The sequence below is a fragment of the Siphateles boraxobius genome, unplaced genomic scaffold (assembly GCF_051911475.1).
Source record: "Siphateles boraxobius isolate OS27281-9 unplaced genomic scaffold, OSU_SipBor_1 46, whole genome shotgun sequence".
NCBI lineage: Eukaryota > Metazoa > Chordata > Actinopteri > Cypriniformes > Leuciscidae > Siphateles > Siphateles boraxobius.
Window position 1 is genome coordinate 1,953,212 of NW_027509097.1, and position 115,091 is coordinate 2,068,302.

The 115,091-nt window shown below is 36.7% G+C and overlaps 3 protein-coding genes across 20 annotated transcripts; 2 read left to right on the forward strand and 1 right to left on the reverse strand.

The window, feature by feature from the left end:
• Nucleotides 1-12,247: 12,247 nt before the first annotated feature.
• On the forward strand, nucleotides 12,248-40,196 carry ppp2r2d (protein phosphatase 2, regulatory subunit B, delta). The gene is made up of 10 exons (XM_077200288.1): nucleotides 12,248-12,447; nucleotides 12,705-12,779; nucleotides 29,852-29,949; nucleotides 30,041-30,206; nucleotides 31,084-31,196; nucleotides 31,764-31,941; nucleotides 34,313-34,477; nucleotides 35,378-35,547; nucleotides 35,765-35,856; nucleotides 38,007-40,196. Exons 1-10 carry the CDS (start codon nucleotides 12,438-12,440, stop codon nucleotides 38,284-38,286), a joined length of 1,347 nt encoding a protein of 448 aa, XP_077056403.1. The 5' UTR covers nucleotides 12,248-12,437; the 3' UTR covers nucleotides 38,287-40,196.
• Nucleotides 40,197-41,886: 1,690 nt separating this feature from the next.
• On the reverse strand, nucleotides 41,887-48,335 carry bnip3 (BCL2 interacting protein 3). The gene is made up of 6 exons (XM_077200306.1): nucleotides 48,196-48,335; nucleotides 46,388-46,556; nucleotides 46,158-46,236; nucleotides 44,081-44,187; nucleotides 43,818-43,967; nucleotides 41,887-42,080 (listed from the first exon to the last, which is right to left on the reverse strand). Exons 1-6 carry the CDS (start codon nucleotides 48,236-48,238, stop codon nucleotides 42,038-42,040), a joined length of 591 nt encoding a protein of 196 aa, XP_077056421.1. The 5' UTR covers nucleotides 48,239-48,335; the 3' UTR covers nucleotides 41,887-42,037.
• Nucleotides 47,904-112,954, forward strand: jakmip3 (Janus kinase and microtubule interacting protein 3). 18 transcript variants are annotated; one of them, XR_013194387.1, is made up of 26 exons: nucleotides 49,811-49,947; nucleotides 50,152-50,251; nucleotides 53,702-53,940; nucleotides 63,844-64,086; nucleotides 65,439-65,681; nucleotides 97,077-97,277; nucleotides 101,309-101,428; nucleotides 102,633-102,779; nucleotides 103,900-104,031; nucleotides 104,179-104,214; nucleotides 104,583-104,654; nucleotides 105,427-105,543; nucleotides 105,612-105,740; nucleotides 106,231-106,314; nucleotides 107,231-107,293; nucleotides 108,268-108,366; nucleotides 108,637-108,735; nucleotides 109,465-109,518; nucleotides 109,637-109,702; nucleotides 109,821-109,889; nucleotides 110,681-110,758; nucleotides 110,933-111,139; nucleotides 111,314-111,379; nucleotides 111,531-111,627; nucleotides 112,445-112,574; nucleotides 112,709-112,954. XR_013194387.1 is itself a non-coding variant. In XM_077200303.1 (25 exons), the coding sequence occupies exons 4-24, from the start codon at nucleotides 53,806-53,808 to the stop codon at nucleotides 111,579-111,581; spliced, it is 2,304 nt and encodes a 767-aa protein (XP_077056418.1). In that variant the 5' UTR covers nucleotides 47,904-48,629; nucleotides 49,760-49,947; nucleotides 50,152-50,251; nucleotides 53,702-53,805; the 3' UTR covers nucleotides 111,582-111,627; nucleotides 112,445-112,954. The 18 variants fall into 18 exon arrangements, 15 of the variants coding, with proteins under 15 accessions (XP_077056418.1, XP_077056416.1, XP_077056417.1 ...); XR_013194386.1 differs by having other exon boundaries at nucleotides 109,465-109,524; nucleotides 111,562-111,627; nucleotides 112,709-112,837; XM_077200303.1 differs by lacking the exon at nucleotides 97,077-97,277 and adding an exon at nucleotides 47,904-48,629 and having other exon boundaries at nucleotides 49,760-49,947; nucleotides 101,315-101,428; nucleotides 112,445-112,954.
• Nucleotides 112,955-115,091: the final 2,137 nt, after the last annotated feature.

A 115,091-nucleotide genomic window follows, 5' to 3' on the forward strand; every position in this document is an offset into this window, starting at 1 on the left:
AGTTCATTTTGACACATTGTCAGACTCCAAGTAAATCCCATGATGTGAAGGGCTGTTCGAAATCACCCCTTATACTCTTAAATAGGGCACTATATGAGTGAACAGCCATTTGTAGTGGTGTTTGAAACCATACCGGACATTATCGAGTGCACTTATTCAATCCCATAATGCACCACAATAACGAGACTAGTGTACAACCGATGTACACTCAACAGTTAGAGAATACCCATAATGCACTGTTAGGGTCGGGTTGCGGGGATCCTTCCATCCATTTTCCAAACCGCTTGTCCAATGTGGGTACAGCGTAATATCATACAGGTATAAATTCCTTTTTAATTGATTATTAAATTGTTTAATTAAGGTTTATACAAGCTAGTTTCCATGAAAGAGTTCAAGATCTTTTCATTACTACTGGAGCTGCCAGTTCGCTAAGTTTCAAATGATTATTAAACAGCACAAACTATGCAAAAGCAGCAGCCCTTCCGGCGCATTCAGTGTCTGAATTCACTCACTCGTTTTCATTCACTCTTTCAAGTGGACTATATTAGTGGTCTAATGTAGGGAATAATTTTAAACACAGCCAAGGTAAAACATGACTATACGAAAAAGAACAGAAACATTGCTTTGAGCATACAAAGATAGTGTAAACGTCACATTATTAAAATGTTTCATTTCTAATGTCTTGTTTCGCGGGAAATAGCAATAGCAATGGCCCTGCTCATTTGCAAGCATCTCTGGAATATGAAAAAACTGAAGGCCACAGAATTGCTCATAAATGCTAGCTTGGCGCTCGCCATAATTCTTATTCATTGTGTCCTGTCACTGGGTTTTAATAGACTCACAGTATGTGAGCACCATTTGCTATTCTCTTTCCAGTACCACTCCCAGGAGTGAATCTCCATTGATTTAATAGGCGCTGGGAATCATTAGAGCTCTACGGCTTCACAACTCACTGAGCATGATGGAGCACTCGCCTACCTGTAAATAAAGTTGAGGCAGGTGGACGTAGAATTGGTCACCGCCTTTCTCAAACCTGAGGAAAGTTTAATAAACGTGCGGTTTCTTTTAGCAGAACCTTTGCACTCACCGGGTCGACAATCCGCCAATTAAAAAGCACTGCCTGTGAAAACAGTCTGTTGAGTTTAGAGAGATGATTGTTTGGTGCCAACAAGCTCTTGGCCCTTGGTGCCTCTGCTCTGAGATCATATTGAAGCTCGCTCTGTCACAACAGGAGATGCATACTAAACTCAACACACACAAAAAATCGGATCAAGCACAGCAGTATGCCACAGGCTGGATCTCACTGGGAAATGACTTGCTAATCTTCTCCAAATAGCGATGTTGCTCTGGGATATGTTGGGGTGATGTACAGGTACAAAGTGAAGTTTTGAAAGCTAAAGTTTATTAGGGGATAATTACGTTTTTTACAAAAGTTAAAACACTTTTTGGAATAATTTAGGGTCCATTTCTCATTATTAACTAACTATTAATTATGACTTTTGCTTCAGTAAACTTCTAATTACTGCTTATTAATAGTTGTAATAAGGTAGTTGTTAAGTTTAGGTATTGTGTAGGGAAGTAGAATATGGTCATGCAGAATAAGGCTTTAATATGTGCTTCATAAGTATTTGAGTATTCAAAGTTTTTTGTGATTCTTAAAAGTGTTCGGGACATAATAATAATACATATCTCTATTCAGTATGAGATTAAATGCATTTTTAAAATGCATTTCATTGCATAATCCATGTAAACTTATTAACCATTCTGAACATCCACTATTCCAACACAATATAATGACTATTCATAACTATTATATGTTTTGGCGAATTGGTGGCCAATTCGTATTCATAAATCAATCTGCTTACACCACAGTGACTTTTTTTCTAATAATCTTACGTTTTTGTATGATTCACATCATACGAATTCATACGAATTCGCCACCTCATAACATAGGCTACTGTAGTTACGTTTTCAATGAGATCAGGTTGACTATTCATAATCCACTGAACCATTGATAGAAAAAAATCTAATTGAATATTCAGTGTCCTTCAGAAATAAATCACAATTGCAATTTGCAATATGTTGACTTTAAGCTAGATATTATAAATCTTACACTCTTATAAAGGTTCCAAAAGGGTTTTTTTCAGAGTGATGCCATAAAGAACCAATTTTTAGTTCCCCAAAGAACCTTTCCGTGAAGAGTTCTTAAAATATATTTTTTTTCTTTTAGTATTAAGGACGTTTAAAAAAAGTAAAGAATCTATTTCAACAATAAAGAACCCTTTGTGCAATACAATGATTCCATGGATGTTAAAGGTTCTTAATGCCTATAAAGAACCTTTATTTTTAAGAGTGTAAACTCCACCAGGATGAGTCTTTACTATTATAAAGTGTTATCTTTCTTTCTTTCTTTCTTGGTGCAGAACACGGATAAAGGCTGAGGTTTCTTTCTCTACCTCTGAATCACGGAGAACTTTAAATTAATTAACTACTGAGATGATTAATTACGAGCCGCTTATTAGATTAGTGTTAAGAGTTTAGAGTCTGACATTTCAAGCGACTAAAACATTGCTGTAACAAATTGATATATTAACCATTTTTGATTGAGCAAAACAGACCCCCAAAACACACACAAACCAATCACTTTGGAATTGCAGCAGTCAGGCTGGGAAAACACTTGCGGTTTAACTACCAATCAGACATGATGTTAGCATGGCATTGACGCCAGTCGGGTAATTCAAGAGTAGACTATTTCAACTAGGCAATCTCATGGCGAGTATATGTTGTTAGCTTTTCTATCACTTTGGGTGTTTGATTTCCTCTTTCAGGTAGTTTGTGGATGCAAAGGAAGACCCCATGATCCTGTCAGCTTTCATTTAGGAGCCGGTGACAACAGCCTTACTGCGTTAAATCACTCTGTCGCGCGGTATTACTGGGCGAAAGCTGAGCTTGTGGATTCCTGACTGAGTAAGCCCGCTGATAAAATCACTCTCTGCTTTCACACTGGGGTCTGCAGGCTCCAGATAGGGGCTCAGACACCCGGTGCAATCCAAATACGGCATAGGAATGAGCAATTAATTGCAGGGGTTAAAGTTTGTCAGCAGCACCGCATTGTTAATGTAAGCTGATGTAAGATTCATTATTACTACAGTTTTTAGCTTAACGCCAGCTGTGTGTTTTCACTGTTTTCCTGCAAGCATTTTTCTTATCGTTTGGCATTAATATGTTTAATCAACAGGCCCCAGAGAACAAATGATAACGCCAAATGAATGGAAGTCAGCAAAGCGCTACAATACAAATATATATCTCTGGTTCATTTCTTCTGAAAATGAATAGCAATATCAAAGAGTAATAAACTGCTGTGTCAGAATATTTTCCTGCTGTAATTTGAATGCTACAAAGGGAACAGGCTCAGAATCTTCAACAAGTCTTGATAGCTTCACAAAAATGTTTAAATGACTTCAATAAAGAGGCAGGGGATTTTCTTGTTATGTATTTGTTTTTGAGCTCTGTAGTGGAGAGTGGGTTTTTCAGATCAGTTTTCCAGAGACTTTGTATTGCTAGGTCAACCCACATCTGTCAGCTATCCACCCACACTGCTGTAACATGTGTATGATAATTTAATATTTTATATGTTTTATATTCACCAATATTATTGATCTGTCAGTACTGACGCTGCTGGATGATGACATCTTTTCTTTTTCTTTTTTTCTGCAGAACTGCTTTATAGATGAAGTGAACTAATTTAATAATTGATGATCTTTACAACGGACTGAATCAACACTGAATTGACTTTAGCTGAATAACAGCCAAATGTATTTATATATACAATTAATCGATTTGACAGCTCCCGTCTCTGCCCGATGAAACTCACGAAGGCTATGTCCAAAACGGTTACTTTTCAGGAAGTGAAAAAACACTGTAATTTGCAGTTGAACGTAGCGTTGCATACTTGGTACGGCATCTTTAAATGTAACCATATTCTTGCCAGTGTAATGATATAATCCACATTTCACCAAAATCGAGTTTAAATGGACATACGTGCATATTTGACAGTAACGGTGGTCGATGCGCGTTCTTCCGATCATTAATTACAATGACCAAGTCGCGTTTCATATTGACAGATGAATAGGATACGCTCAGTTTATTAAATAGCCTACGTCTCAGTTTATTAAATACGCTCAGTTTATTAAATAGCCTATGTCTCAGTTTATTAAATACGCTCAGTTTATTAAATGTCAGATGAATAGAATAATGTAAATCCAACAGATCTAATTCTCTGAACTGTGGCGCAAACTAACATGGTGGCATGGTATAGGCCTGATATATCAACTAACATGATCATTATAACAGTGTTTACATGACAAAACACATTCGCTTCCACAAATTTGACAATCATAAAAAAGAACTCACTGGAGGCTCAACTAGAATATAGACTTTTAGTTTATGATATGCCAGAGGACACTGTTGAATTGCCAGGTGCCGAAAATATGTCCAACAGCCTCAGGTAGACAAAAGTCATAACGTGTTCTCTGGCTTCAGGTACTGAATGGAACCTTTGCTAATGAAACTAGATTCTCACAATAAAGGAAACTGCAGTCATATGTTTGGACAGGGTTCAACTCGTAACGGTGTACTAAATCATGTTCAGATAATGTTTCAGGCTCCAGAATGCTTAAGGCCACCATAACCATCCATTGAGAAAACTTGGCCATCCGAAAATCAGAAATGTTGTCCTCAATATAGCACTTAAATTGTATTTTTATGGTTTTTGAATGCTTTATATAAATGTTAAAGAGGAGGTTCTCAAAATAATTCACCAAATAAACTATTTACTCAACCTCTTGTTGTTTTAAAATATCTAGATCCATTAAAGTAGTTCAAAAAGATACAGACAAAAAAGGTGAGGGAGGCACTCAATTTTATTATTTTTTTTGAGTGAACTATTCCCTTATTATTATGAACATGGCAGCCTTGCAATATTGTATATAGTTCAAAGAATTTCGTATAATTTCTTTGACTCTTCTTTGGCGAACCTTATGACCAAATATGTTTTTAAAACACAGCTCTGTCTATCAGTGCTGAAGTTTGCAGTGTTTGCAGGAGGATAATAACAGCTTCAGTAGGCCAGGTGGGAGGTCAGTCCGACCTATCAGCTTTAATTTTTCCGTGTATTTCCGACACGCTTGGCTGGAAATACAAACAATTAAGCTGATTAAATGTGCTCAACCTAAACTGTCTGCAAAACTCAAACAAGTTCCTAATGAACTGTTTTGGGAGGTCAGCAATCAGTTGTTGTTCAATTTACATCCCAAGCCTCGGTGCATACGGAAAGAGCTCCAGTGGTTTGTGTTGAGTCGGCTGGTTTATAGCCCTGGAAAGGGCACTGGGGGGATGAGCGCCGCGCTTCGGCATTTGTTATGCCTTAAATAATTCAACAACACTATTCCAAGGCTTTTTGTCAGCAGTAATTTCTTGTGCAGTCTATTGTGACAGAACACTTTTGTTTACATGTTACATGCATCATCCTAGAGAACAGCTATGATCTTACAAACTGCTTTGATCTTTCACTTTTTTATTGATTGGATTTATTTAATGGAATGAATGAATGAATGAATGAATATAGATAGATAGATAGATAGATAGATAGATAGATAGATAGATAGATAGATAGATAGATAGATAGATAGATAGATAGATAGATAGATAGATAGATAGATAGATAGATAGATAGATAGATAGACAGACATATGATTATGTTATTGGAATTATTATTAATGAAAGTTGAATTTATATAAAATATGCATTTATAATAATTATAATAATAATAATTACTATTATTATTATTAAAATAACAATTATTATTATTATTACTGTTATTATTTTTCTAAATCTAAATATTTATATAAATTAAACTTTCATTATTAATAATAATAATAATACATTTTAAAGTATATTTTTTGGAGGTTAAGGAATTTTTCAATATCCTATTATGCACTGTAAAATTGTGGAAGAAAAACATGCACATACCTTTTCAATTAAAATACACCTTAAGGTGTGTTTTGCACTGGGACACAAGCCCATACTAGCCACAAAATATGTCAGACACAGAATTCAAGGTAAAACAATTCTCACAGAGAAACATATTTGGAGCGCGGTAGAAAAATTAATTCAGTAAATAAACCCTTAAGCACTAGCCAGAAAAATATATTTTAAGCCAGAAACACTTCTTGAATCAAGCATGCTGTATGTCCTCACCACTGTTAATTATTTGACTGTAAATTTACAGTAAATTATTGGCTACCAGTTGAATGACTTTCACAGTAAGTTACTGTATCATTTTTACAGTAAATAATTGTGAAATGAACAACTGTGCTTGCTGTGCAGCTGCACTGCATTTTAAAATAAAGGCTTCAATATTCTCGAGGAAAGGAGTTTTCCCATATTGCTGATAGTTACGCAATACTCGTTCCCTTATCTCTCAGGGAACCGAGGTTACGTTAGTAACTGAGTACGTTTCTTGTAATAGCCCCGTCTGCATTATTTTCACAGTACAAGTCTAAATACGGTATTAAATTGTGAAATATCAAAGGTAAAGTCTGTGAAGTGGTAATAATGCAATTTACCGTGAAATATTACAGTTGTATCTTGTGAAATCCTGAAAATATTTACAGTCTGTGTTATGACATCTTAGTGTCATCCCAGCTCAATAATGTGCTGCTTTACATGCTTTCATTTGAAGATGATGTCATGTGCCTGTTATTGTTGTTCTTGCTGTGACGAATAATCACTTTCTCATCACACCCCCCCCCCCCACCCCACCCACTGCGTAAAGAGCCATCACATCAAAACAACACAAAGTAATCACAAACATCAATCTCTTCCTGAACACTAATGAGATGTCTCCACCAAACATAATACAAAAGCATTGTTCCAAAAGAGAGCTGCATGCCAGCAGACAGTGTTTCATCTTCTAAACCATAGGCCAGTGAGCAGACTTGCTGATGGCTAAGAAGCTCCACATTTAAGCAACAGAAACTCGCACAGCATAGAACAACACTTAGGCACTGGCACATTTGTTCATTGACTGGATAAAGTTGTATTTTGATTCTTTCTGATGTCCTGCAGAGATTATAGCTCGGGTTCTGATCCAGAGCATCTGTTTTCAATGTTTATTCAGCGGAGATTTTAAAGTTTAACAGGCCTGTTCTCATTACTCCCATGACTCAGTTTGAACTGCGTAGAAATAGTTTAGAGGGGGAAAAAAGTGTTATTAATTTTTTATGAACATGGAAAAGTAGGGCTGAATATCAATGGAACTAATGAAATCAGAGTAAAGGGGTTGAAGATAAAAGAAGGCACGGTCACTGGAGAGAGAAGAAAATGGAGGAGCAACATGCTTATCATTGCAGGATGCAGTGCACGTGATGCTTGTCTTCTGATGGACAAAACATACTGTGATGATACTTTTGAGTTAAAAAAAACCCATCTTTAACCTGTAAACCCTCATCCCCCTTTTTGAACAGATCTGAACTTAAAGACACCCTGAAGATCTGAACATTTACTCACCCTTATGTTGTTCCTGACCTGTATGAGTTTCAATCTGTTGAACTAAAAAGAAGATATTTTGAAGAATGTTGGGAACCAGACAATTTATGGTAGCCATTGACTAAAATCAATTAGACTAAACAAATTATTGACTAAAGTCAATACTGTCAACTATCTGGTAAGTTAAGTTATTACAGTAAGTTAGTCTGGTATAAAGAACCGAGTCAGCAAAGCCTCATGGTTTATCAGTGCCTACGTTTACATGCAGCCAATAACCCGTTCAAAACCGGGATGTTAGCAGTAACCCGGTCGCGCACGGCCATGTAAACACCGGCAAAAACCCGAATATGCTCATATCCCGGATTTTAAAAACCGGGATATGATCCCTGGGGTACCGCTTTTCTAACCCGAATTTTTGGTCATGTAAACGCATATCGGCATATCCCCATAGTGATTTGTGTTCTGCGCATGTTCTATTCGCAAGGAATCTTGGTCTTTTGAGTAGAGGAACTTCTCGGCGCATACAAAAACCCGCGTGCAGTATCCTGGAAGTAAACATGACGAGACGCAGCACAGCATACTTTTGGAGTGAGGTCAGTACCAGCACCAAAGCGCAAACAAAGGCGATCTGCTCCGAACTATTCATTATCCATGTGCTGCTGCTGCTGTTGTTTTTGTCTTTGGATAGAGGAAGAAGAATCGGAAATGACGCATATTGCATCTTAAGGTTGTCCGTACGTCCAGACGCTAAGCGTGCGTCGCCGTTTACATCGGGATATTGCAATTCCATTTATACAGGAGTAACTCTCTCTGCTCACGCATGTAAACGGGTTATTCCTAATGTTTCAGAAACCCGAATAGTGACCTTAACCCGACCATAACCCGAAAATTGGCTGCATGTAAACGTAGTCAATGATTCATTTAATCATTTGCATCTTCTTCTTTGTGGTACTTACAGAATAAAAGCTTGTGATTGAGCATCTGAACTTATGAATAAAATAAATGACAGAAATAATTTTCAAAGGACACTGATCCAATGACAGCAGTAACTTGAAAGAGCGCTTGAAAGAAACGTACTCGTCCCAGCTAATGTGTGTTCAGAATGATGAGAAATTGCTCTCATGCAGAAAGTGGTAGGTCTATAATTTACATTTAGTGTGTTGTGAACTAATAAAGGCTGAATAATTAAGGTGAGTGAGATGAAGGCCTGTTTTCCTTCTTCTTGCTAAGTAGCCGGTATATTCAGTGTGATTTCCAAGCTAATTTAATTTGGTTTATTACACTTAAAAGCTTCTGCTGCACCCCACACCGCAAGGCTTTTATTTTCACAGTGTCTGTTTTATTAAAGGACATAGAAACTCCTTCATCTCTCATCTATTTGATGAACACATTTCCTGTTTTCTGTTCCTATAGGGCCTACTGTCCAACATAGTTCTGATGGTGTTTAAGCATGTGCTTAAAATCACGTGAAAATAATGCATAGCCCAAACAAAATGTGAAATGATTAAAGTGACTGCATATAATGTATGATGAATGTAATTATTACCATTTAAATGTTTGGGTTTAGTGCAATTTAAATATTATTTGATCAAAAATAAAAAAATAAATATTTTTTTTAATCTATTTTAATATGTAAATCATTTTGAAAAGTAATTTATTCCTGTGATGCAAAGCTGATTTTCAGCATCATTAGTCCAGTCTTCAATGTCACATGATCCTTCAGAAATCATTCTAATCTGCTGATTTTGCTGCTCAAGAAACATTTATTATTATTACCAATGTTGAAAATGCTGTGCTTAAATTAATTAGTTCAAATGAACCGCATTTATTATAAAATGTAAATTTAAAGAAAGTAAAAGTCTTTATTGTCTCTTTTGATCAATTTAATTCATCCTTGCAAAAAAAACATTAATTCCTTAAACATCTTAATTAATGTTCACTTCAACATTTACTAATACATTATTCAAATCAAAAGTTGTATTTGTTAACATTTTTAATGCACTGTGAACTAACATGAAAAAACAACTAACATTAACAAAGATTATAAATACAGTAACAGTAAATACAGTGACAAATGTATTTCTCATTGTTAGTTCATGTTAGTTAATACATAATACTAATGTTAACAAATGAGAACTCATTGAAAGTGTTACCTTTTTCTTTTTTTTAAATTTAGAAAATCAGCTAAACTCTCATGTTTCAAATTTTAAGTCATGTCCCACTGTCTGTTCATCGAACATCATTACATCATTAAGTGACACGTGATGGCCAAGTATGCTAACCCATACTTGGAATTTGACCTCTGCATTTAACCCATCCAAGTAAGTGCACACACATTAGGAGCAGAGTAGTGAGTAGTGAACACACACACACTGCAAACGTGGATACACACACCCGGAGCAGCGGATGAATGTTATGAAGCGTCAAGAACAATCTTCAGAAATAAATGTCAGTTTTGTGTCATTGTTATTACTCTGTGATGTAGATTTCTACTCATATGCACTGTATGCAGCATAGATGATTTGAACAATAAGCTATGATAAATAACCACAACAAATACTCTGCCCACCTCTTATCTGCAGACAAGCATGTGTTCGACACTAATCCAACTCTGACTCAAGCCGCTGAAAAGCAACTTGAATGACTGTTGATGCCTAAACAGCAGAGACATTATATCATTACCATTTACACAGTACTGGACCTGATGAACAGTGCAGCTGCATTTCATTCTGTTGGCTAGTCAAGAGTCCATTAAAAAGAAAAAGAGGCCATTTATATTTAAAGACTGCCATCTGCTGGTCATTAAAGCATAATGTGTTATAGTAAATAATCTTGGCCTTCTAAATGATGGTGCAATCAACCCTTCTATAGGACTAATGCAGGATCACCTTGGTTATTTATTGAAATTTGTGATTAGTTTTGGTGGCGATCAACATCATACGACCTGGTCAGACCTGAAACAAATCAGGAGCATGTTCATAATGTGTCCAATAACATGCTAAAATAATGCATGGGCAAATGTTTGGTTGCATTCAGAGAAATACAACATTGGAATTCATATTCACAGTGTTTCTGAAATGGACGGAAGAATAATTCAGCAAAAGCATTTACAAATAAATATTCATGATAATCCCTCAGCTTTAATATAAAATATAAACAGAACCTAATCTTCTGAATTACACACAGGAATATCAGAGCACATTACTGCTGGACAGCTAATTAATAAATCATCAATGAATTAATATGCATTTATTAGGTGTTAGAGAAGCACTCGTTTGTTCTTCAGATCACTGCTCGCTTCTTCTCTTTCCCATTAGCAGTGCGGCTCGTGTAATGACTCCCGTTTGCAGGATGTCTCTGTTGATATACACTCTAATTTTGTTCTGCGCTGCTCTCTGTAAAACATTGATTTAAAGACATCTGCCAGATCCACATGGGTCCTGCAAACAGATGAATTATTCATTTTGATATTATTCTCTATGCTTTATTTATGTTCTTCAATGAAGTACCCAATGTGATTTACTCAAAGAAACTAATGTATACATGTATATATATATATGCCTATGGTATGAATGCAAAATTGGCTTTACAGATATTTGTTGACTATTATAAAGTATTAATTGCATGATGACAAAAGTAAAATCACAAATGTGTTAGCATGCTACAATTATGAACAATGAACAGACTGCTCTAACAATTTGATATCCTAAATCCAGTGTTTTCAAACACTCACACAGATATAGTGGCTCCTCCATGTGGCAAACTTATGAAATAGCCATAACACTGCAATTAACTATATTGTCAACACCTTTATCAGAGAATAACACAACATCTTGACATAAAAAAGAGGTGTATTTATTGACAATTTTATTTAAAAAAATTAAAATGGATTTCAAACATTTAATACAATAAACAGTTTTCAGAGTATTAGACATTGGTATAGTCTCTTAAAAACATTAAAATACCACACAGATTGTCATGACAATTTTTAAATAACTAAATAAATTAAAAAGAATAAATTTAAAAAATACAATCCTGTGAGGTAATCTAATACAGAATATAGCAATGATGCAAGTGAAATTTCAAAATGTACCAGAAATGTAAAATTACAGTAAAAATGATTAACACACACACACACACACACAATATAATCTACAATACAATAAATAATATTGCCATTTTTGTAATCACTTATTCTTCAGAAATATTCGAAATATTAACAATCGTGCCATTAAATGCCCTTGTCACTCCAACTCAATCTGAATTGTTCATACTTTTTTTGTTTGCTTTTCTGATGTCCAACCTGCATTTCCCTTGTCTTCCTTTTTTAATATTTGGACCTTCATGAACACATGTAATTTCTACCACATTTCAATAGGCCTCTTGTTTACTTTTGTAGTGGTGGAATGACAACACCTCATTATAAAATGTCTAACTTTGTCCAGAGAGCATTTTATGTATCCTAAACACCTATTAAATCCTATTTCACACTTTTTGCATAACTTGACAAATAACCGCAGCTTGAAATGACAAGCAATAAAATATCCCATTGTTCACTCCTGAGCCTGAAAATCTGCGATTATCTTTAACACATTCATCCACCCAATAAACAAACAAACAAGGGCGTTTGGCATATTTGCGTAACTCTTTCAGTGTCTGCGCAAACCTCAGCGCAGCGAGGACGTTACGGGCGCACAGCGCGCTTGATTAAATGACGTCACTGTGTCATGTCGACGGGAGTGTGCGCCATCTTGAAGCGAAAGCAAATCACGGGCAGATCCCGCTCTCGCTGATCCCGCACTCATTCCGCGCTCGTACATACCGTCCGCCCGGCTGAGCTCGAGGATAAGCCGCGCTGAAGGCTCGAGGCACAGGCACCGGCACCGGAGATGATGGCAGGTAAACGCGCCGCGCTGGGGGTTGTGTGTGTGTGTGTGTGTGTGTGTGTGTGTGTTGGTAGGCGGGGGCGCGAGCGGCAGCAGTGCGGCCTAAACATCAAACCAGCCCCCTTTACTGAGACTTCATCCAACCCACATCCACTGCTTTATCTCAGTATGCATGCTCGTGCGGGGCAGGGGTTTGAGTTCAGCGTTATTAAATGCTTCTGGTAGGTTGATCTGTGCATGCATTTAAATGCAGTTGTGTTGTTGTTGCAGGGGTTGGTGGAGGCAATGATTTCCAGTGGTGCTTCTCCCAGGTCAAAGGATCCATAGATGAAGATGTTGCAGAAGGTAAATAATGGTTTGCATTGGTATTAAACACTCTTGGGTGAGTATGCATGAGCGATGCATGGGTGTGATATATTGATTTAAGTAGAAATTAAGTGAAACCGTAGTTGGAGGAAAACTCGTACAAATACTGATGACTCGAGTTGCACTCAAAGGCGTGTCCAAGTTGTTGTCCAATCAAATGCTGCCCCAATATACTACTTAATGCAAGATACCACAGGAAAATATGCTAAACAAAAATTATAGCCTAACCATGCTTCTCCAGTCGATTAGTCTGTACATTAATACACACGTTTTCTGAAATGTTATGCTTAAATATGCAAATTAGTCATGATCTTATTAATATGCACTAATTTACATATATTTCCAGAACTGAAATCTGAACATTGAATAAAGCCAGGTTCAAATTGTTTGTTTTTTTGTTGTTGTCATATTAGAGGTTTTTACAGAGCTGATTTCACTCCATAAATCAGATGATGCATCTTCACCATGTGTAAAGAAATAAAATGTTGTATAAATCATGCATAATGATAAGAACAAACCCCTCTGTAAAAACCTCTGGAATATAATTAGGAAAGAAACGGTAAAGTTTTACTGTAATTGCTACTGAAGACGAGATTTCTTAATCAGGAAACAGTGTTTAAATCCGTTTTGCATTTGAAATTTAAGCAAAAAGATAGTGTAATAAAATAAATGTGTAATTTGGATGTTATCTTTCCTCTAGTCTGAAAGATGTTATGGAAACAAAATAGCCTGCAATCTCAAGAAGAAAAAAAACAATGTATTTTCCTGTAGTGTGAGTGTCTTGCCTTAACTCTGTCTAGCAATGAGGAGTAGCAGATGATTGTCTATATTTAAAGAGAACAATATGTCAGTTTTAGTAGGAAATATGTCAGCGTGGGAAAGAATGCAGTGTTCTGCATACTATTTTGTGAGTTTTTAATCTCATGAAGGCAAGTGTTGGCAAACGAGCAGTCAGCATAGTACAATAGTAACTAGGGATGGGCATTTTTCAAAAATATTGTATTCAAATATTTGGGCTCATAAAAATAGAATATTAGTTTATTTAAATGACGTTTAACGAGAAAGCCGTTATTTTTTTTAAGTTTTTGTCACCATTTTTGATCAAGTTTACAATTAGGCAATATAGGCTACACACATAGACTGTAAAAAATATGGACAAAGCGTCTATGACGTCACCCATAGACTTTCAGAAGAACGGTTTTGAGGCTGTTTATGGGGGGTATGGGCGGCGCCACCTTGGAAAATCTTTTTCAGAAAGGATACAGAGGTGGTATGATGTGTTGTCAGATCATGGCCGAGACGTCAAATTTCAGCAATTCCACTCGGCACAGCCCGTTATCAGCTGTCAATCAAAGTTAACCACGTCCTCTCTTGTCATACATTTTATATCTAAATATGATCTAAACTAACGAGTTAGAAAAAAATTCACCCCCCTCACATTTGTGAGGCACTTTGAACCTATCGAAAAATACTGTAAAAGTCCATGGGACCAACCTGTAAAAACATGAATTTATGCTGTGAAAATGGACATTTTAACATGGGGGTCTATGGACATTTGCTCCCTTTTGGGACCTGCCCCTAGCGGATTTTCGATGTATTGCAGTTTTTGCACTTCCGGGTAGGCTTCATTTTTCAGATTAGAATGTTGCTGCTTGGCTACACATCAAGCTTACTATCTTAAGGTTTTCTTTTAGTTGAAAACATTCAACAATGTGTAAACAAAAAATATAAAGAACAAAAGCATTTAAGCTCAAGCAGCGTGAACGAAAAAAACGCAAATAAAGCAGACTGCGCAGTTGTCATTCAAACCGTAAGCTACATATGCACTCGAGTCAGCATAATGGTTATCGTGTTTATATTGTTTCATGTTGAGAAAAACAATAATATCTACATGCTCGAGTAAGAAAACGCGGTGCGCTTACAGACGTTGCAGAGACGCAAAGTTAACTGTTTGCTAAGCGAAGTTTCTAACAGCACTTTGGGTTTTCTGTTCTTAAACCAGTCTCCCTCAACGAAACTTAAAGGAAGTGTATGTCTCAATCATTTTGCTATCAGAAGATATCATATCTGATTACTCTTGCTACAGCTGCGCTTACCTGCAGTTGTTAATGCAGTGATGGACAGCTGTCTTTCCTCAGTCGACTGCTGTTTGGATTTCATGTGATTTCTCATTGTGGTGATGATATAACAAACTAAGTTTCATTAATTAATTTGATTAAAAGTAGCCTACTTCCATTTCGTAATATCACTTTCATCTCAATAATTCCAAACTTCGCGAGGCAGACTACGACATTGTGATCAAATACCATCGACTTGTTAACACGCTCCACAGCGCCACTCACTACATTTACTTATAACTGCGAGTTAGTACTTGGGATTTATCATGGATTCACTGAATTATATGTATTAATATGACATGTCACATTATAGATCGATAGATGAGCGTCAATGAGCATGTCTGCTGCACTCTGGGGCTCCGGTAGGGAAGCACATCCTGCCTTAGAAACGGCGGAAAGCACGTCCAACTGGTCCGACCAGCTCACATTATCCATGTGTCGTGTCTGAGTGTGTGTCCCATCCAGAGATCAGTGAGTGAGGCTTAAGAATACGGTTGTGATCCTGAATCTCAGAAAGCAAATTGACGGTCATTGTGGTGCTTCAATTTGGTTGCCATTTTTTATTTGCTATATATAAATATATATATATTAGTTATAAAGACCATCCATGTTTATCTTCAGTTTTTGAGCAGTTTCTGCTAAGTAGGTTTTTGGGAGGCTTTTTTGGTATTTTCTGCATGAAATAGTTTAGCTAAATCTATCAGGTTTGTGTGTGCCTTGTCGCTTTTTATTAGACTAAATGTTGCTTTTTATATGACACTGTTTTATTCAGTTCAGAGAGATTCTTTAAAGGAAATCTGTCATCACTGACTCCCTCTCATGTCATTCTAAACCCACAAGTCTTTCATTCAACTTTAAAACACAAATGAAGATATTTTCAATGAAATCTGAGAGACTTCTGTCCATTCATTGAAAGTGTTCACAGTTAAAACTTTCATAAAGAGATTGTAAATAATAAATCCATATAAATGGAGCGGTTTAATCCAAGTCTTCTCAAGAGAAACAATTGTTTTATATGGTGAACAGATTGAATATTAGCTTTTATTCACACATAAACATTGATCAATAAACAAACAGAAGCTCAGCGTACTTGCTTGACACGAGAACACACCTCATTGGATCTCACGCATCAAGCAAGCATGCTTGAGCTTCCGTTTACCAAATTTGAGTGCTCTATGTACGTTCTCTGATCAATGTGTGAATAAAAGCCTAAATTATATCTATTAATCATATAAAGTAGTCATGTCTCTTCAGAAGACTTAGGTTAAACCGCTTGATTCATGTTTGTTTGGGTTTTTTTTCTGATCCCTTTATGAAAGTTTTGAAGCATCAGCGTTTTGGGTGAATAGACTTTCAATAACGGGACAGAAATCTCTGAAATTTCATAAATATCTTAATTTGTGTTCCAAAGATGAACAAAAGTCTTACAGGTTTGGAATGAAATGAAGAGTGATTAATTAATGACAGAATTTTCTTTTCTTTTGGGTTAACTGATCCTTTAATGAAGTATATTGTTGAAACAAAAGTTTTTTGTGACTTAAGGCCCGTTTACACCAAGGACAATAACTATAAAGATACTGTTCTGAAAATCATTCTCAACATTAAAGAATAGCAGTTCACACCACAGCTGTAACAATAACGACACAATATAGTTGGAATCACTTTCAGAACTATTTAATCCAGCTCATCAACGATAAAAACATTGACAGCCAATCAGAATCCATCCTGCTGTAATGAGCTCGACCATGTAAAATGACCGACAAGCACGCACTTAGAATAATCAGAACAATATTGTCCGCGGGCGTGTACGCTAAAATAGTTATTATAGTTATCGTTCTTGGTGTAAACTAGCCTTTAGTTGAGTGTTGTTTGTATGGTGGCGGTTGGTTATTGATGTTTTTGCCACTTCCAGGTCTCCGCTTTGCCCTCTGTGAAAAATAAAACGGATTTCTAGGAAACGGACACATGTTGACTTGTGTAATATCATCTGAGCAGACTGGCCCCTTATGTGGAAGAGAAGGTTATTTAGAGATCACTGTATCGCTTGCTAGACTGTGAGGTGTGAGCGCTCCGAGTGGCAATATTCCTTTTCTCTGAATTCTGCGCATATGTGGATTTTTAGGCCGTAGTGATAAGGATGCATGCAAATTTGGATTCAAAATACAATTACAGTATTGCCCATATTGTTTTTTTATTAGCAGACCTTCAGACTGTGTGCTTACAGGATCTAAAGATAGAAATAAATACGGACTGTCTTTCTCACTAAACAGCTCTGAGATAGTCACTGGCTCACAGCCAATGTGTTTTCCAAGTAATTCCTGAGTGTGAAGACTTCCGGTTTCATTTCAATTTTCTTTTTTGTCGAGCTTTTGATTTTAGAGCAAGAACCCGAGGACTAGTGATAAGATGTTCTTACAGTGTTATTGACTTGACTGAATGTTTTACTGGACTAAATGTCCAAAATATGGTTCATATTGTTGTTTGTTTGACTCATCACTTAAGGATTAAGAAGTTGTCTTTGCTCAAAGTGATATGCCTGATATTGCAATAAACAGTCGATTAAAGTATACAAAATATAACTCAAAATGTAACAACAGCCATTATTGTCAAGTAGATTAAAAAAAAGAAATGGCAATTTTTCCCACAAAATCCTATGCACACATTTGTTTTTGTTTTCCAGTAATGAACTGCAATGTTTTTGTGAAATGTTTTGGGTGTTATGTAAATTTCTATCTATTTTTTAAATCATGGTGAGTATATTGTGAATTTTCCATCTTGTCCAGCTTCAGTTGTGCTTTTTCTTTAGCCCTGAATGACTTTTAAACAGGAAGTGAGTAATTTGTGGGAAGGACTGCGCTGCAAACTCCCTTAAAGTTATATGCTCATGTTTATGAGGCCATAATTAATTTGGGATGACACATTGGAGTGTCCCTGTCAAGTGTGTGTGTGTGGAGTCGGTTCCCCTCATGATCTTACCTGTCTAACATGGCCGCACAGAACCCCGTCGCTCACCCTCCCTGCGTCCACACCGCAGCTTCTCCAGGCTCTTAAATCTTCCTCTGTCTTCTGTGTGCTGACAGCCACAGTCTGAAACTGTTCTATAATGGCTTCTCCCTACCTTTCAGGATGGGTATGTGTGCCTTTATCTCCGTGTGCACTCCGCTTGTTTTTGAGCTTTGCGAGGTCAGGCTTGGTCTGCTTTTCCTAGCGCTAACGGACTGTGATGTTTGGGTGTATGATGCTGTGATTTGATCTGGTTTCGGGAGGTGCTGATGTAATGTTGCTGTAGGATGTCCGAGGTGGACATTAGCAGCTTTAGGACGAATCGTTCGGATGTTTTTTTATGAGGTGGTGGTCACCAGCCGTCATGTTTCTGCCTACGCTTCCCCGCTGCTGCTGCGGCTTTTTGTGTTGTGATACAGTACAGTGTGTTTCCTCTTGATCTGATACAGTACAGTGGTGTTTCCTCTTGATCTGATACAGTACAGTGGTGTTTCCTCTTGATCTGATACAGTACAGTGGTGTTTGCTCTGGATCTGATACAGTACAGTGTGTTTCCTCTTGATCTGATACAGTACAGTGTGTTTCCTCTTGATCTGATACAGTACAGTGGTGTTTGCTCTGGATCTGATACAGTACAGTGGTGTTTCCTCTGGATCTGATACAGTACAGTGTGTTTCCTCTGGATCTGATACAGTACAGTGGTGTTTCCTCTGGATCTGATACAGTACAGTGGTGTTTGCTCTGGATCTGATACAGTACAGTGGTGTTTGCTCTGGATCTGATACAGTACAGTGGTGTTTCCTCTTGATCTGATACAGTACAGTGTGTTTCCTCTTGATCTGATACAGTACAGTGTGTTTCCTCTTGATCTGATACAGTACAGTGGTGTTTGCTCTGGATCTGATACAGTACAGTGGTGTTTGCTCTGGATCTGATACAGTACAGTGGTGTTTGCTCTGGATCTGATACAGTACAGTGGTGTTTCCTCTTGATCTGATACAGTACAGTGTGTTTCCTCTTGATCTGATACAGTACAGTGGTGTTTGCTCTGGATCTGATACAGTACAGTGGTGTTTGCTCTGGATCTGATACAGTACAGTGGTGTTTGCTCTGGATCTGATACAGTACAGTGGTGTTTGCTCTGGATCTGATACAGTACAGTGGTGTTTGCTCTGGATCTGATACAGTACCGTGGTGTTTGCTCTGGATCTGATACAGTACAGTGTGTTTCCTCTTGATCTGATACAGTACAGTGGTGTTTGCTCTGGATCTGATACAGTACAGTGGTGTTTCCTCTGGATCTGATACAGTACAGTGTGTTTCCTCTTGATCTGATACAGTACAGTGGTGTTTGCTCTGGATCTGATACAGTACAGTGGTGTTTGCTCTGGATCTGATACAGTACAGTGGTGTTTGCTCTGGATCTGATACAGTACAGTGGTGTTTGCTCTGGATCTGATACAGTACAGTGTGTTTCCTCTTGATCTGATACAGTACAGTGTGTTTCCTCTGGATCTGATACAGTACAGTGGTGTTTCCTCTGGATCTGATACAGTACAGTGTGTTTCCTCTTGATCTGATACAGTACAGTGTGTTTCCTCTGGATCTGATACAGTACGATGGTGTTTACTCTGGATCTGATACAGTACAGTGGTGTTTGCCTGTTGCTCTGGATCTGATACAGTACAGTGGTGTTTCCTCTTGATCTGATACAGTACAGTGGTGTTTGCTCTAGATCTGATACAGTACAGTGGTGTTTGCTCTAGATCTGATACAGTACAGTGGTGTTTCCTCTAGATCTGATACAGTACAGTGGTGTTTCCTCTGGATCTGATACAGTACAGTGGTGTTTGCTCTGGATCTGATACAGTACAGTGGTGTTTCCTCTGGATCTGATACAGTACAGTGGTGTTTGCTCTGGATCTGATACAGTACAGTGGTGTTTGCTCTAGATCTGATACAGTACAGTGTGTTTCCTCTGGATCTGATACAGTACAGTGGTGTTTGCTCTGGATCTGATACAGTACAGTGGTGTTTACTCTGGATCTGATACAGTACAGTGGTGTTTCCTCTGGATCTGATACAGTACAGTGTGTTTCCTCTTGATCTGATACAGTACAGTGGTGTTTGCTCTGGATCTGATACAGTACAGTGTGTTTCCTCTTGATCTGATACAGTACAGTGGTGTTTCCTCTGGATCTGATACAGTACAGTGTGTTTCCTCTTGATCTGATACAGTACAGTGGTGTTTGCTCTGGATCTGATACAGTACGATGGTGTTTGCTCTAGATCTGATACAGTACAGTGGTGTTTGCTCTAGATCTGATTAGTGTTGTCAAAAATATCGATATTTCGATAAATATCGATACTGAAATATCTGAACGGTACCAATACTAATTTCCCGAAGTATCGATACACCAATACTAGCCGAGCAGTCACTTTCACTTCTCTCCAAAGGCGCGTTGACAAACACCACACGTGACGCACTCGTCTCATTCGATCTGGTTAAATAGCAAAAGTGAATGGAAAGATGGCGAGTGCGGCGTCCCCGCGACCGGCTTTGGTTGATTGATAAAGATAAGCGGGCATGACGGAGTCGGAGAATGGCGTGGCCAGGACACGCGCTACACACCGCGAGCGGGCATGTCGGAGAATAGCGCGGACACGCGCTTCACACTGCGAGCGGGCTGCGGGCACCCAAAAGATTGTTTGACTATCAATATCCCTCTCATCACTCATTTTGTAAAATTATTTTATAGATGAAAACATTTAAGGAATTGGCTCCAGGGGTACCATTTAGCAAGCATATGCTCAGCATCAGGGGTGTTTGTTTTTTGGACAGACCTGCACCACTGCTAAAAACATCCTAAAACACTGTAACTCTTCTCATTTTAACTTTTCTGAAACATTAACCAAGATGGCCTAGTATTGTTGTTGATATGAGTCTGCGTTTCGTTTTTTCACTGTAATTCTTAAAGTTAACATAATCTGACTGAGGAATCGTAGACAAGTAAATATTGTAACTGTGGTCAGATGTAAATTAACTTGTGTCTTTTTAACTTTATTCAAAAATTATTATTTAATTCTGCAATTTGCCTTCATTAGCGATTATCATCAATTTGATTACACATATACTAATTAAACTAAACTGAGCTAGACAATGGCATCTCTGAATTCAATAATGAAATGCCTTTAACTGAAAATTGAATGTTTAACCTTATTATTATACATTACTGACACTCTATCCTCCAATTTGATACAGTTAAGTGCTTCGACACAATCTGTATTATTAAAAGCAATATATAAATAAAGGTAACTTGACTAGATGCTGATCCAGTGAGCATTGTTTCCGCGTGTGATGCACACACGTTTGCGTTTAAATCTGTTCATCAAATTAAGTTAATGTATTAACCAGCATTTATGACCGATGACCAATGCATTTGTTACAGTATATTTTAATCTTTGATAACAGTAGGTAATAAAAACACAACGGATCATGTTAGCTCTGGTCCAATGAAAAAATATTAACAGATAGAACTCAGGACATTTTGTTCATGTAAAATATACCTCATTGTCATGTTCTAGACTTGTAATATTTAGCTTTAAATAAAAAAAAGACCCCCTTAATATTGTGGCAGTTTTTTTCTCTGTGGTATCGAAAATGGTATCGAATATCGATATTTTTCAAGGTATCGTATCGAAGTTAGAAATTCTAGTATCGTGACAACACTAGATCTGATACAGTACGATGGTGTTTGCTCTAGATCTGATACAGTACAGTGGTGTTTCCTCTGGATCTGATACAGTACAGTGGTGTTTCCTCTGGATCTGATACAGTACAGTGGTGTTTCCTCTGGATCTGATACAGTACGGTGGTGTTTGCTCTAGATATGATACAGTACGGTAGAGTTTGCTCTGGATCTGATACAGTACAGTGGTGTTTGCTCTGGATCTGACACAGCACAGTGGCGTTTCCTCTGGATCTGATACAGTACGGTGGCGTTTGCTCTGGATCTGATACAGTACAGTGGTGATTCCTCTGTATCTGATACAGTACAGTGGTATTTGCTTTAGATCTGATACAGTACAGTGGTGTTTGCTCTGGATCTGATACAGTACAGTGGTGTTTCCTCTAGATCTGATACAGTACAGTGGTGTTTCCTCTAGATCTGATACAGTACAGTGGTGTTTCCTCTAGATCTGATACAGTACAGCGGTGTTTCCTCTGGATCTGATTAGGGCTGTCACTTTTGAGAAAAATCAAATTCGAACTGTTATCGAATATCAAGTAATGGAATCGAATTTCTACGAGATCCCCCCCCCCCCCCCCCCCCCCAAAAAAAAACACCGTAACGGAGATTCAATCACAAATTTATTAACAGTCTGACAGTCATAAACAGGCCTGTCTGAAAAATTTTTTTTTGACTTAATGTTTTGAACAGCAGGTTATCAATTTAATCTATATAAAGTGCCACTAAGGTACATGGAAAAAAACTGCATCGGAACAGCAAGGCACAAACAATAACGTGACGGCTTAAACAGCAGGAGTAAGGCCTATAGCCTAGCCTCATTTCTTATTTCAATTCATTTCTTAATATTATTTGCTAGAAACACCAATTTATCAACTTGATCTGGGTCAAGTGCGGCTCGCTTTTTATTGGCGATGTTCCCAGCGGTGAAGAACACGCGCTCAGTGCGCGCACACGTGCCTGGCACACACAGATTTGCGCGTCAATGTTGAGAGAAGTGGTATACGGTGTAGCTGTAGAACCCAAAATATTTCCAGACTCGACTTTTTAGATGAGTTGAGGTCTTAATTCTCCGCTCAGGCTGTCGTTCTGTGCGTTATCTTCCATTTCCAAAACAGGGAGGCTATTATTCGCTTGATTTGGTCATGGGCTTACGCCACAATACGTTTAGAGCGCCCGCTCCTGGATGAGATGGCAAGCAATAATAAAAAACAAAAAACGGTCTAATCATAGACTATAAAAAATGCGCTAAACATGACTCTTTAAAAACCGGATAGTTTATTTATAGTTCGAATACGGATATTTTACGTCATGTTCGAATGCATATTCGAATATCGAATAAAAAGTGACAGCCCTAGATCTGTTTCCTCTGGATCTGATACAGTACAGTGGTGTTTGCTCTGGATCTGTACTTGCGTATTTTCCAGATGCACAGAATGAAACATCTGGATAGTTAAAGACCACAGCTCTCCTCGCTAAAGTGAATCTCACAAAAACATTTCCAGGTCACATAGCACCCACAGTCAAGACAAATATTTTAAATAAAATGTGTATATATTTTGCAGAAATAAAATTATTGTTTTATGGTAAGATGTTTTGCATTTGTACATTTTTATGACAATAAACCTTAAGCATGACATGCCATTACTGAGAGAAGTTGATAAACCAGTATGAGCCATATATTTTGCCATATTGAGATTCAGTATCGGCACTGAAACTGTTTATTTTATTAACTTATATTGTTATTATTATTATTATACAATTGTTTAAATTATAAATACAAAGTATTTAATATTTATTTCAAATATTGAATTTGTGTTATTTGTGATTTTGCTATCATTAAATTGTTTTATATTATAATAAAAAATGTTTTTATATATTGTGTTTGACCCCTTTCGCCTTCAGAACTGCCTTAATTCTACGTGGCATTGATTCAACAAGGTGCTGAAAGCATTCTTTAGAAATGTTGACCCATATTGATAGGATAGCATCTTGCAGTTGATGGAGACTTGTGGGATGCACATCCAGGGCACGAAGCTCCCATTCCACCTCATCCCAAAGACTAGTTCTGGGCAGTATACCGGTTCATACTGAAAACCGGTGTATATTTTTGTTATGATATTAATTTTTAATATACCGCCATACCGATGTATTTAATTACACTGCGCTGCTAATTACGCTGCGCGACACTGTTTCAGACGGACCCTTTACAATGTTGCACTTCTAAGCAGCGAGGTTAAACCTTTTACAGTCTATGGGGTAAACAGCAGTGCTCTGGTGTTACGTTACAGGGAAGATGGATGCTGCAGAACTATGGCGTTATTTTCCTGTCAAATGTCGAGAGCGCATTATTGTAGCGTGAAAGTACATTAATATAATGCGCGAGCGCGAATCTCTCTGCTCGCGCGCGGAATTTAATGTGCCGTGCTATCAGATACACGCTGCTCTTGTTAGAATGGGTCTATTTTCTCTGGGCTCGCTCTGAGAATCCTACACTTAAAACGTGTTCAGTGCAATCGCGAATCTCTCCTCTTCCCCAGCTAACAATTTTAGGTTATAAGAACGTTTTAAAAGTTATATAAACTTTATTTCTGAATGTTCTAGGAACATTCAAAACGTCCAGAGTTTTAGACGTTGTATTAACGTTATTTCTTGGTTATAAGAACTTTATTCAAAACGTTATAAGAACGTTCAATTCTCCCGTTATATAAACGTTGTATTAATGTTCTTGCTTGGTTATAAGAACATCGTTCAAACGTCATTAGAACGTTCAATTCTCCCGTTATATAAATGTTGTATTAACGTTTTTTCCTGGTTATAAGAACGTTATTAGAAAGTTAAGAAATAAAAATTTTAGGTTATACTGGGCGCTATTCTATTCTACAATATTCACTAATGACAGTAAAATAGACCATCCTAGGTCAATTTACTGCAATTCCTCTCTCAACCAGTAGAAAATGCTTTGAACACCTGATTATGCATGAAAAAAAAAAAACGTCATAAACCGGAAAACCGGCATAATTTTGAAAAAAAATATGTGATGTACATTTTTGGTCAAACCGCCCAGCACTATCAAAGATGCTCTATTGGGTTGAGATCTGGTGACTATGGGGGCCATTTTAGTACAGTGAACTCATTTTCATGTTCAAGAAACCAATTTGAAATGATTGGAGCTTTGTGACATGGTGCATTATCCTGCTGGAAGTAGCCATCAGAGGATGGGTACATGGTGGCCATAAAGGGATGGACATGGTCAGAAACACAGCTCAGGTAGGCCGTGGCATTTAAACGATGCCCAATTGGCACTAAGGGGCCTAAAGTGTGCCAAAAAAACATCCCCCACACCATTACACCACCACCACCAGCCTGCACAGTGGTAACAAGGCATGATGGATCCATGTTATCATTCTGTTTATGCCAAATTCAACATTTTTCCAGTCTTCAACTGTCCAATTTTGGTGAGCTCTTGCAAATTGTAGCCTCTTTTTCCTATTTGTAGTGGAGATGAGTGGTACCCGATGGGGTCTTCTGCTGTTGTTGGCCACTCGCCTCAAGGTTGTGCGTGTTGTGGCTTCACAAATGCTTTGCTGCATACCTCGGTTGTAACGAGTGGTTATTTCAGTCAAAGTTGCTCTTCTATCAGCTTGAATCAGTCGGCCCATTCTCCTCTGACCTCTAGCATCAACAAGGCATTTTTGCCCACAGGACTGCCGCATACTGGATGTTTTTCCCTTTTCACACCATTCTTTGTAAACCCTAGAAAAGGTTGTGTGTGAAAATCCCAGTAACTGAACAGATTGTGAAATACACAGACCGGCCCGTCTGGCACCAACAACCATGCCACGCTCAACATTGCTTAAATCACCTTTCTTTCCCATTCTGACATTCAGTTTTGAGTTCAGGAGGTTGTCTTGACCAGGACCACACCCCTAAATGCATTGACGCAACTGCCATGTGATTGGTTGATTAGATAATTACATTAATGAGAAATTGAACCGGTGTTCCTAATAATCCTTTAGGTGAGTGTGTGTGTGTATGTATGTATGTGTATATATATATATATGGTTAATTACATTAAAATGCAATTATTATTTTATATAGTATATGTAAATAGATGTTATAAATGTTTAAATGTTGAATTTAATAAATATACAAATAATTGTCGCTTGAAATTTGTGCACATCTTATTTGCTATTATTAAATTGTAACTTATTAAATACCTTATTAATATTATTATTAAAAATATATTAATAGCAAAATACAATTAGGCTATTTTTATTTAAAATGCAAATAGTATATGCAGATGTACAAAAACATTGTGAGTTTAAAAAAAAATATTTATTAAAAATAAGTGTTGACAACTATTTGTGCACATCTTATTTGCTTATTAACTTAAACATTATTGTAATGGAAATATAAGCAAAAAATTGCTTAATTGTGTGCTTTATGCAATGTGAAAAACAGTCTCCAAAATAGCTCCAAAACTCTTGCTGTGTTTTGTGAGGTTCACCCGCTTATGTTTCTGAGGGCGTTTTCACACCTGAACCAAAGTTCACGTTTTGATACATTTTATACTTTCAGAAAGTTTTGGTTTGGTTTCACACAGCAATTATGCGAGCGCACTAAAGAACTTTACGTGACATACTTGCTTCCTGTCGTCATCATCTATGTGGGCTGCATCTTGACATTGATTGGTTTGGTCGTGCGTCTGACGTCAGCGTGTTGTCAATTCGGCGGGTAACTTTGACAACATGAATGAACAGACGCATATCGTTGCAACTTTGGAAAGTTTCTGCATTTTTGTGCGTTTTTTCCAGTTGACTTCTTATGTCATCAGACCATACTTCAATTAAAAACCTCGTCTCCTCCTCTCCCCATGTGCTAACACGGCTCATTTTTCCTGCCACCACCGGAACTTCCTGTAAAAGGTCTGAAAGTCAGAACCATACAGAAATGCTTTCACACTAGAAACAAACCAAACCTTTGTTCAGTTTGATCCGGACCGAGTATGTTTGTTGTATGTTTGTTGCTTATTACCTGATCCTTCAAACCAGGATTTCTATTGGTTAGGGTTGCTGGATTATGGCAAAGTTATAATCAAGATTATTTTGGTCAATATTGTAATCATGCTTATTTGTGATTTAAAAAAATGACTTTATTAGCTGATTTTCATAAATCAAAATTAGGGCTGGGTATCGTAACAAAATTTTCGATACCGATACCTTGACTTCGATACCGGTTCCTGAACGATACTTTTTTTGATACCAATTTTATCAATATAACATTACCTAAAAAAAAAACTTATGTTTTCAGTTTGTTGACTTTTTTACCCTCATATTTTGAGTCTGTAAAAAAGCACCAATGCTAAAGTTTTCTATGTTTCCTAATCATTTAACAACATGTATTCTTTACTTCAATGAGCTCATTGTTTCTGCCTTAACTTAATGCATTGTTTAACAATGAAACTGAATGAAAATTAATTGAAATGCATTACACACAGTCACCCCTGATAACAGATCACTCTTAATTGTGTAAAGCTCCTTTGAAACGATAGGCTATGTATTGTGAAAAATGCTATACAAATAAATGTGAATTGAATTAAATATAGGCTACTGGGGTGCGGGATATATGCCTCGCGCTCAGTACACATGAAGCTTGCGCAAAGCACTGGCAAAAGTAGCCTAATGATTATGGATGTGTCGGGAAACGATAGCAAGGAGATATTTTAATTGTTTATTAATGAACAAGTGTTTACTAAACATGTTGGCTGCAAAGATGATTATTGCGAATTTGCGATGCTGACTCGTCATCCCTGCAGTAGTGAACGCGCGCCTATATGGATTAGGTGATCAAACTATTTATTTCTAATTGTTTCATTTAAAAGTAGACATATTTTGAACATATATAGAACTATTTCTCATGTCTGTGAGGCAAGTATCCTATACGCTGAGTTTCGGTTCATTTGTGACGCGCTCCAGTTCTTGTAGTCGAAGGCGGATAAACTTTCTACTCTCAAGTGTACTCTCGTGTGCTTATGGCATCGAGTCGGGTAAATAGGTACACTTTTGATCATTTCCACATATTTTCTGTCTATCTGGGTTGGACGCTTACACACACACACACACACACTACAGCCACACGTGCGACGAGCCTCTGGGCAGCTGGGCAGCCGCGTAAACTAGTCTTTTTCCGCCACAGCCAATCATGCTGCATGTTTATTGTTTAACTGACGTTGACGAGATTAATCACTTAGGTACCAAAACTTGGTTCCGAAAAACAAGACATGTTTCGATACTCGGTAGTATCGAGGCAATTCGGTCGGTACCTAAAAAGTACCGAACTCGGTACCCAGCCCTAATCAAAATCATCATTTGCTCACCCTCATGTTGTTTTGATTGTTTTTACAAAAGGGGAAATTTGGAAAACTTTGGTGCCTATTTATTTTCATTGGGGCCTCTTGAGCTACACCAGCCACTTTATTTACCCTTGTCCTTCTAAAATAAAATTATTTAGCATGTTCTGTTTTTTATTCATTATATATTAAAATAATTTTTGCCCGTAGCTTGAAATGGAATTAGGGCTGGGTATCGATTCAGATGTCTCGATTCGATTCACAAGATTTCGATTCGGTTCACTGTCATTAATTTAAAAAAAAAAGAACAAATAATTAAACTACTAGCAATAACGCAAAAAAAAACACAGTAGAACAAAGATACAAATTAAATAAGTACATTTAATGTTTTTCAGGGAATAAAGATCGATTCGTGGATTGAGAATTGATATCGACCACATTTAAAAAAAGATTTAATTTGTATAAATTTATAAACTATTAATCGAGAAATATTTTTTTGCCCAGCCCTAAATAGAATAAAGATGTGTCCGATTACTTTGGATGTAAAAGTATGTTCTCCAGCTCATGTGGCACATTCATTTGTGGGCAGGTTACGATGTTGCATAGTTATTTTTATTTTTTCCCACAAATTCACAAGGTTGAGTAAATTGCATTCTCCCGTAGCTTTGGTGGTTTCTTTGAACCGTTTTCTATCTGTGTAAACTGTAAACACAGAAGTCTTTTTTTTCTGTTTATCATATCGTAACCGCTTATCAGAGTTTCTCAACTGGTGTAGTTTCCTCATCAAATCCACAGTAAAGAAACCAAATAGCCATTAGCTTTGTTTCAGTTCTATAAATGTACAAGAGGCATTTGATTATCTCTCATACTGTGTTTTTGGCATGTGAACCGTTGTCTAAATGAAGGCCAGGTCTGTGTGCGTCGAGCTAATTGTTCTGTTTCAGGAACATGAATCATCCCTCTGTTTATCCCTGTGCCCTTCCCTCCAAACGAGAGGGATCAGAGAGGTGGAGAGAGGAAATGATCCACACTGAACAGATTTGCAGTTTTAGGTTAAAACATGTTAAGGGTGTATGAAGATGAGACTTGAATAATGAATGTTTTAAAGTGCCCCTCTTATGTACCGTGTAATATAGCCTAGCTGTTTGTGAATATAAAAGATCTGCAAAGTTTCATAGATCAAAGTGCTGATAAATGGACAAAGCGGCTAAACATCTACTTTTACCCGCAATTAAACACTGTAGTTGTTGCTGAAGCCCGGAAGAGTTTGGTTCGTTTTGTTGAAGACGCTGTTTTCTGCTCTGTGAAAGCAAATCCACTTTCAAAGGACTCTGGCTTGTATTGATACGATAAAACTGACTCCATTGTTACTGTTTGTACAAGTGCTGAAGAAGCTCAGGAACTGAAATTCAGATATATTACAAGGCGTTTTGTTTCCAACACGCGCTGTAAGCAGTAGACAACAATAGACTGACCAATCAGAGCAGAGACAAACCTTTGTCGAACCTTTTAGACACTGTGAGGAAAGAGGAGATGCTGCAATGTATTGTGCGGATATTATTGAAGTGTTTTTTGATATTGGATGCATGTAAACCTATTGTTGGAAGCCTGCAGAGCAAAATTATAAACCTTTATAATACCATATGAGGACTTTAAGTGTAACTTAACTTTGGCACAACATACAATGATCAGTTCAAGAACATTTATTTAGAAAGTAACTTGGCTCAATTCTAATGTCAAAGCTTTCTACTTTCTTAAAGCTGTGCATGTTGAATGCATGGAATACATGATTGTCTTATCTTTCTTTCTTTCTTCCTTTTGCATATACAGCGGACATTATCTCAACCGTTGAATTTAACTATTCTGGGGAGTTACTAGCCACAGGAGACAAAGGGGGAAGAGTCGTCATATTTCAGAGAGAACAGGAGGTGATGCAAACCAAAGAATTTTTTTTAGTTTTTTTTTAGAATGTGTGACAATAGATGTGTCAACTAGTGTGTTCAATGTTTCTCTTCACAGAGTAAAAACCGCCCACTCTCAAGAGGGGAATACAACGTGTACAGCACTTTTCAGAGTCATGAGCCTGAGTTTGATTACTTGAAAAGTTTAGAAATAGAGGAGAAGATCAATAAAATCAGATGGCTCCCACAACAGAACGCTGCACACTTTCTCCTGTCCACAAATGGTATGAAGAGTAAATTGTGCTTTTGCTGCTGCTTTCTTTTTGTTCTATCATTCAAAAGTTTGGGGTCGTTAAGATTTATTTATTGTAAAGTACTTGATACTTTTTTACAGCAAGGATGCATTCAAGGTAGTGTTGGCCATTTCGCAGCGGCTTGCAATATGAAGCTATCTTGTAAAAGCATTAGATCCCTCCCTCCAGTGCGCTCTAAAGCCACACCAACTTCAAAACACATGGTCACACACAGACGGAGCAGATTCAGCAAAGCCTCACGAGAGACAGCATTAAATTACCTCATGTCTCAAAGCACATAACATTACAGTAATAATGACCGTAAACAACTTGCAAAGCTCTGACTTGTACCAGCTGACTGCTGCAGATTAATTTCGCCATTGATAGTGTTGCCAGAGAAACGCATAAATCCAAGTGTGAGGATGTGAAGAGCTCCGGGTCACGGAATGCTATCTTGTAACTAGGTTGCGACATGGCGTGAACGCAGCATAAGCTCGTTGTTTTGTTTTTTTGCAATGATTGGATGAACATTTTTCGGTCCTAAACGTTCCATAGAAGATATATGTAAAAAAAATATATATGTATATGATTTTTTTTGTGTGTGAGCTTGGTAATAATAATATACTTTTTTTCAAGAAGGTAAAAAATCATACAGACCCCAAACTCTTGAATGGTATATTTTCTGTAGATGTTCCCAAAGTATTAGAGCTGCCTACCTAGACAGTATTGTGATCATCCTGACAAAAATATAATGTATTTTGCACTGATTAAAGGAAAACATGGTTGCGTTTTGGCTCCTTTTTAGCTCACTATGTTTTAGATATGCAGTTTGTCTTTTACTGATTTGTATACTTTTCTAATCAAAAAGACAAAACCATTAAACTATGGAAGATTAGTGAAAGGGACAAACGAGCAGAAGGATACAACCTTAAAGACGAAGACGGAAGACTGCGAGATCCGTTTCGAATCACATCACTACGGGTTAGTCTGTCTCTTTTATTCCCATGACATTCTGAGTGCAGCCAGTATCTGTGTAGTGAAGCAATGGGTTTTAGTTAATAAATATTGAATTCATATAAAAATAATTAAAATAAAACTTAAAAGTAAAATTGCATTGTTTTCCTGCATATCATGTGACCATTAACTGACATCATAAAACTGTGAACATGTAAATGTGTTGTTAAATTATGGAAATATTAACTTAAAAGAAAATGTTTTAGGTCAAATGGGTTCGGCTGACAAAAGAGTTTTGGAAACTCAGACTTATTTTAAAACCTTAATTGTAAAGTGTTCAAAACTCTCTTTGGAACTAGTTATAATCATATGTTTGTTTATTTTTATTGCATCACAATATGGTTGCGAAAATTATTAAAGATCATAATCAGCCTTAGAAATTAATCTAGGATGGGAGAGACAAGATGCAATTTGTTTTTCCTTTTTACATTGTGGTACATATTTAAAATAAATATGAATGACATTTAGAATGTAAATGCATTTAAATGTTTTTTTGGTTTAATATTTCATTAAGTAACTCTGGTTGTCTTGCAGGTTCCTGTGCTGATGCCGATGGACTTGATGGTGGAAGCCAGCCCCCGCAGAATATTTGCAAACGCACATACATATCACATCAATTCCATTTCAGTAAATAGTGATTATGAAACATACCTTTCTGCAGACGACCTCAGAATAAACCTCTGGCATTTAGAAATCACAGATAGAAGTTTTAGTATCCTTTATGTGATCTGTGACTTCTTTAATTGACATGTCCTCCCTGAATTTATTTTGCTATAGAGGTTTTTATTTAAATTTCTATTTGTGCTTCAGTAGTCATAATTAAGTTTCCATGACCACTTCCACCTTTAGAACTAAACTGGCTGTTTTATTTGCTGCTGTAGCTTATGTAAACAGATGAAATAAGGTTAAGTGTTTGGGTTTGTGCACTCACCCTTGCCCATCCTTTAAAGGTGTAGTAAGCAATTTCTGAAAAAACACTTGATATTGAAATAACACCCAAACAAACACACCCCTCCCTTCATTTCCCTGTCCACAAAAAACTGGAAACCCTATGCAACACAGGAAACCACTAACATCAGACAGCTTGCGCAAGTATGGGTGAATCAGCTGTGATTCAACAACATCATAGCACATCTTGGTTCTTTGAAACAGCAATATTACTCTCGAATCGAGCAGAAACAAAGCAACCTGTTTTCATGCCTTCCTGCTCTCTAACGTATCTCCAGCGCTGGAAAGTTGTTCCTATATTAACGCGGGTCCTTGCTCTTGTTTGATTGTACCCCTTCTTCCAATAATACTCTGATCTTTTCCTCTTTGGTAATTTCTCAGCTATCTCTTTCTAAACTATCTTTTTAAAGAATTTCTTAGAAATCGCTTACTGCACCTTGAATAATGATCTCTTTGCAAAGCCTGAATTATGCTGCGACAGGTTCTTGAAACAATATAACCAAGGCCTAAAATGAACACTCGCCAAGCGTCAAATATGTAAAAATCGATGTAAAAATTGACGTTGGCGAGTATATGAAACGGTGTCAATCACCTGTTGGCCGGTAACATTTTTATGAATTTTTACAATGCAAAATTGTGAGAACGTGAAAAAACGTGAACAACGCTCGGGACAGTTAACGGGGCAGTGTTGGATCTTCACGAAAGTTTAAGCCTCACCAATTTAAATATTTAAGTTCAAGAAGACATGAAAGGGAACTCAATTCGTTACTCGTGCTGTGTGGGAAGTTTTCTGTGCGCAAACATCCGAAGTTTGTATTCAAAAAGTTGAGAAATGAAACGCATGTGTAACAGTATTTGTATATTGGATCCGTGCATTAGCACTTAAAGTGACAGCGGCCTAATATTCCTGCACTGTGTGTGTTTTTAATGTTAATCAGTTAACAAAAGACAAAGAACAATCACATATTTCTTTTGACTGAATAACATTTGTAACTTTAAAGGGTTAGTTCACCCAAAAATGAAAATTAAGTCATTAATTACTCACCCCCATGCTGTACCAACCCCGTAAGACCTTCGTTCATCTTCGGAACACAAATGAAGATATTTTTGATTAAATCTGAGAGCTGGATCACTGCTACATAGGCTGCCAGAGGGAATGAAACTTGACGGCCCAGAAAGTCATTAAAGAAAATGTTTAAATATTCCATGTGCCTACAGTGGCTCAACTATAAGTTTATCAAGCGACGAGAATACTTTTTTTCCGAAAAAAAAACATAATAACGACTTTATTCGACTATTCCTTTTCATTCCTTGTGGGCCTGAGACGAGAGTTCAAGAGATTTCCACGACGCATGCGCGAGAACTGAACAAGAAGTATTAGAAGAAGAACGTTCTCTTCTCAGTTCTCGCGCATGCGTCGTGGAAATCTCTTGAACTCTCGTCTCAGGCCCACAAGGAATGAAAAGGAATAGTCGAATAAAGTCGTTATTATGTTTTTTTTTCGGAAAAAAAGTATTCTCGTCGCTTGATAAACTTATAGTTGAGCCACTGTAGGCACATGGAATATTTAAACATTTTCTTTAATGACTTTCTGGGCCGTCAAGTTTCATTCCCTCTGGCAGCCTATGTAGCAGTGATCCAGCTCTCAGATTTAATCAAAAATATCTTCATTTGTGTTCCGAAGATGAACGAAGGTCTTACGGGGTTGGTACAGCATGGGGGTGAGTAATTAATGACTTAATTTTCATTTTTGGGTGAACTAACCCTTTAAGGACTTATCTACGTTTCATGGCTGGTAAAAAAATGTGCTTGGCCGGTAAATTTTTTGAGGCCAACGGCCATTGGCAGGTGTGGCAAGAAGTTAGTTTTAGGCCCTAAATATAACCCTTTTAACAATTGTATTTTATTGTAAAACATAAAAAAATGTAATATTGAAGGCATTGGCCAATCTGAATATATTTTAAATGTCAATTAGAAAACATCCTCTAATCATCTTTTTCAACCACGTTTTTGTTCTAGAAGTTTAGAAAGCCAAATCCCCAAATAATGACCAAGGCCTGCAGCGGTGACGTCTCAACCATTTTAAAGTGTGTGAACTACTTTCTGTTGGTTTCCTTTATGGTTTCCCCCCTCAGACATTGTAGATATTAAACCAGCCAATATGGAGGAGCTGACGGAGGTGATAACGGCAGCCGAGTGTCACCCACACCAGTGTAACGTCTTTGTATACAGCAGTAGTAAAGGAACCATCCGCCTGTGTGACATGAGGGCCGCCGCGCTCTGCGATAGACATAGTAAATGTGAGTATTTGAAGTCAGTCTCTTCCGTTTGTTTATTTTTTTTAATCTAATCTCGCATCTCTTTATTTTCCATCAGATGGAGAGTCTGAACTTTTTGTGTGAGAATTTTGCTAAAAATAAAAAGATCAGACTCTCTCCCTAAAAGGCTGTGGAGAGTTCCCGTTTTGTCGTCTTTTTGCAGTGTGTTTCCAGTGTTCCATGTCAGCAGGGCCTTGTGTTACGTAATCACTGGATTATGTAATTAATCGGACTCTCTGTTCTCAACTTCCAGACCAACCTCATTCCAGACCAACAAAGCAAAACGGCAAACTCTGGCCATTTACTTCGTCAAATCCACTCGTTTCAAAACACTGCAAATGCATAAAAGTGAAGTGTTTGGATGGAATAAATGGACTTGGTTTTCTACTGTCTTTTACTTCATAATGTGCAGTATGCACTGTATACAACCAAATATTCTTCTTACAAAAGGGAAATGGGACAGTATAATTTGACATGATCCTTTAGAAATCATTCTCGTATGCTGATTTAGTGCTGAAGAATTTTTTTTTTATCACAGTTGAAAGCAGCTGTGCTGTTTAATATTTTTGTGGAAACAGACTTTTTTTCAAGATTCTTGGGTGAATATAAAGTTCAAAAGAACAGCATTTAATTGAAATATATGTATTTTGCAACTTTAAATTGATTAAAAGTAGGAGGAAATCTATTTATAATGCATTTAATGCAATATAAGTATTCATTTCTTTCTAGAAATAAAATCTTACTGACTGCAAACTTTTTAATGGTAGTGTACTTGTGCATTGTGCACTACACAATTTTACATTTTCTACTCAAACAAGCTGCAACATTTGAGCTGTAAGTGAGAAATGTCAACAAAAATATTGTGGTTTTGTTATTCCAAAGTTTTTGAGGAGCCAGAAGATCCCAGCAGCCGGTCGTTCTTCTCAGAAATCATCTCCTCCATATCCGACGTCAAGTTCAGCCACAGCGGTAGATACATGATGACCCGCGATTATCTCTCCGTTAAAGTTTGGGACCTGAACATGGAGAACCGGCCCGTAGAGACCTACCAGGTACTGTAGAGATCTGATCGTAACGATAACTGGCATTCCAGAGCATGTCCGGTCATGTTTCGCACATTTCCAGAACATGGTGTTGCACGTCTTAAATTATTACATTCTTCAAATAGTGCCGGCACCTCCCCAAAGTTTCACACCGTGCTTAAATGTGTCTTATTTTTTTTGAGAGTGATATGTTTTTTGCTTATTCCCATGTGCTTCTCTGTTTCAGGTACACGAGTACCTACGTAGCAAGTTGTGCTCGCTCTACGAGAACGACTGCATTTTCGACAAGTTTGAGTGCTGTTGGAACGGTTCAGACAGGTGCGAAACTGTATTACATGAGGGTGAATGTGGAGGTTTTCAGAACGCTTCTCCCCACATGCTCTTTATAAGTCCCATTCCTACAGTTCCATATTTTAAAGCAGTTTATCCTTCCCAATAATGTGACAACCCTTATCATATATGTATATGTAGACTGAAAACATTTGGGTTTGACATCAAAAGATGAATGAGACAAGAGATCAACATTTCAGCTTTTATTTCCAGGTATTTACATCTGAATCTGATTTACAACTTAGAAGATATAACCTTTTGGTTGAACCCACCCTTTGCTCATGTGACCAAAAGTATTGGAACAGATTAACTTAATATAGGTTAAAGTGAATAAGACTTAATATTTAGTTGCAAATCATTTGCTTGAAATAACTGCATCAAGCCTGTGACCCATTGACATCACCAAACTTTTTCGTTCTTCTTTTGTAATGTTTTTCCAGGCTTTCACCCCCAGCCTCTTTCAGTTGTTGTTTGTTTTGGGGGTTACTCCCTTCAGGCTCTTTTTTAGCAGATAAAATGTGTACTCTATAGGGTTTAAGTCTGAGATTGACTTGGCCAGTCTAAAATCTTCCACTTCTTGCCCCTGATGAACTCCTTTGTTGTTTTGGCACTGTTTTGGGTCGTCATCTTGCTGCATGATGAAGGATCTCCCAATCAGTTTGGTTGCACCTTTCTGTGAATTGGCAGACGAAATGTTTCTGTACACTTTAAGTTCATTTTGCTGCTGCCATCATGTGTTACATAATCTTTTGGTGTAGCCTCTGTACTTTTTTTCATGAAGTCTTCTGCGAACAGTAGATTGTGATCCCTTCACTCCTGCCCTCTGGTGGTTGCTGCTGATGTCACTAACAGTGGTTTAGGGTCTTTCTTTACAGCTCTCACAATGTTTCTGTTGTCAACTGCTGATGTTTTCCTTGGTCTACCCATTGGAGGTCTGATAGTTAGAAACCACTGGTGTACTTTCTTCCTCAGGACATTCCAAGTGGTTGTACTGGCTATGGCCAATGTTTGTGCAATGGCTCTGATTGGTTTTCTCTCAGCTTCACAATTGCTTGTTTTTCACCCATAGACAACTTTCTATGTTGGTTACACGTTTAACTATAAATGTAGTCTGTACAGGCAAAACCCAAATCTGAAACTGATTATTCAAACAATAAATGGCACTCACTGAATGTCTGCGTTCAATGTAATAGGGCACACCGGGGCAAGAAAACATACCTGTCAGTCAGTCACATGTTCCAAACTTTTGGTCACATGAGCAATGGGTGGGTTGTGTATCAGATCCAGATGTAAATACCTGGAAATAAAAGCAAAAATGTTGATCTCTTGTTTCCATATTCATTTTTTGATGTCAAACCCAAATGTTTTCAGTCTACAGAAAAAATAAAGGAATTGGCCTCGCTGTTCCAATACTTTTGGAGGGGAGTGTATATAGCTATTTATTATTAATTTAATTTTTATATATATATATATATATATATATATATATAAAATATTTACTATTGATTTCAGCTATTCATTTTTATTTTAAAATTTTAATTTCATTTTAATTTGGTTTTTCTGGCTTGAGTTCTTTGGAGGGTGGAAGCAAGTCTTGTATATGAGGAAAAAATGTATTTAGCTTAGATTTGTCAATATTACAGGAATCACAACAATTTGTGTGGAGGGCATATTTGTGCATATTTGTAAAGACTGGATAATGGTATTCTTGTTAAATATTTGAATGTATATAAAACTCATTCAAAATTAAATGGAAGATACTTGGTAAGTTTTTATGATAATATTTACTTTAATGATATGCAAGAAAAAAGGTTCCAATTTGTGTTGAAGTGGTACCTCAATATTTCTGATGGGACTGAAAGAATCACTGAATCAGGCTTTTAATGTAGTTAAAACCAATAGTTTGAAACCATTCAAGCCTACAAATCAGATGTCCTGCAGCAAAACCAATGCTTAACAGCGTTTAAGATGCAAACAAAGGCTCGACCAGTGGCGTGACTGATTGAAAACAGTCATTATTTTACATTTGGTTGTGCAGAAATTCTCAAACTCAAGAGCCTTTTGAGACTGCATTTAGGTAACCTAAACTTTACAATAAGTAAATGGTGACTAATCTTTATTCTTTTCCTCCTCCTCAGTGCCATTATGACGGGTTCCTACAACAACTTCTTTAGGATGTTCGACAGGAACACACGCAGGGACATCACACTGGAGGCGTCGAGGGAGAACAGTAAACCCCGTGCTATGCTCAAACCCCGCAAGGTCTGCACCGGCGGCAAACGGAAGAAAGACGAAATCAGCGTGGACAGCCTGGACTTCAACAAGAAGATCCTACACACCGCCTGGCACCCGAAAGAGAACGTCATAGCTGTGGCCGCCACCAACAACCTGTATATATTCCAGGACAAACTTAATTAAAAAAAAAAAAAAAAGAAAGAGAGTGATTTAAAAACCAAGAAGAAACAAAAATCAAGAAAAAAGAAACATCCCCTCCTCCCCGTTTCCCCCGGCCCAGGTCGGAGGACACTCAAGAAATCTCGTACTTTGCTTAGTCGTTAATTCTGTAAGAGAAATATGGCCCCGTTGTCATCCTGACAAAGAAGTGAAGCACTTGTTTTTCACATGTAGTCAAGGAAGTTGAGAGACATTGTATATTTTGGAAAAAGCCCTCTTTGGGAGGGCGTCAATAATTTAAAAAATAAAATAAAAGCAGAGGTGAAGGCCAATTTCAACCAACCCTCCAGCGGCACCAATCCGCATTCAGACCAGATCAACTTCGCAAAAGTCGCACATGTAGTCATCTTTCGGCTGAGCCTTAAGTTTTTATGATTTGACGACCAAAAGTACGGAAACGCACGAGGATGAGTAACGTCTCGCTGTCAATCGTATGTACTCGCTGTTCGACTTCGAAATTCAGGCCTTCATGAGCGTTTGTTTATTGCCTGTTAACATTCCTTCCCCTGGCCCGACTCTCAGGCCTTGATCTTCTACCTTTTAAGCACTTAAAACAGGTCTCCAATTTGGTCAGTGGACAGCTTCTTGTTTCTGTTTTCTTTCGTTTTTACTTTTGTTCTGTTTTTATACCTTTTTTCTTTTCTTGTTTTCTCATGCATAATATCTACTCACTGACTGTATCTATATATTACACCCTCTGGTGTCAAACCACTTAATAAAAGTAACATAACTACAAAGACAAAGCGTTTTTACATTATGGGCAGGTATGTATGAATTTTATGTTCTATATTTGCATGTAATCTGCATATGTAGATTTGGAGCGCCAGTGGTTAAAATGTGAAATCATCCTGCTGAACCTGTATCGGCAGCATTATTGGGGAATTCAACCCCAAAAAACATGGAATTTACCAAATGAAATGACGCAAACTAAATAGATTTGTTTTTGGCCTCGATTTTAAGATTTCACTTGCTTGTGTGTCGGAGGAGTCTAAAGACGACATCAAACTAAACGTAATTCCCTGATAATGAGCCGGTTGGGAAGCAAATCTCCATGTTGTACTACTTGAATTTGCATTTGCACTGTTTGAATGAGGACATTGGCCATAAGCATCAGTATTGCCGTCTGATTTGATTTAGATCTTGTTTTTATTTTGGTATTAGTTATTTTTCTTTCTCGTTTTTCTTTTGTAAAGGGATTCTACCGCCTTAAGTCTGTCCTAAAATAATCCTCACCTGATAACCTTGAGGACTAGATGATCTCGACATCAAGTCGCCCGGCTACCTTACCCACGATTCTTCCTACATGCACTATTTGTCCTTCTAGCACTCCGTTTGTCCGTTCATGTGCTGCTACGGTTCTTGCGGCTTAGTATTTGGACACTAATATACAAGATATTGGACGGTCGGCGTAGAATACTCAAATTGAAACCGATGTGTCGAGTGCCTCTAGAGACAAAACTGGCTTTCCTCCAGTCATTCGAAGTTCGCACCAATGTTGAGATACTCCTTATGCTCAATTCTTGCGCAAAAGAAAAAGTTGCGCAGAAATTGACCTAAGCGGATTTATCGTGCATCAGGATGTGGTTTAAAGAAACCGGTGACAACAGTTTGTGCGCTGCTGAATTTTGACATGCGGCTGCAAAACTGATGTCAAAATGACAAACGTAACTTAACGGTTGACAAGTGCAAAGTTGTTGTATAGCTGATTGTGACGCTCTTCAAATATGGGAACTTAAGGGTCGGTTACGTACTCAGACCTTCTTCCTTGTTAAATGATGATGATGATGATGATGATAACATTGTGAAAGTGTACACTTGTTTGATTATTTTTGACCAAAGTTAAATAAAATTTTAATTGTGTTTATCTGAATCAACACACTGGCCAACACTTATTTAAATAATTTCAGGTAGACTTTACAAACGTTTTGTCTATGTTCAGTGTAAATATGGTACGTATACTGGTTCCTATTAAAAAGTGTCTAATGATAACTGTGTAAAACTTGGGTATGGTTCAAATTCATGTCAACCAATTGGTGGGTAACATCCCGTTCTCTTAGAAATGTGTCCTGTTATCTTTAAGTCAAATTAATGTTGGTAAGTTTAATTCACAGATGCATTGCTTTCTCATTCTCTATTGATCCACATTCATAATCGCCATTTTAAACTATAGTTTTCAGGACAGTGCATTAGAGATGTTGTCATTGTGCAAAATTACCAACCGAAAACAACAGCATCCACTTATTTTGAAATGCCTTGGACTGTAACATGTATATACTGCTGTTGAAATATTGAGATGAATCAAGAATTTGTTTAACAAAAATTCTGTCATCATTCGCTCTCAAGTTGTTCCAAACCTGTGAAGTGAAGTTTGTTCTTCTGTTGAAAATAAAGGAAGATATTTTGAACAATGTTGGTAACCAAGCAGTTTCTGGTCCCATTGACTTCCATAGAATAGAGAAGAAGAAGAAAAAACAACAGTGAGGAAGTCTATAAGGACCAGAAACGTTCTTCAAACTATCTTCTTGAGGGAGAGTAAATAATGACAGTTCATTACCCAATGAACTATCCCTTTAATATAAGTAATAATTCTTAAAACACAGAATCCAGAGGAAGTAGTTGGCAGACATTTATTTCTGTTGATTCCCTGTGTTGATACAAAACCATTATGAAATTGACATGTACACTGAATACGATTTTTAAAGACTACACAACATGCACAAATTTTACAATATTTCCCTTACACTCCTGCCTGATTCATTAACAGTTTTATTTAAGGCAATCTTCGGGCTGGAACCCTGACCTTTCAGATAAACATCAGTGAAGAACATCTACAATTCAGGTGAGCTCTAAGGCAAAATTAAATCAACAACATTAGTAAAATCTCTTAAGTTAAGCTGGAAGAATATTGTACATTTATTTGTGATTTCAATTGACATTCAGATCAGAGTTGATATGGTACTCGACTTTTGGCTAGTATTTACTAAGGACAGTTGCTGTTGTGTGTGTGTGTGTATATATATATATATATATATATATATATATATATATATATATATATATATATATATATACACTGTGCACAGCCTGATACCCAAAGCAAAGGTCTGGTTTTTTGGTGTCTGGAACATCGTACATGCAGAAACAACTTCAAGATACAGCAAAATGGACCTTTGACAAGGTAAAACAAGTCATATACTTTGTTATATCATCAAATATTGAGAATTAGCATTCGATAGATACGATCCCTGTTTTTAATGGGGTAGAAAGTTAAATCTCCCAATTCACAGTCTTAAGTTTCAGGTACCATCTCTGGAGATCCAGCATCTCATGATCCACTCGTCCTTTCCTCTCTCATCCCTTCTTTTATGATCCTCTCAATATTCTTAGTAGTCTTGGTACGAGTAAATACGAAATTATGAGGATGCAGTACATCTAATTCTATCAGGCATGTGCCCGTAAGTCTAGCGTAGCCTTCTCTGCGCTGACGGCCCTGTAATGGACTGGCATTACATGTCCATTTGGAGAGGAATTATGGGAAAGGCCAGTGGAATACACTAGGGAAGAGAGACAAAGCGTCTCACAGCAGGGGAGAGGAAATGTGTCATGTGACCTTGCCCTATCTGCATCTACACGAGCACTTATTCACGACAAAGCATCTGAGATGGTGGATGTGCGTATATGAGATTTGTCTTGTTTCTTGGCTTTTCCTGCTCCCTCAAAATGTGCCAGAAGTAGTAATACGCCTTCCGATGTACACCCTATAAAGAAGAAATGAATATCAGATGGAGTTAGTGGTATACGTAAGAACATGAATACTAGTATTAATTTATCATGAAAATGAATAACTCTCAGCTCTTCCAACTTTCTCCTCCAGGTTGATTTTTCCGTAAATCATTGGACTTGTTTTTGCATCAGCAGAGATGTGAGCCGTCAGTGGAAAACTGCTAAGTCATACTAACCGCCTGTAGAGCACACTAGCATGCATTCCAGCACGCAGACCCCATCCATCCGCGGGACTCAAAAATAGCCCTTTGTGTTACTATAAAATATTGTCTCTGCGGATAAATACAAGGCTTAAAAACATTGGGTGGTTGATTATTGGTAACTACCCACAACTCTCTAAAATATTCAGTTCCCTATATATGGCTCAGGATCCCCCTTAAATGTAAGTTCATAGGATTTCTTTATTTTGTTGTGTGACAGGAAAAATGTATGTGATCTGACCGCTACCGGGCAAAAGTTTGGAAACGGTAAGGTTTTTTAAAGATGTCTCTTAATCTCACCAAGGCTGCATTTATTTGATCAAATACAGTGAAATATTATTACAATTTAAATTAACTGTTTTTTGTTGTAAAATATTTTGAAATGTTATTTATTCCTGTGATGCAAAGCAGAATTTTCAGCAGAATTACTCCAGTCTTCAGTGTCACATGATCCTTCAGAAATCATTCTAATATGCTGATTTGGTGCTCAAAAACATTTCTTAATATTTGTATGTTAAACACAGTTTCCACAAAAATATTTAGCGGCACAACTGATTTTTTTTCAGGGATTCTTTGATAAATAGAAAGTTCAAAAGAGCAGAATTTATTATAAATGTAACTTTTTTGTAATATTTATCAATTTTATAAATCTCTTTACTGTATCAATTTAATTTATCTTTGCTAAATAAGTTTTTTTTTCTGTTTTTTTAAATCTCACTTTAAACTTTTGAATCGCAGTGTATCAGGATAAAAAAAACTTAAGCAGTTAAAACTGTTTTCAACATTGATAATAAGAAATTATCTTAATCTTATAATGATTTCATGTGAAAGATCATGTGACATTGAAGACTGTAATGGCTGCTGAAAATTCAGCTTTGGATCACAGGAATAAATTAAATTTTTAAAATATATTACAACCGAAACTAGTTCATTTAAATTATTTCATAGTATTATTGATTTTAGTGTATTTTTGATCAAATAAATACAGCTTTGGTGAGATTAAGAGACATCTTTCAAAAACATTAAAAAACCTTCATGTTTCCATACCTTTGACTGTGTGTGTGTGTGTGTGTGTGTGTGTGTGTGTGTGTGTGTGTGTGTGTGTGTGTGTGTGTGTGTGTATATATACATGCATATATCTTCAATGCACAATCAAAAATGTTGATTAGATCTATTCATCTTCAAATGTTGACTACTGAGATTCATATTTATATATATGAATCTCAGTAGTCAACATTTGAAGTGGATCAAAACCTTTCATCAAAGTTATACATGAACTTTTATATATGCACAGACACACAGCATAATATAGTATATCAGTAATACTGAAATAACACTGAAGGCAGCATTGTTAATGTTTTTTTTTTATATAATTATATATATAAATTTTGAATAGTTTGTTTATAGCATAACAATACTGACACTTAAAAAGTGATTGGTACAAAAGTTACACACTGATATACTAGGGTAACTTTAATACTAAGATTCAAGGGTTTGTTTAAATGTACTCACCCGAGACCCACAGCAAGGATGTGTGAAAGGACGAGCGAGGGCAGGAAGACTTTGAGGAATTCTGCAGAGAAGATTCCTCCCTTCTTCATCACACTAGTGTTCCTCATGCTGAGTGTGCTGGAACGCTTCGGGTGCCTCAGCAGAAATTCCCTACAAAGGCAAAATTTACTGTGATGGGTTTGACCTTACTCATTACTGTTGAGATGCTGTTACGTTGGCTTATTAACAGTATTAAATTGTATGTTTTCTAAAAATGTATGTACTTGGGTGGCAAGTTTTCCGGTCGGCTCGACCAGTCCCAGATCCAGTCTGCATTTTTCTTCATCAGGATCTCCACCTCTCTTCTCCTCTCCAAATAGTCTTCCTCTGACTTAAACCAGACCACAACAAAGTAAGGGGCCGTTCACGCAGATTGTGTTTTACATTCCATTACTCGTGTCATAAATTGGATTATTTTATTTAAATGTATTAGTCTGTAATCTTGTAAACTAATCCTGGTTACAGCGGTCTTCGGGGTTCCTACACCTACTGACTAATAAATGTCCATGAATTGTATTTGACTTTGCTGGGTTATAAAAATAATTTTATAGAAATGGTCCTACTATATTAGGTGTGTTTAGTATGTACTTGCATTAAAAAAATTATTGTTTGGTATTGTGCGGTATTGCAAAACACTTGCTGCTATTGAGGTGGGAAACAGTTAAGGTTTGGTGTTATGGTTAGGTTTAAGGGTGAGTTAGGGGTGTAATTATAGAAATTAGTTATAGATGCATGTACACAGTATTGCATCAATATCAGGTAACACTAACACTTTATTTTACATGTAGTTACTGTAGTAATAACTATAAATTATTCATAATTGCATGCAACTAAACTAAAACCAAACCCAAATCCTAACCCTATACTAAGTACATGTGATTACATAGTACTTAAATGCATAATTACACGTGCTACACTTTATTTTAAGGTGTCCGTGATACAGATATCATATGCATTGTATCAAATTATTAATTTAAATGTTAGTACATAGTAGTTAAAAAGATACATGCGCACATATAAAGGTTTTTTTTATGGAGCACTCACAAAGAGCATTTTCTAACTGATTATACATGTATAAAAATATTATGTATCTCTTATAGAATTTTCCACAAGTTTTTTTATTTTTATTCATTTACGTGACTTTCTTTCAGGTCAGAAAACCACTATTTTAAATCCCCTGATGATTCTACATTTATCTTGACAATAAAAGTGTACATTAAAGCAGTAGTAAACCTGCACTAGTACAATTCAATTAAATTGGTGGTATAATGCCCTTTTTTACAATATGTAAAATAAGTTTATGTTGTCCCCAGAGTGTGTATGTGAAGTTTTAGCTCAAAATAAAACAATTAAACAATTAAAATTGTCCCTTTTTGAGGGTCAGTAAAAACATGTATTTTCATTTGTGTCCCTTTAAATGCACAGAGGGCGGAGCTTTGTGTGTGTGTGTGTGTGTGTGTGTGGACATGCACTAAAATGTCAGAAACTGTTCTGCCTTTTATGTTTAAACTGGAGTCGGACAATGATGGAGAGACTCAAGAAGAAGTGACAACATGTAGAATGCAACAGGACGTTTCTGAATGGTTAGTTGATGAGTTTATGCTCTTGATGTGGAGTTAACTATCTTCAATTGACATATTCCGTCATGATACTCTATAAATCGCTCGTGTGGGAACTGTTGCAAGATACAGAGTGACATGCTATTGCATTTGTGTTATGACATTTTACATTTACATTTATTCATTTAGCTGACGCTTTTATCCAAAGCGACTTACAATTGCTATATTTCAGAGGTCGCACGCCTCTGGAGCAACTAGGGGTTAAGTGTCTTGCTCAGGGACACATTGGTGTCTCACAGTGGATTCAAACCCAGGTCTCTCACACCAAAGGCATGTGTCTTATCCACTGCGCCATCACCACCCAATTATGAACTATGAACTGTATTCCATGTGAAAATGCGTAAGTGACAGCTTGAGCAGACTCACAAATGTGCTCTACTACAACAACTCTTCCTCTTCTCAACATGGACTGTGTGTTCCCCGGGGCGGGGTTTATGTAAATTTTGGGGTTAGTGATGTCACTAACCCGGGAGGAATGTTGTGTAGTCCCTACCAGCCGTTTGTTGAAGTCCTTAAAAAAATGTCTTTAAAAGTAAATATCTTCCTTTGATTTGAACTTTGATGTTGTAACTTTGCAGACATTGTTTATGCTCAAACGGCAACATTACACACTAACTAAAGTTAGAAAAGTCAAATCATAATCAACCACCTCTTTAAGTCATGACAAGCTGCTAATATCTACCTGTGAGCTGTTCTTTTCTCCAGAACTGTGGACCTCGGAGCCCCTGCGCAAGTGTGAAGGAGTCTGTGATCTTGGAGGACTGGTGAGATTCCCAAATTTATATAATTTATTCATATACATTTATTATTTTATCATAACATGCTTATCCTATCAAATTAACATCTCGGAATCTTACGGTATTCTAATCTCAGTGCAGTTTATGCACTAAATTAAAATCTGGTCAGACTGACCTATCACATGGCAGGCTTCCTCTTGAGCTGCTCCTGCCCGACTCGTGCTGTGCTTCCAGAAGCATCTTCTCCAGGTCTCCACTAGGGGCGGTGCTGGCGGCCTGTTCCTCCGTTCCTCCTTTAGGACTGCTGCCGCCTCCATTGTTAAAATGCAGCTCCACCCAGGAACCTGCAGGAAAAAGACAAATCATTTCTAGGTCTTTGTTTTTAGTGTTGCATGCAGATTTAAAGTCACCATGATTTTTTTTTAAATGGAAAATTGCAGTATTGATTATAAAATGATTTATCTATGCACATTATTTTAATTAATGTGCCTCATACTCTTTAGTCAAAGTAACTTCCCCCTCCCTCTTGCAGCAACATCTATTCTCTGATGATGTGTTTACTGGCGCGAGGGCGGGGCAACCTGTCACTTACATGAGATCCACCAATAGCAAACCAAAACAATCCAATGAATTCCCGAGGGACAAGATCAAGTCTCCACCCAACATTTTCTTTCTAGTTTGTAAAGCCGTTTTATTCCAATGTCACAATAGGGAAGATTTCATGCTGACTTTATCTACAGGCCATTGTTTTTTAGCCTCTTTTTATTTTTTTTATTTACTTCTAATGTTGTCCACTCCTCACCTTTTGTTTGTTTTTTTATGTTTGTTTATATATATATATATATATAGCCTATATGCCATTGTCTTTCAAGAATCAGTGTATTGCAAGCATGTCATAACCAGTTATGAATATAAGTGCATCAAGTGCAATTATGTTTTGCAATTCAGTGTATTACAAGCATCACATGTCATAGTGACAAACCAGTTGTTTTAACCATATTTTATCGACAGGACATGATATTGAAAACTGGGTTGGGCATGAATCAGTGATCATGACACAGCGACCAGAATATCCAGAAAAGCAGAGGACATGCCAGCACTTGAGACTCAACACAGCAGAAAGAGGTAAACAGAACTCTGGCTAGAAATAGCTCATGATATCAGGTCATTTTTTTTCACTCATCATCCAATGAAATCAGGCTTTGTAATACCCACCTCTTTCAAGTAGTCCGCCTCCTTTCTGTGAATCGGTTCGTTCAGACAACTCGTTTCAAGGAACCGGTTAAAATGGTTTAGTGAATCTTTACGTCATCCCGTGATTCCATTGCTTATTATTTACGTAATAATAATAAGGATTTTTTTTAATCAACATTAAACTTTCATTCAACCCTAGGTTTGATGTTTTAATAAAATGTGACTGGTCACAACCAACGTGTTGATTAGACTGCCAAAAAAAATCGTCAACATATTCATTATGTATACATTGTTAATTCGGCTCATTACGATTCAGATATGTTCGAAAGAGGCGGTTCTCCGTTCACTGAGTCGGCGAGTTGCAGAATCGAAAACGGTTCAGTTTAATTCCTGAACAAAATGTTCATAACGGTTCTGAGAACCGGTTCAGTGAAGAGATCCGACACTAAAGAATGATTCCTGCACGAATTGAATATTGTTTCGCCTCCATTTTTATTATTGCAGATCACATGCGTCATTATGTTTTTTGTTTTGTTGCCCACACCTCCTGTTTATTGTTTCATATTATTCCGTGAAATAGCATATTAACAATGCCTGGACCATTATTACATTTTATGTGAAACCGGAATTTGATGCATAGCATGTCATATTGTCATCTAATTTGGAAAGTTACTGCTTTAGACCAACGATAATCCCCACAATTATGTACATATTAGATATATGAATGGGGTTTTCAGGAGAAACATGCATAAAAGAACATTAACTTGAGCTGTTTTGATAGCTACATACCCTGTAGGTTTTCCTCGGGCACGCTTTGTTTCTCAATCGACATTTCAGTTCCCTTTACCGACTAAACAAACAGCAGAAGAGGATTCACGTCCGTCTAAATCCTTAATCGGTAGTCGGTACGATTTAGAAACGCAGTTATCCAAAGGCATGGGTGGTTTCACCCTCGAAACGGTGTTTTGTCGAAGAGACAAGCTCTGCTTTATATATTCTGCACGTCCAGTATAATAAATTTCATTTGACAGAAAAGTGGATCGGGATATTTATTCCACGAATCCACACAGCTGGTGGTGACGCAACATGCGGCTGTCCTATGGATGGAAATATAGGGCAAACAGAATGACAACAATACTGGCACACTTGCACAAGGGATGCCAGATTGGGCTAAATCCTCTCCAGCGTGGTTGCCAGGTTGTACAAAGCCTCCTCTGGGTCAGGTACCCTACATTTGTTGGCTTCACCACAGTATTGTAGTATTTATATTTTAATGAGCCTTTCTGTTTTTATTTACTATTTATTTCTACGGTTCTTTTAATTTATTTAGGCTACTTATCAGTTTTTAGTTTTAGTGTCTTCATTGTTGTCTATTTTCATTGTTTTGGTATCTTTAGTTCATTTGTATAAACAAAACTAAAAAGTATTTTCATTTTACTCAATTATTATTATTCAGTTAACCGTCTACTTTTGTATGCATTCATTTTTTGAATCTTCCCATAAGAGCTTTTAACAGTGAAATGGATAGCAATGTGCAATGCTAAGACATGTCTCTTTCAAGGTAATATAAATTTTATAGGTTCAATTTAAAAAATAAAAAAAGAGCTGGCTGTTTCAACCCATGTTTGGGTCAAAAATGGACAACCCCAACCATTGGTTTAAAGCTTCAAATGGATAGTTTCTGTTGAACAAAAAGGAAGATAATTTTAAAGAATGTTGGTAATCAAACAGTTGATGGACCTCATTGAGAAAGAAACTCATTATTTTCATTTGTGGGTGAAGAATCCCTTTACTTACATTTTTGATCCCAACAGTTGGGTTTGTCCATATTTGACCCAATCATGGGTTGAAACAACCCAGCTTTTTTTGTGTGTATATTATAGATCTCATGTGACTACAACTTTGATATGCTATGAGAGGTATATTTGGAAAACCTGTCTGAAAACAGTGTTTTTGCTGTAATTTCTGTTTGTAATTTTACAGAAATGGAGCACTGCACCTTTAACATCATTAATTTCATGTTTTAGCTCTTTGTCGCCATCTGTATGGCTTGAGGATAAATCAATGCACTACACTAGGATGAAAATGTTGTTCTGCAGTATTTAACCCATGCTCAATGATGCAGTTTCTAGTCTCAACCATATGGAATGGAAGGAACAGCATGCTGCATGTGAATCCTGAACTGCTTCCAAATAAATGAGAGCCATGCAAGCCTTCATATAGATTATGCATTTGGTTGTTATTTAATGCATAGGCTGGATGATGACGTGATGCTATTAGATTTAGATGTAGTTGCAGTGCATTGACCAGTGGGCGGCTACAATGGCTGTCTTTTCCTGTATCTCTCTCTCAGGCAACCTAGGATAGAAGCCAGACTTCAGATCTCGTAGAACTGCCAGATCCTAGTGTGTATGCATGTGCACACGCCTGCGCATATGTGTGTGTGTATGTGCTCCGTGTCTATCTCCACTCCTCTTCCACCCTCCTCCCTGCCAGCATCAATCCTCTCTCTCCATCAGGGATGGTGAGGGAGTGTTTATGGTAAGTGCAAGGACTCAAATCTCTCTTGCTTCATAGTCTCTCTTCTAACATGCAATAGCTCCCCCTTTTTTCATCCGTTATTCCCTCCTGGTGATCCAGCACTACCGGCTGCTGAGGATCCAGCTGTGCGCAGTTCTGCTGAGGATTCAAGCATCTTCTGCATGGAATTCAGGGCATGACAACATGCCTCCCTTGTCGTTTCAGAGCATGTGCTGCGAATCACACGGAATGATGGAGGACCAACAGCTCCCTGGATAATCCCTGCAGACTAAAACAACATCCCAACTCAAATCATGCACTTAAGGTCAGTCTCAATCTATATGCATTGATTTCCTTTTTTATTCAAGCAGGGTGGCACCGAACACGCAGACCTGTGTGATTACCAGATAATGATCCTGATATCGTCCTGCTGGGATGTTTGTCAGGACTGTCAATGCCAGCTACAGAATGGGGAGATGTTGTTTAAATGATGCTTGTAGCAGTTACAGCCTCGCTTGCGCAGGATGGAATAACGTCCACATGCTGTCGTCTGCACACTGGGACATTTATTGAAATGTTCTCGGAGGCGTCTTATTTTCTTCTAATGACTGGCAGAGAAACACAGCATAGGTTGTATTTATGATGCAAGCAACCAATGACGAAATGTGCTGCTTTTTTTTTTTTGGAGCGTGCAATCGTCAATCTAAGGGAATGAACTCATTGACTTTAGATGTGGAGGGTTAGAGAGACTGTTTGGAACAACTAAAAGCAACAAAATGTATGAATGCGCTAACAACCAATTTAAATTTCAAAGCATTGGTTGCATGGCAAATAGTAAAGAAGACTATATGAGATTTTGATTAGATGTCACTTTAATAAGAGAGTTGGTCTACAAACAGGTTGCATGTATATAAATGGGCTCATTTATGATGATGAATACTTGTTTAATCAATTATTATACTTTTGCCCTTGGTCAGGAGCCTGTATAAATGCTAAATATCCCAAATTGTTTCATATTTAAGAGTAGCTACACATTTATCATTCATTTTAGAGCATATTGCATGAGCCTGCTGAGTCACTGTAATTCACTCAGATTAGATGCCTCATATAATCTCTCATCCACAACTTTAAAGGAACGGTTCACTCAAAAATGAAAGATCTGTCGTTATGTACTTGCCGTCATGTTGTGCTCTCATAGTGCTCATGTACCTGTTCTGATCTTTACAAAGGTCATTGTTGAATTATCATTAGACCATGGCTGATCTGTATCCAGGTAACAGCATGTGATTGGCTGAGATGGACAGTAATTGAGCTGTTCCTCAGACCTGTCAGTATAGCTGCTGTGTATATGAAAGTGCAGTTATCTTACCCAATGATCTACATAATGTATTCAGTGCAACTGGGCAAAGCTGAAGGGTGTTAACGTTTTAAGTGAGATTGTGTTAGTTGAGTTAGTAAGGGCTAATTTCAGAGCTTTCAGTGTTTTGTTGGAAATAACTATAACGTTTCGCTTATACCACTAGAGAGCGGCAGCAGAAAATGAGGTACAAAATTTTTTGACAAAAATAAGTGTGTGTATATATGCTTCATTTAAAAATGTGTACAAAATAGTTACTGAACACAACACAGGAGGCTTATCTATATAATTATATTTAGGCCTATTTTAAAAAGTTAAGAAACAATACAGTGTTTTAGCATCAAGTAAGCTTATTAATATTATAGTGTTCTTTGAAAACAAAAACATTTTCGGTTTATAAAATATAAACTGTCTGTGTCAAAATTTAGGTAGACATTTTATCTACTGCACTGTAATAATAGAGCCACAAAGTTCAAAAGTGCAAAAAGGATACTGAAGCTCCTCGAAGCAAGCCAAGAGCACCCTGGGAAATTAGTGGATGTGATGGAGACATTTGCAAAGTGCATCTCTGATTGCATGTTCAATAAAAATGTGATAAATGCCAATGGCTTTTAAAGCCAATGAATTCATTAAGTGCTCATATAAATGTAATTATTGTTTTGTAATGGTGAAAGCGATTAAACTTAAAGGGGCAATATGTAAGGATTTTCATGTGTTAATCGCTGTTTTTATTGCCATTGTGTGAACAGCTTGTAATGAAACTTAAAAAATGAGACTTTCCCTGTCTTTATGAAAGCCTGTAGACTTTTTTGTGAATGACTCGGGTCGTTTTTGCCAGGAAAATGGCGTTTACTCACATTGTTCCGTCACATGTAATGAATGAATTTTCAGGATAATGCCAAAAGAGCCTTTCTGTTCTGTAATGTCAATGTGCCATGCAAAAAAAAGGGATTAATTCAAACTATAGTCTTTAAATATACGGATCTATAAAGTATATAATAGTCCCAATAATGCTGTATAATCAATTTATCATAAGTGTAATTTTAATACACTATTTACATTCATCTAAACATCACTCTCAGCAGTGTGGACGCTGTCTGGATATTCGTTAACAGTATATCACTGCAAAGGTATACATTTCCAACGAAGAAAAAACTTTTGGGCCATTGAATCATGTTTAGTCTGTTGTATGTAATGTGTACACAAGCAATAAGTTGCTGGCTGCAGTTCCCCAGTGTCGCTAATAACAAGGGTTTCTGAATTCTACAAATAGTCCCTTTAAAGTTTTTCCTTCAATCTAAAGATGTTAGTTTTTTCTTCCCTGGTTTGTCCTTTTTAAGATTATCGGTCATGTTCAAACCAGTTGGCATGTTTTTAGATTCCTGTTATCTTTATTCTTCTGAAGTGATCAGTCAAACATGCAGCTCGAACAATGTTTCTGTGAGGATTGGATGAGGATTTAGGATTTGTCAAAGTATTAAATAGTTTCAATACTTTTAAGCAGAGAAACACTTCTGGTTTCTCTTTCCAGAATTGATACGCGCAGCACAGCAAGCACATCTTTTTAGTATAAAGCTGTTGCTTTTCCATAGTAGACAGATACACTTTTCCTCATATGTTTCACCATGGCAAAATTGAAAGACACGACTCAATCGATGACACAGTAAGAGTGTTGAGTAAAATGAATGCAGGTAGGAGCACAGATATTTAGTATAGTTGGATTAGAAATGTTTGAGTGAACATTGAGATCTCTGAATTTTGATTTCAGACTTATCGGCAAATTTGAGACTATAGTTTGAGACATTGAGATCTCCTTTGAAACTATAGAGAAGATGTGAGATTACTTGGGTCTTTTTATCAAGAAAAATAAAAAAAAATAGAAAAGCGTGACACTTTGGCTCCATTTGCTCTTCACTTAATCTCATTCCTGTCACTCGAGATGTGATTTGAGAGCATTTATTGATTAAAATGGAGTCAGGTAGTCCCATCAGAAAATAATTCAAAAGGAGTAATAAGCCAGGTGCTCATACTGTCGTCTTTGCTAATAAAGAGTTAAACTTAAAAAAAAAGACAAATTCCAATTAGTAAAGTTTCTTTCTTCTGTTGAACACAAAAGAAGATATTTTGAAGAATTTCGATAACCCAACAGTTGACTGTAGCCATTGACTTCAATAGTATTTTTTTTTTCCTGCTATGGAGTCAATGGCTATCGCAAACTGTCTGGTTACTGACATTCTTCAAAATATGGAAAAAATATATTTACAACACTCATAAAAGAGTAGGCAAAAAGACATTGCATTCGTTAAACCATTTCATGGGCTTGCTGATTTTCTTTTAGTAAAACAGTCAAACTATGATACTGTGATTGTTCTAGGTCTCGGTGACCTCTGTAAATACTTGTTTCTTCGTGAACTGCAGGTGGGTGGAAAGATGTAGCTGAGGAACAAACAGAAGCCAATCTTGATCGTTCACAAACTCAGGTCATCCCTGAAAGGGGCGTGGCCTGTGGAGTACAGCCCGATATGTCCAAGAAAGCCCCCAGTGGGCGGGGCAAAGGGGAGCGGCCTGACGCCATGGCAGCACTGCAGGCAGCCAATGAGGAGCTGAGGGCCAAACTCACGGAAATCCAAATTGAACTGCAGCAGGAGAAAACCAAGGTTAGATTCTACTCTTTATTTACAGTATAGTTTGTTGTGGAAAGCATTCAAGTGTCTTGACTCCATTTCAAATGTATTATTTGGTTTCTATATTATGTAGTTTGACAGTATAGAAAATGGCTTCTCATCTGCTGCAATATGTTTAATACTGACCTCATTTCCTTCCGCATATATGAAAGATTTATTTTTTCTGGAGTTCAGTTTCTGCTGGTCGTCTTTTGTTGTCACGTCAACCATTTATGTGCCTACAATTGCCTTTTAATTCTTGTTCTGTGTTATATCAGAGCCGTTGCTTCATGGTGCCTTAAAAAATATGGACAAAATATTGTCACTCTGTCAAATAAATGCTTTTCATTTGTGCTTTCTATACATCAAAGAATGAATCATCGTTTCCACAACAACAACAAAAAATGTAGGCAAAAAAAATAAGCAGAACAACTATGTTCAATCATTGATAATAATCAGAAGTTACATTACATCAGTTTCTTGAGCAGCAAAGCCTCACATTAGAATGATTTCTGAAGGATCATGTGACACTGAAGACTGGAGTAATGATGCTGAAAATTCAGATTTGCATCACAGGAATAAATTACATTTTACGATATATTAAAATAGAAAATGCTTATTTTAAATGGTAATTATATTTGACAATAATACTAATTGTACATTTTTTTCATTATGTTTTAGTAACAAGTGAAAACCTGTTTTGTTATTTATAGCATTTAGTCTTGTAAAAAGGTCATAATTATAACTAAGTAAGCATTCGTTTGATTTAAAGCCAGTTCAAAAAAAAATTGAACTCTTTCATTGTTTATTATATAATTTACTATTACAGATATTATTATCTTTACTCACCTCCATGTTGTTCTGAAACAGTCATTTGGGGTTTGGGAAATTTTGGGTTTAGAACGACATGACGGTGAGTAAATAATGACCGAATTTTATTTTGGTGCTGAATTATACTTTTTTTTTTTTAATGTTAGTGTTATTGACAAGCAGTTCACCCTATGTGAGATTCCAATGTAAGAAGCACTCGAGAAATTCACTCGCTCAATTTCAGGCGTACCAGACAATTTTAATGGCCTCTCCGTTAATGACGATGAACCTCTCATGTTTTATGGATTGGGCTGCTTTTATTTAAGAAGTTTGAGTTGATCCATCACATGTGTGTGGTGTATTTTTCTATGTACATTTCCGAAATGCACTTTCTGTAAAGCTGCTTTGAGACAATGTGTATTGTGAAAAGCGCTATACAAATAAATTTGAATTGAATTGAATTGAATTGAATTGAATTGTTAGCAGCTTTATGGGTTCATTAGCTCTGGGAAACAGTTTTAAATGAGGGTGTAAAACTATAGATATTCTGTCAAAGCCGGTTCAATGTCAGGCTAGCTTGTGACTGACTGCTGGTCAGGGGTTAATGCTTTAGCTTAGTCCAGTACGATTGTGTCTTGTTATCTCATGGGGAGAAGATGGTCTTTAAGAGCCGTGAGTATCTAAACCATGTATTTCATGTCCCGATGATTGACTGAGGGGTGTGAACCTCTCTTTACTGTCAGTATGACGAACACTTCATTTGATTTGATCGAGGTTGCAGAGTCGAACACAACTCACTTATGCCTTGTGACATTGAACTGAAGAAATTCTCGGGAGATGAAAAACAAATTTAAAACTGATCTAGACCTGCTCATAAATAATCTTAAAGTTCTGAGTACAGCCACATGGAAAGGACACAAAGTAACTCAGAATGTGTTTAGATGTGTAAAACCATTTGAAGCCAATTGGGTTTAAAATTTCAGGAATCATAAAAAAAGTATTTTGTTGTAGGCTTGTGTATCTAAACTCATAAACGTTAGTTGTCTGTATAATGCAATAATTTAATCCAATTTAGTATACTTTGAATTTTTTTTTGGTAAAACATTTCTGACAAGGGCTGCTTGTTTCATAATTTAAGTTTGCTGACTCTTATACAGAATTATTGAAAATATCAACATGATAATCATGCAATGGTGTGTGAAACGTGTAGATTTGTTTGGTCACACTTGATTTAGAACCAGTCCGATATTATGTGAATCCCAAAAGTAAAACGATTATCGATTGATTGATTATTAAACTGATTATGGCTGCAAAAAAATAGAAAGTTGTCATATTTACAGTTTTTACAAGTTTATTTAATGTAATGCTTGGATAATATAACACAAAGTATTTTTTTATAAATAATTTTTTTTTTTAAGTCTTTTTACAGATGTGTACTGTTTGATTTAAATTGGCTTTGAATGTCACTAATCCAATCATAATTGAGTCTAATTAAATCAAAACAATCTAATTTAGTTGTACTTTTGTTTTGGTTCCTTTTTGTTTTTGTACTACGTTTGTTACACTTTTTTTGGTTTTTATTTTACTTTTATTCAGCAAGAATGCATTAACTTGATCAATAATGACAGTGAATTAAAAAAAATTACAAAAAAAATCCATTAAAATAAATGATTTTCTTTTGAACTTTCTATTTATCAATGAATCCTGACAAAATACTATCAGAAATGTTTATTGAGCAGAAAATCAGCATTTTAGAATGATTTCTGAAGGATCATGTGACACTGAAGACTGCTTTAGAAAAATCCAGCTTTACATCACAGGAAAACAATAATTTTAAATAATTTTAAATTGTAATACTATTTAATATATTACTGAAACTTTAAATGTTTAAAAATCTTACAAATCCAAGCTTTTGAACACTAACATGAATTTTTACTAAACATAAATATGTATTAATGTGTGATTTATAATTTTTGTCATACTCTCGCCCCTATCCTGCGCATACAGTGTGTGTGTTTTCGAGGTCTGCTCATTGTGTGACTGTGCGCTTACTGCAGTGGCTGTCCGAGATCAATACACACATATCAGGGTGAAAATAAATGACAGAGGTTCTGCAAGAAAGCACACCAGAAAGTGCTGATCGCCACCAACGAGCATTAAAGCTCAAAAACATTCCCTTACGTTCAAATATCACAGATGGTTGACCCTTCCATCATCTGAATCAAGTAAAGCAGTCATAAGGGACACCATTATTACTGTAATACATCATCATAACGTCAGCCACAGTTCTAGTAATAGCTACCATTAAGAAAATGTCGGGCTAATTTCAATAAGCGCTATCAGACAATGTATAGTGGATATAATAATGAGGTTCAATTATCTGACGCGTGTGTGCGCGCGCGTGTGTGTGTGTGTGTGTACCTTTAATCTGGCTCTACTTACTGATGCAGTCGTTGATTTAAAAGCAAAGTGTAAATGATCTGGAATGTGGAATACTGTGGGGGTTTTCCCTGTGGACGTCCTTCAGCAATAGGAGAGTTTTATTTTAATATTCTGCCCATTGTCCTGCAGGACTGGGAAAACACTCTAACAGGCCAATTACTGCCGGTGCCCGAAAGTCAAACACTCTGCTATACCTTGTTTTCTGGAAAATTGCTTTTCTGATTGCAGGAACATGAAATGCAATGTTCAGGAATGATTCAGGGCATCGGTATTTTAGATATATGGAGAAAGAGAAAGGAAATTGATTCATTATAATTTGAGATAAACCAAGAGTGTTCTGTGTTTCAATGTAAAGACCTGCTGGGAAATAAACAGAGACAGGCTACTTTTTGTCAAATAGCTAAAAGTGAATCTTGAGTCCTGCTTGTGAATGACTGATGTCTCTTAGAGTCATGTTAGACTAACAGAGACCCTGGAGAGAAAGATACGTGGTGAAGGAAATCATTTGAAAGAGAGTTCACCCATAAAGGAAATTGCTATTATTTACTCTCCTTCATGTTGTACCAAACGCTTTCTTGTTTCCGCAGAACACAAAATGAGAGGTTCTGATACCGTTTTGTTGGTACTTTTCCATGGAATTACAATAAATGGGAACTAAAGTCCTCAAGGTTCAAAAAGATTTTTCATGTCCGATTTGTGAACAAATTCTTTTGAGATGTTTTCTGATATTTTTATTGAATCAGTTAACCTGATTCACACAACCTCAAATGAATGATTCATGCGTGAATCAGAATGAGATTCAACTCATTGACTATTTTTTTTTAATGAATAACACTTTTTAGAATATGACCCCTTTCTCACACTAAACTTCAAAGCTTGGAATATTTAGCACAAAATTAATAGTATTGTGCTTTTGTGTCTTTGTATGAAACTAAAATGTTGTCCTCATTCATTATTGTATAGAAAAGATGAACCAGTACAATGTTCAGAATTCTGTTCTGTTCGACCAAAGAAAATAAGTCAAATTATTTTTTTTAAATGACGCGTAGGAGTAACAATAATTAATTTTCATTTATGGTCGAACTATCCCAATTATTTTAGCATTATTTATATAGTTTTAAAATAGAATTTTGTTCTTATTAATATTTTGAATTAACTTTTTATTTTTATATTTTCCGTTTTTTTTATAATTTAGTTCCAGTTTTAGTAGTTTGGTAATGTTCTGTTGTCAGTTTTGTAATTAGATTTTTTTTTTAAATATTACTATTTCGATTTAATATATTTTCGTTTTAGTTTTTATTTATTTCAATTTAGTAGTTTTAGTACTTCAACTTAATCTTGTTTCAGTTATTTATCAAAGCAACATTTCTAATTTTCGTTTAGTTATTTTTTTTACATCTAATGTATGTGTGTGTGTGTGTGTGTATATATATATATATATATATATACTGTATACTCGAAAAAAAAACTCGAAAAATTTGAATATTGTGCAAAAGTTCATGTATTTCAGTAATTCAAATTAAAAGGTGAAACTAATATATTTAGTATAACTATATACATATGCATGATTATACTTTTCAGAGGGCCGACATTTCTGTATTTAAAATCCTTTTTTTTTTTTTTTTATGTAATATTCAAATTTTCTGAGATTTTGAATTTGGGGTTTTCATAAGCTGTAAGCCATAATCATCAAAATTATAACTTTTGTTTAATATTCTAATTTTTCGAGTTTCACCTGTGTATATATATATGTGTATATTTATTTATTCTTTTATTTATTTAACAAATACGTTTGTAATAGTTTTAGTTAACGCTGACTATCCCTTTAAGATGCTGTAAGATGTAAGTGCCCTTATATAAACGCCACACTGCACTTTAAGCACAATACAGTCTCTTACAGCAGATTATCCGTGAGCGTGCAGGCAGGTTTTCAGGCATACACACGCGTGAAAATGAATATGTTCTTTTGGTGAGTGCAGTGACAGCACACCCCTGTGTGAGACTGTCAGAAGCGAATCATAGATGTGCTGTCAGACTGCTTGCATCAATGCAGCTATTGTGATGGGCTTCCTTAGACTGACAGTAAGAGGGGGCATAGGAGCTGTCTCTACTGATGTTAGGCCTGAATGAACAATACTCATGTATGATGGAAATAAATGGTGCTGGTGTCTCACACAGCATGTCTCCAACTGTATAGTCCCAAGTGTGTACTGCAGAAAGGAGAGGTTTGTGTTGAAAAGCATGTTTGAGCCATGGAATGTTATTTTGAATATGCCTTTTTTGTGAAGTCCACTTATAATCTTATAGTCAAAGTTCATGTCTGTTTTCATGACCTTTAGAATTAGATGATCATATTTAGAATTGGCTTCAGATGATCAATGCAATTAGTCAGTTCTAATCCCAAGAAAGTGTATCAAAAAGATTCAATGCAAATTAAGTCAGTTATGATTGGTTAACCTTCACATGTAGTTCACACTGATGACAATGTTAAATAATGAATAGGTATTGATATGCAAATGTGGGCGGTCATATATTAATTAGCTCGTAGTTTTGATGTCAATACTAAACAAGCCATTTTTGCAGCTTAGATATGATAAATGGTTTTTGTGGAGTGAGGAAAGAATTTTGCATTACAGAGAATACATCTTTGTTAATCTTTGGACTGTTTTTCCATTAAAGTTTTTTTTTTTTTCTAGTTTAAATCCTATTTCCTGATCGTTGTTTCAGATTAAATCCAAATGTAAAAATCAAGTCTGCCAGGGAACACTTCTGCACCTTTCAACTTTATATACCATTGATTCTTGTTTCCACCAAACATCAAATAATGGACTTTTCCAACCTATAGTGCAACCCTGTCACCGCTGACATTTGTGGAGCCCTTCTTTTAAAGAGTGCAATATCTGTGTGCTTTATCTTATATTAACATTTAACATTACTTTAATGAAAGGACTGTTCTGGGTTCAATAATAGTTACAGTTGTGGTCAGAATTAATGACACCCCTGGAATTTTTACGAGTAAAATATCTCTGAAGTATATTCCCATTAATATTTACCTTTTTTTTTAGCACACCAGGGTGACTAGGAACATGAAATTGTCTAGCTATGACTTCTTGTTTCACAGGAGTTTAAATATGACACAAACACAAAGGCCAAATTCCCTTAATCATCCATCACAATAAGTAAAACCAAATAATATAGTTCTGATGTGCATCAAAAGATTGTTGAGCATCCCAAAATAGAAAGTGGTTGTAAGAAAATAGCTAAAGAATTGAAAATCCCCATTTTGGCACATCAGGACAATAATTAAGAAGCTCCAATCAACTAAAGATGTTACGAATCTGCCAGGAAAAGGACGTGTTTATAGAGTGCTGAAGTTATGACGTCACTTTGTAGGACAACTCGGAAGTTAGCGGCGCATGGGTTCCCTCGATCGAAAAGCTATGCATTTTCCCCATAGACTTTTGGAAAATCGCAAAAAATAAGATCTGTGTTCAACAAAGAGTTGTGACCCTTACACGTTTTGTCTATCAAGATAATCTTTACAAGTTAATCCAAAATGTATACATTTTGAAGCCTAAATAAAGTTTAAAAAACCACAAGCAGACACAATAAAGTTTAAAAAACCACGAGCAGGTTATAACTGGTGTGTTTTATGTCATAGATCAAAACGTGAAAATATTTAGAGGCTTTGTTAACCACAGACCTACTTTCAGCGATTTAGCAAAAACCCATTCAAAAAACACAGACTTTAGGGCGAGGGAACCAGAGGGAACTCACTTCCGCGTTTTGACTCACAAAGTGACGCCATAACTTCGGCACTCTATATGTCTTGAAGTCGTCATGAAATAAAAATTTACCATTCGTATTTTTATATGTAATATTGTAGTGTTTATTATAAATGATTTATCAGTGGACTTAATTATTTTTTTAAAAGTCATGTAGTCTACCCGTATAATCTTTAATCAGATACGTTACCCTTCCCTCCCCCCTCGAAACGGTCAAAATCTATTACTAGAGGGCGTGGCTATTGTGGTCTGTCTCTCTCTGCGCTCTCGAGGGTGAACTTGACTATCAGTCGCCTCATCTTGGTTTGCGGGACGCTCATATAAATATGGGGTGATTCCTTCCAGAATATTTGTCTGCTCGTCCTCGTTCTCTTCGTTGAGTTCCTCAATTAAAAATGCTTCATCGGAGGGTACCGGTGGTTAGTCCGGTGGAGAGAAATCATCCACAACTGACTGTAAACTGGCATTCAAATCTGCCTCCATTTTGTTAGCAACGCCCAACCTCCAACGATCCAATCAATTCCCGAAGGACGAAATCAAGCCCCGCTCTACATTTTTTTCTAATTTCAGAAGCCGTTTGATGACGACTTTAAAGCACGGTGAGGAGGAAAGTTTGAGTGGCCAAACTATAATTTTTAACCTGGCTTTATCCAATATTCAGATTTCGTTTGTTTAAATATATGCAAATTAGTGCATATTTAATTAGATAATGCCTAATTTGCATATTTAAACATTAAATTACAGAAAACTTGTAATACATTTTTTTCTCATCTTAATGTAGGTAATCAACTGGCAAAGTTTCATGGTGATACCTGCTAGTTAAAAATTTTACCCTATTCACCTGTAGTGTCTCACCTTTAATGATTAGTAAGTAAAAATACTTATCATTAGAAACCATTAGAAAAAATGAATTGAAAGCATTTAAATACACGCTTTGTAAATCAGAATATATTTAGAAAATATTATTTTCTGTGGTAATCAACACAAATGCTGTCAACAGAGCACTGAACTGATATTGAACCCTGTATATTATTTAACGTTACAGATGGCTGGTTCTCCAGCAGAGGCTAATGGGATATCAGCACTGCTGACTCTTTCTGGACTCCAAACCTCTCCACAAGTTCTCTTACGCTGCATTAAAATGCAAACTCCCTGTAGGCCCAAAATTACTTCACCTCTGCTGTTTTTTTTCCTCTATAAAAACAGGCGAAGTTGTCCAGTGACCGTCTGACCCAGTTTTGGTCTAGACTGGTGTGGCGTCAGCCATATTATAAGTTACTGTCTCCATCTGACCGCCAACGATCAGAGTTAGATCTATAAAAGCCAGCAGACCTATAGGGTCCAGAACAGAGATTTTTACTCCTCTATCAATGTTGAAGATGTTCCTAACCTACTTTTATTCAGTGGTGTTTGCTAAGGCATGCATCTCTATTGTTGTTGCTTATTGGTTTAGGGAAGTATTCGCATTGTAGGCTACCACACAAGTTGTGCTAAAGACATGAATAATACCTCAAATCATGTGGCTTGTGGAGTAAAGGTCATCAAAGTGGTCAGATTTACTATTCTAGTCGATAAAATGAGCAAACGTTGTTATTGAGAAACTGGGGTATGCCTAATAACCACCTTCTGTAAATATCTAGTTAACTATCTTTTTTGCTTGCTAACTGAAGTCCTTTACTTTTTTTGCATTTTAGAATTAATTGTATGAACATAGTCAAATAGGCTACATAAAAACAAGCTTGTCAGAGTTGTTTTGCAGCAGATATGTATCGGGGCTGCCAACTCTCACACTTTTCACACGCTCTCACACCACACATCCATTTCCTCACGCAGAGAAAAATCGCGAAGCAAAGAGGACACTGTTTCCTATAATAAGTAACCTGCTCTGTCTGGCGGTGTCAAATTATTCAGAATCTGTCAATTTTATTACGAAATTCAAATAATAAATAGGCCTACCGTTTTGTCGCTTGTAAATGTGACGTGATAGATCGAACACAGATCATCTTTTACTCTTCTACTAAATAAACCCGCATGAACAATAGGTATGTTGAAAGATATAGTAGCTACAACTTACCGAAATGTATATGCCTCGGATCAATCAGTGTTTTTCAATCGCGGTAAGAGGTCAGTTAAACAGCTGGAGAACAATGTCACATAACGTTACATTTACCTCAGGAAAGCTATTTCATAGCCATATAGGCTAGAAAAAATAGCTATAGAGAGAGGAGTGTTTTGCTAAATATGTCCACTATATTAGACTACATATTATATTTCTTACTTATATCATTAAAATATTATAAAGCTGTTATTATAATTAAAAAACATTATATTTCCTTTGATTTTGTTATTTTTAACCTTTTAATAATACCAGCTGACAGGGATCTCTGTATGTTTACAGCATTTAGTGAGTTTTTTTTTCCTGAGAAAAATGAACATGTAGGCTACCTAATAATTATCCAAATTAATCTATTGAATCACATACCCCCAATACCCCCCCAATATTCACACTCCAAGCTAAACTCAAAAGTTGACAGCCCTATATGTATTGACATGTTGAGTTGTGTGAGGATCAATTCCGTTTCCTTCCATAATAGCTTCGTGTTGAAAATTGAATATTTGCAAATGTATCATTCTACTAGGAGTCATTTTATTCATATATTTAATTATTTGTGTATGCATATACATGTTTGTATTTTTTTTTCTTTGAATTAGTTTTTTTTAAATGTATTTTTATACATGTATAGTCTGAGATAGCACCATACAATTTATTTCCCATTAAATACTTGTTTTGTTTTGATAGAATATTTAAAACCTTGATTCCTTCAATTTGTTAAATATGAGTTAACATCTACTTTCTCAGGTCAGTAAGCTGGAAAGGGAGAAGTCTCAGGAGGTCCGTCATGAGCAGCACAAATCCACGGTGATGGTGACAGAGTTAAAAGCCAAACTTCACGAGGAGAAACTCCGGGATCTGCACGGCGTCCGGGAAACGCTCCTACGTCAGCACGAGTCTGAACTGGTACGAGTCATTAAGATCAAAGACGGAGAGATTCAGAGACTCCAGGCGCTCGTCAGTGCCCTCAGAGATGGATCCACCGAAAAGGTATGGAATGGAGTACAATTAAATGGACTGAAGCAGTGGATTTTACATATTAATTTACTTTAAGTTCCTCAACTGGTTGCAGTGTCCGATTTATACTAAATGATCACGATACTATAAAAAATAAATACATAACACACAATAAATATATTAATAGTAGCAACAACAATTATAATATTTAGGGAATTATATTTATTAAATTTTTTTTTGATGGTCTAGACTCTAGATGGTTGCAATTTTTTTTTCATCTAATTATTAGATTTCTCAATTCTCATGTGAATGGTTTTTTGAAAAGTTGATTGGTCTTGGCCTGTTAGTACCATTGCTGGGTGCTGCTTTTTAGAGTCCCACCAAACGGTTCCATTATGAGTAAACCCAATATTAAAGGTAGGGTAGACAGTTTTCGGAGAGGCTAGTAATGGCATGCTAGCTTTGAAAGCATAAGATCCCACCCTCCCTCCAAACCCACGCCTCCTTCAAAACACATGAACGCATACCGCAGAGAGCAAACAAAAGTGTCACGAGAGATGGCGTCATACTACCTTAAAGATAACATTAATGAACATAAACAACTTAAAGAGCTCTGACCTGTACCACCTGACTGCTGCAGTATCATTTTGGCGTTGATAGTGTTGCCATTGAAACGCAGAAATTCATGTCACAAACCGCTCCGAGTATGACGTCACGTGTTTCCATATCTTCCAAATTTCAGTAGTTATGATGTTAACGCTAGTCTGGGTTTCCCCATGCTGCCTTCCCGCAGCGCGATTTTATTCACGCTGAAAGGTAGTATGGATACCATTGTCCAGATTTTCGCCTCATATAGGGAACCAATCACAGAACGGGGAGGAAGCAGCAAGACGATGACGACATCTATGCGACACACCGAAGCAGTTTGTTTATTTCTATGGATTGAACATGGCAGCAGACGCGAAGCTACCTTTTGATGCAGCCTTAGATATACGGCAATAGTCGCTGAACCTCATTGTTTACACAAAAATATCTTACCCATCGTGTTTTTCCTTGTCTAATTTCTGTCGCTCTACATACGTCATCTGGTATAACTCTGCATAGCATGAAACGTGCTGATGACGTGTGATGTGTGACCGAATGCAATGATTGGACAAACATTTCATGGTCCTACGCCTTCTGACGATATACATATAAATTACATTTATACCACTTAACATCAGGATGTGAAGAGACTTTCAACCAGCATCACAACAAAAAAAATTCTGGAAAAAATTGCCTACCCTGCCTTCAAAGAACCGATTCAAAAAATTTAAAAAAAGGTAAATATTGGTGAAAATGTTCAAATGGAAAATAACTCCCATGTGGTTTCTCTGGCGCTGCAGGTGAAGTCTGCACTGATGGCGGAGGCCCGAGAGGAGTCCAGGAGAAGTTTCGAAGTGGAGCGCATGCGAATGCAGCAGGAGATCTCGGAGCTGAAGGGGGTGAAAAGGCAAATGGAGGAGGCATTAAGCATGGCTGTGCAAGCCGACAAAATCAAAGCCGCCGAGATCCGCAGCGTCTACCATCTCCACCAGGAGGAAATCAACCGCATCAACAGAGAGTGTGAAAGAGAGATCCGCAGGCTGGTGCGTAAAACTGTTTGAATGCATACACTATTCATCAATGTATTAATCTCTCAGTAAATGACTCTGAAAACATTCCTTTGAGTGAATAGCTACCTCTTATATTTCCTGTGGATTTAAAGCATCTGAGTGTTCAGGTTGAGCAGAACACTTACCCTGGGTTTCTCCACGGGGACTGTCTGTGCAATTTATGTGCTGAAAGAAAATCTTTTGTTTACTTACAGGGCTTCACACGGTTTACATGGGAAAAATGCATGGGTGTTTCCATGATGGGAACTTTTCTGTATGTTAGGAACTGGAATCAATCTTATTATTTGGTCATTTAATTTGAAGCAATACATTATTCAGGAATTATGCATTTGTTTATTTAGCAATAATGCACATAATGATTACTATGGAAGCTTGTTTTCGCCACGGAATAAAACAGTTTAAAAGATAATTGCAAGATAAAGTCAGAATTGCGTGATATGAGCTCGCAATTGAGTAAAAAAAAGTCAGAATTGCAAGTTGTAATGTCAGAATTGCGTGATTATATAAACTTGCAATTCTGATTTCCTTTCTCAGAATTGTGAGATAAAAAGTCTCAATTACCTTTTTTATTTTTATTCTGTGGTAGAAACAAGCTTCCACAGATTACAACACACTTCCGTGAGAATTAAAAATTTGGTTAAGTACCGTACAGTTCCATTTAAATTCTTTGCTAAGCCCCACCCCCTTTGGTCACTGTTACTCACTTAGACAAGCTTTATAAACCGTTACATAGGAAGAAACTGGAGAGTTTTAATGCAAAGCATGATTTTAAGTGAAATGTGCTCATAAAATTGTTTGGATATTATTCTTATGTGGGCTGGAATGAATTCTGACATTGTGACACATTTTATCTGCAGTTTTGTCTTTAAATTAATAGTTATATTATGCAGTAATGAAGGTTTTCCCTCCAGATCCTCTACTAAAGCTTCAAGGTTCTATATCAGTTGGTTCACATTTTATATTTAGCCATATGTGTGTGTATCTCACAATGGCAGTGTGTGTCTTTGCGTACTACACTTGAAGCTGCTTTCTTCCTTTCTCTCTTGTTCTGGGCTTTTTGCCATCCGTTTTTCCTGGAGTATGAGAATATCACTGCAGTCCATGCCTGCTGGTATCGATCTCTCCCGTGTGGCGGGGCGTTCTGCACTATATTGCTTTAGGACAGTAGAAATACTGTGGAAAACAGGCTGGAGTCAGGTCTATGAATGATATGTCAGTGATGAAAAAGATACAGGAAGCTTCACTCTCTTCTGAGAAGCATTTATTTTTAGGACTATGCATTGTCACATTAGATATATCTGCACGGCAGTTATTAATGTGAGACCAACAAAGCATTGAGTAACACTTATTTATGAATAGTGTGTGTGTGTGTGTGTGTGTGTGTGTGTGTGTGTGTGTGTGTGTGTGTGTGTGTTGGCATATGTGGTTTATGAAACCAATTTTCAGGTTTACACACCAACATTATGAGACCATTTGGTTTATGAGGCCATTTTTGATGTCCTCATAATTCAGAGAATTTAAGTGGATAAAAAAATATGATTTAAATTATGATTATTTAATATGATGACCTAAATGATCATTATATGACTTATTTTATTGGTTCATATTGTTATTTGGCCATTATAACAGTTGGCATGCTTTTTATGACCTTAACAAATAAGGTCCTTTTAAACCATGATGTGTATGTGTGAACTTCGAATAGCGCCTCTGGAGGTGGGAATTGGTATTGCAATACAAAACACATTCGCGCCAAACTACACACACTTTCGCGCCGTTTCATACAATCGCGGGTAAACGTCAGTACCAACCAGGAGCGTGGAGACGATTCGTCTCGCTTTTGGAGCTGGAAAAAAAGTAAGTCCTTCTTATTTTATAATCTGTAAATTTATTAAACTTACACAAAGCGCTGTTTAAAATGTGCACATTATAACATAGCCCGATTCAGAAGGAAATTGTTTATCGTGGGGACGTAACGTTAAGTGATTCAAGCAGTAGCTAGCACATAACGTTAATGTTACTCAGAAGTTAACTCCGTGAATCGACACTTTAAGTGTAAATTCACCCACATGTACAGTTTAATTTAATACAAGGTTATCAGATACATGTTTTTTGGGGACATGTTTTTCACGTGATACTGGTGTCTACTAATTACCTCATATAACGTTACGTTAGATAAATACTAATTCCTTAACTCGTTTCGGACGGTAGGCTAATGGTTTCTCACATGGACGTCTGTAAAAATATATTTTTATGATCTCAGCGATAAAACTGAGATGGATCATGGATTCAGACCAATTCGCCTTTTGATCTCTCACCACCCTCGTAAAAATCCCCGGCCGAGTTACCTTACATTAGGCTTCTGTTTTTAGACAAACTATGAGGTCGTGTGATAATTTAACTACTGTCCACATTCACATATCTAAGTTTACGAGAAGAAATCGATTCAAAATCCAGTGTTAAACCCCTTTTTGAGCACTCACGAACAACGTTAAGGTAAGAATTCGCTCGTCCACTGTGAATAGAGTTAAATACCCATTAGAATCCATGAGTTTTAGATAACGTTATGTACTTTTTTTTTTTTTTTACATAGTCCAAATTGGGCTTACGTAACGTAAATAAAAACGAGCTATGGAATTAGTAAATTACAAGGTGTTCAAGATTTATCTACACGAGGTATTTAGTACACATTAGTATTATGAGCAGAGTCAGCTTGTGTCTACTCACATACCTTCTACAGAGGTTTGTCAATATATTTGTCTCCTCAATCTTGTTTTCTAGAGAAATTCTGTTATTGGTCCTGTTTGAGAGTAAGCAGTGCTCTGTGTTTTAATTAGCCTTGTGTGTGTTTATTGTGTGTGTGTGTTATAGTCATGGGTTATGAGGCCATGATTTGGTATATGAGGACTCAGTATAGTGACTGTATGTGTTCCAACCCTGATCTGTGTTTAAGTCTTGTGTGTGTGTGTGTGTTATAGTCATGGGTTATGAGGTCATGATTTGGTATATGAGGACTCAGTATAGTAACTGTATGTGATCCAACCATGATCTGTGTTTAAGTCTTGTGTGTGTTTATTGTGTGTGTGTTATAGTCATGAGTTATGAGGTCATGATTTGGTATATGAGGACTCAGTATAGTTACTGTATGTGATCCAACCGTGATCTGTGTTTAAGTCTTGTGTGTGTTTATTGTGTGTGTGTTATAGTCATGGGTTATGAGGTCATGATTTGGTATATGAGGACTCAGTATAGTAACTGTATGTGATCCAACCGTGATCTGTGTTTAAGTCTTGTGTGTGTTTATTGTGTGTGTGTGTGTGTGTTATAGTCATGGGTTATGAGGTCATGATTTGGTATATGAGGACTCAGTATAGTAACTGTATGTGATCCAACCGTGATCTGTGTTTAAGTCTTGTGTGTGTTTATTGTGTGTGTGTTATAGTCATGGGTTATGAGGTCATGATTTGGTATATGAGGACTCAGTATAGTAACTGTATGTGATCCAACCGTGATCTGTGTTTAAGTCTTGTGTGTGTTTATTGTGTGTGTGTGTGTGTGTTATAGTCATGGGTTATGAGGTCATGATTTGGTATATGAGGACTCAGTATAGTAACTGTGTGTGTTCCAACCATGATCTGTGTTTAAGTCTTGTGTGTGTGTTTATTGTGTGTGTGTTATAGTCATGGGTTATGAGGTCATGATTTGGTATATGAGGACTCAGTATAGTAACTGTATGTGATCCAACCATGATCTGTGTTTAAGTCTTGTGTGTGTTTATTGTGTGTGTGTTATAGTCATGGGTTATGAGGTCATGATTTGGTATATGAGGACTCAGTATAGTAACTGTATGTGATCCAACCGTGATCTGTGTTTAAGTCTTGTGTGTGTTTATTGTGTGTGTGTGTTATAGTCATGGGTTATGAGGTCATGATTTGATATATGAGGACTCAGTATAATAACTGTATGTGATCCAACCATGATCTGTGTTTAAGTCTTGTGTGTGTGTTTATTGTGTGTGTGTGTTATAGTCATGGGTTATGAGGTCATGATTTGGTATATGAGGACTCAGTATAGTAAGTGTATGTGATCCAACCGTGATCTGTGTTTAAGTCTTGCGTGTGTTTATTGTGTGTGTGTGTTATAGTCATGGGTTATGAGGTCATGATTTGGTATATGAGGACTCAGTATAGTAACTGTATGTGATCCAACCGTGATCTGTGTTTAAGTCTTGTGTGTGTGTTTATTGTGTGTGTGTTATAGTCATGGGTTATGAGGTCATGATTTGGTATATGAGGATTCAGTATAGTAACTTTATGTGTTCCAACGGTGATCTGTGTTTGTGTGTTTATTGTGTGTGTATTTTATTAGTCATGGGTTATGAGGTCATGATTTGGTATATGAGGATTCAGTATAGTAACTGTGTGTGATCCAACTGTGATCTGTGTTTAAGTCTTGTGTGTGTGTTTATTGTGTGTGTGTTATAGTCATGGGTTATGAGGTCATGTTTGGTATATGAGGACTCAGTATAGTAACTGTATGTGATCCAACCGTGATCTGTGTTTGTGTGTTTATTGTGTGTGTGTGTGTGTGTTATAGTCATGGGTTATGAGGTCATGATTTGGTATACGAGGACTCAGTATAGTAACTGTGTGTGATCCAACTGTGATCTGTGTTTAAGTTTTGTCTGTGTTTATTAGAGCTGCACGATTATGACAAAAATCATAATTGCGGATTATTCCCTTGAAATTGTAATTGCGATTATTAATTACGATTATCACAATTTACATTGAGAATATATAGGCATATTATAATGCATGTTTACACAAAAATTGTTAACACGCACACAAGTACTGTCCCCCTTTACTTAACATTCACATTAATTGTAAGAATGAATAATAGTAAAGACAAACATTAGGACTATGCTAAAGCAATTAAATAGCAGTCCCAAACTAGTTTTTGTTAATACAATGTTGATATGAGCCGACGTCATTTAAAAATATAAAAAATAACACAAAGTGAAAATAAAGTGGCATTTTTGGGTTATGGAAACGACAGTTACCATGGTGAATACACAATAACAAGAACTGTTAATGAAACAGCTCCTGGTGAATAGAATGAAAATCATACCTGCATGCAAATCCTTCTCAGCTAACACGTGATTTATTGGTATTTTACTTTTATTCCGTGACTTAATAATTTACATTTTAACGACGTTGCATACACGTAGTTTCTTTTGCACTTTATACAGTGAAGCGATAGGCTACACAGCGCGCGCCGCCGCATTTGCGCGTGCAATTGAAGAGTGCGCGCTACGAGCACAGTAACGGCTGACAGGACAGTAAAGTCCGTTTTTCTGAGGTGAAAGTCTTATTTCAGCGTACACTTACGTCACTGCCTGGTATGTCATATTGTGCTGGGTTTTCTGAAGTAGTCGGGATTCGCCTCTCATAACATAATTATGCTCTAAACACACACACGCAGAGTGGATTTTCTTTTGTAATCGCGGCTTTGAACGATTACGTAATCGTGGCATCCGTAATCGCAATTAGAAATTCGATTAATTGTGCAGCCCTAGTGTTTATTGTGTGTGTGTGTGTTATAGTCATGGGTTATGAGGTCATGATTTGGTATATGAGGACTCAGTATAGTAACTGTATGTGATCCAACTGTGATCTCTGTTTAAGTCTTGTGTGTGTTTATTGTGTGTGTGTGTTATAGTCATGGGTTATGAGGTCATGATTTGGTATACGAGGACTCAGTATAGTAACTGTATGTGATCCAACCGTGATCTGTGTTTAAGTCTTGTGTGTGTTTATTGTGTGGGTGTGTTATAGTCATGGGTTATGAGGTCATGATTTGGTATACGAGGACTCAGTATAGTAACTGTATGTGATCCAACCATGATCTGTGTTTAAGTCTTGTGTGTGTTTATTGTGTGTGTGTGTTATAGTCATGGGTTATGAGGTCATGATTTGGTATACGAGGACTCAGTATAGTAACTGTATGTGATCCAACCGTGATCTGTGTTTAAGTCTTGTGTGTGTTTATTGTGTGTGTGTGTTATAGTCATGGGTTATGAGGTCATGATTTGGTATATGAGGACTCAGTATAGTAACTGTATGTGATCCAACCGTGATCTGTGTTTAAGTCTTGTGTGTGTTTATTGTGTGTGTGTGTTATAGTCATGGGTTATGAGGCCATGATTTGGTATATGAGGACTCAGTATAGTAACTGTATGTGATCCAACCGTGATCTGTGTTTAAGTCTTGTGTGTGTTTATTGTGTGTGTGTGTTATAGTCATGGGTTATGAGGTCATGATTTGGTATATGAGGACTCAGTATAGTAACTGTATGATCCAACCGTGATCTGTGTTTAAGTCTTATGTCTGTTTATTGTGTGTGTGTTATAGTCATGGGTTATGAGGTCTCAGTATAGTAACTGTATGTGATCCAACCATGATCTGTGTTTAAGTCTTGTGTGTGTGTTTATTGTGTGTGTGTTATAGTCATGGGTTATGAGGTCATGATTTGGTATATGAGGACTCAGTATAGTAACTGTATGTGATCCAACCGTGATCTGTGTTTAAGTCTTGTGTGTGTGTTTATTGTGTGTGTGTTATAGTCATGGGTTATGAGGTCTCAGTATAGTAACTGTATGTGATCCAACCGTGATCTGTGTTTAAGTCTTGCGTGTGTTTATTGTGTGTGTGTTATAGTCATGGGTTATGAGGCCATGATTTGGTATATGAGGACTCAGTATAGTAACTGTATGATCCAACCGTGATCTGTGTTTAAGTCTTATGTCTGTTTATTGTGTGTGTGTTATAGTCATGGGTTATGAGGTCTCAGTATAGTAACTGTATGTGATCCAACCATGATCTGTGTTTAAGTCTTGTGTGTGTGTTTATTGTGTGTGTGTTATAGTCATGGGTTATGAGGTCATGATTTGGTATATGAGGACTCAGTATAGTAACTGTATGTGATCCAACTGTGATCTGTGTTTAAGTCTTGCGTGTGTTTATTGTGTGTGTGTGTTATAGTCATGGGTTATGAGGTCATGATTTGGTATACGAGGACTCAGTATAGTAACTGTATGTGATCCAACCGTGATCTGTGTTTAAGTCTTGTGTGTGTTTATTGTGTGTGTGTGTGTTATAGTCATGGGTTATGAGGTCATGATTTGGTATATGAGGACTCAGTATAGTAACTGTATGATCCAACCGTGATCTGTGTTTAAGTCTTATGTCTGTTTATTGTGTGTGTGTTATAGTCATGGGTTATGAGGTCTCAGTATAGTAACTGTATGTGATCCAACCATGATCTGTGTTTAAGTCTTGTGTGTGTGTTTATTGTGTGTGTGTTATAGTCATGGGTTATGAGGTCATGATTTGGTATATGAGGACTCAGTATAGTAACTGTATGTGATCCAACCGTGATCTGTGTTTAAGTCTTGCGTGTGTTTATTGTGTGTGTGTTATAGTCATGGGTTATGAGGCCATGATTTGGTATATGAGGACTCAGTATAGTAACTGTATGATCCAACCGTGATCTGTGTTTAAGTCTTATGTCTGTTTATTGTGTGTGTGTTATAGTCATGGGTTATGAGGTCTCATTATAGTAACTGTATGTGATCCAACCATGATCTGTGTTTAAGTCTTGTGTGTGTGTTTATTGTGTGTGTGTTATAGTCATGGGTTATGAGGTCATGATTTGGTATATGAGGACTCAGTATAGTAACTGTATGTGATCCAACTGTGATCTGTGTTTAAGTCTTGCGTGTGTTTATTGTGTGTGTGTGTTATAGTCATGGGTTATGAGGTCATGATTTGGTATATGAGGACTCAGTATAGTAACTGTATGTGTTCCAACCGTGATCTGTGTTTAAGTCTTGTGTGTGTTTAGTGTGTGTGTGTTATAGTCATGGGTTATGAGGTCATGATTTGGTATATGAGGACTCAGTATAGTAACTGTATGTGATCCAACCGTGATCTGTGTTTAAGTCTTGTGTGTGTTTAGTGTGTGTGTGTTATAGTCATGGGTTATGAGGTCATGATTTGGTATATGAGGACTCAGTATAGTAACTGTATGTGATCCAAACATGATCTGTGTTTAAGTCTTGTGTGTGTATTTATTGTCTGTGTGTTATAGTCATGGGTTATGAGTAGAGCCCGACCGATATGGATTTTTGGGGGCCGATACCGATATTAGGGAGTAAAAAAAGCCAGATACCAATATATCGGCCGATATTATTTATGTGTATATTATAATACAGTAGCAATATTATTTATGTGTATTATAGTACAGTATACCAGTCAAAAGTTTGGACACTTTCCTATTGGTGTGTACAAACTTTTGATGGGTACTTTACACAGTAGCTATAAACAGAATAAATATATTTTATAAACACGTTTTGCAATGATCACTCAAATGTGGTAATCAAACACTTGTGTGACAGATATGTAATGGAGGCAGGGGGAATGATAGAATGAGAATTATACAGCTGAGCTGTAACCAAACTAGTTTGCATTGGATGTTATATTATATTCTATTATATTATATTCTAAATACTGTTGCATAATCTTCACTAACGACGACTTTGTCTTTTAATTTAGTCATAACTTGTATCAATAAATATATAAAAAGTGTCACTGACAAAACCTTATTATCTTCTATTTTTACTCTTAATTCCTCTAATCTCTACCAGTGGAGGAAGAACTCAGATCTTTTTACTAAAGTAAAATGAATAATATCATAATGAAAACGTTTTTAATTACATATTTACAGTACTTTTATACTATTTCAAATAATTAGTAAGCAAAATGTACTAAACGTGAAACTAGGCTACTCTTAATGCAAAATGGCCCTATATAAAGTGTTAAAATTATATACATTTTTGGAATATTGCTTGATGTTGTAACGTAGCGTTATCAGGCAGAATGAGCTTTAACACGGTGTCTACACCGGACGCGGCCGTTACTGCTCGCGTCGCAACAGCTGTTTACCCTAGACCAAGCAGAATCAGTTTACTGTCGGAGATCGCTCGCGCCACGCATTTTAATCAATTTTTCATCAACCAATTGCCTTAATAAATAAGAAGAAGGCCTAAATATAGCAGACAATATAATCAGGACTTCTCAGCTGCGCGCTTGCAATAGTCACAAGCTCACACAATACGTGACAGAGGCTTGTAGCAGAGAAATCAATTCTGTGAATTACACTGCGCAAATCACAAGTAGGCTACTACCCACCGGATGAAGAAGGGTTGGCTCTCAGTCTCCACAGGCTACATAAAATATTCATTTTATTTTATTTTATTTTTCGTGTTTGCATTTATGAGGAAAAAACAATGTTACAGACGCGACAGCACTACGGACGTGAGCGCTCTGAAAGCGGCACTAATGCTTTGAAACTTTCACATAGACATCAAACAGAAAGCACAAAACCTTTCGTTTCAAAGTGAATTTCGTTTTGTATTAATTGTATCTTAATTTTAATCAATGTTTCATCAGCCTTTTGCCTGGATTTAATTTATAAGAAGTAAATTTAGCAGACGATAGACAATCTCGACACGGAGGCGCCTGCGGGTAAACTGGAGCTCGTCTCATGAACCGAAACTCAGCGTATAGACCTGAGAATTGAAATATATCTATATTGAAATGTCTACTTTTAAACAGAACAATTCAAAACGAAAGACAGACAGACTCATGTAATCGTATGAAATGTGCATTTCTCTCTGGCGCGCGCTCACTGAAGATCGCGAGTCAGCATCGTCAACTTCATCTTTGGCTGACACTGACTGAAAACACTAGTTTATTAATAAACAATTAAAATGTCTCCTTGCTATATTTGTTGTATTCATAATCACTATTTTTGCCAGTTCTTGTGTCAGCTTTTAGGTGCTTTATTGGCAGCGCACCCTTACATGAATCACCGTACTCGCATTTTTTAAAATATTCATTTATCGGCCATTATAAATGCCGATACCGATAGTTAGGAAAATGCCTAAAATCGGCCGATAATATCGGCCCGCCGATATATCGGTCGGGCTCTAGTTATGAGGTCATGATTTGGTATACGAGGACTCAGTATAGTAACTGTATGTGATCCAACTGTGATCTCTGTTTAAGTCTTGTGTGTGTTTATTGTGTGTGTGTGTTATAGTCATGGGTTATGAGGTCATGATTTGGTATATGAGGACTCAGTATAGTAACTGTATGTGATCCAACCGTGATCTGTGTTTAAGTCTTGTGTGTGTGTGTGTTTATTGTGTGTGTGTGTTATAGTCATGGGTTATGAGGTCATGATTTGGTATATGAGGACTAGTGGTCGGCCAATATTTGGCTTTTTTTAAATATCGGCATCGGCCGATAAGTTTTTCTGATTGGCCGATGTGTTGGAAGCGGGACTTTTATTTTGACGGCGCTGCAGACTTTTCTTTTGACGGGTGTTGAAGATTTTATTATTTAGAAACTAAGTAATTTAGCTATATATTTGGACAGAATTATTTCTTGTACGAGTTCCCTCTAATAGGACTCTTTCTAGGTGACTTTGAAAGCTACAAGACCTTCTGTAAAAAGACCTTTACCCAAAACTATCTATAGGGTGTGTTACCTTCTTTGAAAGATGTATGTATGTATACAGGTCCTTCTCAAAAAATTAGCATATTGTGATAAAGTTCATTATTTTCCATAATGTAATGATAAAAATTAAACTTTCATATATTTTAGATTCATTGCACACCAACTGAAATATTTCAGGTCTTTTATTGTTTTAATACTGATGATTTTGGCATACAGCTCATGAAAACCCAAAATTCCTGTCTCAAAAAATTAGCATATCATGAAAAGGGTCTCTAAACGAGCTATTAATCTAATCATCTGAATCAACTAATTAACTCTAAACACCTGCAAAAGATTCCTGAGGCTTTTAAAAACTCCCAGCCTGTTTCATTACTCAAAACCGCACTCATGGGTAAGACTGCCGACCTGACTGCTGTCCAGAAGGCCATCATTGACACCCTCAAGCAAGAGGGTAAGACACAGAAAATAATTTCTGAACAAATAGGCTGTTCCCAGAGTGCTGTATCAAGGCACCTCAGTGGGAAGTCTGTGGGAAGGAAAAAGTGTGGCAAAAAACACTGCACAACGAGAAGAGGTGACCGGACCCTGAGGAAGATTGTGGAGAAGGACCGATTCCAGACCTTGGGGGACCTGCGGAAGCAGTGGACTGAGTCTGGAGTAGAAACATCCAGAGCCACCGTGCACAGGCGTGTGCAGGAAATGGGCTACAGGTGCCGCATTCCCCAGGTCAAGCCACTTTTGAACCAGAAACAGCGGCAGAAGCGCCTGACCTGGGCTACAGAGAAGCAGCACTGGACTGTTGCTCAGTTTTGCATGTCATTCGGAAATCAAGGTGCCAGAGTCTGGAGGAAGACTGGGGAGAAGGAAATGCCAAAATGCCTGAAGTCCAGTGTCAAGTACCCACAGTCAGTGAAGGTCTGGGGTGCCATGTCAGCTGCTGGTGTTGGTCCACTGTGTTTTATCAAGGGCAGGGTCCATGCAGCTAGCTATCAGGAGATTTTGGAGCACTTCATGCTTCCATCTGCTGAAAAGCTTTATGGAGATGAAGATTTCATTTTTCAGCACGACCTGGCACCTGCTCACAGTGCCAAAACCACTGGTAAATGGTTTACTGACCATGGCATTACTGTGCTCAATTGGCCTGCCAACTCTCCTGACCTGAACCCCATAGAGAATCTGTGGGATATTGTGAAGAGAAAGTGTAGAGACGCAAGACCCAACACTCTGGATGAGGTTAAAGCCGCTATCGAAGCATCCTGGGCCTCCATAACACCTCAGCAGTGCCACAGGCTGATTGCCTCCATGCCACGCCACATTGAAGCAGTCATTTCTGCAAAAGGATTCCCGACCAAGTATTGAGTGCATAACTGAACATAATTATTTGAAGGTTGACTTTTTTGTATTAAAAACACTTTTTTTATTGGTCGGATGAAATATGCTAATTTTTTGAGATAGGAATTTTGGGTTTTCATGAGCTGTATGCCAAAATCAGCAGTATTAAAACAATAAAAGACCTGAAATATTTCAGTTGGTGTGCAATGAATCTAAAATATATGAAAGTTTAATTTTTATCATTACATTATGGGAAATAATGAACTTTATCACAATATGCTAATTTTTTTAGAAGGACCTGTATAACTAGGGATGCACCGATCCGCATTTTTTCACTTCCGATCCGATCCCGATACCTGAATTTGGATATCGGCCGATACCGATACTATTCCGATACCAGAGCTGTGTTTGCTTTAATATTATTATTATCATTATTGTTGATTTTATATGATGCTGCAATAAACTTCTCTCTACAGGCAAGTATGATATGTATGCATGTATGTCCCAAAAGGCAACTTGAGGTAAGTATAAGGTTAGAAACAAATAAGAGACAATAAGTGTAGGCACCAGCACCAAATCTGGTAAAACGTTACACATTGCTGTTTGTATTGTTGTAAAATACATTCATAAAAAACAAGATAACAAAAATCAAAAAGATAAATTATTTTATATATAGTCTAGCTACTATAAAATTAAGACATTTTTTTAATGTATAGCACAGCTGTTTATTGAGGCAGCAACATATGATAGATGGGACATTTAATAATCTTTCATTGCGCAAAAGTATTATGATATGATTATGAATGACTCCAATACAGTGCGGCACAAAGTGCTTATGCGCATCCCGAGCGCAGAATGATGCGCTTGAAGCAACACAGAGTCACAGCGCGCAGCGCGTCGAGTCCGCATTGAAAAGTTCAACGCACAAAGGAAAGACATATTGATGTGTAGTGTATTGTACAGTATCTATCTATGCAATAGTTTATTCAGCCTTTTCTTTTAACAGTTTTAAATTTCAGTTACTGTGTGCTTGAAGAACAATTAGTGCTCTCCAGTGTTGTGATCTAACAGACACACGTTAAAAAGTAACATGATTAAGGTACAGCAAGTCCAGCAAGATAGTCATTTTATCCGAAACCATAGAGCTTTATCTACAGATCAAGTATAATAATAGTAATTGAATCATCTTGGAGAGTTTCATCGAGTTGACTGTCATAACCGAACGCGACGCGCTGTTGAATGCTGAATGAAGAATGATTGACAGCCGCAGCGGAGGGAACAGTTTACGTGATCTTGAATTTAATGACTTAAATATTCATTTCTATCTCACATTATACTATAGAATGGCTTCAGAACACTTATAATATAGTGCACGAACACTTAATGGTGCTTTATAATACTTTTGTGGGGCTTAACAATAACACAATAGTAAACACACAATATCAGATTTAGTTCGGCCTCGTCTGACCGATACCCGATCCGGCAAAAATGGCTGTATCGGAGCCGATACCGATACTGGATCGGATCGGCCCCATCCCTATATATAACTCTGAACCCAAAATATACTCGGGAGCGCGCTGGAAGGCCAGAGGGCCAGAGCGTTAGAGCGCCGTTCTATGGAACGGAACGGCGTTCGAAGATAAAGTCATTATTTCTGGCGTCAAAGACCTCTGCAAAGTTATTTTTCAGAACAATTGAAACCACTTCATTTGGAACCCCAGATGGGACTTGGGTTTTGAGGCTGAAGGAACCACGAAAGGCGACACTGGTGACCGACACAGACAACAGTGGCCACTGTACTTTGAGGTGAGCAAATTTTTGCTGTTGAAAAAGTATGTGTTGTCACCAGTGAGCCAGAGTGGTAAGACCTTTTTAAATGCTTCTCCAAGTTTAAAGAACTAAACAATTGGAAAGGGGATCTTTGATTCTAGAAATAAGTGCATGCATTGTTGTTGACGATATTAAGTAATGTGTAATAGCGCGGTGGAGCTCCCGTTAGTGTTTGCCTGTGTTTATATAACCCGGTGCAGATTGTATGAATATTGGTACTGCTGATGTGCCGCTAAATGTTTTGTCATACGTATGTAAGGATTTGAGATGTTTGCTTGTTAAGTTTAACAAGTGTACTGGTCAGTGTTGGGCAAGCTACTTAGAAAATGTAGTGAGCTAAGCTAGCAGTTACTCTACATTAAATGTAGCTTCACTATACTGAAGCTACCACCCTGGGAAATGTAGCAAGCTAAGCTACAGCAATATGGCAAAAGTAGTTTACTACATCTAAAGCTACTTTTTCAAATTAAATTTTTATATTGAACCAACTTAATTCCAAGTCAGTGCTATCTCAGTGATCAATAAAATTGTCAATCAAACATATAGGCAGGCATAATTTGTCAGTTCAATTGTTTATTCAACAACTGTTCCAAACAAATTTGGCCAAAAAAAAAAAACAACATAACTATATAAAACCATATAACTAAATAAAACTATAACAAAACCAGGTGTCAAGAGTGTGTGCATCTTTTTCCATTTCTCACGTGTCAGCCCAAGGATTGATACTGGTATGTGATGTCACACCATACGGAGCAGAAGGTGATGGTAATGCACCAAAAAGCTGGTTTGTAGGGCCGTATGAAATCCATTTTATTTTTTCCCACATTCCAAATTCAGTTTTATTTTGTTTTCATTTTTCTGGACTCCCATTTTAATGGTTAAATAACATTTTAGTAATCAAAAACGTGTAATTAATTGAAATCATGAAACGTATATAATTTAACAATAATTTATTAACATTTTTAAATAAATTACATTTTAAGGGCTCTATAAAATAGTTTTTTTAATGGTTTAAATTGTAGTGACCAATTATTTAAAATGTAGGCCTAATGATTTAAGCAAAACTTTCTTCAAAGGTTAAAACCAACCTTTTATTTTGACAGGTTGCCATATAGCTAGACCTTTGAGTCTCTGTTTTGTTTTGTTTTTTGATATGACGATAGTTTTTCTCAAATCAAGCTAAAATGCTGCTAAAGTGACTCTCAGAGCGGCTGTGTAGATGAAGTTCATCGATCCATTACAGAAAACATCGCAAGCGTCATGGGTGCTTCAGTGTGAGGTAAATGAATCCGCGCGTCTGAGCCATTCATTCACTGCGACACGCAGAACATGCATGATTTATTTTTAAATAGTCTTTAAGCGGTTTAATATTCACAGACACTAGTCTATATCGCGATTTTATTTAAGTTTAGGCTACTTACCTTCTTTTCATCCAAGATCTGACCAATTCCGTGAAATTCCGCGTTATACAGTAAATTTTGTTGGATATCATGGATATCGCAATTCAGTCCATGTTTTCCGTATTGTGGTAACTTAATGAAATCATATGGCCCTATGGTTGCCAACCACCGTAAAACAAGAAGAAGAAGAAGAAGTCACCGTCACTAACTGATCCAGCATCAGTGATACTTAGCAGTTGTATTTCCGATTTGAGCTTGAGCTTTAGAAATCCTTGGGAAAATGTAACGTTAGCTTGTGTGGACGCTACCGCACTACTTGATCAAAAAAAGAGCTTCGCTACTGAAAAGCTATTTGATTCAGAAAACAGCGACGCTACTGAGAAATGTAGTTAAACTTGTAGCGTCACTACTTGTGGCGACGCTACTGCCCAACACTGGTACTGGTTAAGGTTAACCAGTTTTTTTTTTTTTATGTTTACTGTTAAGGATAGCAGTTATTGTTTTTTCTTGTAAAGGATGACAAGTGTAATGATAAGAATATCATTAATGATTAAGGCTAATCATTTTCTGCTCGTTAAGGATAACGATACTCATAAGGTTATGAGGTATTTTATCTGTGTTTCTTATTAAGGATAATAAGATAGCATGCGCACAGTTAAGTTTAGCTTATGGTTACCGCATTGTTATAGGAATGACAATGGACTGCTCAGGTAAGCTAAATTGAATCGCAGAGGTCTGCGATAGTTTTAAAGTTATTTTATCACTGTGTTGGGGAAGTGTATCAGTGAATCATATAATGTATTGATTATAAAGACAGTGAGTAAAACTGTGAGTAGAGTATAGCTTGTGTGTGTATGTGGGATCCTGTGTGTGTGCTTGACTGTGCCTGTGGTTAAAAATAGGGGACAAGGAATGTGTGAATGAGCTTGAGGGACAAGTACTGTATAAATGATGGGAATTAAAATAAACGAAATAGTAAAAGAAAACAATTGTTTCAAGATATTAATCTTACAGATTATTGTAGTATGAAATAAGTTAAAGTAATAAAATATATATTTAATTAATAAATGGACTGATATAGTGTTATATATTAATGGATAAATAAATAAGAATGCACGTGCTTAATATATTATATCTTATATCTGAAGACGTCTAAAATTTGTATCTCATTATCCCTGAAGACAAAGTGAGAAAAATTATTCCATTGTAGATAATTAAGTTTGTGCTAAGGAAAAAATAACTTGTGCAGTGTGCTAAAAGTGAACAAGATTGGGTGACAAAGTTTCAACAGTCATAAATAATTTACAGCAATCTTAGAATTGTGGTAATGGGATTTGTTGAAAATGGGTGAGAAAGTTGATTCACCATGCAGTTATTTTGAGCACAGCATGCAAATATAGGAGAAAGATTGATGTCTGATTTTATGATAGGGAAAATTATTTAATTGTATTATACTCAGATAGTCAAAAGTTAGATTATTGCTCATATGGCAATGAAGAAATAGCTTGCTTTTTCCTGCAACGAAGAACTTGCTTTACTAAAAACAGAATGGGGGAACTGCTGTTGTCAACCAGTGATTATTATATAGTATAAAAGTGGAATTTAGATAAAGAGCTAATAGCTCAGGAACAAATATTTATAAAGATTAATTTGATCTATGCAGCTCTCTGAGTGTTCAAGTTTCAGATGGCTTCAGTGTCGAATGGAAGAGGTGAAAGGTCAAAGACGACTGCAGAGAGAAAAAGAAGAGTGGGTGAGGGGCTTTCAGCTCCCCTTCTGAAGATGACCACTTTCTGGAAAACTCAGCATGGAGAAAGACTGTTTAATGCTGGAAAAGGTGAACCTTTCACTATTTCACTGGAGACTTTTTCCTGAGGACAAGAGGAAAATCCTGCAAAGCTGAGGCAAAATCTATCAAAGCCCAAACTGAGAAGGGGCAGAGAAACAACAGAGCCTATATTCCAGTCTACGACAACAGGCCTTTGAGTGACAGCTAGGCTGACGACACATGCAGAGCGACAGCCAAGAAGCTTCAACAGACTGATAATCTAAAAACAGAAAAACTGACCGAAACCCTTCCCTTACTGGCAACACAGGTGTGGCAACTCCGATGATCACTCTAGAGACTGCTTCAAATTTAGTTAATTATTATATTAACTTTATTCATTCTGATTATTCACTGGTCTCATAAGCAATTCTTTCTATTCTCTGCTAAACTAACACTCTCTGCTTTTCCAGTAGGTTCAAGTCCAGCCCTATAAAAAAGAAAGAATACACTGAAAGAGAGAAGTGGGTGCTCAACTCACCAAATAGTTCAAACTGAGGCTGGATTTGGTATAGTGAGGGCTATTACATTAAACAACTATAGGGCTAAAAGTATGAGAAAAATTATTCTGTAGCAAAGAAAAAGATAGACACAAAATGTCAAAGAATTATTATTATTGTTTGGAAAAAATTATACTGGTCACTCAATTTTGTTTTGGTAATTTTCTAGAGATATAGATTGGAGAAAAAATTACTCCAAAAGTCCAAAATTATGAAATCGCAAAAAATGCTGTCAGAACTGGGATAATGAGATGGAAATGTTGTTGGCCATGGATCCAAGATTATGCAGAGATCTCCAATTTATTTCATAAAGCAGCTCATGAGCAAAAAACAAAAAAGAATAGGAAAAATCAGAAAAACAAATGACAAAATGTATTTGAAAAATTACAATGGCAGGCTTATTATTCTAAAATACTTAGTCTATTAGATTTTGTAAAAAGAAAAAAAGGGATTATAACAATGGTGTTAAACTAAACCTTATGATCATTGACACTTCTCAATAGTGTTTGACATAGTTGTGTTGACCTGATCAGACCTTGTGTTTAAAATTATAGGATGCCACATTTAGAGCACAACCTGCAAGCGTGTATGCTGGCCAGTGTGTGTGAGAGACACTGAGTGTGAATGAGTGAGAGATGGTGTCTGAAGAGACACTAAGGCAAATCAATTATTTTGCCAATACAGCTGTATTTAAAATTTAACATGTGGGCCCACAGGGCAAATTCTGCCCAATAAAATAATGACCATGGATGGATTTGGTTAAATTTCCTGGTCAGGAACTGAAGTAACAATATGAAAAAACAAAGAATGAAAAGAGAAAAATAAATAATAAAAAACCAGTGCCACATTTGCGCAGCGCATAACATATCTGACTTTCTTTGCAGCATAACACGTCTGCCTTTCTTTTCAGCATATCATGATGGAGCTGATCTTTGTCAAAAGTATGAAATATTCTCTTGTAACTTTTGTCAAAGTGGGTTGAGTATTGTCCAAGATGCCTAATAAATAATGTGCTAATAGTGGAACTCAAGACAAAGAGATAACGGAGTTGAATTGACTAATTTTAAGAGTACATTGGAAATTTATTATGAGAAAAATGCATAGAGATTGCAATTATGATGATAAAAAGCCAAACTGTAAGAAAAACAAATGAGAATATATGGATTAAAGTCCTGCTGTTAATGAAAGCAGAAAGGACACCACTCAGCCCACATGACCTTTCTACAGGTAACATCGAGAAGGACAATGGGACAGATGAGCAGATGATTGAAATCACATGTTGTTGTCACTAACAAAAATAATTAAGCTTTAATTTACAGATAGCAGCAGCTCAATGCCAGGAAGGATTCTGGAACAAGTCTAACAAAAAGAACCAGTAACTATGCTTTGTAATTTCAGAGGAAGTGATCAACAGACTGATATTTGAGTACATGTCTCAACTTAGGGGGCTTTCACACTGGCAGTTTAGTTCGGAACGGGGCACGGTTCGCATGAAAAATCGCTAATGTGAACGCTGTCATGGGACCCGGGTGCGCACTGGGGTACCGAACCCGAGACTACCTGGAGGAGGTGGTCTGAGTTCGGTTGCTCCCGAACCGTGCTGCGATTCGCGTGTATGTGAAAACTACACGGACTCGGGTGCGCACTTGTTCAGGAAGTAAAGTATCCTGCGCATGCGTTTTAGTCGATTATGATGTATTTAGTTAAATAAAACACACGTAAGGGATGAAGATTTACCCTGGATACGAGCAAGAGTGAGTCTGCAGTGTATTCGCGCATAGTGCGTGCAATCAGGGCAACAAATTAATGGAAATCCACTGTCTCCTCAAAAGAGTCCATTTGCAAGCAGCGGAAAAACAGCTTATGCGAAACACACACACAGTTAACCTGGGTTGTTTACTCAGCTATGAATAATGGCACCAAATTAATAAACACAATATATTGACCCGCGTCGTGTTTTCTATCATGCGCCGTGCACGTTTGCAATGACATAAGATGCACGCAAACGCACCAGAGTTCGATAGAATCAAGTTGAGTGTGAAACCAGACCAACGCTGCGGGGGGCGCCGGGAACAATCGCGCCCGGGCTCGGACCGCAGCAAACGAGCCCAGTGGAAAAGCCCCCTTAAAATACACCAACCAACTTCAGCAACCCCCCACAACTGAAGTGAGGGATCAAGGACATGCTGACAATGAGAGAAAGAGTCCATTGCAACGAACGACTCAAGAGTCACCCTGGTGAAAGACGTAAAGATGACAAGGCTAACAGAATGATCAAATCATGAATGGAAAAAGAAGACAAACTTGACCAGAAAAACAGGAATGAGAGGAACTGTGCAAAGAAAAGAGAATCAACAGAGATGAAAACTTTCTTAAACAATAGTCAACATCAACCAACTTTCCTATGATTGAATGTTCAGCCCTTGAATAGATTCAGTAGCAACTTAATAATAACCCCACCATAACAAAAATGATTGAAGAGAAAATATATTACGCAACATAGAAAACAATGATAATGACAAATAGAAAATAAACTAAAATAATGTTAACAATTAATGTAAGAAATTAATATAGTACAGTGGGAATTAAGACAATTCATGAAGGAAAAATTAAAACTAAAAATAACTTTAAAATAAATCTTAATGGGTACTCAGATGTAACTTATCAATAGAAGGGAACACTTAATTAATTTAATGCCACAGTTTAAATTAAAGCAAGTATTAACATTGGCTATTAACAAATATTAGATTTAATTTTAATTTATGAGATTACAATTTGTTTCAATATGCAATTGACTAATATTAAGTACTTATAGAAAGTTTATAGACTTACAAGAAGTTATTGAAATCCAATAACAAACAGGCCCTTATGAACAATCTAAATGGCACCAGAGGGGGGTCAAAAATAGATATTTGGCATTCACATGAAGGACAGATTGTTGAACCAATGAATACTTTTGAATATTCTCAGTCCAGATGCGCAATGGTATTAAACCAGTGCGCAAAGGGGGGAGTAAGGTAAACAAATTAAATTAAAAGGCATTTTTGCAAAGTTTTGTGAAATTTGTGGCAAAAACAAAGTTAAGAAAAGAACAGCGACAAAAATAGGCCATATGTCATTATTAATCTTAGTTAATGTTAGTTAATAAAAATACAGCTGTTCATTCTTAGTTCATGTTAACTTATTTATTTAATGTTAACAAATGACATCTTATTGTAAAGTGTTACCGTTTACTCTTCTAATCCTTACGTGCTCACTGATTGTACTTCCTAAAAGTTGTTTTTAAAGAAGTTTTTTTTAATGAATATTCACAAATCTTTCATGAATTATCATTATAACAATTGCATTACTTTTTTGTGTTTTACCCAGAAATTAAATTAATTTTTCTCTCATTGAAATAAATGGAAATTTATAACTTCAACCCTGGAGTGTTATTGAAGGGTATTACAAGACTTCTGAGCTTTTGTTACTTAAATTTTTTTTTTTTTTTTTGTTGCAAATCTAGGTCAATGAAATTACCATATATGGTTCCTCGCCAGTGTATGGTCATCTGTTTTCCCAAAAAATGCATATATTTAAAAATAAATAATTAAACAAAAAAGAACATACATAAAATATAAATAAATACTTCTCAACTGAAATTGATCCACTGATGTCACATGGACTGTATTTACTATGTTTCTGGACCTAAATAATTTCAGTTGTGTTGCTGTCTATGGAGGGGCATATACCTCTCTGATATCATCAAAAATATTTGTGTTCTGAAGATGAACGATGGTCTTACGGGTTTGGAACGACGTGAGGGTGAGTAATTAATGATACAATTTTCATTTTGGGATGAACCCTTTAAAAGTAAACCACATGAGATCAGGGGGTTATTACATATCTTATGAAGCAAAATGAAATGTTTGGGACAGTATCAACATTTCAGTGTAAACATAACATCACTGGACAAATAAAATAGCTGAGCTATGGTCAGCTGAGGAGAGGAAGACATCTTAGAAAATTACTATGGATAATTTTGGCTGAATGTTGTGTTTGAAGGAAATATTTTATAGATTAACAAATATATTAATGCCTAAGTGGTTTTACAAACATGGCTAACAAAAATGAATGTTTGTTCATTTTGGGACAAAACAATAGCATTGATCCATTTTAAAATGTCAGCGCAACCTGTTTTCAGTTCAGACAGCTGTAACGTTTATTTTAGTCTAGAACTAGTCTTAAGCCCTGTATGGGAAACCACCCTAAAGTGTTCAAATAATACCAGCACCTTCTTCAGTTTCAGCTGACTAGTGAGATGGCTGCTTCAAACAGTTTAAGGTGTTTGTACATTTGCGCTGTCCAACATTTCTATTTACAAACATTCTTTTTTTTATTTTTTGGGATTCAGACACACTGTAAGGTTTATCTCTTTAACAAAGCATTTGCCTGATTTCTCTGATGTTTTTGATTTGGCACCATTATTCTCCTTTACTGTCATCGAGGTGCTTTACTGCTGTCCTTCTGAAACGTCCTCTACATATTTTTCGCCATAAATCATTAATATTTGTCATTCTTCATGATTATCACTGGGTTTTGAAAATATTTAACCAATAAAAGTATTAAAAAGTGCTTGTTAACTTTGACAACACAGAGTATTAGTAATTGTTTAAAAAGTTAAGTGTTTTTTCCATTTCCTAAAAACCTGCTTATTTGGACATACAAGGTTTTGGAAGGACAGTGACAATATATAACCCTATACAACAGACAAACAGCTTCTGCAGTAAAAGTACCCTGTTTAATTCCACGTCTCATCTTTTGGTTCTTGAGGATACCAGAAAATGACGGACAGAGATCCCATTGAGACAGACTTAGCCCTACATTAGTAAACAATTTTGGAGCTAGGTTAATAGCTAAAAACATTACACATTCTCTATAAAACTAGCAACAAACATTGTTAGAGTAGCTAAAGGAAAACTGGATCCGCAGTTAAGTCAGGGTTATACCAAGGTTGTTTTTCCACTTATTTACCTTTAGTTCTTTGCAACAGTGAAGTACACCCTAATAAAAAATAAATATACTTTAATGTAATTGAATTAAATTAAAGTTTAGTATCCTAAACTAGAATACTTATAGTCTGCTAAATTGTAACAACTAAATTTGTTCTTAAAGCACTATAATTTTGTGGAAGTAGTCCAATTAAAGATATACTTAGTATATTTTATTGTGCTAAAGTGGAATTATTGCAAGTATACTTCAGGTACACTTTAAATATTTCTTATTTATTTTTCAGAGATCGTACAGTCCTCACCAAAAGAGAAATTAAAACAATTAATTTTAAGAAATGTGTATTATGCAGTAGTACACCAAATAAAGTGTAATAATACTTTTTATATCAGTAAGTCTCAAAAATCTGTCAGTAAAAATGTTAATGTATTTTAACTATACTTAGTATGAAATAAATGTATTTTAAATATATTAAATATAATACTTTTTTTTTTACTAGGGTATGAATTGTGACATAAGAGAAAATAGTTTAAAGATTACAGATTATTTGTGTAATAGACATTTTTGTGCTGGTATATTTCAAATCTGTGAGAATCATTTTGCACTATCCAGCTATAGGTTCATTTACTTAATAACAACATGAACTCAAAAGGAGCCAGGAGCCTGTGATCACAAATAGTACCATTTCCATGATATTAAGTGTACAAAATATTTATTTAAAATATATTAAATGTCCTAATTTATGTGAGGCCTAGTCCTTGATTAATCCAATTCCTGGCCAGGAAACAATTAAAAAATAACTTGTTGATGAAACACTAATATTTATGCTACTGTCTGTATCTCCTAATGCAAAACCAGACATTTTCTCTCTTGGTTTGTACTTTTTCTGCAGTATATGTGCACATGTCAGTACATACCTGCAATCACAAACAGGTAGTGGCAAAGTAGAGCAATGACATATTGTCCAGAAGTGAATTGATTGCAGATATATAATTGCTCCTTCTCCCATTTTGGTACATATATGTATATACAATAATGACTTTGTAGTTTGTTTTCCCATATACAATTAACTTGATATGTGTGTTGTATGTATAGAGACCTCATAAACACGATTGTCCTCATAAACCATCAATTAACTCGATCTGTGTGTTGTATGTATAGAGACCTCATAAACACGATTGTCCTCATAAACCATCAATTAACTTGATATGTGTGTTGTATGTATAGAGACCTCATAAACACGGTTGTCCTCATAAACCATCAATTAACTCGATCTGTGTGTTGTATGTATAGAGACCTCATAAACACGATTGTCCTCATAAACCATCAATTAACTTGATATGTGTGTTGTATGTATAGAGACCTCATAAACACGATTGTCCTCATAAACCATCAATTAACTTGATATGTGTGTTGTATGTATAGAGACCTCATAAACACGATTGTCCTCATAAACCATCAATTAACTCGATCTGTGTGTTGTATGTATAGAGACCTCATAAACACGATTGTCCTCATAAACCATCAATTAACTCGATCTGTGTGTTGTATGTATAGAGACCTCATAAACACGATTGTCCTCATAAACCATCAATTAACTCGATCTGTGTGTTGTATGTATAGAGACCTCATAAACACGATTGTCCTCATAAACCATCAATTAACTTGATATGTGTGTTGTATGTATAGAGACCTCATAAACACGATTGTCCTCATAAACCATCAATTAACTCGATCTGTGTGTTGTATGTATAGAGACCTCATAAACACGATTGTCCTCATAAACCATCAATTAACTTGATATGTGTGTTGTATGTATAGAGACCTCATAAACACGGTTGTCCTCATAAACCATCAATTAACTCGATCTGTGTGTTGTATGTATAGAGACCTCATAAACACGATTGTCCTCATAAACCATCAATTAACTCGATATGTGTGTTGTATGTATAGAGACCTCATAAACACGGTTGTCCTCATAAACCATCAATTAACTCGATCTGTGTGTTGTATGTATAGAGACCTCATAAACACGATTGTCCTCATAAACCATCAATTAACTTGATATGTGTGTTGTATGTATAGAGACCTCATAAACACGATTGTCCTCATAAACCATCAATTAACTCGATCTGTGTGTTGTATGTATAGAGACCTCATAAACACGATTGTCCTCATAAACCATCAATTAACTTGATATGTGTGTTGTATGTATAGAGACCTCATAAACACGGTTGTCCTCATAAACCATCAATTAACTCGATCTGTGTGTTGTATGTATAGAGACCTCATAAACACGATTGTCCTCATAAACCATCAATTAACTCGATCTGTGTGTTGTATGTATAGAGACCTCATAAACACGATTGTCCTCATAAACCACAATGTGGTTCTGTCCCCATAACCCTGTAAAATATCACATATTTAATATATGTATTTTCTAAAAATGAAATTAAGTTTTTGAAGTGAGATTTGTCTTCTGTAGACCAAATGAAAATTTTTGATATAACTTTTATCTTTATTGGATAATGGGAAAGGTGGGTCCCCATAAACCACTGAAAAAACACAGTGGCCTCATAAACCACATATGCCAGTCTGTGTGTGTGTGTGTGTGTGTGTGTGTGTGTGTGTGTGTGTGTGTGTGTGTGTGTGTGTGTGTGTGTGTGTGTGTGTGTGTGTGTGTGTGTGTGTGTGTGTGTGTGTGTGTGTGTGTGTGTGTGTGTGTGTGTCTGTGTGTGTGTGTGTGTGTGTGTGTATACTGTACACATATTCAGTATATAGTTCTGGTGATAATGGTCACCCCATAAACATTCATGTCCTCTTGTCTCTGCCTGTCCCTTATCTTATTCCATTATTTTAAGTCATTGCAGAGCTATTGAATAAACGTTACTGATGTGTATCTGGTGGGTTGTGAATGCTGGAGGTCTGAATGCGATTAGGGCCCTGTGACATTGTTATGTGTTGAAGGGGTATTGATCTTTGGATTATTTATTTTATCAGAAAGCTGGCTGGGGATGTAATAGTGTTTAGCAAGCAGGGTTGCAGGGCATGCCAAGGTGAACCGTGTGAGTGTGTGTGCTGATACAAGTCCACGACTCTTCTTTGTGTATGGGACAGGTCACCAAAACAACAAAGCCAGCCTATCATTAGTTATTCTTGCTGAGACAAGCACTGTTTGTTTTACGGACCCCAAAATCCACCTAGCAACTGCCCAAAGTGCCCTAGCAACCACACAGCAACACATATGTATAGATAAAAGGAAGAAAAAGAGAACCTGATGTCAGAAAGTTGGAATAATGAGCCAGGAGTCGATTCAAATAATGAAATGGTGGAAAGATGAATCACACAAGACATTTTCTGATTGGTCAGCTACAGTGATGACATCAGCACCAAGTGATAGGATGCCAAAAAAGCTATAGAAATGAGCTGATGAGAGGGAGAGACACTGTGCCACTTGTGATTTTAAGTGAAAGAGACATTTGGATCTCAGTTAAATTAAATGAAGGGATTTATTGTGGTCTGGGCTGAAGCGAAACATCAATCAAGACATTTTTCTCATATAATACGGACGTGGAAGGTCTTGCTTCTAAAGTGAATTTATATGCAGTGTTGGTAAACAGTCTGAGTCTGAGACAAGGGGTGTGAGAAGTGAAGAACACGGTGAATACTGAAATTGTTGGGAGGCCAACTGATGTAATTCACAGGGGAATATTGGACATTGAGTAGTAATTTCTGTATGTATGCATATTTCTATGCTATGCATGCATTTATGTATGGAAGTATACAGTATATGAATGCATGCATGTATGCATTTATGTATTATTTATTTTATTTGTCTTATTATTATTTATTTATAATCACGTTACATATACCCTATCTCTTGACTTTTGAGAGTAAGTAGCTACTGTAGGTTGTAACCACTAAGAGCAACCTCATAGCAACATGATACAAATATTCTGAACACATTTGCAGCCACATGGCAATACTGTCATCTACCCACAAAATTGTAGCGACACGGCAGTGAATGTTGCATAAGCAAACATCACTCACACTCAGGAAAATTGAATTAAAAAGGTTAAAAATCGTCTTGTCAATGAAAATCTATAAAATGTTGTAATCAGTAGTAGTTCCAGCCGCCTTGGTTCTGTATTCTTATTTTATACTCTCTCTCTCTCTCTCTCTCTATATATATATATATATATATATATATATATATATATCGTGTGTGTGTGTGTATTGTTTATGAATTTGATAAAGTTAAAGTGTGAAATATCTGTGTCAATAGCATGATCAGATGGAATGGAAACAATGCTTATGCATATTAAGTAGTAATATTAAGTAGAAAATGGCACACATCACATTTAAAAAGTCATATTAATAATTGTTTAGTGCCAACTGATGTAGAAACTTGGAATTAGGTGCTCTTTATAGCTCAAATGTCGCAAACCTTTGCAGGCAGACAGACTAAGCTTATTAAGTGTGAATGGGCCTGGTTTAAAGGCTGGATAAATGGTGTTGAGTCCATGGATAAGGGGTGTAACAGGATTAGTTTCAGAGAAGACGCTGTCTGATACATGAAAGCGAAACTCAGTCGTCTGAGGCGTTGAGATGTCAATTAAACACAAGCTCAGACGCTCACGAGGGAAGGTGGATTACAGCTGTCCTGCCTATTCTGTACAGTTAGCCGTGCCTAGGATATTTCAGGGAGTTTGGATCAGCCTGGTGTATTGTTTGTGGAAAGGCTTCATTTTATTATATATTGCCAGAAATTGTGAGGTTTTTAGGTTAACAAGACACAGCACAAATTAATGGTAGTTAAAGCAGCACTATGCAGGAATTCCGTTTTTGTCAAACAGCGCCCCCTAGAATTGCTGTAGAGTACTTGTATTTAACGTTACTGTTGTAAATACAACTCAGAGCGTATCTGCACTAACGGCCTCTGCACTTCAGAATAATAAAGTAGCCTACCGCGTTAGGCTTACCTGAGCCTAAATGCCAGATGACATCAATAAAGTTACATCATGTACGTCACATTATTTCATAACAATGTTCGTTATTATGATGTTTTTAGACATGATTATTGCAATTTATCATAATAGTTTGCAAATTGCGCTCATTTACACTATTTACAACGTGTAGGCCAATTTATGTCCTGATAATTATGTGAGATATTGACAACTGTTCTCATGATAATTGCAGGAATCAACTTTAACAGTGAAAGCCTGACCTAGTGAGACTCTTGTCCGGTTCCTCGCGCCGTCAGATTCTCGTTTCCTTTTTCTAGACTCTTCCGACCGCGCTTTCTTTGTTTTTTTTCTCCATTCTGAAAACGCAGGTCTGATGTTTACTCTTGTCTGACTCCTCGCTCGGTCAGTCTGCCGTTTCCTCTTTCTCTGTTCCTCCGACAATGCTTTCCTAGCTTTCTGCTTCTTATATGCCAGTTTAGCCATGACGATAGTTGTTCTTATAGCTAGCCGGATCTGGATGGGGGCGTGTATGCGTGTAATGTGTGCAGTGCCGTAAAGCAATTTGTTACATCGCAAGAGCTGAAATCACGCGATACTTCCTGACGGCGGTCCGCCGGCCCAAAGTTGCAAGTGCGGTTTTTCCACTCACAGGCATCAGAGGGGGGCGAGACGACCACCATTCAACCCGAAAAGAGTCATATAACCAATCCAAAAACTCCGAAGCTGTTCAGTTAAGCTAAAAAAACTGCATAGTGCTGCTTTAATTGTGATTTGTTATTAAAATGTATATAAAAGTGTATTCATTAGCCTATAATTAATTAATTAATTATCTTTATACCATGGTCTGGGTGAATACTCGATTCTGATTGGCTGCAGGGTGTCCATTAAAAAGTGATAGAGGACATCTAGTAAAGGAGTTCTGGTGAAACTGTTTACCGTTCGAAATGAATAAATAAATGCGCTAGCTGGCTAGATCAGCTGTGAGTAACCATAGCAACAGGCAAAACAAACATGGTATAAGCGGATTAATGCCCGAGGAGGTGTCCATTGTCAGGTATTAATGGATGACGCTGAGGCGTGAACCGTCTGACGCGCAGCGGCCTCCGCCGAAGTCCATTAATACTTAGACAATGGACACCTCGAAGGGCATTAATCCGCGTATACCATGGTCACTTCCCAAATAACACATTTTTAAAACATTAGTTTATATTTTAATTAGTTTTACAATCGAAATCTAAAGTTTTTACAAACAATAACTTGGATTCCCTGCTTAACACATTAACCCTTACATAATACACTAGAACACCCCAGTATTTGCCTAGCAATGCCCTAGAAACCACCCAGAGTGCCCTATGCCTCATAGCAACAAATATGGATAAATAAAGGGAAGAAAAAGATAACCTGATGTTATAAAGTTTGAATAATGAGATTAAAATAATGGAATAGCGGAATGTTGCATCACACAAGGAATTTCCTGATTGGTGATGACATCAGCACCAGTTGACAGGATGCCAAACCAGTAAGTTATACCAGCTATAGACTGCAGAACAGAGTGCAACAGTTGGGTTCGGGAAGTAAAAACTTCAATCTGGAAAATCTCCACTGTTGCACACTATGCTGTCAATCAGTATCCAAACAGAATCAGTTGACCAATCAGAATCAGTTATTGCAATGCACATAGAATAGTGAGTGTGGGTATGATGTGTAATATTTGGATGCAAATCCATGCTGAGCAAAAAATTGGTTGGCTTGACATTCAAAGCACGGTCCTGCAAGAACGCTGTTTTAATAAAGGAAATTGAAAAATTAGGACATTTCCACGAAGCAGCAGGTCTCACTGCGTTCACCTCCATGTTAAGCAGCGCACCGGCATCCCTCACTGATCTAGAGCCCTGCGGTCTGGCCTGGAGCCCGGATACTAAATGTCCACGGCTGATATTCTACCATTAAATTAATTTATCATGCACATGAATTACCAAGGAATCAGTGAGGCGTGTGTAATGGCATACACATCATAATCAATGTATTCAAGAAAATTTAAAATGCTAATGTGTCATATAATGTGCATTTATGCTGAACAAGTGACTTCCTCTAGTCGCAGGGATGCCGTATAAAAGAACAGGACCTAATATTTCCCACCGCACCATGTAGTGCTTTATATAATGCAGATAAACATAGACGCACACTGAGATTTGCTACGAGATGAGCTGATCACTGTGGTAACGCCTTCGCTTGGCGTGCCTGACCTACACAGGGAATGAGTCATTCTCACACCAAGAAGATAGAGATATACTTTCATTCACTAAATAATTGTCTCCTCTTCAGTAGGTTGAAAAATAGCATACACAGTGCTTCTACAGAGATTTGTATAGGAATGTGTAGGCGAGACCGGGGCTAGTTGTCACGTGGAGAAGTTGTCACCAATGTAATTTTTTTTTATTTTTGCAGTTTCATGAATTGTTTTGCTTCATCATTGCTTTACTGATTACATCTAGCTGAACATTTACTAAAAAGAACGTTTAAAAGAAATGGTAAAGAAGTCTCTTCTGCTCACCAAGGCTGCGTTTATTTTTATTTAAAAAAATACAGTAAAAACAGTAAAATTGTAAAAAAAATTACAATTCAAAATAACTGTTTACTATTTTAATATATTGTAAAATGTTAAAATTCATTCCTATCATGGCAAGCTAAATTTTCAGGAGCCAGTCTTCAGTCACATGATCCTTCAGAAATTATTATAATATGCTGATTTGCCGCTCAAGAAACATTTATTATTATTATCAATGTTGAAAACAGCTTTGCAGTATTTTTGAAAAAAACATGATCCTTTCTTAAGAATTCTTTGATGAATATCACAATAACATTTGAAATTGAAATCTTTTGTGACATCATAAAATTTCTTTAGTGTCATTTGTGATCAATTTAACACATCCTTGCTGAATAAAAGTATTCAAAGTATTTTAAAAAAATCGTACTAAAACCAAACATTTGTATGGTTAGATAATAGGCTGGTTTACATTGTGACAACTTGCCCCATTTAGTGTGTCAACATGCAATGATATGAGTTCAGTGTGTTACAGTACATGTACTGTATCTTTTATTTTCCTGGGAAATAACCATGGAAGTATACAACAATGCGTTGGATCTTTTATTAGCCAAGACTTTAACATAACAAATAAACCTGAGAAATATTTACTGGAGAAAAAGTCATAAGTTACCATCTTGTACTTTCAGTCAAAGATAATCGGCTGATTAACATTTCCATGCGGGTTTTATAAACTATACATCTTGGATGTATAAATATTATGCAGTGTTTGAATCAGTGCATAATTAGAGCGGCGTAATTATTCTTTTGAGCTGGTGAGTTTTTTTATGGATTTTGAGAAATAAAATTCAAATGATGGATGGATGGATAGATAGATAGATATTTACTTTATACAATATAGATTGTTTCATAGCAGCTTTACAGTGATAAACCGGAAAATAGTGCTTCAATGATGCAAACAAAATTCAAATCTGCTGTAAAGCATCTCTAAAAAAATAGTATCATTGATCAGCTGAAGTCATTTCAGTGTTGAGTTAGTTCCGTTTGATAACCGTGTAAAGTTTATCAATAAAGGAACGAGTTCTATTCAGCTATAAAGCAGATCTGAAGAAAACAGGGATTTCATCATCAAGCGCAGTTCAGTTCTCATCCAATAGTGTCAGTCAGTGCAGCCAAATCAATAAAATCTCTGAATACTAAGTGGCGTGGCTCATCACTGTACGGGTTTTCATGGTGAATGCTGTGCATGTGTGTTCCGTTCCCCGTCCCGAGTGGACGTGGTATCTGTGCGTTTCCTCCTGCTGACCGACGCTCATGTTTTATGTACACTCACACCTGTGTCGTGTTTCAGGCCGGACGTGTGAGCGTGTGCACATGTGACTGTGCTGTGTTCTGTCCTGTAGATGGATGAGATTAAACTAAAGGAGCGCGCTGTCTGTGGGCTGGAGAGAGAGCTCAGCGCTCAGGCGGGCCACACGTGGAAACTACAGCAGCAGAAACAGGCTGTAGACTCTCAGCTGGCCCTGCTGCGAGACTCCAGCCCCAGACGAGAGGGCCCTTTCTCACCCGCTGCAGGAGACACAGCAGAGAACACCTCTAACCCTGTAAGCACATCTCCATTACTAAACCACTGTGCCCACCCACTCACATCACTTTTCCTCCACCCATTCCCAGTCATATTCTCCATAGAGAAACTGAATGTGAGAGATAACGTACATTATTTTTAAGGTAGACATAACATGGGCTCCAAAGTTATTAAATTATGGTTTATGCTTCTTTAAAAATCAAAAGTAGTCCACGTTCGTTTTTTAAAATGTAATGTTTAAAAGCCAATTTCCCTAGTGAAAAAGTGTACAAATGTCTTATGAATCTGTATGTTTGAATATTATGCAGTAAACTTAGAATAAATGACCTTTTCAATGACTTTATAGTCAAAAGGTTTTAAATTGTACAATCTGTTTGTGTTTGTTTCATGAGTTCACGGGATGAGTAGTTCAATCCCTCAAAAGTGATTAAATATACAGTTTTGTACTTCCCTCTGTTTGAAAAGAAATTAATTTTATTCGGATACATTAAATGGATCTAAGGAATCAGGGTTTCCACAAAAATATTAAGCAGCACAACTGTTTTCAACATTGATCAAAATAATAAGAAATGTTTCACCATAAACAGACCATAAACTTGAACTGTAACTGAAGTTGCTTGGTTTGGTTAATGGCTTATATCTCTATTGAGAATGATTTAAATGCCTGTGGAGAAAATGAATAGGCAAAATGCCTGCGGAAACAAAACTAATGGAAAAAGTAATCAGTGTTGCACTTTTTTGTTTCTCTGTTTAATAATGATGGTGCTATTGGTCATCAGTCCTTGAAGAACCTATAACAGGAGTTTCATTCCAATCCAGAGCAAGAACATTCATGTTCCTGATCATCAAAAGGGTCATTCATTTACCCTTATCAACTTCATGCACGTCATTGACAGATTGGAATTGAAAAGACATTTCTGTGAGGAGGTTCTCAAGGAATTGAACAGGTCTGGGTTTGAGGAAAATACTGCTGGTCCAGCTGCTTGTTTCTTCTGTTCGAGGAAACACACAGAGCTTTCCCTGGATCATCACACATATCACCTGCACAAACTTATCAATAGACATTAGCCACAGCTTTTCAGTAACAACAGTAGCTTTTTCAATACAATAGTTTCTACTTAACTTAAGGCTGATTTATACTTCTGCGTCGGACCTACTCCGGAGCCTCTACGATATACACTACGCGTTGGTTTTCATTTATACTTCTGCGTCGTTGTCTGCGTTGACGCGCAATTAGCTACGCCGTAGGCTGTGCGTAGCGCATACCCTTCGGCGTACCCTGACGTGCACCTCTCCAAAAATGTAACAACGCGTCAATTCTACGCGGACGCAAGCGCTGTGATTGGTCTGCTAGAACCCCTCCCTCGGATTTCACATGTTCCCTCTGCATGTGTAATTGCGCGTAATTGCGGACAACGACGCAGGAGTATAAATGAAAACCAACGCGTAGTGTATAGCGTAGGGCAGGGATGGGTAACTCCAGTCCTCGAGGGCCACTGTCCTGCAGAGTTTAGCTCCAACCCTGACAAAAAATATTTTTTAGTAATCCTGAAAACATTGATTAGCTTGTTCAGGTGTGTTTAATTAGGGTTTGAGCTAAACTCTGCAGGACAGTGGCCCTCGAGGACCGGAGTTGCCCATCCCTGGCGTAGGGGCTCCGGCGTAGGTCCGACGCAGAAATATAAATCAGCCTTTACACATGCAGAGGGAGCATGTGAAACCCGAGGGAGGGTTTCTAGCAGACCAATCACAGCGCTTGCGTCCGCGTAGAATTGACGCATTGTTACATGGAGAGGTGCAGGTCAGGGTACGCCGAAGGGTACGTGCGCTACGCACAGCCTACGGCGTAGCTACCGCATAAGTTCGACGCAGAAGTATAAATTGGGCTTTAGGATGATCTTCAAAACAACAAAACTAAACACAACATTAATTTGGTCATCATGTCTTGATTTAATTTAATATTATGCATCAAAAAACAACGTAAACAACAGCACGTGTCTTGAATCTGGCTTTGTGCTCATTAGGTTTGAGGTTTAACTTCTTTCCTTGCACATATCCTATTCCTATGCACATGTGTGACACATGATCTAAAAAATATTTACAACAACTTTATTTGGAGTGTCTCCCGCTGCGACTTGAATAAGGGCCCATTACGGGGCCTGCAATCTTTCTCTGCAATCTAACAAAGGAACTAACACTTTTTATAGTGCATTTAAATGAATGCATTTGCAGATGGCATATCCAAAGTGATTTGCTTTATCCAATGCTTTTTTGTCTTTTTATAAATTTTTTTAGGTTTATTCTTGATTTCACAATGTTTGAGTGCTGTATAACAAACTTGTTTCAGCAGTGTGGTGTATCATGATATTAACTGTGATGAGAGAAGCTGTGTTAACTTTAAAGCATCTGTGTGACATTTCTCTGGCACCAACAAACTGGTGTATCAAAAATGACTCTTTTCCAACAAGTTTAAACTCTTCCTGGGTTTCCCATTGTTTATTCAAATATATAATCATACAAATATACACACCTTACAATAGATTTAGCTATGAGAAGGGCATTTCCACTCTGTCAGCAATGGATAGATGGCTCTTCATGTGTGCTGAATGTGAGAGTGTGATCTTTCCCACATATCACCTTCTCAGGGATGTTAGGAATGGACACAATCTGTGAGGTCACACACTTTGTATTCACACCTGTGGTGTATTCTTGCGTTTTCATATCTGAGGCGTGTTTCCCAGCAGCAGAACATCCGTGTCTCTGGCTGTCGGTTTGCTGTCAGCTTCAGCTGTGGTGTGGCTGCTGCTTTTATTTTCTCTGCAGGAGAAAAGATGGATTTGATCGGTGACCTTTCAGGTCTTTGTCAGATGTGGTCCTGCTTCAGTGTTCTCTGGCTCTGTTTCCTCCTACTTCTGTTTCTACGGTTACCTGACATAATGGAATATTTTCTTACTACAGCACCAAATGGAATTGACAAAAATACAGATTATATAGTTAAAATCTGCTAAGGGGTAAATAAATGTAACAAATAGTGTGACATTTTTATTCACGAACGCATACACAACTAGTCAAAACCAAGATGTTCACTAACCCAGCGAAGTTTTTCAATTGGATTTGCGTTATTCTCTTTATCTTGCGCATTTTAAACTTATACTCGCGTACATTCTGTATTGTGCGTTATAGTCTCTGACAAACAGCATGTTGAAGCCGCTCAAGCCTCTTCTCGGAAAGCGATGACGTAGTTAAAACATCCGGTAGTGTGTGTTTTCCAGTAAGTGCGTGCACTCGCTGGACATCTGCTTCTCGTAACTACTACCCTACATTGTGCACGTTATTTTTTGATAGACATTAATGTCTTGATATTCAAATGATGTGGATTTGAAAACAGATGAATAGTAAGGTTATAATTATTTATTTCTTAGCCGGCAAGTATTCAGCTAAAGTGATTGATGCCCATGATTGTGTTAAGTCGATGATTTGAGTTCTAATATTCCAGCCGACAGCCAGCCGATGTTTTTGACGGACTTGATAACGTGCGTGTGGGGTGCACAATATTTGATTTTTGGGAATTAAACGCGCCGGAGACGTTCAAAATCCTTTTTGCGTAGTTCATTATACTTATTTTATGGAATGAAATTTATTCCGTGGTGTAAATAAATTACATGTTATTCGGAAACTGACATGTTTGGTAAAATGTTACATTCAGGTAGATTTCACCAATTTGTTGACTTGTGAAAATCAACTTATTTTATTTTTTTACTAGGAAAGTTGTTTTCGTTGTCTCTTATAACAATTATTTATATATATATATATATATATATTTATATACATGTATGCTATATATAACAATTATATATATATATATTCAGCTAAATGCAGAAACTGTAGAAAATAATAGTGAAAAATCACTTTTGTTTTTCCATTATTACCAATAAACAGATTTTGACTCGTATAGCCTACAGACAGACAGAAAGTATTTCACATTATAAAAAAAATGATAGGAGTGGAGAGTGTATTTTTCCAGTTACCTGCAGTTGGTTTGTTTTTCAGATGCAGCACTTGGATGAGAAGGATGCTCGACGTTTCCAACTGAAAATTGCAGAACTGAGTGCTATTATCCGCAAACTAGAGGACCGCAACGCACTGCTGTCAGAAGAACGCAATGAACTGGTGAGTCTGTGCTTGTGTTAAGGTGAAACAATATTTTTATTAAAAAAATATATATATATACATATATATAATTTTTCACTTTATTTTATTGGGGGGAGGTGTTATTTAATGCAAAAAAAAAGTTTATTTTACTTTTCTTTCTTTTTTTTTCTTATTTGTTTACATATACCCGGACTATATCCAGAACATAATTCAGCCTTCTTAAGGCCATTGCACACTGAGTCCGAAATTTGCATCCGAAATTTGCACTTGTAAAAAAAAAATTCGACCGCACGTTATGTCAATCACGCTTGCACACTGAATACGAAACATTCGTCCGTCATAAAAAAAATCAGATCGGGTTCAATTTTCTGCGTTTTTCGCATCCGTAGCAAGCAGTTTGAATGCTGTTTTGACAATTCAGAGCCACCGAATCACGAATACGAAAAAACACATACGTAAATTTCGGACTCAGTGTGCAATGGCCTTTACCTATAAATAATTCTAATGTTCTTTTAACATAGAAAATTAGAACAAAAGTCTTTGCATTGTGCACAAATGAAGTGTGTCTGTGCATACAGTATATGTGTATTCTGTATCATGTTTACTGTGTAGAATTAAAGATCGTCTTTGCCTTTCTAAGTGTTATGTGATGGTGTAAATGTTCTCAGTAATGGTGGTAAGTATCTGAGCAGTGATGAATGACTTCAGTGTTTCCTCCTCTCAGCTCGGACAGGCTTAAAGATCGATACAGAGACAGTGATTTAAACATGGCAGCTGAAACCTTCAGGAAGGGTTCGGACTTAATTTACCGCTCAGTTCGGTTCTCAAACATGACAGGATGTTCAAGTTGAATGTAATAGTCCAGTCGGCTTCTCTATTGGTCTAGATTTCATGTCTTAAACTAACTTACCAACATTAGACAGTCAAGTATACCTTTATACATGTTCTATTTGCATTGTGATACATTTACTGCCGTAGACTAATCATTTAGTTTTGCAAAAAAAACTCTGACCACGTTCTGAAAGTATGTATTGTGTTCAATTTTATTGTTTTGCATTGTTATCAACTTTACTGGTTTTAATTGTATTTTCTGAAATCAGTATCTGTGCATACAGCGACCCCTTTAAGACAATGATGTCCAAATATTATTTAGGGTTAGGCTACTGCATGCTTTTGCCAACCCAATATTTTTGTAACCATCTGTTTATGTCTGTGCGCCCAGTTAAAGCGTCTCCGTGAAGCTGAGAGCCAGTATAAGCCGTTACTGGACAAGAACAAACGTCTGAGCCACAAAAATGAGGAACTGGCTCATGTATTGAGACGCATGGAGAACAAACTGCATTTCATCACTCAGGAGAACATTGAAATGGTAATGAAGCAGAAAACAACCGTGAGCATAAATGTATTTGTATAGTATGAGCTCATATTAATTGAGGGAGATTTTTAATTTTTTAAGAAATCATTATTATACCACAGTGATTAAATGTTTTTTTTTTTTAATTGTATAAAATTGAAATATTACCTGGTGAAAAATCAAATGTTGACCAATTAAAGTGCTTAAAAATATTGATGTTGATAAAAAAAGGAAAAAAATAGATGATTGATATAATATACCTTTCAAGTTTTTTATTGTTTTTTATTGGGTCTTATGCTCACCAAGACTGCATTTGTGTAATCAAAAATAAGTAAAATCAATGTATTACTATTTCAAAATGTTTTCTCCTTTGCAATATTTTCAAATAATAATTTATTTCTATAATGCAAAGCTGAATTTTCAGCATCATTACTCTTTTGTCTTCAGTGTCAGATGATCCTTCAGAAATCATTCTAATATACAGTATGCTGATTTGCTTAACAATGAATATTATCATCATATTATCATTACTGGCACTTTTGATTAGTTTAATTCATCCTTGCTGAATTAAAGTATTAATTTCTTCCAAAAACAGTCTAACTGACAAACTTTCCTGAAGCCATCAGTATTTTGTTTCCCGCAACAACAAAAAATTATTTTCTGCAAAAATATTCCAGTTGGAAATCTATTTAACTAGATAAGAAATATACACTTTCCCTGATGATGATGATGATGGGGAGGCTGTGGTCAATGTATATCCCACAACTGCTCCGCTGTCATTAGACATAATTGGCCATTTCCAGCTTCGACTATTATTTAGATTTTTTGATCTTGCCTATTCAACTGCATAAACCATAAATGTGTGATCCTGAATTAGTTTTATCAGGTGAAGATCACACCAACTGCATAACATATTTGCTTTGAATACTGATGCCTCTTTAACATGCCCATGTTTTCATGTAAACACATTTATCGGTCAAGCCGTTCAGCATCCAGCAAGCACACAACCTTGTTATTGCTCACGTCTAAATGATCTGAACATTATGGCAACTCATCAGACATGAGTAATTATCTGTCAGCAGTCTCTGTGCACACATCCGGCTCTTGATGTGAGGAATGAGTTCTTATTTTGCAGCGAGAGAAGGCTGGGACGATACGACGGCCCAGTTCTCTGAACGATCTGGATCTGAGTCAAGACGAGAGAGAGATTGAGTTCCTGAGACTACAAGTGCTGGAACAACAGAACATAATCGACGATCTGTCCAGGGTATCAGCATTTCTTCTCACAGGGACGTACTAACATGTGTTTTAAAAGTCAACATGAAAAGCCTCAATTAGATTAAGAATTAAAAAATAAATATTACAAACTGTGTCTTATTGTTTTCTGATTGGCCTATTTTAATTTTTTTTCCAGGCGCTGGAAACTGCTGGATATGTGAAGAGTGTGATAGTGAGTCATTTTGCCTCTGGGAAATATTCACACTGTAAAATGTTAAAATATGTTTTTGCAAATGAAGCAGGACACGTTACCCAATGAAACGTAGATGAAAATATCTGCAGAAATATCGGTTTTCTCAAAGTGTGAATGAAATTAGCAACTGAAATGACTGAGAAATATAGTGTATGTGATGTTCAGTCAAAATCTAGATACACGTGCCATGAATTTATGGATAAAAGTAGAATTTTGGATGAAACTGGAAGTGTAGTGAAAACTGTTATTTAATGCCTTTAAAGACACAGATGTAAGATGTTCTTTTACTATAGGCTATCTGATATAAGTTAATGTGTTTTGTTCTTTCATTTAATCTTGTTTCTCAGGAGAGAGACATGCTGCTGAGATACAGGAGACAGGACAGCCTGCGCAGGAAGAAGCCCTTCAGAACCTGTAGGGTAAGCACATGTCACTGTCCAACACACTTGAGCAAAAATGTGTATATATATATATATATCACATACAATATAAAGCATACAGATGAAATCAAGCATTAAAATGAATTTGTTGGCAAAAAAAACCCAAGCCAATAAGGGCTTTAATAAAGTACTTTTCCAAGAATAAAAATCAATTTCTAATCATCAAAAAGCCTAAATACATTATTATTTTTCATTATCGCATAATTTTGTAATACATTATCCAATCTTATTCTTGTGTACTATTATTATAAAGACTAAAGTTACATCGCTCTTGCATTACATTATTCTTTATGCATCTATTTTATTTCAAATAATATTTTCTTTTTTATTTGTTTTCATTTTAGCTATTTTTGAAGTGATGTACTTTTATTTATGCATTTATTTGAATAAGAATAGCTAATGTATATAATATTTACATAATATATTATCATGTGATATTTTGATGATTATCATTTAATTATGCATTGATTATGCACTTATTTTTATATTAATATAAAGGATTTACTTTTTATACAATGATGTCATCTTATTAATTTAGCACCACTGCATTGATTGCGGCTGGTGATGTTTGATTTGACTCTTTTATATTATATTAATACGCAACATTACAGATTACATTTTGTGTGTGTCTCTCTCTCTCTCTCTCTCTCTCTCTCTCTCTCTCTCTCTCTCTCTCTCTCTCTCTCTCTCTCTCTCTCTCTCTCTCTCTCTCTCTCTCTCTCTCTCTCTCTCTCTCTCTCTCTCTCTGTAGCCGGTGGTGGAGACGTTTTTTGGCTATGATGAGGAAGGCTCTATAGACTCGGACGGCTCCTCCATATCCTACCACACAGACCGAACGCCCTGCACACCAGACGATGACCTCGAAGAGGTGCATGTGTGTTTGTGTGAGTGCGTCTGTAAACTATAACTGTAAACGTGTCCTCTCCCTGTGCTTAGGGAATGGTAAAGGAGGAGACGGAGCTGCGATTCCGTCAGCTGACGATGGAGTATCAGGCTCTTCAGCGCGCTTACGCTCTCCTGCAGGAGCAGGTGGGAGGAACGTTTGATGCAGAGAAAGAGCTCAAGGTAAATCATTTAAAATATTTATATATTCATTCTCTTAATAAAGACAACATCTCAGCTCCTTTTTTGATATTACACCGTCATAACCAAGCCTGATGTGACCAAGTGTCAAGCGCTTTAGAAGCTATTTTGACCACTATGAGTGACAGTCAGTCACCAGGTCAACTAAATGAAATGCCTTTTTTTGGGTCACATCATAAATTATTTCTCAACCCCTCTCAAATCACTTTGCTGATAGCGACCACTTTACACAATCGAATCAATTCCTTATGAGTAACCTTTTTTTTCTTCCTAACTGAATGTCTTGTTTTAATCAAAAATATGCAAAAGTAAAATGGGTGGCAAATGGCTTTTTTCTCCCTTACAAATATGCAAAAAACTATTTATGACAATGACCAATTCAATTCAAAGATCAAAATGATGCACATCCCGAGCTACTGCAGATCAATCTTACCTTCACATCAGTGTCTCTGTTCTTTGTTATCTGTTTTAGACTCGAGAGCAGCTTCAGGCCGAAATGTTCCGGTACCAGACCAGAATAGCAGATCTGGAGTGTGTTCTGAGTCATCAGGGACAGGTAAAACATCAGCGCTGCCAACAAATCCATTTTAGAACTGCAAAATGTCCTTTAGCACAGTTGAATTTGTACAGTTCCACTCATAGACTGTAAAAAAAGATGGACGACGTGTCTCCACTTCCTTCCACTGTAGAAAAAGGAAGTCAAAATATCCCAGAAACGGTCTTTGCCGATGACATCATTTGCGTCTGCGCAGTAGTATGCAGTAACCCGGTATCAAGGTCCCGCCTGTACTCTCGCTCACAGAAACCATCTTCGGAAAAAAATGAAAACATTTTTTTCAATTTGGCTTTGCATCCCATTGGATAACAGGTAGAGGGTGGGGTTTAGGAACCAGCCACCAGGGGGCGATACATTTTTTGCCTTCATTTTTCAGGATGTGTAGCACGCTTGACTCCACTAAAGACTGTGATAACACTTTTTTTCACATGTGCACACTTTTTTGGAGATGTTCCCGTTTGGTTGCATGTGGAAACACAGCAGTTACACCAAAGAATATAATACACAACAAACTTGAACTTTTGCTGTGGAACTTTTGGTCCCACTAAAGTAAATTTGTTTCTATAATCATACATGATAAATATGTTTTGCGGTGACTTTTCTGCTTAGTTTTTCATATTTTTTTCCATCTGAGGGCCACTTATAGTCTAAGTCAAAGTGTAACACACACACACACAATGGCGACCTAAAAGTATTCCCTAAACGTAGAGAATGTGAAAGCTGATCAGAAAGCAGTGCTGGTCATACATCAGTGTGGGCTGTGAGCGTTATACACGCGGCTGAAATTGCTCTGGGATCAGAGATGCCACTGATCGAGAATAATTCTGGGAGAGAGTTTGAGAGGATTTTACACCATAAGATCTGCTAACATCAGTTTATTTTAATCATTTGCATTCAAATGATGTGCATTTTTCAGGACATGAAGTGGATTGAGGAGAAACAAGCTTTGTACCAACGCAACCAAGAGCTTGTAGAAAAGGTGGGAGCAGTTTCTGTTTGTCAGACCAATGAAAGATGAACATCACAAGCAGAGCATGTTTTCAATTGAAGTAAATCTCATTAGTCATTTGTTTAAAATGTTTCTATTAATAACACCGTTTAAAAGGACCGTTCACCCATATATGAAGATTCTGTTATGATTTACTCACACTCATGTCGTTCCAATCAAGTATGATTTTCTTTGTTCTGTGGAACGCAAAAGAAGATATTTAAAAGAATGTTAATATGTTCTGCCTGTTACCAACATTCTTCAAAATATCTTCTTTTGTGCTCCACAGAAGAAGTGAATTCATACAAAGTTCTGTGCAGGCTGATAGGTCCTTAACTCATTCTGCTTGCAATCACAGTTCTTTATAGGGCACACCTGATTGGCCGATTACAAATTGGTCAGCGTTTGCTGTAACAGTTTGAAGCGTGCTTTCAGAAATCCCCACATTCCCCAGATCCAAATGTACAGATCTGCTATGGATAATTCATGTGTGCAATGAACGCATAGCAGTGTGTTGTGAATGTATTGGCAGTAGCAAGTCCAGGACTTGCTCTGGAGCAGCAGAAAGGACATCAGCAGCCTAGCAGATCTATTCAGCCAAGACCAAACATCTCAACATTGTCACATCCATTACCATGCCAAACACTCCAAGAGTTGTGATGACAGAAATATAGTTTTGGAATGAAATGAGGGTGGACTATCCCTTTAAGTTTTTAAAGTTTGATCTGTGTGACTTAAGAAAACTTGGTGTGAAGACAAAAAACTGCTTCTTTGTTCAAGTTTCAAAGCCAAACATTCACCAAATTATAGGAATGACCCAAAAATGACCCTCTTTCAGTAGTTCAACAGTGGTGTTAATTAATTTCTTGAAGCCGCTTTCAGGCTCTGAATGCAGCTCATCTGTTATCTCCGACAGTTGTTCTGCCTTTTTAAAACAACATTTTTTTTTTTTTTTTGGTTCCCAGATTAAAAATATGGAGATGGAGGAGACTCGACTTAAAAATGAAATTCAGGATGCGAAAGACCAAAACGAACTCTTGGAGTTCAGAATACTTGAGCTTGAAGTGAGTCTGACTGAAGATCTTTCTACTCCGAAATCTGTCATGTGTGAATTTCAGACACACATCTAAGGGACTGTATTACAAAAACTTCCTTTCTGAATTCTTGAATTATAATTTGAAAATGTTCTATATCTATTTCCAATGTTCTATTAAACTAAACCGATAAGTAAGGATTCTGAGTAAAGATATTTCTGTACTGCAGCCCCAGGAACAGAACCACAGATTATGTGTCAGAATAACAAGAATAACAGTGATGCTCCTTTTTTTCTCCAGGAAAGAGAGAGAAGATCTCCAGCCATAAACTTCCAGAGCATTCATTTTGCCGATGGCATGAGTCCTCTACAGATGTACTGTGAGGCAGAGGGTGTTACTGTGAGTTACCCTGAACAATATGCCTCACGTCTCTATAGAGACCGGGACTAGTTGTCACACGGGACTAACTACTGTTGAAGGTTTTAATAATGAGCGATCAGGTTGGGGCAAGTTGTCACAATGGAGGAAAATAAAAAAATACAAATTCAACGTTTTTTTTTAATACATTAATTAAAGTTTTTGTTAGCAAAAATGATTTAATATTATGTTTCCTTATTAAAATATTTACTTTTAATAATTTGTTTACTCATTAAAACTTTTTAAAATATTTTTGTGTCGTACTTCATATAACACAGATACTCAACATAATGCAAATATGTTGTGCCTTTTTACTTTGTACAGTATTTTATATTTCAGAAAAATATATATATATTCAAATAAACTAGGTTACCATTGTGAAAACTTACCCTATATAGTGAGAACACCATTATGTCATACTGTTTTACAATTATCTGAAAATCTAGACACCGAAGAAACAATTCAAAAGTGTCACAGATGACAACTTGACTTATTTTATTCTTTTAGGGTTATTGTTGATGTTTATAGCACATACAGCTGAGAAATCATTTGTTTTTCGCGCTAGTTTTCAGTTTAGTTTCTCAGGTGGAACTGATATCAGACCGAACAGCTAACAGACTATCAGTGATCCAGATCAGATCTAATCTGCTTGTGTCTGGCGGAGGATTCATGGCATAATGTCTCTCAATGAAACTCTTGCTCACACTACAGGACATTGTGATCACAGAGCTGATGAAGAAACTCGATATTCTGGGGGATAACGCCGTAAGTGTATGTTGATTTAATATGTAAATGTGCGTGTTTACACATGCCTGGGTGTGTCTGCTCCACATGCATATTTCTGTCACTGATGTCTCGTCTTTTCATTGGATGGCACACACAGAATCTGACCAATGAGGAGCAGGTGGTGGTTATTCATGCCAGAACGGTATTAACTTTAGCAGAGAAGGTATGATCCGTATGTCTTCTTTAAAATTATTTTATTTTATGTGAATTTCTTGCATGCTGTTTTGCTGATCGTTTCATGAAAGCCAGTGTTTGTCTTTTAACGTCTCTGTTGTGTCCAGTGGTTAGAGCAAATCGAAGTCACCAAGTCAGCGGTACAGCAGAAAATGTTGGACATTGAAAGTGAAAAGGTAAATGCATCCAAATTCATTACACACACATTCCTCTTATTTCACCCCATGATAAAAGAAAAACGGTAACTCTAGTTTAGGATCCTGTTCTCACTGTCAACTAGTTGCTTATTAGCATGCATATAACTAGGATGGCTGTTTATTAGTAGCCTACTTATAAAGCACATATTAATGCCTTATTCTGCATGACCATATTCTACATCCCTAATCCTACACATACCTAAACTTAACAATACTAACTATTAATAAGCAGTAATTAGGAGTTTATTGACGCAAAAGTCATAGTTAATAGTATGAATTGGACCCTAATCTAAAGTCTAACGAAAAACAAATATATTATTTAAAAATAAATTATAATTTTCACCCCACCCCCCAATTCCAAACATTTTACTGCTGATTTTTATTGATATTACTCATTAGATTGTCATTGCATTTAATTACTTTACAGTTTTCTTTATTTTTATATTTTAGTACAGTACATTTTTTTATTTATATATATATATATATATATATATATATATATATATATATATAATTTTAATTTATTTATTTGCATTAAAGAGAATTTGGTCAGGATTTTTATCATGTATATATTGCAATATATAATTTGAAAATATATTTATGTTTTTTGAAAATATATTTTCCCCCGTTGATTTTGGTTGAATGTGACCTAGAGTCCCAGACATGTTCTTTATAATCTTCATCAGATTTACTCACTAACAGGATGACTTTTGTTAATGCTGTGTTTTATATCAAAATGATTATTTCCTCTTGTCATTTTCTTCCCGAAGGAGCTCTTTAGCAATCAGAAAGGATACTTAGACGATGAATTAGACTACAGAAAGCAGTCTTTGGACCATGCACATAAGGTAAGGACTGTGTATCATGTTTTCGAGATCACGCATGGCCAAAAATCCACACGGTTTATTCTGGTTGACTGCAGAGGAGTGTTATTCTATTATGAGATGCAGTTTTGTCTTCCTGTGCCCTCTGGTGGTGAATGCTGGTCATCTGCGGCCCACACTTCTCTGTGTTTCTCTCAGCGTATCCTCGAGTTGGAGGCGATGCTGTTCGACGCTTTGCAGCATGAAGAGACGAGTGGTAAGGTGTCCGAGATGCTGACTGAGCAGGACCGTGATTCGCTGAGGGAAGCTGTTGATCAGTGGAAGAGGCAGGTCTTGAGTGAATTACGAGAGCGAGATGCGCAGATACTCAGAGAGAGGATGGAACTGCTACAACATGCTCAAGCGGTACCTGTCTGTGTACATCTATAAAAGTGGAAGAGATCATGCTTATTTTTATAGCAATGCAATGGTATATATGGATACTGTGCATATTTAATCTGTATGCAAACACCACATTGTGTGCAGTAAATATGAAGCTTCAGTATTTAGTGTTGGCTTATGATTTTCCTGTCTCAACAGAGGATAAAAGAGCTGGAAGAGTGGATAGAGACACAGAAACGACAGATAAAGGAATTAGAAGAAAAGGTAATATAGACCACTCATCTATCATTTTCTTTCTAGGTCAGCACCATCATCTTTTCCAATAATGTTTTGTCTCTTTCTAAACTAAATGTTTATTCTCTCCTCTTTGTTTCGTTGTGTTGTTTTTTGCTTTTGTTTTTTTTTCCATGTTCAGTTTTTATTTTTATTTTTATTTTTTTCTTTAGCCTTCATTCTTTGGTCGTAGCTCTTCCAGAAAGCAGGAAATTGTGTCATCAGATCAGTGGACCCTGGTAATACATGACAGCTCATACACAACACTAGATAATAGGATTTACATGCAACATAATTTATGTTCTCTATTGTACAGTATATATATATATATATATATATATTTCCTCTTTCCTCTTAAACTATATTCAGATAAAAAAAAGTTGCTGTAATATTTCACAATATTATTCTTTCTACTGTATATTTAATTAAATAAATGCAGCCTTGGTGAGCAAAATAGATTTTTTTCAAAAACATTTAAAAATCTTACTGACCCCAAACTTACTGTATGAACTGTAGTCTTGCTGTGTGGTTTTGGATGGATGGATGGACGGACTGACAAATGGATGGATGGATGGACTGACGGATGGATGGACTGACGAATGGATGGATGGATGGATGGACTGATTGATGGATGGGCTGACGAATGGATAGATAGATGGATGGACTGATGGATGGATGGACTGACGAATGGATGGATGGATGGATGGACTGATGGATGGATGGATGGACTGACGAATGGATGGATGGATGGATGGACTGACGAATGGATGGATGGATGGATGGACTGACGGATGGATGGACTGACGAATGGATGGATGGATAGACTGATGGATGGAATGATGGATGGATGGGCTGACGAATGGATAGATGGATGGACTGATGGATGGATGGACTGACGAATGGATAGATGGATGGATGGACTGATGGATGGATGGACTGATGGATGGATGGACTGACGAATGGATGGATGGATGGACTGATGGATGGATGGACTGACGAATGGATGGATGTCACCAGGTTGTAACTGTAAATGTTGTGTTTTGCTTGTGATCACAGGCCTCAAGTGTTCTTCTGTCCCAGAGGAGGAGTGACACACACGTGCCATCAGGGCTCTAGCGATCTCCTCTGTGCTGATACGAGTCTTCAAGCTGTTCACATCAACTCTGGAACATGGACATGGAATATGGTGCTGTCTATCTTGTGGACTTCTTAACTATTTTTATCCTCCTGACCTTTTGAACTATGCTTTGTGTGAGCTCTTTGCGTGTGGAATTTAAGGACTCTTAAATTGAAACGCTCTCTCCTTTCCCTGCTGAGCAGGTGGTGCTGGAGGCTGCTTCCCTATGGAAGCCTGATGGAATGAGAGATGTTACGTTAAAAACCTTCCTCCCACCGTTTACACTCACTCTGCTTGGGTTCCCGGTGGCACATCTGGTGTTTGCGTGGTGGCACTAGCACTCCCTCCTGAGCTGAAAGTGGAATCCTGAAATTAAAATCATGTCTGTTTTTTTAATGTACAGGAGCAGTGTTTCAAATAAATTTCTCAGAGGAAGACAGAAAAACTAAGAGGATGTTTCTGCATCTTTTTCTGTTCATTGAAAATAAATTACCACGGTGGATTCTGAGGTAAAAAAGTGCCTCTGAACGGCCTCAAACTCAAGGTAAGCTTGATTTGTGCTTATTCTTTTGAATATGGTTATGGTTAGCTTAGCTAAGTCTATGTATTGTTTGCTTATAATGTGCGGGAAAGGGTGATTTGTAAAGTGCACCACATATACTTTTGTCATATTTGCATAATTCCAAATGATAAGACTGAAAATAATATTTCAGTATAAAAGTATTATTTATTATATTACTTTTAGGATTTTTTATATATATATATGGAGAGTTCAGATGCAAAAGCCTCTAAGTGCCATCTGAAATTTTCTTCTAGAATGATGATTTTTATCAAGCTCGTATATTTAAGTTCAGTAATTTCACTTAAATGACAATTAATAGGTAATTTGCATTGCCATTTAAGTGAAATTACTGAACTTAAATATACGAGCTTGATAAAAATCATCATTCTAGAAGAAAATTTCAAATGGCACTTAGAGGCTTTTGCATCTGAACTCTTCATATATATATATATATATATATATATATATATGATAGATAGATAGATAGATAGATAGATAGATAGATAGATAGATAGATAGATAGACAGATAGATAGATAGACAGATAGATAGATAGATAGATAGATAGATAGATAGATAGATAGATAGATAGATAGATAGATAGATAGATAGATAGATAGATAGATAGATAGATAGATAATAAATCAATAAATATATAGTCAAGTATATTAATTTTAACATTTGCATAATTCCAAAAAACACACTTATTTTACATCTATGGAGATGCCATAATGAAAATGATATATAAAATATTATTGTTATTTATTATATTACTAATAGGATTATCATATCATACTAATTCTGTCAGACAGTATTTCAAAGTTCTTCCTCTAGTTTTCTGTCTAAATATATAGAAATGCGGAGGCTAAATATTTTTTATTAATACTCTAAAATAGCATGTATTTTTACTCCTTAATAATAATTATTATACTATATAGTATCTTTGTTGTTAATATGAATACAAATTATAATAATTTAGTAAACAATTTATAAAAATAGATTTATATAAATAAGTAATATAAATAAAATTATATAAATAATATATAATATTTGTAAAAAAAAAAAAATATATATATATAATGTATTTTGTAAAGTCTGAATTGTGAGGGTTTTTTTTTTTTTTGAGAAATATTTAATTGTCTAGTACATATTAAAATGGTTACTAAAAAAGATTGAGGTCTAGCATAGAATTGAACAGCTGAGCTTTTTGTTTTAGAAACTAAACTAATAGACATTCATGATTTTATGAAGCTGGCATGTCACTGTCAGCAACTCTGCTGTGGACGAGAGAGATGGTGGTAAAATCGAGGTTTTTGCCTCCGGCTGGTTCTTCCATCTCACTCTGTTACATCTGCCACAAGAAATGCCATTGCATTACAATCAAAGAGAAACCCAGGAAGAAAATGCTCCGGAATATGGGCTGTGGCTCACAGATACCCACGAGTCCTTTGTGCTTTCAGAAATAAGGAAATGAGAAGTAGATGTCTTTTACGATCATGGTATTTGAAGCTTCTTTGAAACTCCTTAACTAGAAATCATGCTGAAAAAAAAAAAAAAAAGTTTGCTACATGATGTGAATTTAGAAAGAGCTTTTCATATGGAAATAAACAGCATATTGAGTTTATTCACATATGCACTTTCCTAATAAAACTGGTCATGAATTTATGATTGACTATGGCTGTTACTGACGGTGCTTTTATTGTTTTGACAATTGAGATATTACACAGTTGTTGACTATATATTTTATGGATCCATTTAGATATGCACATAAAAAGTGTCGAGATCATCTCCTCGGGTCATGGAGATGAATCATGTATCTGTTAGATTAGATCAAATGCAACACCTCTTTCCGCAGGCTATTCTTAGACTTCAGCTATTGTGCTTTTATTCGACCCATTCTGTCTGTAAAGTGTTTAATGCATTCACTCCCAGAGGCATTCAGCATATGGACCAGGACTCCTTGTCCTTTGGGCACATCTTCAACCCTCCAGATGGACTTTCCCAGATCTCCACATGCACAGATGA

What these genes read in the sequence shown, in the direction of transcription:
- ppp2r2d (XM_077200288.1), top strand. An exon ending in CTGCGATAGACATAGTAAAT is followed by an intron (nt 34,478 to 35,377) that starts GTGAGTATTTGA and finishes GTTATTCCAAAG; the next exon opens with TTTTTGAGGAGCCAGAAGAT. An exon ending in TGTTGGAACGGTTCAGACAG is followed by an intron (nt 35,857 to 38,006) that starts GTGCGAAACTGT and finishes CCTCCTCCTCAG; the next exon opens with TGCCATTATGACGGGTTCCT.
- bnip3 (XM_077200306.1), bottom strand. Translation starts at nt 48,238, where the DNA reads ATGTCGATTGAGAAACAAAGCGTGCCCGAGGAAAACCTACAGG. An exon ending in GAGAAAAGAACAGCTCACAG is followed by an intron (nt 44,188 to 46,157) that starts GTAGATATTAGC and finishes GTCTGGTTTAAG; the next exon opens with TCAGAGGAAGACTATTTGGA. An exon ending in ATCCTTGCTGTGGGTCTCGG is followed by an intron (nt 42,081 to 43,817) that starts GTGAGTACATTT and finishes TCTTCTTTATAG; the next exon opens with GGTGTACATCGGAAGGCGTA.
- jakmip3 (XM_077200289.1), top strand. Translation starts at nt 53,806, where the DNA reads ATGTCCAAGAAAGCCCCCAGTGGGCGGGGCAAAGGGGAGCGGCCTGAC. An exon ending in TTCTGAGTCATCAGGGACAG is followed by an intron (nt 106,315 to 107,230) that starts GTAAAACATCAG and finishes TGCATTTTTCAG; the next exon opens with GACATGAAGTGGATTGAGGA. An exon ending in CATCAGATCAGTGGACCCTG is followed by an intron (nt 111,628 to 112,444) that starts GTAATACATGAC and finishes TTGTGATCACAG; the next exon opens with GCCTCAAGTGTTCTTCTGTC.